The sequence below is a fragment of the Bubalus bubalis genome, chromosome 2, assembly GCF_019923935.1.
Source record: "Bubalus bubalis isolate 160015118507 breed Murrah chromosome 2, NDDB_SH_1, whole genome shotgun sequence".
Classification (NCBI taxonomy): Eukaryota; Metazoa; Chordata; class Mammalia; order Artiodactyla; family Bovidae; genus Bubalus; species Bubalus bubalis.
In genome coordinates this window covers 159,299,554-159,437,318 of record NC_059158.1, presented here as the reverse complement: position 1 = coordinate 159,437,318, position 137,765 = coordinate 159,299,554, and the positions used below count along the sequence as shown (strand labels likewise).

Sequence of the window (137,765 nt, the reverse complement as noted above, 5' to 3'; positions counted from 1 at the left end):
TAATTCATATAGGAGATAATCCTAGCCAGAGTAAGAGAGTAGGGAAGAGGGAGACAGGGAAGGAAGGAAAACCAACGAAGAGTTATTGAACTGGTTACTACTGTGTTTCCCAGTTCCACTGGGAACCCTCAGAGAAGGCATATAAAATATGCCTCAGAATCATCCTTCTAAAAGACAGAAGGATGGGCTGACTCCTGTCTTCAAGTTGAAAGTTTCTCTAGGAGATGATAGCTCCTCCATATTCACCTGGCACAGTGAACCTGTACCTATGTGCAAGCTGATTCAAGCTTATTGAAGTATGAGGGATTTGGGGGAAATCCTGGAGGCAGAAATTCTGAATCTGGCTTGGCTTGAAAGTGGGAAGCCATCAGGACTCATAGGAGCTGTCCACAGTGACATCTGAAGTCCAAGATGCACCAAGCAGGCAAGGCACCAGGGGCATCTGCTATATTTGAACAATCAGATTCCTTCCTGGGAATTTGAAATAAAGGCCAGAAGAATCAGTATTCATAAAGCCATTGGATCTGTAGCATATAAGCTATGGGCTTGCCATCTGCCTTACTACCATACTGTCATACTGACTGAGGGACAGGGAGGGATTGTTATCTACCATCCTCTGACTGATGGAACACAGTCCCATAAAAAGAGACTGGTCTTGTAGCTTACACACAGGGTTTTAAGTCATATCACTACCTGACTCTTGCCTCCTCCCAAAGTCTACACTGCCCGACAAAACTATGGCTAACTGCCATTATTGCATTAGTTTAACATTGTCCCTTTTAAGATGGTTATAAGTTATCTCCATCAAAGTCAAAGTGAAGTCGTTCAGTCGTGTCTGACTCTTTGCCACCCCATGGACACCAGGCTCCTCTGTCCATGGGATTTTCTAGGCAAGAGTACTGGAGTGGGTTGCCATCTCCTTAGATTCAGGGTATTTCTCAAGGCACTATCACACTCTCTGGTCATACCATGAAGTGAGGCTGTTGATGTGTGGGAGACTCTTGATCCAGCTATGCACCTGTCATGGGGATTCAACTTTCAGCCTAGGCCCTTTAGAAAAGACAGTTGTTGAAGAGCTTGTTGTTTGTGAGTTCCAAGACTCCAAATCTGTGAAATCCAGCAACAGTTCTGATAGATACAAGCTTATGAAATTGCTAAGACTTGACAATTTTTTTTTTACCAAAACAATTACATGTGGTTTAATCTATTAATAAGCAGCACATGTCACAGGCACCAATTATTTTTCCTCTGACTTTCTATCTAATCCTCACCCTGCAGGGTTTTGGAGCCCAGATAAGAAGACAAATTAGCACTGTGAGGGTATGGTGTGCAGTCTAGAGACTTCCTGGTGGTTCAGCAATTAAGACACTGTGCTTCCAATGCAGTGGGTGCAGTTTTGATCCTTGGTTAGGGAACTAAGATCCCACATGCTGCCCAGTGCAGTCAAAAAAAAAAAAAAGTCCACAGGCCTTAAAATCTGATGTGTCAAATGTCTGTGTACCTTCAGTTCAGTCACTCACTCGTGTCCAACTCTTTGCGACCCCATGGACTGCAGCATGCCAGGTTTCCCTGTCCATCACCAACTCCTGGAGCTTGCTCAAACTCATGTCCATCGAGTTGGCTATGCCATCCAACCATCTCATCCTCTGTCATCCCCTTTTCTTCCTGCCTTCTATCTTTCCCAACATCAGGGTCTTTTCCAATGAGTCAGCTCTTCGCATCAGGTAGCCAAAGTATTGGAGCTTCAGCTTCAGCATCAGTCCCTCCAATGAATATTCAGGACTGATTTTCTTTAGGATTGATTGATTTGATCTCCTTGCAGTCCAAGGGACTCTCAAGAGTCTTCTCCAATACCACAGTTCAAAAGCATCAATTCTTTGGCAGTGAGCTTTCTTTATGGTCCATATGTGACTACTGGAAAATCCATAGCTTTGACTAGATGGACCTTTGTTAGCAAAGTAATGTCCCTGCTTTTTAATAAGTCTGTATAACTTAGCTCTTCAAACTTGTACTGTTTTCTGCTAACAGTGTATAAAGAGAGCATATTGGTTAGGATATAGGTTAAGCTGCCATAACAGGGACTCAAAAATAGTGGCATAAAGAAGAAAGAAGTTTAATTTCTTCCTTATGTAATTATACAGGGCTGGCTGGTATGACACCACCTGTCAGGGACTTGGACACCTCCTATTTTGTTGCATCACCATCCCTAAGGTGTTGCCTTTGTCTACGTGGTCCCAAATGAGTCCTTGTTCTAGGCAGCAGAATGAGGGAGAAGAAAAAGAAGGCATCTCCTCCATCCTCTCCCTGGACCCCGTCCCCCACTATTTGAAGGTATGACACTGATTTTGCCTACATCATTTCTGTGACCCTAGTATAGCCCAGCACTTAGTCACATGATCATACTTAGCTCCAGAGAGACTGGGAAAGGTAGTCTTTAGCTGGGTGGCCATGTTCCCAGATAAAATTTCAATTATGTCAGTTAAGGAGAACAGATATTTGGGAGACAACTAGTGTCAAAAAAGCGGGGGAGGGGGGAAGGGTGACTTTTATGATATTTGAGCCATCCTGAGCTTGAAATAATGAAGCAGATAGTGAAAAACAGGTATACAATAGCCAAAAGGCATTTCTCTCAGCTCAGGGGGTTTGAGGACAAGAACAACAAGACCAAGCAGTGCTTGGTCAGTCTTCAGTTGTAGGCTACACAACTAAAAAGTCATTCCCCAGTTCCCTCCTTGAGAACAAAACTCTGATTTTAATCATCCTTTTCCAAGCAGTTGTGTTTCACATGGGTCCCTTTCCTGCTCCCATGAGGAGTCTTAAATGGTCTAAGTCAATATTTTTCAAACTTTTAAACCATTGCTCATAATAAGAACTACATTTTATAACCTAACACACACACACACCTAATATCTTATGTGCTTGATATACTTTGACATTCTGTTATATTTCATTTTTAAAAAATTTTAGTTGCCAAATACTACATTGATTTCCATCTACCATCCCATAAGCATCTGAATACAGAGTTCCAAAGAATAGCAAGGAGAGATAAGAAAGCCTTCCTCAGTGATCAATGCAAAGAAATAGAGGAAAACAACAGAATGGGAAAGACTAGAGATCTCTTCAAGAAAATTAGAGATACCAAGGGAATCTTTCATGCAAAGATGGGCTCGATAAAGGACAGAAATGGTATGGACCTAACAGAAGCAGAAGATATTAAGAAGAGATGGCAAGAATACACAGAATAACTGTACAAAAAAGATCTTCACGACCCAGATAATCACGATGGTGTGATCACTGACCTAGAGCCAGACATCCTGGAATGTGAAGTCAAGTGGGCCTTCGAAAGCATCACTACGAGCAAAACTAGTGGAGGTGATGGAATTCCAGTTGAGCTCTTTCAAATCCTGAAAGATGATGCTATGAAAGTGCTGCACTCAATATGCCAGCACATTTGGAAAACTCAGCAGTGGCCACAGGACCCGAAAAGATCAGTTTTCATTCCAATCCTTAAGAAAGGCAATGCCAAAGAATGCTCAAACTACCACACAATTGCACTCATCTCACACGCTAGTAAAGTAATGTTCAAAATTCTCCAAGCCAGGCTTCAGCAATATGTGAACCGTGAACTTCCTGATGTTCAAGCTGGTCTTAGAAAAGGCAGAGGAACCAGAGATGAAATTGCCAACATCCGCTGGATCATGGAAAAAGCAAGAGAGTTCCAGAAAAACATCTATTTCTGCTTTATTGACTATGCCAAAGCCTTTGACTGTGTGGATCACAATAAACTGTGGAAAATTCTGAAAGAGATGGGAATACCAGACCACCTGACCTGCCTCTTGAGAAACCTATACACAGGTCAGGTAGCAACAGTTAGAACTGGACATGGAACAACAGACTGGTTCCAAATAGGAAAAGGAGTACATCAAGGCTGTATATGGTCACCCTGCTTATTTAACTTATATGCCGAATATATCATGAAAAATGCTGGGCTGAAAGAAGCACAAGCTGAAATCAAGATTGCCGGGAGAAATATCAATAACCTCAGATATGCAGATGACACCACCCTTATGGCAGAAAGTGAAGAGGAGCTAAAAAGCCTCTTGATGAAAGTGAAAGAGGAGAGTGAAATGTTGGCTTAAAACTCAACATTCAGAAAACTAAGATCATGGCATCTGGTCCCATCACTTCATGTCAAATAGATGGGGAAACAGTGGAAACAGTGTCAGACTTTATTTTTTGGGCTCCAAAATCACTGCAGATGGTGACTGCAGCCATGAGATAAAAGACGCTTACTTCTTGGAAGGAAAGTTATGACCAACCTAGATAGCATATTGAAAAGCAGAGACATTACTTTGCCAACAAACATCTGTCTAGTAGAGGCTATGGTTTTTCCTGTGGTCATGTATGGATGTGAGAGTTGGACTGTGAAGAAAGCTGAGCCCAGAAGAATTGATGCTTTTGAACTGTGGTGTTGGAGAAGACTCTGAGAGTCCCTTGGACTGCAAGGAGATCCAACCAGTCCATTCTAAGGGAGATCAGTCCTAGGTGTTCATTGGAAGGACTGACGCTGAAGCTGAAACTCCAATAGTTTAACCACCTCATGCGAAGAGTTGACTCATTGGAAAAGCCCCTGATGCTGGGAGGGATTGGGGGCAGGAGGAGAAGGGGACAACAGAGGATGAGATGGCTGGATGGCATCACCGACTCGATGGATGTGAGTCTGAGTAAACTCCAGGAGTTAGTGATGGACGGGGAGGCCTGGCATGCTGCGATTCATGGGGTCGCAAAGTCAGACAGGACTGAGCTACTGAACTGAACTGAACTGAACTGATAACCTTCAGTTTGCAGAAAGAAAAAAAAAATAAACGCAACTTTTCTAAGCCAGCAAAACTTCCCCTTTGTTGAGGCATGTAAAACAATTTGTGTCTGGAAGAAAAATTTATCCCAAACTTTAGAGAAGAAAAAAACTGATCATTCTTTTTAAAACATACTTCTAGAGCTTTCCTAATAAGCCAACTTAACCTTTACCTGATACTCTTGGGAATATAACTGTTGTCAAGGTATATTTGATTAAGAATACACTACCAATAAAAGCACAGAGTTTACACTTCTGTAACGTTAACCTGTAGAAACTGATAAGGTGTTGTTCTTGTATAGCCTTGAAGAAACATTAACCTGAAAGGTGTTATTTTTTAGCCCTGTGGAATGTTAATCAGTTTTGTACCTATCCTAATAATTTTGTTCATTTATTGATATGTATACATTTCTTACCTGAAAACACTCAGAGAATTAACTTTTTGTATTCTTTATCAGCTCCCTCATTAATGATTTAAATGAAACCTTTATATGTGTATACAATCTGGATGAAAATTTGTTTCTGCTCTGGACATTAACTGTGACATCTAGCACTCAGGCAGCTGTTTTGTGACCATGAGTGGAGCCAAGCAGAGAGGACAAGCCAACATGTTGAAGATTTAGAGAAGAAAGATGGGAAAGTTCCAGGGTCACTGATAAATTAACCAGCCTGGGGATATTACATGTGGCCTCTTGTTATGTAAGAGAGTAAATGTCCTTATTAGCAACCTTTTCTACATTTTGCAACCCAAAGCTCTCTTGGTGATGCACCTGTTGTGGCAGCTCATCTTAATAAAAATGGACATTTGACTCACCAAGTTGGAATTTTTGCCATGTATTGGCAACATATATAGGTAGCTGTGATGGTAGCAGTGGAATGATCATTGAACTTCCCAATCAACTTTAGAGAGCCTCCCCTCACAGCTCTGGAAAGACTCCTGATACACTGACATCATATTCTGTGGATTCATATTCTGTTTACTTGTTTTTATTTTTATTGATTTATTTTTGTTCACTTGTTTTTAGTTTTAAATTACTGCCAGGGCTTTATAAATACTTTTAATATATAGCTGTCTGATTTTTAAGAAAATATTTATTTATTTGTTTTTGGCTATGTTGTAAAAGTTTTTCTCTAGTTGTGGTGAGAGAGTAGCAGCTCTCTAGTTGTAGTGCAGGGGCTTCTCATTGCTGTGACTTCTCTTGTTGCAGAGCACAAGCTCTAGGTGTCGAGGCTTCAGTAGTCGTGGCTCCTCTGGGATCAAGAGCACAGGCTCAATAGTAGAGGTATATGGACTTTAATTGTTCTGTGACATGTGGGATCTTCCCAGACCAGCGATTGAACCCGTGTTTCCTGCATTGACAAGCAGATTCTTAACCACTGAGCCACCAGAGAAGCCCTAGCTGTCTGATTTTAAATATTTTTAAAATTTATTTATCTATTTATTTTCTTGTTTTTGGCTGTGTTGGGTCTTCATTTGTGTGTGTGGGCTTTCTCTAGTTGCAGAGAGCGGGCTCTAGAACCGGGCTCAGTAGTTGTAGTACACAGACTTAGTTGCTCCATGGCATGTGGGAGCCTCCCAGATCAGGGATCGAACAAATGTCCCCTGCATTGGCAGGCTAATTCTTAACCACTGGACCACCAAAAGCAAAAGTATTTAGTCGCTCAGTCAAGTGTGACTCTTTGCAACTCCATGGACTGTAGTCCACTAGGCTCCTCTGTCCATGGAATTCTCCAGGCAAGAAAATGGAGTGGGTAGCCATTTCCTTCTCCAGGGGATCTTTCTGACCTAGGGAGCAGACCTGGGTCTCCTGCATTACAGGCAGATTCTTTACCATCAGAACCACCAGGGAAGGCCTAATTTTTTTTCATGTTAAAATATAATCATTTGGTTTTAAGAATTTTATTTATTCATTTTTTTCCCCTCTACACTCATGACTTTAGAGTTGTCGGCTTTCAATTTTTGAAACCTTATTTGGAACAGACCTCAGCTGGTAAAGAATCCACCTGCAATGCAGGAAACCTGGGTTCAATCCCTAGGTTGGGAAGATCCCCTGGAAGGGAACAGCTATCCACTCCAATATTCTGACTTGGAGAATTCCATGGACTGTATAGTCCATGGGGTCGCAAAGAGTCAGACACGACTGAGCGACTTTCACTTCACAAACAAAGAGAAATGCCGCCTCTCTCCCTTCTCCTACTCCATGAATGCTCAGATAGTCCAAAGCTTAGAGAACCCTAAAAGTAAATTCTTTGCAGCTCTGTCTTGAGCATGAGCCAGAGTGTTTTAACTGCCAGGGACCCCCAGAGACCACAAGAGAGAATGAAGCCCTCACAATTTCTTTTTTCTCAGGCCAGACTTTTCCTGACTGATGGGTTATAGTCCAGATTAAGCTATTCATGCCAATCAGCAGCCTAGGAGCTTCCCAAGATTTGAAAGGATGATAAACAGACCAAAGCCACCACCTCCCTACATAGTGTGGGTGTAGGTTCCTTGTGTCCTGAATAAAGGAATAAGGAGGAACAGTGAGAAATCCAATTACACTTCCCACATTGAAAGGGCTGTGTCAAAAGATATCAATTAGCAATTGAGCATTGCTTCAGTCGTTTGTCTTGTGGATCAACAAACCACACGCAGACTTGCTAAGCAGCTTTGTGCTTCAGCTGAGCTGCAGCCTCCCACAGGCACAGCAGGAATCGGCTCCTCTACAAATCAGCAGGTGGAGCCGCAGCCAGACACTTCCTATATCAGCTTCAGCAGGTTTAAAGCAGACAAGGTCAAAGTGAGGATGTCAGTAAGGAAGTCTCAGGCCCAAATCTACTCGAATATTAATTTAACAGTTTTCTCTTTAGTGGTTTTCCTCCTCCTCAGTTGACTCTTTAGCAAGCTTCCCCAGTGGCTCAGTGGTAAAGAATCTGCCTGCAATGCAGGAGCCACTGGAGACGTGGGTCAGGAGTATCCTCTGGAGAAGGAAATGGCACTCTCCTCCAGTATTCTTGCTTGGAAAATCCCGTGAACCGAGGAGCTTGGTGGGCTACAGTCCGTAGGGTCACAAAGAGTCAAACACGACTTAGTAACTAAACAATAACTGTTGACTCTTAGAGAAACAGCGCATACTGAAAGGGAAACAAAAACCATTTTGCTGACTGTCCTGTCCTACGATTACTCATCTCTTAGTTTATTTAAATCCCCATGAAAACCTTTTGAAGTGGATATTATGCATTCCCATTTTGTAGATAAAGAAAACTGAGATTGGGAGAGATGAAGTCATTGGCTTATGGAGATGGACTTTGAATCCAAGATTGGGCATAGCCTTGAGTCCCATGTTCTTTCATTATACAACACTGCCTCTCCCACATCGACTCTGTAACCTCCTAGGTAACTGAAAAGATCTCAAGTGGTGATTTTCTCAGAGTGTGGAAAATCCCAAATCTCTACATGGGTTATCAATATTCAAACACCCTTTCAGCGCAAGTGAAGTGTGTTAGTCGCTCAGTTGTGTCCAACTGTTTCTGACCCCACAGACTATATAGCCTGCCAGGCTCCTTTGTCCAAGTTAAAATTTTGAGCACAAAAAAGTTTGTTTATAAAGCATTGTTGTATCCCACAGACTTCAAGAGGAATCAAAAGATGTCAATGGACAAAATAAACTTCCATTGCAAGAATAATAGTGTCTTTGTTCTAGAGCAAAGACACTTTAAACAAGTATATTAGGAACAGGATACTGTCAAAATTAATATAGGGACTTCCCCAGTGGTCCAGTGGTTAAGAATCTGCCTTCCAGGACTTCCTTGGTGGTTCAGTGGCTAAGACTCTGAGCTCCCAACACAGGGGCCCTGGGTTCCATTCCCGGCCAGGGAGCTAGATCCCACAGGCCACAACTAAGAGTTCTAATGCTGCAACTAAACATCCCACATACCATAACTAAAGCCCTGGAGTGGCCAAATAAATAAATAAAACTAAATATATTAAAAAAATACTCCTTCCAATGCAGGGGAAGCTGGTTTGATCCCTGACTTGGGAACTAAGATCCCACATGCCATAGAGCAACTAAGCCATGAGCTGAAACTAGAGAAAAGCCTGAGCACTCGAATGAAGACCCAGTGCAGCCAAAAATTTTTTAAAGTTAAAATAGGTCCTCTGCATCAGAATCTCAATCTAGAGTCAATGAAATTGAAGAAGATGGATACAAATCAGAAATTTTCCACTTGAAACAAAACTTTACCTTGCTACAAATTAAAAAAAAAAAAACACCACAAAACAAAACAAAAAAAAACAAATGTAACCACCTAAAGAAACAAAAAGATCTCAAAGTTACCAAATGAGGTGAAACTATTTGAACAAGAAAAAGTTGCAAAACTGTATTTGAAGTTAGATTTATAACCATCTCTTCACATTCTTTTGAGTAGTACAACACCAGAAAGAGCTTTTATCAATCCCTGTCAGGCTCTCCTGTCCATAGAATTCTCCAGGCAAGAATACTGGAATGGGCTGCCATTTCCTTCTCCAGAGGATCTTCCTGACTCAGGGATCAAACACAGGTCTCCTGCATTGCAGCCAGCTTCTTGAGCCACCAGGGAAACCCAAAGAAAAACACGAGGTGTAAAACTAATGCCATGATTTGGAGCAAGGTATTATTCAAATATCTATCACTATTTAAATAACCAGGTGTGGACCCTCTTTGACTGGAAATGACCAGATCCCAAGAGATTTGAAGATGGGCCTGGCTCTCCCTTCACTGAGGTTTGCCTTGCTTTCTCAGGTATATAATATAATAAAACAAACTTTGTGATAACATTCAGTTACTTGTCCTGAAGTGCCTTAGCTCTCCCATGGATTAATTGAAGACTCTTAATTTAGGCACATAGTTCAAATTCATATGATTTTACAGGTTACATGTATTTAATTCAATCCAAGACTTATCAGATTTTATACAAGGCCCTGGGCATAGAGGTGACTAACTTAAGGTCTCTACCCTGTGGTTGTTCAATGTGCAGAGGAGGAGGGGGATAGTGAGGGAGAGGGGCTCCTGGCATCTAATAGGTAGGATGCCGCTAAACATTTGACAATGAACAGGACAGCTCCTATCACCACCGGCAAAGAATTATTTGGATCAAAATGTCAGTAGGGCATATAGTCAATAGTACTGATAAAGCCTGATTTAGATGAAGTATAAAACTGGAGTTCTTCTGAGTGAGTTCAAATTGCAGTGCCAATAACCACTAGCTGTTAGAGGTTGACAGATTGGCAAAATGACTTCACCGGTGTTTCAGTATTTATTTTACAGAAAACAATAATTTACTTTTAAAGCCAAATGTTAAGCATTTTAAAAAGTAAAATTTATTGATATCTTTGAAAGACACACACACACAACTAAATGTAAAAATGTAAGCTTAAAAACCACAAATGCTAAATATACATTAATATTTTAATATGGCTGTTAGGATATAAAATTAATGAAGTATTATTTTAGAGTAAAAAAACTAAATGCCAATAAAAGTAAAAATATAATTATAAATAATTGGAAATAAAATTATTTGCTCTTTATTTTAAGTGAAATTTATTTTTACATCTTTATTTTATTTTAATTTGGTCACCTGTTTTGTGGGATCTTAGTTCCTGGTTGTTTGTTGTTCAGTTGCTAAGTTGTGTCTTACTCTATGCAGTCCCATGGGCTGCAGCACACCAGGCTCCCCTGTCCTTCACTATCTCCTGGAGTTTGCTCAAACTCATGTCCATTGAGTTGGTGATGCTATCTAGCCATTGGACCAAGGCTCAAACCTGAGCCCATGGAAGCATGGAATCCTAACCACTGGACCATCAGGGAATTCCCTATTTGCTCTTTTTAAAAATAGTGATCTGTTAAAGAAGTATATTAAGATATCACTGTTAAATTGTAAGTGTATTTTTGGTACCAATTTTTCTAGCTGCTTTAAAAAAGCTCTTTCTGGTGTTGTATTTCTCAAAGGAATGTGAAGAGATGGTTATAAATCTAACTTCAAATATAGTTCCCCAACTTCTCCTCATTCAAATAATTTCACCTCATTTGGTAACTTTGAGTTATTTTTGTTTCTCTAGGTGGGTATATGGGCTTCCCTCATAGCTCAGTTGGTAAAAGAATCTACCTGCAATGCAGGAGACCCAGGTTCGATCTCTGGGTCAGGAAGATCCCCTGGAGAAGGAAATGGCAACCCACTCCAGTATTCTTGCCTGGAGAATCCCATGGACAGAGGAGCCTAGGAGGCTACAGTCCATGGGGTCAGCAAGAGTTGAACATGACTTAGTGACTAAACCACCACCAGGTGGATATATATATATATAAATATATTTTTAATTTATAGCAAAGTATAGTTTTGTTTCAAGTGGAAAATTTCTGATTTGTATCCATCTTCTTCAATTTCATTGACTCTAGATTGAGATTCTGATGCAGAGGACCTATATTAATTTTTTAAAATTTGGCTGCACTGGGTCTTTGTTGGGGTTCTTGGGCTTTTCTCCAGTTGTGGTTTAGTTGGTCTGTGGCATATGGGATCTTATTTCTCAGATCGGGGATTGAACTAGCTTCCCCTGCATTGGAAGAAAGATTCTTCTTCTTCTTTTTTTTAAGTTTTACTTATTTATTTGGCCGCTCCAGGGCTTTAGTTGCGGTACGTGGGATATTTAGTTGCAGCATTCGAAGTCTTAGTTGCTGCCTGTGGGATCTAGCTCCCTGGCCGGGAATGGAACCCAGGGCCCCTGTGTTGGGAGCTCAGAGTCTTAGCCACTGAACCACCAAGGAAGTCCTGGAAGGCAGATTCTTAACCACTGGACCACTGGGGAAGTCCCTATATTAATTTTGACAGTATCCTGTTCCTAATATACTTGTTTAAAGTGTCTTTGAACTAGAACAATTATTCTTGCAATAGAATTGACATCTTTTGATTCCTCTTAAAGTCTGTGGGATGCAACAATGCTTTATAAACAAACCTTTGTGTGTTGAAAATTTTAACATGGCTATACCTCATTTCTGCATATCTGAGGTTATTGATATTTCTCCTGGCAATCTTGATTCCAGCTTGTGCTTCTTCCAGCCCAGCGTTTCTCATGATGTACTCTGCATATAAGTTAATTAAGCAGGGTGATAATATACAGCCTTGACATACTCCTTTTCCTATTTGGAACCAGTCTGTTGTTCCATGTCCAGTTCTAACTGTTGCTTCCTGACCTGCACATAGGTTTCTCAAGAGGCAGGTCAGGTGGTCTGGTATTCCCATGTCTTGAAGAATTTTCCACAGTTTATTGTGATCCACACAGTCAAAGGCTTTGGCATAGTCAATAAAGCAGAAATAGATGTTTTTCTGGAACTCTCTTGCTTTTTCGATGATCCAGCGGGACACGACTGAGCGACTGAACTGAACTGAACTGAACTGATACCTCATTTATAAATCATTCAGAATTCAGATTTCTTTTTCCAATGTTGAATGAATATTTCTACCTCAACTAAAATTCTATTTTGGTACTTTAAGATATGAAGATATGTGAGAATAACAAAATGCTGAAAACCAGTATTTTAATCACAACCAGCTATGCAACTTTGGGCAAGCCATTTTACCACTATGCCTCAATTTCCTCATCTGTAAAATGGGGGTAGGGTGGATGGTTCGTACAGTAGAGCAGGATGGTGAAGATTACAAAAAGGATACATAAATTTAACATACGTGTATTTTTTATATCCAGTGTATAATATATTGTTACAGATTTGTTCATTTATTTGTCTTTATTTTTATAATGTGTAGCTTGTTGGCCCAAATTCTTGAATATAATTTCCAGATCAGTTTGGTGTAATTGTTTTAAAATATGTCCACAAGGGAATTCCCTGGGAGTCCAGTGGTTAGGACTCAGTGCTTTCACTGCTGTGACCTAGGTTCAATCCATGGTCAGGGAACTAAGATCCTGCAATTAGCATGCCCACCCCTCCCCAAAAAAAGTCCACAATTTTTTCCCCTACTTTTCCCTTAAAGAGCATGAGCTGGACTCAGTAACTTGCTTCTAATGTATAGTGTGGTGGAAGTGATAAAGCATGACTTTTGACACTAGGTCATAAAAAGCACTGTGGCTTTCTTCTTGCTCTCCTGGACCATTTGCTCTAGCAAAGGAAGCTATCGTGTTGTCATGACACTCAAACAACCATGTGCTGCGCTACTCTTAGTCGCTCAGTCATGTCCGACTCTTTGTGACCCCATGGACTATACATAGCCTGTCCTACTCCTCTGTCCATGAATACTGGAATGGGTAGCCGATCCCTTCTCCAGGGGGTCTTCCCAACCCAGGAATCAAACCAGGATCTCCTGCATTGCAGGAGGATTCTTTACCAGCTGAGCTACCAGGGAAGCCTCCAAGCAACCAGGTTAGTATGATGAGGGAGAGGTTAGTATGATGAGGAACTGAAGCCTCTTGTCAACAGCAAGTATCATGGGAGCAATCTATCCACATACACATACACCTCTAAGTGCCATACACTGTGCTTATATGAAGATTCTATGTGATCTTTGCAAAAACAGCAGTATACTGAGTAAGCATTATACAGGTCTGCTATGGGGGAATGATGTGGGACATGAGGGAAACCTTCAAATGTGGGGTGTGGTCTGAAGTACATCTTAAAAGACAAGTGTTTAGCAAGTGGAGGAATGAGAGGTGGGTGTGTAGAGCAGGGTCGGAGGAGGGCACTACAGCTGAGTGGAGGAAAGGTTAATCTTTTGGGGGTTTGGTGCTGTAAAGAGCAAGACAGGGCAGATCTCAGAAGGCTTCTTAATGGTATTAGGAAGCTTGAATGATACCTTGTAGGAGAGCCATGATTACTATTAAACAGCAGAAAGATCATCTAATTTGTATTTTTCAATTATTTAGCCACATGCTTGGGCATAAATTTTGGTAGGAGACATGAGTTTGGGCAGAGAAACTGTTGAGATGCGGAGGGTGTGAATCAGGGCTGTGGTGGGGACTGAATCAAGAAATAATTAAGACATCAATTTAGCAGCAACTCGGGATTGACTGGGTATGGGATGAGAGAGAAGGAAGTAGGTCTTTAGAGTTAGTGATAGAAACAGGCATGATAAAAAACACAGAAAAAGCCTATCTGTGTAGGGAAGATGAGGGGTGGAAGGTGAGGGGAAAGACCATGTGTTCTGTTTTTGGTATGTTGAGCAGAACTGCCCATGGGACATTAAAATGGAGATGCCTAGTCAAAAGTTCTGTGAAAGGAGCTAAGATTTAGAAGTCATCAGCATATGAGTGGAAACTAAATGGGTGAACATGTGAAACTGTCCAGGTAGAGTGCAAAGAAAAAGTGAGCCAGGGACAGACTCAGTGAAAAACCAAAACTTAAGGGATTAGGAGGAAGTCCATGAGACTTCAGACACTAAAAGCAAAATAACATGGTGATACACTGTCCTTGCATGATGGAAAATTCTTACACTCTCTGTCCTTGATATTTGTACTTCTAAAGATCATTTAAATCTGTTTTGCAATATCCCTTGAACAGAGAAATTCTGCTTACACGGTTATTTTTTTTTAATTTATTTTTTATTGAAGGATAATTGCTTTACAGAATTTTGCTGTTTTCCGTCAAACCTCAACATGAATCAGCCATAGGTATACATATATCCTCTCCTTTTTGAAACTCCCTCCCCATCCCACCCCTCTAGGTTGATACAGAGCCCCTGTTTGAGTTCCCTGAGCCATACAGCAAATTCCCATTGGCTATGTATTTTACATATGGTAATGGAAGTTTCCATGTTACTCTTTCCATACGTCTCACCCTCTCCTCCCCTCCCCTCATGTCCATAAGCCTATTCTCTATGTCTGTTTCTCCATTGTTGCCCTGTGAATAAATTCTTCCGTACCATTTTTCTAGATTCTGTGTATATGTGTTAGAATATTTATCTTTCCCTTTCTGATTCATTTCACTCTGTATAATAGGTTCTAGATTCATCCACCTCATTAGAACTGACTCAAATGCATTCCTTTTTATGACTGAGTAAAATTCCATTGTGTGTATATACCACAACTTCTTTATCCATTCATCTGTCGATGGATCTGCCTACACGATTATTAATCAAACTCTTCTCAAAGACTTTCTACACTCAGAAGACCTACAGATAACCCTGCAAAGTGTGATAGCCACTGAAGTGATTTAATTTTGCATTCCTTTCTTGGCTTAAACATTCTCTGTTCCTTCACAATTCCCTATCTGCTCCATGTGATGGTATTTTCAGCATTTATTTCTGGTGATTCTCTTCTGGGCAGTCTTCAATTTGTCAATTTGTCCATAAGCGTAGCAAGGCACCCTATGGATGTATTCTAATTTGTGCACAGTACACCTTAGGTATTATATTATTCCCAGTAATACAGCCTAAAATTAAGTTTATGAGCAGCAATGTTATACTATTAGCTGTTAGAACACATAAAGTGCACTGCCCTCCCCTGCAAACATAAACATGTAACTAAGCCTGATGAACCATAGATGGAGGTTCGTGACATTGTACAGGAGACAGGGATCAAGACCATCCCCATGGGAAAGAAATGCAAAAAAGCAAAATGGCTGTCTGAGGAGGCCTTACAAATTAGCTGTGAAAAGAAGAGAAGAGAAAAGCAAAGGAGAAAAGAAAAGATATAAACATCTGAATGCAGAGTTCCAAAGAATATCAAGGAGAGATAAGACAGCCTTCTTCAGTGATCAATGCAAAGAAATAGAGGAAAACAACAGAATGGGTAAGACTAGAGATCTCTTCAAGAAAATTAGAGATACCAAGGGAACATTGCATGCAAAGATGTGCTCGATAAAGGACAGAAATGGTATGGACCTAACAGAAGCAGAAGATATTAAGAAGAGATGGCAAGAATACACAGAATAACTGTACAAAAAAGATCTTCATGACCCAGATAATCACGATGGTGTGATCACTGACCTAGAGCCAGACATCCTGGAATGTGAAGTCAAGTGGGCCTTAGAAAGCATCACTAGTGAACAAAGCTAGTGGAGGTGATGGAATTCCAGTTGAGCTCTTTCAAATCCTGAAAGATGATGCTGTGAAAGTGCTGCACTCAATATGCCAGCACATTTGGAAAACTCAGCAGTGGCCACAGGACTGGAAAAGGTCAGTTTTCATTCCAATCCCAAAGAAAGGCAATGCCAAAGAATGCTCAAACTACCACACAATTGCACTCATCTCACACACTAGTAAAGTAATGCTCAAAATTCTCCAAGATGTTTAAGTTGGTTTTAGAAAAGGCAGAGGAATCAGAGATCAAATTGCCAACATCCACTGGATCATCGGAAAAGCAAGAGTTCCAGAAAAACATCTATTTCTGCTTTATTGACTATGCCAAAGCCTTTGACTATGTGGATCACAATAAACTGTGGAAAATTCTTCAAGACATGGGAATACCAGACCACCTGATCTGCCTCTTGAGAAACCTATATGCAGGTCAGGAAGCAACAGTTAGAACTGGACATGGAACAACAGACTGGTTCCAAATAGGAAAAGGAGTATGTCAAGGCTGTATATTATCACCCTGCTTAATTAACTTATATGCAGAGTACATCATGAGAAACGCTGGGCTGGAAGAAGCACAAGCTGGAATCAAGATTGCCGGGAGAAATATCAATAACCTCAGATATGCAGATGACACCACCCTTATGGCAGAAAGTGAAGAGGAACTAAAAAGCCTCTTGATGAAAGTGAAAGTGGAGAGTGAAAAAGTTGGCTTAAAGCTCAACATTCAGAAAATGAAGATTATGGCATCTGGTCCCATCACTTCATGTCAGGTAGATGGGGAAACAGTGGAACCGTGTCAGACTATTTTTTTGGGCTCCAAAATCACTGCAGATGGTGATTGCAGCCATGAGATTAAAAGACGCTTACTCCTCGGAAGGAAAGTTATGACCAACCTAGATAGCATATTGAAAAGCAGAGACATTACTTTGCCAACAAAGGTCCGTCTAGTCAAGGCTATGGTTTTTCCTGGGGTCATGTATGGATGTGAGAGTTGGACTGTGAAGAAAGCTGAGCGCTGAAGAATTGATGCTTTTGAACTGTGGTGTTGAAGACTCTTGTGAGTCCCTTGGACTGCAAGGAGAAACAACCAGTCCATCCTAAAGGAGCTCAGTCCTGGGTGTTCATTGGAAGGACTGATGCTGAAGCTGAAACTCCAATACTTTGGCCACCTCATGCGAAGAGTTGACTCATTGGAAAAGCCCCTGATGCTGGGAGGGATTGGAGGCAGGAGAAGGGGAAGACAGAGGATGAGATGGCTGGATGGCATCACTGACTTGATGGACGTGAGTTTGAGTGAACTCCGGGAGTTGGTGATGGACAGGGAGGCCTGGCGTGCTGTGATTCATGGGGTTGCAAAGAGTCGGACATGACTGAGTGACTAAACTGAACTGAACCCTTCTTTCTGCAGCCTGTACTTCTAGTCTTTTGTTTAGCCTAACTGTAGGTTTCATATTTCTGCTTAATTTTTCTTTCATTCATATGAAAAGCTTTCTTCTTGTCCCTTTCATCATGAGGCAGGAAATGGCCAGAACACCTGGTAATGAAAAACTGTAGACAAACATCTAACAGCCAGCGGACCAGGGCAAGTGTCAAGAATGGACTCTCATGGAACTCCAAACATTTGGTTCATGTTCTGACGCAGTACAGGCTTCTGGCTCTGTCTTCAAACTGCAAGTTAAACAAGGAAATAAAGGTTGGGCCATGGCAGCAATTGTTTTTTGGATTAATTCTATTTTTTCCTGAATTGTCTGTTTGATGATTAGAACTGTTTGCCCATTCTCTTCAGACATTTCTAGATGATTACAAGTTCATGTTCCTCCAACAGCAAGACAGGGAGGACCCTTGAATCCCTGAAAGCCTTTCAGGCAAATGGAAGGAAAAAATTCTCACACACTTAGAAGAGATGCAGCACAGAAGTCAACCTCAAGGAGCCAGGCAGCATTGCCAGATCCAGCTTCCAGCTGAATGGAGGCCAAGGCTGTGAAGTCATGAAAAAAGCCATCTGTCCAGTTCTGGGCTCTCCTCTGAATGCTGTTCTTCCCCAAAGAGCAAGGACTGCTGACACCAGTCTTTGTGAAGCTGGGATAAGCAGACTGCTCCTGTATCATTCCCACATCCTTGAGCATCTTCCCATCTGGGCCCTATTGATGGACAGGGGCTCCCTATTATAGGGTGACTGCTGGAGCCAGACTGCCTGGATTTGGATTCTGGCTCCATCCTGAACTAAGGCCATGGCTTTGTGAAAGGTAACTTCTATAAAATAACAGTATCTTATGTCAGGGTCCTGATGGAAAAAGTTAGTATAGATCACCTAGAGGAGTGCTGAGTGGGAATGTTGCATTGTTAGTGTAGACACTGTTTCTTTCATGTTCCTGGGCTTGCAATCAGTCTTGTGTCTCTTTTTGACCATGCTCTGTGGCATGTGGGATGTTAGTTCCATGACTAGGGATCTAACCCTCGCCCCCTATAGTGGAAAAGCGTAGTCTCAACCACCAGACTGCCAGGAGTTTTTCTTTTAATATTCTTTTATTGATTGATTGATGGCTGCACTGGGTCTTTGTTGCTGCACATCAGCTTTCTCTAGTTGTGGCGAGTGGAGGCTCCTTTCTAGTTGTGATGTGATGCACAGGATTCTCTTGTTGTGGAGCACAGGCTCTAGGTGGGAGGGCTTCAGCAGTTATGGTGCGGGGGTTCAGTAGGTGAAGATCAAGGGCTCAGTAGTTTTGGCACATGGGCACAGTTGCCCTGCAGCATGTTGGATCTTCCTAGACTAGGGGTCAAACCAGTGTCCCCTGTATTGGCAGGAGGATTCTTAACACTGGATCGCAAGGGAAGCCCCTTGGAATCAATTTTAATACAGGTATAAGTCCTGCTTGTTTGCTTCTATCAGGAGAGACAAATGAGGACTGAGGGAGTTAACCATCAGTACATAGATGGGTAAGGACTTCTGACGATAAGTATTAAGCTTGTGGACAACACTAGAAAACAACTATTGTGGCGCACAGTGGTCTCAAATTTCTGATTGGGAAGCTGAAGCAGTCTCCTCCTGCACATACTTACTTGCACATGCTAAACCTTACTAAGCATATCACAGAGAACTCGGCTAAGGGCAGGTTAGGGCTGTCAGGGTAATCCTTGCCTCTGGCCTTGTTTTGCACCAAAGTAAATAAACAGCCAGGTGCAAACAGGGGACAAGGCAGTAGGGGCAGAGCACAGAGGGAGACAGAGCTCACAGGAGGCAGGCAGCAGCAGTTCTAACCATCAACACTTTATTTTTCCAGTCAACACCTGCACAGATGTTACTGTCCATTTCCTGACCCTAGTAGGGGGTCCCACCACACTTGGACCATGGCCCAGAGAAACAGATCTTCTTACTCCTCCCTAAGATAAGAAAGCCCCTCGCCCCACAAGACAGAGGTCCTGCTCACTACCACAGCGCTGGCGTATGTGCTGTGGGATCCCTGCTCTCATCCTGTATAGGGAAGGGCCAGGATGAACGAGGGCAAGGGTGCAGTGGAGGTTCCATGGGCTACAGTGTCTTAAGTGCATTAGCTACTGACCCGACCCACCACCCCAGGTTTCATCTGTACCTCCCAGACGGGAGCCTCCCTAAAGCTTAGCTGGGGCCAGCTGGGGAGGAAGAGCTGGTAAAGAGTGGGGATTGAGCTGCTAAGGACAGGACACAGCAGGGAAGTAAAGCAGAGAGGGGCTGGGATAGGAAAGAAAAATGATAAAGTGCCTGAACTAAACAACCGAGTGGGACACGAGGACAGAGCAGCACAGGTCCCTGAGGAAAGGAGGAAAAAGAAAAGGACAGACCGTCAGGGCTTGGGGCATTGTGGAATGAGACTAGAGATGAGGCGGGGAGGCAAGTGGGAAGGACTCCCCTAGCCCTGTTCATAACCACTAAACCCAAATGTAAAATTATTTACAAACTTAAAACAAATCCCAGGTACTGTCTCAGGCCTGGGACGGCAGGCAGGCAGGCAGGCAGGCAGGCAGGTGGAGGGTGGACTGGCTCCATCTGATAGCCAGCTTCCCCACATATTGCTCCTCCCCAGGATAGCAGGGAAAGGAGCCAACAGTGACATCCTTAGCCAGGAGCCAGGTGCCTGCAACTCCTTCCCCCAGGCTTATGGCTCTGCCATGGCCTGAGCCTCCTGGTCTGACTGTACCAGAGACGGGGTGTCGGGCCCTAGGGGTGGAGGGGGTGGAGCATCAGGGGGCTCTGGGCATGTCTCTGGACCCAACCCCAGCTCTGCATTTAGCTGCTCCAGCTCCCCCTGATCGAGCAACTCGAAGTCCTCAGTGGTGAGTGCCTCTTCTTCCTCAGGGGCAGGCAGGGGCTGGGGTGAGTCCTGGGGCAGAGATGGGAGTATGGAGGGGGAAGGGACTGGGTCACTTTCGGCAAGGCCAAGTAGGGGCGACAGGGTGCTGGGCGGAGTGGTGAGGTCACCACTCACTGCTTCCCGGCTCAGTGTCTCCGCTGGTCCTCCAGGGGAGAGCATCACTCCATCTGTGGGAGACCCTGCCCCATTGAAGTGCGTGTTCACAAAGTGAAGGGGGGATGAGAGCTGAAGCAAGGCTTCCTTGGATGCCGCATCTTCTTCCTCCTCCAAGTCCAGGTCTTGTCGTGAGAGGGCCTGAGGGGGGCCCAGCAGATCTTCGGGAGGGGCCAGGTCTGTCTCCTCTCCCTCCCCTAGCTCCCGATTCAGGGCCTCCTCTGGTTCACTTGGCAGGCTCTGCTGGTCCAAATCTGTGCAGAAAACAAAGGGCCAGGAATGGGCCTGCTGTTCTGAGTAGCTGCAACAGGCCATCAGTTCAAGGATGAGAACTCAGGACATAGGATACTAGGCCAGGCCTTGGATGTTAAGGTCTTTCAGGAACTTGGTGTACAACTAGGGCATGAGCTCCCCAAAGAAAACATTTATGAGGGCAACCACCAGAGAGCACAGCCAGCAACCCGACAGGGAAGAGGAATATCAGGAGGGACAAAGGACTTCCCATACCCTCCGACACATCAGTTAGCTGTGGAGTGGTTGCCCGGGAGACAGAGAAGCCACCGCTTTCCAAAATAGAAGCCTCCTCATCTGACAGCTCTGAGTCTGTAATGGCCAAGGCCAGTGCTGTTTTCTTCACATCCACCTGCAGGGGAACCACGATGAACGCAACAGACAAAGGGGTGAGAGAGCCCATTTCCAGGAGCATCCCTGCCCTGCCACTGACTCCCATCCCCTTGAGAGGTGGCTGCTCTAAAGCAGATTCTCCCCCAGCCTTCTACTCGACAGCCCATCGCCCCTGGACCCCTGGACCTCACCACCGGGGAGAAGCCAGCCAGTTCTGCCTCGCTCTCACTCTCTGTCTCCGCCAGTGGCTCATCACCTCCGGGCGGTGCATTCTTCCCCTGCCGCTCTGGAGAACAACAGCACGGCAGTGACCACACAGGAACGGAGGTGGGGGACAAACATAGCCACAGTACTGGAGAGTATCTAAATCCCAGGGCATTTCACAAGCCTCAAACCAAGGTCCTCCCTGCCTTTCCCTCCTGGGTCATGGGATCCCCTTACTCCTCTTGTCGTGTTTGTGATGCAGGGCATCAGCTTCTGCCTTCATGCTGTAGTCCAGCTGCATGAGGAGGGGCTCCAGGCGCGTGTACATCCTCTGGATCAGTTCATGATACACCACCAGGGGCCATAGCAGGATACTCAGCACTGAGGGTCAGAGAGTCCACTCAGAGCTCCCTATGCCTATTATCTAAGAGCCCTCATTCAACTGATGCCTAAACAGGAAAGGCTGAAGAAGACAAAGCCCCTTCCTGAGGCTGTGCCAACTTCTTCCCACATCCACTGCCCTCCTTCCACTAATCCCACAGCATCCTCCTGAAGATCTCTGTAAATGGGTAAATGGGCAAAGAGAGTGCAACAACCCCCCTTGGGTCAGTCCAAGAAAAGAGGACAAAGAAAGGGCTCTGGAAAGGGCAGGGGCCAGATGCTACTCACAGACAATGTAGGAAATCATAATCCCTGGCACATAGTGTCCCAGCACAGCCAGCACAGCACAGCCAGAGCAGACGCGAGCACAGAACTGCAGAGAAGAGCACAGGGTTTAAGAACAGGGGACTGAAGTATGCGCTCCACTTATCCGGGGAAAGAAATATTATTGCTCCACTGGTGGAAGGAAGGGTATGTCCCCTAAGAACGCAGTGATCCAGTTTAGTCAAGAAGATTCCCAGGATCACTGATTTAGGAAGTTTGCAACTGACATAGCCAAACACCTATAATTCAAACTTGGTCTCTCTTGGCAAGAAATAGTGTCAGGACACCAAAAGCTTACTCCGCCTCTTGTATCAGGCTACTAGCAGTTAAGTTTTGCCTCAAGAAGGCCCCAGACCATATCCTTCGTCTCCAGTCAAGGAGTGCGAGTCACTCCTTCCCCGTCCCCACCTCCATTTCTCCACAGGGTAGAGCACTGCTGTGTGATGAGAGGGAGGTTACCTGAGCTGGATTCTGCCTCTTGTACTGCAGCAGCTCCTGCAGATGAATCTGGAAGGTGAGCCAGCTCTCAGCCAGGTATCTGCACAACTCGGGCACACTGAGCAGGTGCGGCCGGGCTCCTGACCCCGCACCCTCACTGGGGAGACATGATATGACCCCTGGAGGCCTCAGACACCAGCTTCCTAGGCACTCAAATCCCTGTGAGAATGCCCATGAGCTCTGTAGTCTAAGAAAGTGGACAACCCTGCCTCCCAAAGGGAGGCTGTCTGGCTCCTGGGAAATAAAGCCCGGGGCTCCCAACCCTTTGCCCTGAAAACAGCAGGCACACAAACACCTACACAAGAACCCGGGACCAAACTTGCTACAGTGCATTCACCATCCTGGGGGCTGTGCTTGCAGAAACTCCAAATTGCTCTGCACCATGGCAGTGACACTGGCACCAAAGCAAGACAGGATTTGGACATTTGTCTGTTCTTCAAGGGGTGGTCTGCACTCACCTGTCAGAGTGTGGCTCCTCCGGGGATGATGCTATAGACAGGGAAGAGAGACAAGTTACTCAGGGGCAGAGCTCTTTCTCCCCAAGCCAGAAACAGTTGCCCTTCCTCTGCAGTCCCAAAGTGCTTTCTCCAAATGCCATTTGCAGGAAGTATTACATTATTACGTTGTTTGCATGTCTCCTTCCTCAGGCTTTACCCTTTTCAACAATATAAACCCCATCTTATTCACATTCACATGTACGTACACCCCAAACAGCTCACACACAACCTGGCACCCAGTTCTCTAAACTGTCTATTAAGTAAACATGTGGACAAGAAAACCCTGGTAAGAATAGTGAAGCCCTACCATAAGCATATGAAGTGTATTTACAAATTCAAGAATATCCTCCTCCTTATGAAACTGGAGATAGAGTGACTTTTATAAGGTTACATACAGGGTAAACGGGAAGCAGGCAATGGAACCCAGGCAATCTGGAAGCGGAGTCCACAATCTTTACTACTACTACTACATACAATAAAGAACGAAGTCAGGAGGAGAAGAGGGCGGCAGAGGATGGGATGGTTAGATAGCATCACCACTCAATGTATAAGAATCAGACACGATTTAGCAACTGAACAACCACACAATAACATGAATTTTGAGAAAGGGGAAATTTATTTCCCATCTGGGGAAGTAAGCAGTCATGCTTTGGGAGGCAGGTGGCCTGCGGTACATGCGTCTCACCATTCAACCCAAGCCGGGTGGGTCAGGCACAAAACAAGTGCTCACTGGGGCTTGCTGAATGAATCAAGTCACACTCACCAGAGATGTCAGGGAGGAAGCGAGGCTGCCACAAATCCAGCAGAAAATAGGCCAAAAGTGAGATGCTGAGTAGGAAGAAGGGCCGTAGGGAGGATGAAGACAACAACCTTAGGGAGAAACAGGCACTCAGCGGTGAGTGGGTGAGAGAGGCCCCTGCACCCATCGCGAAAGGCCCACTGATGGGGGCAATGGGAACCTCCAGGCCGAATTCGACACCCGAAGACAGAGGAAAGGGGCAACCCAGGCTGACAACGATCTTTAAACCCCAGGAGGTGGACCAGCCCCTCCAGGACAAGCGTCTTCCCCAGAAAGGGGAATGGTACTCTGCGCTCGCCCGCCCCCGCTCTCCCGCGCTGCCCGGCCCCGCCCCCTCCTCCCCGGCCGTTACCAGAAGAGGCCGTTGAGCGCGGCCGCCGTGACTAGGCTGTGCAGCGGCTTCTCCCACACCAGCAGCCGCTGCGCTGCGGCCAACACCGCCTCCCAGCCGCGGAGCCGCAGCCACAGCGTCGTGGCGAGGCGTCCCACCGCCTCGGCAGTGGCCGCCTCCTCCTCCGCCTCGCCGGTGGCCTCACCCATGCCCAGGCCCAGGGTCAGGCCCAGCCCCGGGCCCCCACCAGTGCCGGTGTTGCCACCAACACCGCCACTCGCCATAGCCCCGCCGCAGCCGCCGCCCGAGCCCGCGAGGAGCCAGGGCTGCGCGGCCGCCGCCTGGGGCGCGTCAGGCGGAAGGGGGCGCACACCGCGGAGAGGGCCGCCCAGGCCGCGGACGGGCGTCACGTGACGGCGGAGCGACGAGCCCGGCACGTGATGTGCCCTAACCGCCGGGATAGGGTGACCGGCGCCTGCGCGCAGGGGGTTGCCGGTGACCCTGCTCCTACGCAGGTGTGTGTTTTGGCGGCGCTGGGCGGTGTCTCCCTCTTCCTGACAGAGGGGCTGTAGCTCCGCTTTTGCCCACCCCAGCCAATTTTCTTGCCACTGTGTGGGCAGGGCGGCTAGGGAGGCCGGTCCTGGCCTGGATTCCTGGTGTGAGGCGGCCCGAAGCGGCAGGAAGTCAGCTTCCAGATGACCCCGTGGGATCTTTCTGCTCTGGTTAGGGCGGCGGCCGTCCCTTTACTCAACCCTCGACGTACTGGTCCTCCCAGTTCCTTCCCCTCAGCAAATAAACAAACACCAGCGCGTGACTCGATCGACTCAAAAACAGAAAAATTGTTTCCGTCTCAACTTTCTGTAAACTCTCCCTCCTTTCACGCATCGGAACTCCTTCAAATACTTAAGCGAGATATTGGGGTCTCGAAGTCTAAAACTCTTGTTTAGGTGCTATTTACTCTTGGCGGGGCGTTAACACCATTTATTGAGGCTTACAACGTAACAAGCATGTTGTTAACGTGTTCCCTCAAGAACATTTAATCTCGGCAATAATCCTACAAAAATTATAGCCAAAAATCAGTGCCTTTGCTACTTTGTACACAATTCACCAGTTAAAATTTGTGTACTCTTGCTGATTTTATTTTTTAAATGTATATTGTTCTGTGTGTGCATGTCCCCATTAAAAGAAAACAATTGCGAGCAACTCTCTGTCCCGAGTCTTTATTTACATTTATATCTACACCGGCACGAAAAGGTCAGCCGGGCTCGCTCGTCCTCAAGTGTAACACAGTCCCCTAGGAATTGTCCCGATTTCTCAGAAACGCTGGGGCTCAGCGATATCAGGAATTCTAGCCCAGCTCCTTCCCAGCGGTCGAAGCCGGCGGCTCGGCCCAGCTGGCAGCAGGAAGTGCCCGGCGCTGACTTCGCCCGCGACGCCCCCGCGGCTTGTAAACACCCGGCAGACGCGCGGCGCGGCAAAGGCACAGCACGCGCCTCGAAGCCAGGACTTTTCTCTACTCGGTGAGGTGGGCGCCCATGCCTTGGAGCTCCACGCCCGGAGTCCGGAGCCCAGAACCCGGAGCCGGGAGCCCCGCCCGGAGCGGAACAGGAAGAGGCTCTGCTGCCCGGCCCCGCCTGCCGCGGCTGGCGCGAGGGGAGGGGGCTGCACCGGCAAGGGCGGTGGCCCGCGGGAGGGAGCCCGGCGGACAGGTGGGCAGGCGGGCAGGGACGGCTCCGCGGCCCCTTTAGAACTCGTTCCCTTCCCTTCGTAGGGCAGTGGCTGGCGGTGCGATGGACCTGGCCGGGCTCCTGCTAGACGAAGAAGGCACCTTCTCCCTCACCGGCTTCCAGGACTTCACGGTGAGCACGCGGCCCGCCGCCTCCCTAGCCTCCCAGCGCTTGGAGCCGCGACCGCGGGCGCTCCCTCCGCGCCCCCCACCGGAGCCCGAGCGGGGCCGCGAGCTCGCCTGATGGCTCTGCTGGGGAACTAGGCGGTAGCCGCTCGACCCGTGCCTACTCGAGGCCCTGGCTCCTTGGGCCCATGAGGAAAGCCGCGGGGTACAGGAATGGGGTAGGAGGTAACCAGCCCGGCCCCTTCTTGGAGAACTTCTCCTCCGGAGCCCTCGGTGAGGAGGACTCCACCCCCCTGTGGACATAGTGCCGCTAGCAAATAATCCAGAGAATGCGGGGCTGGGTGGGGCACGGGCCCCACCAGCCCTGAGGCAGGCCTACCGCCCCGTAGCCCCCTTCCAGTCAGGAGCCAGGATCTCCGGCATACCCTTCCTTGCCCTTCACCCTCCACCCACCTCCTGCCCTGTTTCAGTTCCTCCCAGGACACCAGAAGCTGAGTGCCCGGATCCGAAGGAGACTCTACTATGGCTGGGACTGGGAAACTGACTGTACCCTGGAGGAGCTCTCCAGCCCGGTGGCAGGTTAGACAGTGTTGTACGACCGGACAAGTGAGAAGCCTGAAAGTGGGGTTGTCAGCTGTCATCAAAGTGACTCTAGGTGTAGCCTGTGAACTACACTGCCTCTTGGTAGCTAGTATGTTTGACAGGTGTAAGGACTAGGTTTGTATTTCATTTTTTCCTTAAATCCAGATGAGTAGGAAATATTGCTGCCTTACAAATTTGTTATTCTTGATCTATATACTAGAAACTTTTAATTTTCAAAGCATATCTATCATATATTTCCCCCATCAACAAGGCATGTTTATCTTCTCAAATGAGCTAGAGTGAAGGATGCACCTAGGTAATTGCAGGTGACAGGGAAATAAGCCTTCCTGCTGGAAGGAGCTGGAATTCAAATTTGGAATAGGTCTTTTGTTTCAGCGTGGGAGAACTGGATCTCCGCTTTGTTACTGTGGTCCTGTCTCCAAGACCTCAGAGAATGTAGATCTGGGTCTTCTGCTGATAGCAGTGGGCACTGCTATGGGGGAGTTGTATGCTCACTCTGTTATCCTTCTGCCTCTGCAGATATTGCTGTGGAACTCCTCCAGAAGGCAGCCCCCAGTCCTATTCGCCGGCTCCAGAAGAAATATGTAGCCCACGTGTCCCGGTGAGTCCACAATTGAGAGATACAGAGTGAGAGTGTTTGGGCTCTAGAGAGAGGGGAAAAGTTACCTCTAAAGAGAACTTGTAAAGAAACAGGGATGAGCATCATAAGTTACAAGAACCGAAAGATCCTTGCGTTTAATTCCTAATGCTTTCTGATACCCAGAGAGGCTTGCATCTCTCCCTGTGCTATGATGCTGGCTCTGGTATACATTGAGCGGCTCCGGCATAGAAACCCGGACTACCTACAGCATGTGTCATCCTCTGACTTGTTCCTGATCTCCATGGTAAGATGCCCCCTTCCCTTCATCTCCCTGGTAAGCCCGGAGCCAGGTGTGAGCTCTACTGATACCACCTCTGGTTCCTCTGCAGATGGTGGCCAGTAAGTACCTCTATGATGAAGGGGAGGAAGAAGAGGTCTTCAATGATGAATGGGGAGCTGCTGGGGGTGTGGCCGTGCCCACTCTCAATGCCCTGGAGAGGGGCTTCCTCAGTGCCATGGTGAATAGCTCTTCTCTCTCTTGCTCTGTTTTCCTGACCTGCTTTTATGTTCTTTTCATCCTTTGTTTTTTATCTCCCAGCTTCTTGTGGTCTCTTCATTTATCTTTCTGTTTGTCTTCTTTATGTCTTCCCTTATTAGCATCTTCCCCTCTAGCTTTTCTGGAATAAGCACAGTCTTTGGAGGTTCCTGGCATGGTGAAGTCAGAAGTGGAGATCTCCCACTGTCAGTCTTCCAGGTCCCACAGAGTACACTCTGAGCCAGAGCTTATCTTACTGGGCTCTGGGTATTTGCTTCCAGACTTTGCCTTTCCCTAGATTCTGGGCTCCCTATGGGCATGAACCATTCCCAGGATTAATTTTTTTCCCCTTGCTTTTACTGGAGGGTGCAATGTGAAACCAGATATGTGGTGATTAAATAAGTTAATACATAAAAGCTTTTGGAACAGTATCTGCACATGGTAAGAGCCACGTGTTACCTGTAGTGGAGGTCGTAGTTGCTGCTGTGGGTCTGGTTATTAATTGACTGTGGCTCATGTCCGAGTCTGGTTGGATGCTCTTCTCTTTATCCACAGGATTGGCGGCTCTACACTGATCCTCGGGAAATCTTTGAGGTGCTGAGCTGGCTGGAGGGCTGGTAGGTTCTAGGAATTGGGAAGAGGGACTTGAGGATTTGGAGGCTGAGGCCTAAGCCATAGGAGCTAAACAGAGGTGAGGGTCTGGGGGGAGGGAGAAAACGAGAAAGAGAATTGCCCAAGGTCATGGTTCCGAAACGAGTCTGCTCTCCTCCTTGTAATCACCTTTGGAAGAGTGGGAGAAGCTTATTTAAAATACAGATCTTGGTCTCACCCTTATCTTTGGAATCAACGGGTAGTCTAGGAGCCTGTACATTTAACAAGTTCCCCGGTGTTCCCTGGTAGGTCCCCGGGGGAATGAGGGTGCCGTTGGGCCAGCTACAGAAAGATTGCAGACCCTCTCTGTCTTTTCTCCTATCCCTGCAGTGTGGCTGAGCAGCAGGGGCGCCGGCGGGGCTGGTACACCTACACAGACCTGTGTGTGCTGCTGGAGCAGCCTGCCTGGCAACTGGTGCTGGGCTCCCTCTGCCAGCGGCTGGCAAAGGTGAGGCAGGTCAGGAAGCAGAGGGAGCTTGAGCTGGCTGATGTCAAGCAAATACAGAATGGCTCAGGAGATGGGGTTGGAAGTAGATGGTGACTGAGATCTCTAAGTTGAGTCCACATGTCCAGAGATAAGGGGTGGATGTGTTAAAGACAGTTAGAAGAGGGTTCAGGGGAAGGAGATTTGGGCACTGACCTTTCTTAACCCCTCTCCCCCAGCTGTCCTGCCTGTTGGCTATGGCATATGTGAGCAGCGTGGCCCTCGCCGTGGCATCAATGGCCGTAATACACCAGTCCTTAGGGCTGTCCTGCAGCCCCCCGCCTGGCCCTCCAGACCTTGGACTGGCCTCCAGGTGCCTTTTGGAACCCTGCATACCTTCTCCCATGCCACAGTGCCTGCCGTCTCCTGCTAACGTCTCCGGCTGCCTGGAAGGCAATGTAGTGTTGCGTTCACTGTGGGGCAGTCTGCTAGTCTCGCTGACTCCCCCACCGTTGCCTCCTCCAGACCCTCCTGCTCCCCCCATTCTTCTTCACAACTGCCCCCTTTGCCAGAAGCTCCAGAAGGACTCCCCAACCTGCCGTGCCTGCCACCACCTCAACCATACTGTCCCCACGGGGCCCCCCAGTCCTTGGTCCCACTCCCATGGCCTGGCTCCCCCCTGGCCTTGGAGCCCAATGCCCCCTCTGCTTCCACAGCCCCAGCAATGTTCCCTTTTCAGCATCATGGAACTGGCCCGCCTGAAGTCTTTCATTTTCCCAGGCTAGGTAGGGTTCTGAGGAATGTGTTAAGAGGATTTGGGAGTCCCTGAGAGCCTGGAGGGGCAAAGCTTGATCTGGGTCCTTGGCTGGTCTCCTGTCCTCCTGGGTGATGGAGCTTAAGGGGGTCGTGTGGCAGAAGGACTGAAGGTCACTTGCTCTTCTGTCCCTCAGTGGCTGACTGCCTGGCCATGGCAGTGGTGGTTCCAGGGAAAGCCTCAGCTCAGTGACCAGGGGCGTGTCACAGGTGGACAGGGGCAAGGCTCCTGTCTCTCCATGTCCCCTGGGCTCTTCTAGACTTTCGCTTTTGAGTTTCCTAGGATTGGGCAAGGGAGGGAGGAAACATTGACCAGGGTCTGTTTGATGTCCCTGAGGTAGGAGAGGCAGGGACTGACAGGGCCACCCATGGTGGGAGTTGCTGAGGGAAGGTGGGAGGGAGGGAACCTCCCATACCCGTGCCAAGTCTAGAAGAACCAGGGGCTTCTGGGACCTTCACCCCGGCCCTTTTGTCTTCCAACATTCTCTTCTTAGTCCCCCGCTCCTGGGCTTTCCTCTCTTCCGGTTCCTCTCCTGGGTGTTCTCTTCACGGGCCTCTCTGGCCACTGCTTTATATCTGGATTTTTCATGCTTTTGTAGAACTAAGGTTTCAATAAACAGTTTTAGTTGCATGGCCTGGACTCTTCCTTCTGCAGCCCTCAAAGAACTCTCCTCCCCAGATCTTCCTTCTCAGCCTCCTACTCCCTGATCTACCATCCTGCTGCTCATTCTTTCTGAGCCCCATTCCAGAATGTCCTTCTTGTTGGATGGTCATAGGTTCTCATATCAAGCTGCTCCCTTGTTCCTGCTCCCAGCACCCTGGGGCCCCTAACACTCCTCGACTCTAGTGCAGTGGGGCACAGATGGTGACTGTGCGGTGCCTAGGGGTAGCCCTGTCTGTCACAAGTTCTGAGTGAGCACCATCTTTGTGGATCCCAAGGCCATCTCATGGAGAGCGTATCCAGCAGAGCCCCGTGAGCTCCTTGAGGGCAAGCCCTAGGACACTTTGTCTCCTGACTTCCTTTCTGGGCTGACAAATGGTGGTAATTAGCGTAAGGGCTTCCGTGGTGGCTTAGCAGGTAAAGAATCCGCCTGTGATGCAGGAGACCCTGGTTCAATCCCTGGATTGGGAGGATACCTTGGAGAAGGAAATGACAACCCACTCCAGTATTCTTGCCTGGGAAATCCCATGGGCAGAGAAGCCTGGTGGGCTACAGTCCATGGGGTCACAAGAGTCAGACACAATTTAGTGACTAAACCACTACCAAAGAGAAGACCAAGGCTGGGTTATCACTGGAAGAAGAAGAGCAGCCAGCTGAACCGAGATGATTTGATACCACAGAGGAAGATACACAGTAGGCGTGGTACTGCCACCTAGGGGGCATCTTGGAAACTTATGGGTCATTTTTTGGTTGACAAAAATTTGAAGGGATGGGACTTACTGGCACCTAGTCAGCCTATATGGGAAGCTACACATCCAGAAAGGCTCAAGAATTCCCTTATGAAGAATTCCCGAGGCAACTTTTGAAGGACTGGGTGGATATCATGTATGACTGTTTATCTGAGCCTGGAACTACTTATTTTCTCTAAGCATGTAAACACAGAATAGATTTTGCCCATTTGGAAAGACTCTGTTTCCCAGGAATGCATCTCTGTGTACATTAAATCTACGCTTGGTTCAGCACTTTACGAAGAACTTGTTCACTCTTGGAACATCGGGTCCCGAAGGGCAGCACTGCCGGTACACCTGTCATCAGGGAAGCACTAGTATCCGCTGGGATCGTCGTTGTGTGGCAATTCCACGTGAGGGGTGGGCACTGGGCTGCTTCATTGTCTTCCAGTTTAGTTGGACCCAAGCTTTCCCACGGTGAAATAAGTCATTATAAATTACTTTGAGGACTTCTCTGTTGGTCCCGGGGCTAGGACTCCGTGCTCCTGATGCAGGGGGCCCGGGTTTCATCCCTGGTCAGGGAAACTGGATCCCACATGCCACAACTTAAGAGTTTGCACGCCACAACTAAAGATCTTGCATGCTGCAGCAAGGATTGAGGATTCTGCTTCCCCCAGTTAGGATTGGAGCAGCCAAATAAATATTTTAAAACTAAATCACTTTGATTTCTTCTTTATATTACAGTGAGGACATTGTATACAGACTTGTGATCACAGTTGTCGTACATGACGAAGGGATGTTTCCTCTTTTTTTGGGGGGGATGTTTCCTCTTGAGGTAGTCTGGGGTCTTGACCCTACAAGGCTTGAGAACTACTGTAATTGCAATGGTCCCAAATGGCAGTGGTGAGGAGGCAGTACCGTCGATCAAACTTGCCCTGGCTATGCTGGGGGGGTTTCCTCCCCACCACTCCTATCCTGGGACAGGAGACCCAGATGGAGATTCTTGGGAGGGGGAGGGACTCGAAACTTGGTTCCTTGGTTAATGGGTGATGGAATTTGCACAAGAGCTGGGCAAAGGTGAAAGGGCTGCGTCCTGCCCCAAATCCCTCATCTCTTCGCTCTGCTTCATTGACACTCCCGCCCCCTCCCCGCTCCAGGCAGCTAACTTCACACAAACTCTGACCTCTTTCTCTCTCTCTCCCTACTTAACTCTGGCCCAGGGTGGCCAGGATGAGACAGAAGGCAGGGAGCATGAGCCAGTCACCCCCCAACGCCATACAGCTCCAGTCTGTGGGTTCCCAGGGCACCCTGGCTACCCTGCCACGGCCACCCGATGTCCAAAATCCCCCCTCTCACTCTTGGGCCTCTCTGTGTGGGCCTCCTCCTTGGGGCCTCAGCTGTCTTCTGGCTCTGCAGGTAGGAGGCAGAGGTGCCTGGGTCGCTGTTGGCTGAAGAGGGTGTTTGGAGGGTGTAGGTGTGGTGGCATGAGAAACCCTCTGGAAATACGTATTTCTGCCTAATCGCCCGCAGCATATCTTGGTGTTGGCTTCTCTACTCTGCGCCTCCCACCTGCTCCTGCTTCAAAGTCTCCCAGCAGGAGGACTCTCTTTCTCCCCTGCCCAGCTCCTGGCTTCCAGCCTCTTTGCATGTGGCGTGTCTACCTCCCTGCAAACTTGGATGGGCAGCAGGTGAGAGGAATTCCCTGGAGAGAAGGTGACAGGGTCCCAGCAGGGAGGCAAGGCTCAGGGAGGCTGGCGACTGCCCTACGTTACCAGACCTGCTGTTCCTACAGGCTGCCTCTTGTCCAGGCTCCATCCTTACAGTTTCTTATCCCCGCCTTGGTGCTGACCAGTCAGAAGTTACCTCTGGCTCTCCGGACACCTGGAAACTGTGAGCATAGAGCAAGGGCGCAGGGCGAGGGTGGGGCTGGGTGCTCCTCTGAGCACACAGGTGGACTTGGGTGCAGGGTTGAGATGGGGCAATGATGAAAGGGCCAGACACCAGCCAGAACTGTAGAGCAATGGGTCTCCATCCTGTTTCCATCTCTCCTCTCCACGCCCCCAACTTCTCCCAGCCTCCCTTGTGCTGAGCCTCTGTGGGGGGCCTGGCTGCCATGGCTTGGAGCTCTGGAACACTTCTATCCGAGAGGTACGTGCTTGGGGATGTGGAGAAGGAGGGCTGGACTAAGAGTGCTCCCGGGGTTGGGGAGGTTCTTGTTTACATTTTGTAGGAACTGAGGTGAGGTTTTTGTAGGGGAAAGAGGTGGTGGTGGGGAACCTCTCCTGGAATTGTTTTTTTTTTTTTTTTTTTTTGCCACATCATGCAGCTTGTGGGATCTCAATTCCCCAACCAGGGACTGAACCTGGTCCATGGAAGTGAAAGCCTGGAATCCTAACCACGAGGATTCCAGCGAACTCCCTGGAATTAGTTAAGAAGTCCAGGCTGAGGTCATCTTGATAAAGGAGAATATTTTCTCTTTGTCCTTTTCTCCTCTCCACCAGGTGTCCGGGGCTGTGGTGGTCTCTGGGCTGCTGCAGGCCACTCTGGGGCTGTTGGGGGGTCCTGGCCACTTGTTCCCCCACTGTGGGCCCCTAGTGCTGGCCCCCAGCCTGGTTGTGGCAGGGCTCTCTGTCTACAGGGAAGTAGCTCTGCTCTGCTCCACTCACTGGGGCCTGGCATCGCTGTACGTAAGTCCTGAGAGGCGTGATGCCCAGTGGGTTGTGTGGGAGCAGGGGGAGGGGAGAGCTGCTACTCTACCAGCCCAGCAGCTGTCTCAGCGGGGATAACACTTGTGGGTTTGGAATCCAGGACTTTTACTGGATTTATTTGTTCACCTTGACTTGTACCTTGTCTCCCACTGACCCCCAAGGTGCCCTCCTGCCCTCTCCACGGGGGCATTCTTCTCTGGAACAACCTTTCATGGTATTCTGCCCCTCCCATCTCCACTCCTTGCCTCAGGGGCAAGCTTCCTCTTGCCCCTAAAGCCCCTTCCCTTTTCTAGGCTGATTGTGCTCATGGTGGTCTGTTCTCAGCACCTGGGCTCCTGCCTGCTACCCCCACGCCCCTGGAGGCCAGCTTCAACCTCTTCAACCCATACTCACATCCTGGCCTTCAGGCTCCTCTCGGTATGTGGGGGTTTGGGCGGGAGGCAGTTGGAGTTAGGAGGGCTGGCATGGATTGCTCACTTGGCCCCTACTTGGTTGTTGCTTACCCCTTTAAGAAGGTTGGAAGGTTCTGGGGGAGGGGTTCTTTTCTGAGCCTTGTCCCTCAGGTGCTGATCCCAGTGGCCTGTGTGTGGATTGTTTCTGCCCTTCTGGGTCTCAGCATCATCCCCGGGGAGTTGTCTGCCCCCACCAAGGCACCATGGTTTTGGCTGCCTCATCCAGGTAGGCTTTCTCCTAGAAGGCAGAGCCTGCATTCAGGAAGCTTATAATATGTCAGGGAATACAGATACTAATTCAGTAGTTACCTAAGTGAATGTAGAATTGCCTGTAGTAAGTACAGCAAAGGACAGGTACCTTGTATGATGAAGGTTTACAATGGGAAAAAATCTGACTTTATTGGAGAGGTTAGGAAAGGCATTCTTTTTTTAATGGTTTTTATTTTTATTTATTTATTTATATTACTTTTTGACCATGCCACACAGCTTGTGGGATCTTAGTTCCCCATCCAGGGATCGGACCTGGGCCCTCAGCAGTGAGAGATGGAGCCCTAACCACTGGACTACCAGAGATTTCCCAAGAAAGGCATTCTTGAGGAAGTGATCGCTGAGCTGAGATGTGAGAGATAAGTAGGAGCTTATTAGGGAAAGGCAAGAGACAAGAGCATTCTAGGTGGAGAGAACAACATATGCAAAGGCCCTGTGGTGGCCAGCAGCACAGCAAGTACAAAGGCCTGAAACAAGGCCAGTGTATCTGGAGTGAAAGGAATGATGAAGAGTGTGGTTGTAGATGAGGCTAGAGAAAGAGGTAAGGGTCCGACCAAAGGGACTTTGTAGATCGCAGTAAAGGGATGGGTTTTTACCCTGAGTTTGATGGTTTTGTCCCAAGACATTATCTTCAAAGACAATGGGGCCTTTAGGCTTCTTGTGTCACAGGCTTTTGCAGGCAGGGGGATGCTTCAGACTTGAGTCTGGCCCCAAAGTGGCTCCTTCTCCCTCCCCAGCTGAGTGGGACTGGCCCTTGCTGACACCCAGGGCTCTGGCTGCAGGCATCTCCATGGCCTTGGCAGCCTCCACCAGCTCCCTGGGCTGCTATGCCCTCTGTGGCCAGCTGCTGCGTTTGCCTTCTCCACCTCCGCATGCCTGTAGCCGAGGGCTGAGCCTGGAGGGACTGGGCAGTGTGCTGGCTGGGCTGTTGGGAAGCCCCATGGGCACTGCATCCAGCTTCCCCAACGTGGGCACAGTGGGTCTTCTCCAGGTATGTGAACAGAGGTGTGGGGAGAGGAACCGGAGGTGCAAGAGAGGGAGGGGAACTGATGGCTTGCTGTGCCCAGCCCTCTGTCGGGCTCTTTACAGCAGCCATCTCATTGACAGAGGTGCCTAGAAGTGGTGGGGACTAGGAGTGTGAGGGAGACACTAAGTCACTACTGAGCTCCTTCTGTGCCTCAGGCGTTTGTACCAGGGCTGAGGTTCTAGACAGAAAGGAGTCAGATGAAGTCCCTGTTCTCTTGAGGACTTCAAGAGAGAGAGAGGCGGACACGTTAGGAGAAAAGCAAATAAGATAATTTCCAAAAGTGATAAGTGCTATTAAGAAAACAAAGCAGGGGATGGGAAGGGGGTTGAGTAAGAGAGATCCGTTTAGGATGCTTCTTGGGAGAGTAACATTTGAGTTGGGATCCAAAGGATGAGATGGGGTTGGCCAAGCACAAAGCTTGAGTGGTCGAAGAGGTGTGTTCTAGTGCCTCTTCATCACGTAGGCTGGACCTCGGCGAGTGGCCCACTTGGTGGGGCTGTTCTGCGTGGCACTGGGGCTCTCCCCGAGGCTAGCCCAGCTCCTCACCACCATCCCGCTGCCTGTGCTTGGTGAGTGGGCCTGTGCTTGGTGAGCGGATGTTTCAGCAGCACTAGTATTGAATCAGGATCCCCCAGCAGGGCCCAACTGGTTGCTTGTGGTCGACACCCTTTCTTTCTGAGAAGCTTCCCTAGTATATGGCTGTGAGTATGTAGCAGCTGCCCGCATTTGGCCACATCTTGGCCTCCTGACTGGGCTTCTGGGCTTTTTGGTGGTCTCTGCCCATCACAACCTGCCCCGCCCTATAGTAAGTACTCTGCTGTGCCAGCCCTCTCCCAACCTCTTCGATTACTTCTGTACAACATAGGTGGGGTGCTGGGAGTGACCCAGGCCATGGTTCTGTCTACTGGATTCTCCAGCTTCCACTTGGCTGACATTGACTCTGGGCGGAATGTCTTCATTGTCGGCTTCTCCATCTTCACGGCCCTGTTGCTGCCGAGGTGGTTTCGGGAAGCTCCAGTCCTACTGAGCACAGGTGGGAGGAAGGGGAGGGAAAGAGGAGTTGCTTGGCAGTGGGCAAGCAAGGGCTCAAAGCTTGAGATTCTCTGGACTCCAGGCCCCACACCCTTCTCTGGGCTTGGGGATAAATAGTCTGTCCATTTGTTTAGCAAATATTTACTGAACACCATGCTAGCTTCCTTGGGATACAAAGGTACCCATAGATTTACAGTCTAGTAAAAGAGATGAGATGTGTAGAAATGTAACTAGAAAGGTTCAGATAAAGAGCTGTGATGTTCTGCAGTGAGAGAGATGGCTTCTGTTGGAGATGATCCCGGTAACTTTTATGGAGAAAGTAACACTGAGCTGGTCTCGAAGGATGGTAAGATTGAAACGTAATTGGTGAAAAGGTCATTCCTGGCAGAGGAACCACAGTAAACAAAGATGCTGAAGTAGGAAGTCATAGCATATGCTCCAGGAGTGGCAAATAACTTAGTTTGTTAGCTCAGCTTAGCAAACAGCAGTGATTTTAACTGAGGATGGTTTTGCCCCACAGAGAACATTTAGCAGTGTCTGGAGACATTTTTGGCTGTTACAAGCAGGGGAGAGGTTGCTTGCATTTAGAGGTTATTTGCATTTAGTGAGTAGAAAGATGCTGTTAAACATTCTATAGTGCCCAGAACAGCCTCTCTCAAACAGAGAATTATCTGGTTCAAATGTCAGTAGTACTAAGGTTGAGGAACTCATGCTAGAGCATAGAAAGTGAGAAGTAAGAAATAAGGTTGGGGATTTTAATACCAAACTTTCCAAAGACAGGGAGCCTGGAATGATCAAAGCATATCTGGAGGGTACGTGGATGCTCAGAAGACAGGGTGTTAAGCAGGGATCCTGTGGGAAGGATCTAGGTGTGGGAAACAGAGAGCAGAGGGACAAAGTGGGGAGGGAGAGAGAGAACAATTCAGAAAGATATGCCCTCCATCCAGTACTTAAGCTTAGGTTGGAAGTATTAGACCCTTGGTTTTGCATAGCGTCAGAGTCCCCCTCCTGCCTGGTCCCAACCCCTTGTAGGCTGGAGCCCTTTGGATGTGCTACTGCGCTCATTGCTCACAGAGCCCATCTTCCTGGCGGGACTCTTGGGCTTCCTCCTAGAGAACACCATTCCTGGTAAGTTGAGGCCAGTACCCAGCAGACTGGGGAGTGGCCAGGAAGTCATCACTCCCTGGGTTGGGCAATGTCCTGACCACTTTGTCTTTTGCAGGCACACGGCTTGAGCGAGGCCTAGGGCAAGGGCTGCCACCTCCTTTTACTGCCCGAGAGGCTCCAATGCCTCAGAAGTCTAGGGAGAAGGCAGATCAAGAGTATGAGCTTCCTTTCTCCATCCAAAACCTGTGTCCCTGCACTCCCCAACCCCTCTGTTGCCTCTGCCCGCTGCCCCAAGGCTCTGGGAATGAGGAAAGAGGGCCCTCTGAGCCTGGAGAGACAGCTGACTTGTTGCCTGACTTTGGGGACCAGTGCCCTCAGCCTAGCAGAGGAGAGTCCCAGTAATTACTAGGATTCCTACTCTGGTTAGTTTAGTCCTACCTTCCAGCTTGCTGGAGAACCAGATGGCAGGCTCCACTTTCTCCTAGGGAGAGGATGTATGTGTGTGTCTCACATGGGCCCCCCAAAAGTCTCACTTCCCAATAGGTGTGTTTGCCTTTTCTTTTCTTAGTTAGGCCTGTTCCAGAGCAGGGACTGTGAATGAATGAGTGATATTTTGCCTGTGAACGATCTATACTCGAACCCTAGCATTCACTTAACTGATATTTATTGAGTATCTCCTATGTGTAAGGTCCTGGAAATACAGATATGGATAAGACAGGGTCCCTCCCCTCTCAAATACTTATGATTTAAAAAGACATGTAATTACTGGACTTCCCTGGTGGTCCAGTGGTTAAGACTCTGAGCTTTCAATGCAAGGGGTGTGAATTCGATCCCTGGTGGGGGAACTACTAAGATCCTGTAAGCTTGGTGGTGCATCAAAAAGAAACAACAACAATAAAAAACATGTAATTACTAACTAAAATCCACAATGGAAGTCAGTCTTCAATAAAGATTAAAAGAATGCTATGGGAGCAAAGAGTAAGAAACAATGAATTCTGATTGGGGACAGTGGGAAAGACTTTACATAGAAGCAGCACTGGGGCTGGCCTTAACAAGAGGACTTTGGGTTGGGGAACATGGATGAGGAGAAGTTTTCAGACTTGGGTGTCCAGATGGAGCAAAACTGTTAAGTTACACAAGGTACAAGATGAGTTGGATTGGTGATGGAGCGTAAGTATGGTGGTGGATGGAGGGAGAAAGGAGGCAGGAAGGTACAAGATGAGGTCAGACCAGGGGCAGTATGCCTGGGAGACTCATCTCTTAACAACCAGCGTGCTGGTGGGACCCAAGAGAGACTATCTAGTGACGTTCAATCCCCTCATTTTATTTAAAAACAAAACAAAAAAGACACGTAGGGTAGGGAAATTTGACTTTCGGTTTTTCAACAAATCCAAATTCTTGGTCCTCTTTCCTGCATTTCGTCTGGCATTCTTTCTACTCTGCCAGGGCAACTCTGCTGTGCTGAGCTTAGTCGCTCAGTCATGTCCGACTCTTTGCGACCCTATGGACTGTATCCAGCCAGGCTCCTCTGTCCATGGGGATTCTCCAGGCAAGGATACAGGAGTGGGTTGCCATGCCTCCTCCAGGGGATGCATCTTCCCAACCCTGGTCTCCGGCATTGCAGGCGAATTCTTTACTATCTGAGTCACCAGGGACGCAGGGCAACTCTAAGGAGCGTCTTTATCCTTCCACGTCCCTACCAGGGCCCCGGTAGCCCTCTGGCTCCGAGCCCTGCAGTTATCAGCTCCTGGGGCCCAGATGCCCCGCCCACATCAGGCCTGGGCTCCGCCCCAGTGTCCCAAGACCCCACCTCCCTGTAGTGGGGGTGGGAAATGCTTCTACTCTAGGCCTTTTCGTTGGCGCGGGCGGGCCAGCCTGCCGCGGGGAGGGTGAGAGCTCTCTCGGCGGCTCACGGTAGGTGGGGTCGAGCTCTAATCCGGGCCAGGGCCGGGGCCAGGCAGCGAGAGACTTCTCGGGCCCTGCGGGCTGGTCCTGGCAATAGTGCCTCCGCCCCCCAAGTGTCCTGCCAGGAGGGACCCGCGCGCGGCCAAAGTTCTGGGCCAGGCCTTCGGGGATGGGCGGCGGGAGCGGGGAGGCGGGGGCCGCGCGTGCGCAGCTCGCCTCCCGGCCGCGGGGCGGGGTTTGTGGAGGTACTCCTATCCGGCAAGTTGCTGCCATGAAGCAGCCGGTTTTTGGCCTTGTTGCCCCTTGGGGAGTCCGGAGCCGCGCCTCACGCAGCCGGCTCTGTAAAAGTAGAAACACGGACTGGAAGGCCTTTCTAGCGAGGGCGAATGGAAACTGGCTGCCACCAGGCGGGGCTCCTGGGGGGTCCTGGGGTGGGGCTGTGGTGAAGGGAGAGAGGGTCGGCCCTCTCCCAGAGGGGTGAGGCGGGGCGGGGTCTAGCCCGGACGGTCGTTGGTGTTCTGCTTCCCTCTGCAGGATGGCGGAGGAACTGCGCCTAGAGGGGTTCATGCCGACCCGCCTTAGGCAACCCCACTCCGCTGTTGGCACTCCGCTGTTGGCCCTCCACACTTCCCCTCCCTTCATTCAGTAATTATAAACAGGTGTACATTTGACTTCCCTCATAGCTCAGTGACACAACTGAGCGACTTCACTTTCACTTTTCACTTTCATGCACTGGAGAAGGAATGGCAACCCACTCCAGTGTTCTTGCCTGGAGAATCCCAGGGACGGGGGAGCCTGGTGGGCTGCCGTCTCTGGGGTCGCACAGAGTCGGACACGACTGAAGCGACTTAGCAGCAGCAGCAGCACAGCTCAGTAGGTAAAGAATCTACCTGCAATGTTGGAGACCCGGGTTCGATTCCTGGGTCGGGAGGATCCCCTGGAGAAGGAAATGGCAATCCACTCCAGTAATCTTGCCTGGAAAATCCCGTGGACAGAGGAGCCTGGCAGGCTACAGACTCTGGGGTGGCAAGAGTCGGACACGACTTAGCGACTAAACCACCACCACCACACTTGAAGCTAATATAATATTGTAAATCAGCTATACTTAAATAAAAAATTATTAGAAGGAAAAGAATAATAAACGGGTGAATCTGGTTAATGTGAAGTCATCCTAGAAGGAAATAAGAAAAAGCTGAGATATAGAGGCCTCAGAACTGGACGTGTGTGGTGGGAGCAGCTTACTCTAGGTGTGGTGCTGAATTTCTCAGACTTTTCTGGGGGGGCTTGTTGACCCCCCCAGCTGCATTTTAAACTCCTCCCCCGTCCACAAAACACCATACAGTGTGGGGGTCTTGAGCATCCAGGCTTTCTAAAATGACAGGCTCAGATAATCAGCCCAATTTTGGTGACTGCGAATGCGCACTGGGGAGTGCCTAGAAAGGAAAGAAGGGCTTGGTGACTTGCTGTTTGTGACAGACTTGAGGTTTGTGATCTTCGGCAAAGTGGGACTCTGGTCTGGTGAGGAGGACTGGCTTCATCATTCCCAGATCTCCTCCTCTGAGTAGGAATAGCAGGGGAACTGTGACTGAAAAAACAGAAGGTTTTGAGGCTGCAGATGAAAGTCACAATATATGCATTTCTATTTCACCTGCCTAGTGACTGTACAAATTGTGTTACAAGGCTGCACTAGGTTATGGTTGGAAGAATAATGGCTTAGATTGAGATGAAAATGACTGGAAGAATGGAGCCATGTTAACCATATTAATGAAATCCAAGGATTTTCATTGTTTTCTTTATATTCTTAAAGATCTGCCTCCCCCAACTTCAGTTTGTATTTATAGACTTTCATTATATCACTTTTTTCTTTTTTTAAAAATATAAATTTATTTATTTTAATTGGAGGTTAATTACTTTACAGTATTGTATTGGTTTTGCCATACATCAACATGAATCTGCCACAGGTATACACATGTTCCCCATCCTGAACCCCCCTCCCTCCTCCCTCCCCGTACCATCCCTTTGGGTCATCCCAGTGCACCAGCCCCGAGCATCCAGTATCATGCATCGAACCTGGACTGGCAGTTCATTTCATATATGTATATCACTTTTTTTTAACCCACAGAAAAAATGATCAAACTGCCTGTATAGTAGCCATAGTTACTGAACATCTGTTTGGTTAAGGCTACACATTTAGTTATTGAAGTGGAAAGGTTGGCTTCCAGGATGTTCAGCAGGGAATGATATCATTGATGGCAGTGCCTTGGGTGGGGAGGTAGGCAATGAGGAAAGTGGAGTTATTTCATGGTCTCTATCTTTGCTATGTTCTGTATCTTATATTGACTTCTTAGTCATTTAGAGTCTTCTTGAAATGGAGTTGGGGCTTTTCTCTTTGCTTCTGGACATGGAGTTATTAGCTCTTTATTTGACCATAACTGTGCATCTCTTCCCTCCAACTGGGTATATGGATGTATGCACAAATTTTGCTTATAATTCCAGAGAACTTACATGCATTGACTCTAGGTTAAGAATCCCTGACTTAGAGAATGTATCTATATTTAGAGAAAAATGTATTTAGGGGACATATAAGTGTATGTGTATATATATATATATACACACACATACACATATACATACTGTAATTTAGGGAATATATATATGTTTAGTGAATATACACACCTCTAGTATTCTTGCCTGGAGAACCCCCATGGACAGAGGAGCCTGGCAGGCTAGTCAGTCCATAGGGTCGAAAAGAGTCAGAACACACACACACATATATTTAAAATTCTGAGAGCTTCCAGAGTTTTGTTTTTAGATAATGATCAAATAATTTGAGTTTCCTGCTTATGATACTTATGATGTTTTATAAAAAAAGAACAATTTCTTCTCTTTTAGAAATTCTGGGAAAGGATAGCATTGACATATTTATTAGGAATGTGATAAAGTTGCGACAAGAATGGTGTGGGTTTCCACATTGTTTTACCATTGGAAAGCAGAAATTCTATTACCCTTTTATTGAGGCTTAAATGCTATAGAAGAAGGAGATATTTTACGTCCTCTAGGAATTTAATATGAGAAAAAAACCGTCAAAATTCTAGATAGATTTTTAGTGATAGGAGGTAGTAAGATTGATGCTCAGCTTATTACATACCAGGAGGGTGGAGGAGAGGTGGAAGAAAGTAAATCCATTCCTTCTGTTTTCTTAGGATTTTCATGAAGCATATTTGATACAGAACTGTCTGAGTGGTTTCAGACTTGCAGGACCCCGGAGGCACTTTGCTAAATTAAGACTCTGCTGCAGATGGAGGAACTGGAGCAAGGCCTGCTGATGCAGCCATGGGCATGGCTACAGCTTGCTAAGAACTCCCTCCTGGCCAAGGCGTATATCACTAGGCAGGGCTATGCCTTGCTGGTTTCAGATCTTCAACAGGTGTGGCATGAACAGGTGGACACTAGTGTGATCAGCCAGCGAGCCAAGGTAAGTGTGAAGAGAAGTACTGCTGTGGGTGGCAGGGGACATAATTTCTTCCCTAGTGAAGGTCAGGGAGCATTACCATCTCCCAGCTTGTTGGCCTATAGGTTACCAAGGAAGGTTAAATCAGGATAAAACAATTGCCACCAGTGTTCTGCATTTCCGCCTCTAACCCTGGGATCTTTCCATATGGATGTGGGTGTGGGTATATTTCTGTAGTGTATTTAGTAGAAGGAAGAAGTAGGCCAAAATTGTTTTCTTCTTTCCTGTTCTGATGTTTTTATTTTCCCTCACCTTCCTCTTCTGCCTACTATTTTCTCTTTTAAAAATATGTCTTCGTTTACATGGCTGCATCGGGTCTTAGTTGTGACATGTAGGATCTTTCATTCTGGCTTGAGGACTTCTCCAGTTGCGGTTTGTGGGCTCCAGAGTACACGGGCTCAGCAGTTTCTGCACACGGGCTTAGCTGCCCCTCAGCATGGGCCCCTCACTTGCCCCTCAAGGTTTGGGATCTTCCTGAACCAGGTATTGAACCCGCATACCCTGCATTGCAAGGTAGATTCTTAACCCACTAGACCACCAGGGGAGTCCCCTGCCCACTGTCTTCCTGTTAACCAGAGCTTTCTTTGCTGTTATCTATGAGGGAATCTCAGGTGGCACTAGCGGTAAAGAACCTGCCTGCCAGTGCAGGAGACGTAAGAGACTTGGGTTCAATCCCTGAGTTGGGAAGGCCCCCTGGAGGAAGGCAAGGCAACCCACTCCAGTGTTCTTGCCTGGGAAATCCCATGGACAGAGGAGCCTGGCGGGCTGCAGTATGTGGGGTCACAAAGAGTTGGACACGACTGAAGTGACTTAGCATGTGTGTACAAGGGAGTCAGTTTCCTTTTAGCTTTCTCACTCTGTACAAACCCTGCTGTCTTTTAAGGAGCTGAACAAGCGCCTGACTGCTCCTCCCGAGGCTTTTCTTCGTCATTTGGATGATCTGCTTCGCCCATTGTTGAAGGATGCTTCTTGCCCTGGCACGGCTACATTCTCCTGTGATCGTGTGCCAGAGGCACTGATACTACAGGTGCGGAGTGAGCTTTCTGGCCTCCCATTCTATTGGAATTTCCACTGCAGCCTAGCTAGCCCCTCACTGGTAAGTGCAGTTTGAACATGGGGTAGGGAAAGGGGTGCCAGCTGCTCCTCCTTCTCAAAGCTTCTCATATGAAGCTTTTGGTACTCTCTTTTTTTTTTCTTTGTAAACCCCATTTGAAATTCTTCTCCAGTTAGAAAACTTTACTTAACTAGAAAGAAGGCATAAAGTTTTCTTGACTGGTATTCCTTTCCTTACAAAAGGAGCAGAGTTTGGGTCTACATGCTTGACTGGGTATCTTTAGTCATTACTTGATTTATTGAACATTTATTAAGCATCTACTGTGGGCTAATTGTTGGGTGTTCAGATTTAAAACAATATAGCCTATTGGTGGCTCAGACAGTAAAGCATCTGCCTACAATGCGGGAGACCTGGGTTCGATCCCTGGGTCGGGAAGATCCCCTGGAGAAGGAAATGGCAACTCACTCCAGTACTCTTGCCTGGAAGATCCCATGGACGGAGGAGCCTGGTAGGCTACAGTCCATGGGGTTGCAGAGTCGGACACAACCGAGTGACTTCACTTCACTTCACTTGAGCCTATTCCTAGATTCATAATCTAATGAGAAGACAGACAGAAAGCAAGATAAAGGATGATATATACGTTGGTCAAGATAAGCTCAGGATGATTGAGAAATCTGGAAAACATTTTTGAAAAGATCTTCTGAGCTGAGTTTTGAAGATGAGTAGGAACTAATTGGAGAAAATGAAAAAATCATTCTAGGCAAGAGTGCATTTTGAGAGGAGTGGAGGTGTATAAGTGTGGGGCAAGTGGGGGAACTTCATGACTGCAGAAGGTTGTGAGAAAAGAGGTAAACAATGGCCAGATCTTGAAAGATTCTAATGAGTTTGGATTTGATCCCAAAGGCAACAGGGATTCATTGAAAAACTTTAAGCAGGGGTTTAAGCTGATTCAGTTTGTAATTTATTAAGATCACTCTAGGAGTAGGGTAGGGTATATGCCAGTGCTGAGTACCTTTCTGAACGTTATCTTTTAATCCTCACAACTGTTCTGCAAGGTAAGTATTATTATTGACATTTTTCAGAGTAGCAAGCTGAGATTTAAGGTAATTTGTCCAAAGTCATCCAATTTATGAATGAATGAGCTGGAATTTGACTCCCAGCTAGGTCTGATTCATGAACCCATTTTCAGGGACTTGGGAGATAATGTCCTCTGCTCACTTGTAGCTCTCTAGGTCCCAAGAGCTTTTATTTATTTTTATCTTTTGACTGCACTGTGGAGCATGTGGGTTCTTAGTTCCCCGACCAGGGATTGAACCCATGGCCCGTACATTGGCAGCATGGAGTCTTAACCACTGAACGGCCAGGGAAGTCTCCCCAAGAGTTTTTATTAGTGATTAGTTAGTTGAGAGTGAAGAACTAGTTTGAAGGAATGACTTCTGGTAGTCTTTCTATCCTTCTATATAAACAAAGCTTGTTTCAACATTAGAAGACAGGATCTTCTGTGGGTTTTTGAAGGTTATAGTTTTATCAGCAGAGAAAACTGAAGACAAGTGGGCATCATTTCCTACCTTCCTTCTTTAGTCTCCCAGAGGTGCTGTGATGCTTTGGCATCAATGGGGTGATGGGACAAAGTGCTTTTCAATAAACTGTTCTGTTTTTGATCTGGTATTTTTGACCCAAACTAGACTTGAGTGTTTGGAGAACCACTGCACATTAACTTCTGTATTTTTAAGGCTCATTGGCAGTGCTTAGCAGGTAATCATCACTCACATTTGTTGATTTTAGTTGAGTTTATGAAAATTTCCACCTTGCTTTGGATAGAATTTGTTTTTGTTTAAAACCCCTGTACCTTTTTCTAAGTAACACCAGGGGGCACTGTTCCCTCAATAATGCTTGTGGCACCAAAACACTTGGGCAGCCTTGGCTGGAAGCCCTCCCAATAGCTACTCTTATTTTGTATCACACAGCCCTGGAAATTCAGACAAGTGAGACTGGAGAGGCAGTTCATATTGGAAGCTTATGAGCTCTAATAGTTATTCCTTTCAAAAGAATACAGTAAAGGATACTTGTATAATGATAATATAATGGAAAGTAGTGTGTTAAGAACACTTAGCTCTCCTAGGCAAATTTCTCTAGTTGGAGAGCGGCAGTTTAAAAAGAGGCAGCAGTATTTAGAGTCGAATGAGTCTTGGTTGGCCATGGGGAGAACAATTTATTAATAATTATGCTTCAAGATATATTATTCAAAGAAGAAGAATGCCATCTCAGGGAAACCCCTGTACCTGAGAAAGCTTTATAGGGGAAAATTTAGAACCAGTGGACATGGGCGAGGATGTAGGTGGATTCTATTTCAGGCTTGTATGTGTCTGTGAGGTCACACAGTCATAATTTTTGTTTGTTACTCATTCTTGTCATAGTTCTTATTTAATTCTTTTTGAATGAGTAACTCATGCCAAAGGCAAACACTTCAAATGGCATTTAAGGGTATGTCGTTAAGAAGTCGGTCTACTTTCTATTCCCTTCCCAGTCCTTCATTTTCCTTTTCTAAAACAACTACTTCTGTCACATTCTTGTGAATTCTTAAGGAAAGCTACATATATGTTTGTGTGTATGTATCTATACATTTATATATGAATATATGTATATATATGAATATACTTATACAGTCAGAATCAGATCTCTGTATATATATGTATTTTCACAAATGTTAACATGCTGTTCACAGTGTCCAGTACCTTGCTTTTTTCACTTAGTTTTAGAACTTGGAAATCATTCACAGTAATACATTTAGAAGACCTGCCTTAATATTTTTTTAATGGCCACATAGCATTTTGATGAATGAATATATCAACATGTATTTAGTTGATCTGCTGCCAGTAGACGCTTAAACTGTTTCCATTCTTTTGTTGTTATATGTAATAAACACCCTTGTATTTACTTTTCCTATGTGTAAATGTGTGAGTAAATTCCTAGAAGTGGAATAACTGTATCAAGGAATATTTGCATCTTTAATAAATCGTTAACATAATGCCGTCTTGTCTTCTGGAGAGATTATGCAGTATAACTCCTCCTCATCATACAAGGGAGTGAGAGCTTCCCTCTTCATACAGGGAGCGTCCCCACCTCCTCTACCACATGGTGTATTCACGTTAGTAACGTGTTGATAATAGTTTTCCTATCTCTGCAAGATATTATGGGATATATAAAGCTTTCTAACACAGAGCCCATTTCCACTTCTGGCCAACCTCTCTTCATCACCCACTCCTTCCCACTGTTCAGTCTTTCTATTATCTAATCTAATTCTTTTTTGTTGTTGTTATCTTTATTCCCAGTGTAATTCTTTTTTGTAAATAATTTTCTTTGTTTTGGCCGTGCTGGGTCTTTGTCGCTGTGCCGGCTTTTCTGTAGCTGCAGTGAGCGGGGGCTACTCTCCAGTTGCGGTGCACGGGCTTCTCTTCATGGTGGCTTCTCTTATTGTGGAACACGGGCTCCAGAGCATTATGGCTTCAGTAGTTGTGGCTCATGGGCTCTAGAGCACAGGCTTAGTAGTTGTGGCACATGGGCTTAGTTGCTCCAAGGTATCCGGGATCTTCCTGGATCAGGGATCGAACCCATCTCTCCTGAATTGGCAGGTGGATTCTTTACCACTGAGCCACCAGAGAAGCCCTAATGTAATTCTTGATATTCCATATTTTGAGTTTCAAATTTGTCACCTTTTTGGCAATTTTATGATTCCCAGGAGTCACATCCAAAGGTTTTTGTGTTTTGTTTTTTTTTTTTCCGTAGTGGAAGGAGCACAGGGTTTGGAACCAGCAGACCTGAACTTGTAACTTAACTCCACCACTTTAACTACTTGTATCAGCTTGGATAAGTTACTAAATTTTTATGAGACTCAGTCTCTTCATCTGTAAATGAAGATACCAATCATGACCTTACTAAGGAGTTGTGAGGATTAGATAAGAGAATATGTGTCATATTACTTGGCCTTAGCATTAAAGTGGACCTATGAGAGCAAATATTCCAATTCCGTAATTTTTCTTTTTAAAAAAGACAGAGACCACAAGAGTACTTGGGGATGAAGTCATTTTCACATCCAGGTATAGTTAGAACCAGGGTAGCGTGTTAATCTGATTCCCAGTCTACTGCCTTTTTCATTAAATTCAAGCATGCTGTGTTTCATCTTGGATTGATAACTGCTGTCCTGCTCTTCTGACTCTTGAACATTTCTATGGGAAATCTGAAGACGCTGGGGAAAATTATAAATAGCTTTTCCTCTAGACAAGATTGGCGACTCCTGCTTCTATATCCACCACACTTCCTGACTTCCTTAGCTGTTGGGAGCTCTGTAAGGGCAGAGGCCTCGCAGGGTCAGAGCACATATTCGACACCCGGTAGGTATTTATTGAATTGACTTATTGAACTGCATCTTTCCATACGTTGCTGTCCATAGATGAAGGGGAAGGAGTGTCCCTGGCCTCCTACAGCGTCAGTGTTTTTCCTTGTAGTGTCTGTGAATTTGCTTTGAAATCTATTGCTTCAGCCACAATGTCTTATTCTAATTAATTGATCTAAGACAGGGTTCAGCTAATGTCGAAATGAGTTACACCTCAATGATTCAGAGTGGTGTAACCCAACTCTGTGAAATTATTTCAGAAGCTGAAATACTCAATGATAAAAAGCTTTTAAAAAATGCTATATAGACATTGGAGTCCTATCAATAATTGAAATAATCACCACATTTAATTAGACATGGCATTAATTAAAAGCTGTTTCTCATCATGTTTCATGCTGTTTTATTTACTACCACTCAAAGGAATTGCTGTGAAAGTAACCCCCAGAGAAAGGTTGATTATTAACTTTAGGAGTTTTTGTTATTTGAGTGCTGCTACCAAATAGATGGTGGCGCTGCTCAGTTAGCAGTGGCAGTTATTTTCAATTCAGCCCACCAACCATTGACTTGCTTTCAGATAAGTATTCACCTATTTTTCCTCCTGGTTTCCCTTGAAAAGGTCCAAACTTAAAACAGTTCCTAGGAAAGAGGCTTGAGTCTGGAACAGATACATTTTCCAAAAGCAGGACTTCTGCCACACTCTGAACAGTACTGCCTGGAGGTTTAAGTTCATACTAAGGACTGAGCTGGGAGATAGTACTTGGTTGGGGTGTGGTGTGTGACAGAAAGCAGGGACCGGTCTCTATGGCTGAACTTGACTACTGGCCTCCCACGCTGCACTGTTACCCCTGCATTTCTTGGGTCCTGGTGCTGATACAAAAGCTTGTTGCCATTAACCCCTAACTTCCCCCACAGTATCACACACCCAGTGTCTTCTCTTATAATCTGTCTGTAGTGAAAGATCTCTTCCTCTCAGTTTGAGCTGTGATAAGCTTGAAGCCTTTAGTAATAAGTTTTACTAGAAAATTAATGGAAATGCACACAGAAGAGTCTGAAGAATTCAGACTTCTGATCCTGGTCCAAATGAGTCTGGCTTGTACATCTTATTGACCACTTCAGTACCTTTTCTTCATTTCAAGCCTGTGTGGACTATCTTGTCTAAAAGTTCTCCTGTTCAGGTCTAGGGCAGGGATTGGCATATGTGGTCAGCAGGCCAAACCTGGCATGCTGCTTGTTTTTGTAAAGTTATATTGGAACCCAGCCACCCCCATTTAGTACATGTTTTCTATGGCGGTTTTCTTGCTACAACAGCTGAGTTGAGTATTGTGGCAGGGACTGTATGGGCCACAGAGCTGAAAATATTGACCATCTTGCCCTTACAGAAAAGATTTGCTGACCTCTGATTTAGGGCATTTCTTCTTAGTGCCTCTTAAAAGAAACAATTCTCCTTGAGGGAAAGGAAAGGAACTTTCATGATACTTCCCAGGAATAAATGATCGAATTTAGCTCTTTTTTTTGACTGGCTGTCAAAAAAATGTCACCTACACATTCACCATGTGTGGGTGAATGGAATAGTTATTCTATATAACTATGCATTATCATATAAGCATCACCCTAGCTGCATTGCCATATGGCCATGCTTGAATCCTTCTTTATCTCTGGTTAAGAGCAAGCCGTGTGGAAGGCTGGCTTATTCCTTCCTAGGCTGGTCTTTTGGTGACTGGCTTGCTTCAGTTACAACAATGATCTTAGACTTTGCTGCATTTGTGGGGACAGATTGAAACTCTGGCCTCATTGTGGGCTGTTATCAGCCCTGAACATTCAAAAAGCTAAGATCATGGCATCCAGTCCCATCACTTCATGACAAATAGATGGGGAAACAATGGAAATAGCAATAGACCTTATTTTCTTGGAATCCAAAATCACTGCAGATGGTGACTGCAGCCATGAAATTATAAGACGCTTGCTCCTTGAAAGAAAAGCTATGACCAACTTAGATAGCATATTAAAAAGCAGAGACATTACTTTGCTGACAAAGGTTTCTCTAGTCAAAGCTATGGTTTTTCCAGTAGTTATGTGTGGATGTGAGAGCTGGACTCTAAAGAAAGCTGAGGGCCAAAGAATTGATGCTTTTGAACTGTGGTGTTGGAGAAGACTCTTGAGAGTCCCTTGGATTGTAAGAAGATCAAACCAGTTAATCTTAAAGGAAATCAGTCCTGAATATTCATTGGAAGGACTGATGCTGAAGCTGAAACTCCAATACTTTGGCCACCCAATCTGAAGAACTGACCCTGATGCTGGGAAAGATTGAAGGAAGGAGGAGAAGGGGACGACAGAGGATAAGATGGTTGGATGGCATCACCAACTCAATGGACATGAGCTTGAGCAAGCTCCGGGAGTTGATGATGACAGGGAAGCCTGGCATGCTGCAGTCCATGGGGTTGCAAAGAGTTGGACGTGACTGAACTGAACTGATCAGCCCTGAATGGTTCATAGTTAGTGTCTGGGTCTGATTTGACTTTCAAAGTTCTCTACTTTCTGCTGTTGTTTGTCTTCTGTTACACTCTAGCCAGCATACTCTGTTCTAGCTGGACCCACTTTCTTGAAGTTTACCTGGATCTTCTGCTTTTGTCTCTAAATTTTTGCTGAGACTTGAGTCCACACTTACCTCTTATCACCTGTATCACAGCCTTCTCTTTACATTGTGACTTGAGGTTATCTGTTCATGTGTGCTATCCTTTATTCTTCCCATCCTCTTATCTGTGCCACAAAGAAAATCCCTGGACCTCTTTCGCATACTTATTAAGTTATTGTATCTGTGTTTACATTCATGTAAACATGTTGCATGCTTATAAAAATATAAATTCCTGTGCAAACATTTGTTTTTTTAGTATTTTTTCCTAATACCTTATACAGCGTTAGGGTGTGCTTAATGTGTATCTGTTGACTAATTAGTATCTATTCCATGGAAGGTCTCCCAACATTTGATTCGTCCTCTGATGGGCATGAGTCTGGCATTGCAGTGCCAGGTGAGGGACCTAACAACGTTGCTTCATATGAAAGATCTAGAGATCCAGGACTACCAGGAGAGTGGGGCTACACTCAGCCGAGGTAAGAGGACATTCTTTTAGACATCATGTGGGGTTTTTCATTTGTTTGTTTTAAATAATTTTATTTATTTATTTTTGGCTGTGCTGGATCTTTCTTGCTTTGTGGGCTACTCACTAGCTGTGGCGAGTGGGGGCTATTCTCTAGTTGTGGTGCATGTACTTTTCATTGCAGTGGCTTCTCGTTGAGGAGCACAGGCTCTAGGGCACACGGGCTTTAGTAATTGCGGCTCCTGGGCTCTGGATTGCAGACTCAGTAGTTGTTGCGCATGGGCTTAGTTGTTCTGTGTCATGTGGGATATTCCCAGATCAGGGATCAAACCTGTGTCTTCTGCATTGACAGGCAGATTCTTTACTACTGAGTCATCAGGGAAGCCCAGGACATTCTTTGGGAGTTGGGTGGGGAGTGGTTGAAGGGCCTTCGGAAAGGGGGAGACTCATTTGTATTAGGGAGGTGCTTCCCCGGGTGCTGGGTGCTAACCAGGAACTGGAGATTAGATGACACTTCTTTTGCTTTAAGTATCTGGCTGGGGCCCAGGTGTCTAAGAGATGCTGTAACTGAGTCAGACATGCCCTAGGCAATGGCCAGGAAAGATTCTGGAAAGGGGCCAACAGCTGTACAAAATTGCATGAGGGCAAACATGACTTGGGACTTTAGAAGGTTGCATAGCTCCAACTTCAGATTAAAAATTCAATCCAACCTGTCCTTATAGTGGGAAGACCTTCGAGAGCACGTGCTGCCGCTGAACCTGTTGTCATGGCTAATCATCCTGTCCTCCTCCTGCTTGTGCTTTTCTCCCACTTGGTGTCTCTGAATGTTGCATCTTTATCCTTTTCCCCAAGAAGTCCTGGGCTCTGTTCCCTTTCCATCTCACAGGTAGGGAGCGTGTTCTAAGACTCATATTTCCTTTCTGTCTCCCTTCTTGTTACAGATCGGTTGAAGACAGAGCCATTTGAAGAGAATTCCTTCTTGGAACGATTTATGGTAGAGGTAAAGTGTTTGTTATTTCCTTTCTCTTTGTGCAGCCTTCACTTTACTTCCTCTTTCCAGGTGCCTGAGTAGTGACTTGCATTTTGGGTATTGGGTTTGATTACATGATTGAAAAATCTATTTTCTAGAAAAGTCACCTATAGAAAGTCTGAAAAGCTTAAGATAGAGACGCTGGGGGAGAAGTAGGGGGAAAGATGTAAAAGGTAGAAGTGGGCTGATTAACATTTGTAAAACATCGCTGCTGCAGTACCTAGGCATTTTATTTGGTATTCTCTTGGAAAGCTTGGTTGACCAGTTGCTAAGTTTTTGCTTGTTGAGATTTGATCCCAGGTCTGGATTGTGGAGCGGGGGGCTAGTCATTATTCCTTGTCCCCTTGTACATCCTGCAGTAGGGGATGGTGAAAAGCACAGGGCTACCATTTGGGGACGGTCTTGTGGGCACAGTAGGCTGTGGAAAATCACAGTGTTTATGCAAGGGGACTGGCAAGGGAATGAATGGGGAGAAGATAATTGTGGCCTGTCAGAAGCTCCTTCCTAGGTTTCCCTTCTAAGGATTGAGCTTGGCCAAAAGAAACATCTATTAAATGCCAAGCAGGGGGAATATTAATAATAGTGACCTTTGATAGTACCAGTCAATATTGATCTTTTTCTCTAACTCTTCTGGGAGTTGTTGGTTGTACCGTTAGTACCCTAGTATTATTGCACTATTTTCTAATTATACATGTTACCCAGGTTGGTACTTTATTGTGTAAGTAAATAATGCTGTTATAGTATTTATCATATGTATGGATTATTCATTTTTCTGTCTTGTCTTCTAGGCTAATTTGTCAGCTCCTTGTGGGCAGGGACTGTGACTCATACTTCTTTTGAACCTGAAATTTGTGCTTTTCACAGGGCTGGGCAACAGGCAGGTGTTCTTGATTCGGATCCTTCTGTCCTGCCTCTGTCTATTGACTGAGCAGTAGCTGCATGATGCTTGAGGTCTTAACAGTGAGAACCAAACATGTAAAGGGAGCCCTCAGTCCCTCTACTAAAGCGGTTGTAATTCTGGAGGAGGAGAGCTGCATTGCTCAGTTTTGAAGCAGAACAGGTTTTAGATATTCATGGGGAAAGAGAGACCATTAAACCAAAACTTGGGACAGAGAGATATCCTAGGCCATTTTTCTTTCAGATAGCTTCTCCTGTCTATAGGTTTATGTATTAAGGAGGTTAATGTAGGCTGGTATGACATGCTTGTTCCATGCCTCAGCCCCTTAGTCAAACAATGTTAGGCTTATTCTTAGCTCATCAGGGAGGTGCCTTCCTATCTAGTGCCTGCATTCCTATTCAGCTTGGTTTCTCAGCATTTTTTTTTCTGTATATTTTATGTGTCAGCCATATAGAATGGGTTTGAATTGCCAAAAATGCTGTTTTCTCTTGCCTTTGTGTCTCTGCACACATTGTTCCTTTATCTAGAATGCCCAGTGCCCTGGTCTTTTCTACCTTGTGAACGTCTATTAATCTTTCGAGTGTCAGCTTCAGCTTCTTTGGGAGACCTTTACAGACTTTCTTGTAAAGATAATCCTGCTTTCCTGAGATGATAGTGCCTGGGTTCATGCCTCTATTTTTTAGCAGTTATAGCTTCATAATGATGCTGTTTGTATGCTTGCAAGAGTATGTCTTTTTCCACTGAGCTATGGACTCTTTGAAGGGCTTCCCTGGTGGCTCAGATGGTAAAGCATCTGCCTGCAATGAGGGAGACCCGGGGTTTGATCCCTGAGTTGGGAAGATCCCCTGGAGAAGGAAATGACAACCCACTCCAGTATTCTTGCCTGGAAAATCCCATGGATAGAGGAGCCTGTTAGGCTATAGTCAGTGGGGTCGCAAAGAGTTGGACACGACTGAGCGACTTCACTTTCACTTTCATGGACTCTTTGAGGGCAAGAACCATGTTGAATGTGTTTCCATGTTCCCAGCACCAAACATAGTGCCTGGAAGTAATAGGTTCTCAATGAGTTTGTGGATAAATATGTTGATAAACCTATGCTAAAGGGATTTTATGAAAATTGTGGCTGTGTGGGCTGTGGATCCAGTGTTGCTTGTTAGACTCTTATTTGGGATCTTCAGTTTTTCTTCTGATTTACTTTGTGGCTTTGATAAATCACTTCTCTCAGAGCCTCTATTTTCTCATTTGTAAAATTGGAGGCTCATTTCACACTATTGGGGTGGGGGGAATACTGTGGAACTGAATGAGAAAGCATGTAGAAAACAGGTGTTAGCCCAGGAAGGAGATTGGTGTTTTCGAACCAACTGCTTCAAGAATACTGGTCCTTTAGGTTCTGGGTGGATCACATCCAAACTGCTTAGACTTGTAGAGTTTTATTATATCTGGAAAAGATCTGAGAGATAGATAGTAGCTTTCCATTTCATAGCTTAAGAAATTGGGCCTAAGGGACTTTCCTGGTGCTCCAGTGGTTAAGAATCTGCCTCGCAATGCAAGGGATGCAGGTTTGATCTCTGGTTGGGGAACAAAGATCCCTTGTGCCATGGAGCATGTTGCAACTAAGACCTGTCACACCCAAATAAATAGATAAATAAAATAAAAGAAATTGGGCCTCAGAAAAGTTAAGTGACTTGCCTAAGGTCATATGGTGGTAGCTATAGGTTTAGGACCATCCACACTTCTTGACTCATAGTCTAGGATTATCCCTATTTTGTTTTGCTGCTTTTACTGGTCGTACACACAAATTAGAGGAGAGTCAAGGGCTGGGATAATGTAGAATTCTTGTGACCCCTGAGATCACTGCACTGTCCTCAGAATGTCCTACAGAGCTGCTAGAACTGAAAGATTTATTTCCAGGACTGCAGCATTTCTTATGGCCACTGCATCTTTTCAGCAACTCTGCTTGCCTGGGGTCCTACAAACAGGACACAGAAGGGTCATAGGGTCACCCAAGACTGAGCTGAAAGGATGTGCCATCAAAATAAGCAACATAGGAAGATAAACAAACCGAGGACAGAGAGCTCGGGATGAAGGTGCAGGGGGCCAGGGCCGATGTCAGAGGGCTGAGCGGTCAGTGCCTGGGGTCTGTTTTCCTGGTTCTCACTGGGACAGTTGCTAGTCAAGAGGCCATCGAGATAGGGCGCAGGGGGCAGTGGATGGGAGGTTTCTAGGACACTAAGTCCAGGAAAAATATTTAAGGATTGAACAGGGGTTACCTCTCCGTATTTAGACCTTTTGTTTTTCCTCTTCCCTTAAGAGCCTGATCTTCATTTCCAGGGAGCCCAAAGGGGCCAATTGACGGTGACCTAACTAGAGGAGGAATCCTGGCAATGCCCATTCAAGTCAAGGCTGGCCCTGTTCTCACAGAGGGCAACATCCCCACGTTGAGCATTTCCTAGGACAAGGGGCTGAGAGGCCCCTTTAGGAATGGTAGACCCGTCAAGGATCTGGGGGCTGCGGCTACACGCCAGTCGGAACGGTGTTGAGGAGGAAGTTTAGGATGAGTGGGCTGGCATGGCCCTTGCTCAGCAGGGTCCACTGGAGGGAGTTCCTTCTCCTGGCCTTGTCCGTGCCTCCCTCTCTTCATCTGGTTGCCATCAGGCTGTGCGGCTGCTGGCGTGCTCTTTATTTATTTATCCCAGTGTAATGGGGTGAGGAGGGAGCTGGCCTAAGGCTGGCATTCCGAGGCCATGCCACGAGCCACAGGCGGTTTGCATGGGTGTGTGAGTCACTGGGGCTGCCTGCTGCTCAAACCAGAGGCGGCCGGCTCAGGGACAGCAGGCAGCCCAAAATAGAGCCCCGCCCTCTGCAGCTGGCAACCCCTGGCTGGGAATCAGCCCCGGACTCTGAAACCTGGGCAGTTGTGTGAAGTCGGCTTCCTCGGGGAGTGGAGCCTTCTCAGAGATAGAGATTTTGCAGTTCTTCTCTGTCTTCAGTGGAGAATATTCAGCATAGCAGTTACTCCCATGACTGCTTCCTGAATGCCTTGTCAGACTTAAATAATCTGTTCGTGTAATACCTTAACCAATTTCTTTTTTTTTTTTACTTTTTATTTATTTTTTTCCACTTCTTAAAAAATTTTTTTTCTTAACATATATATTTTATTGGAGTAGAGTTGACTTAGTGTTTCAGGTGCACAGCAGGGAGATTCAGTTATACATATACACCTATATTATTTTTGAAATTATTTTCCATTATAGGTTATAACAAGATATTGACTGTAGCTCTCTGAGCTATACAGTAAACCTTTGTTGCTTGTTGCATATCTGTTTTTTAAAGTAGAAATCTACCATTCTATTCATACTGAGTCAAACAAGTAGAATCAAATGTCATAAATTTTTTTAGTTAGGCAAACATTCATGTTTTCTATAATATATATTTTGCACATGTAATTTATAAATATGTATACAAAGGCTTTTCTACCATGCTTGATAATAAACTTTTTATTTTGTATTGGGGTAGAGCTGGTTAACAACGCTGTGACAGTTTCAGGTGAACAGCCAAGGGGCTCTGCCATACACATAGATGTATCCGTTCTCCCCCAGACTCCCCTCCCATCCAAGTTGCCACATAACATCGAGCAGAGTTCCATGTGGCCAATTTCTTTTATATAGTTCTAGTTCTACAGCTATAATTCACATTGATTTGACTCAGCATCCTGAATGCAGCCATGTCCTTTGTGTCCTATCTAGCTTTAGGTAGTATTTTCATCCCTTGCCTGGTTTCAGCCTGATTCTAGAGCAGAGACCTCAAGCTCTGAAGATCTTCATGGCTGCTCTTATGAAGCTGGAGCTTATGTCAAAGATGCTTGGGGAAGATGGGGAGTCTTTCACCTGAAAACTGCTCTCCTGTTAAGTTCACAGACAATTTATACTTGGTTTCCTTGGCTGGCTCTCGATCCTTTCGCTGGCCCTCACGTGCTGGTGTTCCCTGGGGCTGGTAACCCTCCATCCTCCCACCCTTCACTTTCTCTCTGGTGATCTCATCCAGACCCCAGCTCCAGCTATCACTAGTACACCGCTGAGTACTGGTTTTCTGTCTTCATTAGGTTTCAGGCTCATATTTCTGCATCTTTGACATTTCCACTTGGATGTCCCACAGGCAATACCCTAAACGTGTACAAAAGTATCGTCTACTCCCCCAAACCCAGTTCTCTTCTATATTCCTTATCTTGAGGAACTGTACAGCTATCTGTTTAGTTTTCTAAGCTAGAAACTTGGGAGTTATCCCCTCTTCTCTTTGTCCTTACTTCCAGAGCCTAACTTGTTAACCCCTTAAACATTTTTTTTTAATTTCTTTATTTTGGCTGCCCTGGGGCCTTGTTGCTGTGCATGGGCTTTCTCTAGTTGTGGCGAGTGGGGGCTTCTCTCTAGTTGTGGTGCTCGGGCTTCTCATCATGGTATCTTCTCTTGTTGCAGAGCATAGGGCTCTAGGGCAAGCAGCCTTCCGTAGTTGTGTCCTGTGGGCTCAGCAGTTGCAGTTTCTGGGCTCTAGAGCACAGGCTCAGTAGTTGTGGCACATGAACTTAGTTGCTCTGTGCCATGTGGAATCTTCCTGGACCAGGGGTCAAACCTGTGTCCCGTGCGTTGTCAAGTGGACTCTAAACCACCGGACCAATAGGGAAGTCCTTGTTAAGCCTTTTTTGAATCTACTCTTCTTCTCTATTCCAACTTCCATTGCCTAAGATTAGCCATCGTCTGCCCCATTTTTGGTTTGACCGTGTCACAGCTTCCTAATTTGTCTCCCAGTTAGTACTTATTTCCCTCCAATTGGACTGGAAGTTATGTCAGAGGAGTCTCTTTGAAACAGAAACCTGATGATGTCACTCTCCTGCTTAAAGTCCTTAACTGATTCCCAATTGCCTGCAGAAAGTGAAAGTGTTAGTCCCTCAGTCGTGTCTGAATCTTTGCAACCCCATGGACTATATCCCACCAGGCTCCTCTGTCCATGGGATTCTCCAGGCAAGAATACTGGAGTGGGTTGCCATTCCCTTCTCCAGGGGGAATCTTCCTGACCCAGGGACCAAACGTGGGTCTCCTGCATTGCAGGTAGTTTCTTTACTGTCTGATCTACCAGGGAAAGTTCAATCCTTGCTGCCATACAAGATGGTTCATGATGTGGTCCTGCTGACCTCTTCCACCTGACCGTATGTCTTGCCCCAGTAGCACCATGTTCAAGTACTGACAGCTTCCTGTCCATACATCTCATGATCCATTAGCCTGGTAGTCTCTTCTTTCTTGTGCTCATGGAAATCTCTTGTTCAGCTTTGCCAGCTCCGCACTGGTGTCATCCTTTTCTTGAGTCTCCCATGACAACTTTTCCCTCTCTCAGTCTGCTCTCCTTTCTCCAGGCATAAGTATACTACCCTGTTATCCCTATAGCCCCTTGTACTTTTTCTTTTTGACTATACCACGTGGCATGTGGGATCTTAGTTCCCCAACCAGGGATCAAACCTCCACCCCTTGCAGTGGAAGTGCAAGTCTTAACCACTGGACCGCCAAGGAAGTCCCATAGCCCCCTGTACTTACCACTGCTGTAAAATTTGTCAACAGGGAGGATGTGGAAATGAAAAAGAAGGGTAGGGAGGCAGAGGACAATTGAGTTGGCTGATCTTTTCTTATTTAGGTTTTTCCTTTATAATGCTTGTCAATTCCTTTTCCTTAGTATACTTTCTTAACGTGGCTTCCACAGCATAATACTCTTCTGTTTTTTCTGTCTCACTTGTTCCTTCTAGACTCTTTTTCTGGGTCTTGTCCCTCACCTCTTAATGTTGGAGTACCCTAGGACTCAGTCCTTGATGCTCTGATCTTTTTTTCACTCCTTTAGTAATCTCATCTAGTTGCATGTCTTTAAATATCGTTGCATTGATGAATCTCAAATTTAGTCTTCATTCTAGACCTGACCCCCAACTCCAGACTGCCTGCTCAACATTTTGACATGGAAGTCTAATAGAATCTCACCTTTAACATGTCCAAAACTGGACTCCTAATCCTAACCCTCAAATTTGCTTTTCTAAAATCCCCTTCTCATGTTGATGGAAAGGGCTTCCCAGGTGGCACTAGTGGTAAAGAACATGCCTGCCAATGCAGGAGACAGTAAGAGATGTGGGTTTGATCCCTGGGTTGGGAAGATCCCCTAGAGGAGGGCAGGGCAACCCATTTCAGTATTCTTGCCTAGAGAATCCCATGGACAGAGGACAATTCATAGGGTTGCAAAGAGTCAGAAACGATTGAAGTGACTTAGCATATCTATCACAGCACATGTTGATGGAAGCTTCATCCATTCACTTCCTAGAGCCAAAAACCTTGGAGTCATCTTTGGAGTGAAATCTGTCCTTTTCCATCCTATATCCAGTTTATCAGCCTCGTGGCTTTACCTTCAAAGCATATCTGTAATTTCACCTCTGCTGCTACTACTCTTGTCTGCATCACCAGCATCTCTTGCCTGAAGTTTTACATGAACCTCTTTATTAGTGTCCCTGTTGCCACTTCTCTCTTCCGGGCCCATTACCAACAAAAAGATCTTATTAAAATCAGATCCCATCATGATACTCTTCTGCTCAAAGCTGGCTTCACGTTTCAGTTATGGAGTAAAACCCAAAGACCTGATGATGGTCTGCAAAACCCTACATGATCTGAACCTCTCTTCCCTCTCTCCCCCCATCACTTCACTGAAGCTACACTGAACTTGTTGCTGTTTTTCTACATTTTGAGCATCACCTCCTTTAGGCCTTTATATTCCTATTCCCTCTGTCTGGAATGCTCTTTCTTCAGGTATTTGTATGACCAAAACCCTCCCTTCTTTTCTGCCTGTATTAGTTATCTATTGCTGTATAACAAATTACTCCAAAACGTTGTGGCTTAAAACAACAAATATTTATCCTCTCACATAGTTTTGAAGGTTGGGAATCTAGAAGTGGCTGGCTGGGTGATTCTGGACTCAAGAGTTTCTTCTGAAACCGCAAGTCAGGATCTCAGCTGGAAAGGCCGTCATCAGAAGGGGCTGGAGAATTCATTTCCAAGCTCTCCCGTGTGACTCTTGGCAGGAGGTGCCATTTCATTGCCACATGACCTATCCGTAAGGCCACCCACATGACACGACTCTGGCCTCTCCAGAGCCAGTAATCAGAGAGGCAGACTGAGAGACCAAGACCAAGAAGGCAGCTGAAGTCTTTTTATAACTTAATCTAAGAAGTGACACCCCCATCTTGACACCATCTTGCTATATTCTTTTCCTTAGAAGTGAGTCACCAAGTCCAGGTCACACTCCAGGGAAGGGTAATTGAAAGGGAGGGGGCTTCCCTGGTGGCTCAGATGGTAAAGAATCTGCCTGCAATGTGGGAGACGTGGGTTAGATCCCTGGGTCAGGAAGATCCCCTGGAGAAGGAAATGGCCACCCACTCCAGTATTCTTACCCGGATAATTCCATGGACAGAGGAGCCTGGCAGGCTACAGGCTATGGGGTCGCAAAGAGTCAGACACAACTGAGCAAGTAACACTTTCATGTTTGTTTGTTTTTTTCTTGAAGGGGAAGCATGTCAAAAAATGTGTAGACATAGCTACATGGACTACAATCATGGCTTTGTTCATGTGTCACCTTCTCAGTGGGTTTACCCTGATTATATTATTTAAGATTGTAAGCCACACCCCCACCCTTCTGCACCTGGCACTCCCATTTCACTTCACCATGCTCTACTTTTTATTTTTTCACCATAGCACTTATATTCCATATTAACATCAACTTTATTTTATTATGCTTATGGTTTATGGCCTGTCTTCCCCCTGACAGAATGTTTAAACTCAGTGAGGACACGGATGTGTATTTTGTGCACTGGTTTATCCAAAGTACCTAGAACAGTGCTTCTGCACATGGTAGGCACTCAGGCAGTATTTGTTAATGGGTGAAGAAATCATATCTTCTCACTTTTCCTTATTTTTACTCTTATGAATAGTAAACCATGAGACCATCACCTTTTGGTAGCCTGAGACTTAGACAGTACTGCTGTGAACAGATGAGTAGCTTAAGGAGAGGACCACTGTCAGATTCCCATTCTAGTACCTGCCTTGTTTCTTTGGCACTTAGTTTACTGGGACATAGTCCCAATTTGGGGACATAGTCCCAATTTGAATCTTTCATTATTGAGAGATCTTCTGTGTGTGTGTGTGTGTGCGCGCGCGTGCGTGTGTGTGTGTGTGTGTTAGTCACTCAGTCATGTCCAACTCTTTGCGACCCCATGGACTGTAGCCCGCCAGGCTCCTCTGTCCATGGTATCCTCCAGGCAAGAATACTGGAGGGTTGCCATTCCCTTCTCCAAGGGATCTTTCCAACCCAGGGATTGAACTCGGGTCTACTGCATTGTTGGCAGATTCTTTACCATCTGAGCCACCAAGAAGCCCATTGAGAGATCCTAGAACCTCTTTTTTAAGAGCCAGTTAAGAAACTAAATATCTCAAAAACCAAATGAATAAGAACCTTAAAAAATCCTGGAAGGAACATTAGTCATAGAGCCCAAAGCAAGTTATTAAGTTTCTTCCTTCTTCAGTCTTTCCTCTCTCTGGGCTCTGCTTCCAAGGTTGGAAGGGCTGCTCCTCTGCCGTGTTTCTGCATTTCATTATGGAGAGGAAGACATAGCATTCAGAGGATGTTTTTTTCAGTCTCCTTCATGGGCATCATGAAGAAGGGCAAGTCTAGATCATGAGCACATCCTCCCTATGATTGCGTGTGTCAGTTCTCTGATCCTTGCAGCTAGTTCGTCCTTATAGTAGTCAGTATTGTGCATGTGTACTATGCCAGGTTCTATGAGCATAAATGATAATGTTGCCATCAAAGAGCTCACTGTGCTTAATGAGTGGTTATAGGGGCCACAGTAGTGGAGTGATTGGAAAAAGCTTCCTGTAAGAAATAGGACTTGAATTGGACTTTAGTTTGTTGGGGTTTTGTTTTTTTTTTTTTTTTTTCAGATTTTCCTAGGGAACTATGTGAAAGACATTTTAGGTGGGAAACACATGGACGAAGGATGTAAATTAACAAGAGTGGGTGAGGATCAGTAGAAAATAAAGTTAGTAAGGTAATACTTGAGTTGTGGAGCAGGGGGCTGAGATGCTGGCCTGGAAGATTGATGCTTTGTGCTAGTGGTAAATGTTTTGTATTTCTTTTCTGCCTGTAATCCATTTATTTACCCATTTCAGTCCAGTTATTAACATCTGTCATTACATGTAGTGATGTTCAAATAGGGGCGCGTCTCCTAGGAGGGAGATGGGGCGCTTCCTGCTTGCAGTTAACTACTGTTATAGAGTGGGAAACCATGGGAAGTTTTGACTGTATAAGTGACATATGAAAGTGATCTTTAAGGAAGATTAGGCTGTCAGTGCTTTGCCTATGTGATCTGAAGAATAGTGGTGCCATTGACAGACTGGAAAAATCATGGGTGGGGCTCAATTAAATCTAATCTTGGGCCTATAAAGGAATGGCTTTCCTTATTTAAAACACAAGTCCACCAGTATTTGAGGTCTGGAATTAAAATCTCCAGGGAGGCAGGGATGGCTGCACATGTTTCTCAGCCATATTTCTTCTGAATTTTGCCTTTTCTTTGGGGTTTTCTCATTGGGATTCCTGTAGTCACCATCGAGCGCTGCTATCAGGGCTCACCACTTCTTTTTGTCCCAAGAATGTATAGAAAGGCCTCTTTGTTTATTTTTCTTTTACAAAGTTTTATAAGGGCTTATACTTTCAAAAGGAAATGTATTAAAAAATATGAAAAAAACCACCAAAAATCTGAGGGAAAAACTAAAAGGATATTGATATAGAAAATACAGTGGGTTAAAATTACTCATTTCCAGAAGATAGGCTCTCTGATTCTGGGAATCCCAATAGTGAAGGGCTCTGTCACATTTAAATTCTCTTATCCTGAGTGAAAGTGTAGTCACTCAGTAGTGTCCGACTCTTTGCAACCCCATGGATTGTAGCCCACCAGGCTCCTCTGTCCATGGAATTCTCCAGGCCAGAACACTGGAGTGGGTTGCCATTCCCTTCTCCAGGGGATCTTCCTAACCCAGGGATCAAATCCGGGTCTCCCACATTGCAGGTAGATTCTTTACCATGTGAGCCACAAGGGAAACCCTCTCTTATCCTAACACACTCAAACCCAGATGACTGCATGGGATAGGTATAGTATAGAAACATGTGTGTCAGACTGGATAAAAGACAGCAGGGTTTGTAGGGGCCTGTGGGAAACTAGATGGTGCACATCTAGATACATCTAGGCCCAGACTGGCTGACACAGTATAACAAACACTGCTGCCAGGGTTGGGCATCTCGCTTCATTCAAAGGAAGTTACCCACTCTTCTAAAATGAAAACCACTTTTTTTTTTTTTTTTTTTTTCTGTTTAGCTTCGCCAAATCCATTTGGTTTTAACTCTGGTCTGAGAAATCCACTTAGTTCAGAATTGAGTCATGAGGCAATGATCATTGATGCCTTATTTCTGGCAAATATTAAGTCTTTTTAGGCCTAACCTATAAGCTTCATGGGCTTCCCTGATGGTACTAGTGGTAAAGAACCTGCCTGCCAATGCAGAGACATGGGTTCGATCCCTGGGATGGGAAGATCCCCTGGAAGAGGGCATGGCAACCTACTCCTGTATTTTTGCCTAGAGAATCTCATGGACAGAGGAGCCTGGTGGGCTACAGTCCATGGGGTTACAAAGAGCTAGACATGCCTGAGCATTCACATGTACAATAAAAGCTTCACACACCTCTGGAACATCTTGCCATGATTCACACAGTTGAGTCTCCCCCCTCATCCCCTAGTAGAGGAACAGTTTCATAAAAGTCCATTCATTTCAGTATGACCAGTTAACATAAGCCTTAGCTTGTTGAAAAAATAGTCAATGCCTTATATATAATCAGAGTTAATTAAAATAACATGAGATGAGGATCTTTTTTAATACCTGTTGAATTTAAATTGATTATAAAACATAGAAGTGGAAATGTTCAGGAAAAGAGTTAAATAGAGTTGGAGCTTAGGTTGATAAAAGGACCCCTAGAAATAGATTTGGGAATATTCTACAAAGGAGCAGCATTTGAAGGCATTAGAATGGAAGCATCTTTTACTAGGAACAGCATGGAGAAAAGAACAAAAGTCCAGTAATTGAGAACAATCTTTCTCAATTTGGGGAACAAATGTAATTGGAAGGTCGTAGGAGCCAGTGAAGGAAATGTGGGTGAGATAGGAAGGGAATCTGGCTAGAGGAGTAAATTAGCTAAGGAAGGGGAACTAGCAGTTATCTAATACATACTGCCTGTGCTAGACACAGTGATAGGTGCTTTAGCTAAGGTATAACTTTTAATCCTTACAACAAACCCATGAGGTTGGTGATATTATCCTCATCTTAAAGAAGCAGAGGCTCAAAGGCTAAGTAATTTGCTGCAGGTCACTTCAGGTCATGGAATTTGTTTTTTTTTTTTTTTTTTTTTCAAATCCCTTGCTCTTCCTATCACTGGGGAGGTGATCCACTGTGCTACACACAGGAGAGAGGCCAGACTGACTGCCCAAGGAAAGATCATCATGCTGTTCGGGATCTTGGGCAACATCAGCGGATTATAGGCAGCTAAAGAAGGGTTGATTGATATGATGGAGACAGTGAATATAGAACTTTCACTGGGAAGTTTCACAGTGAGAAGGTAATGAGAGCTAGCTGGAGAGCTAGAAGTGGTCCAACAACCTCCCTTTTTAAGATGGGAAGACACATATGTGTTTGAAAACAAAGGATAAGCCCCTGGAGAAGGAGACATTTATGCTGGTGGTGTGAAAATGACAGTGTGAAAGAAGGACCTGCGAAGTGGACAGAGCGAGGGGCTAGGCCTTGCTCTGGGATTTGCAGGTGGAGTGAAGGCACAGGTGACATTTTGAAGATTGAGGACTTGATTTCTGCCTATTTCCATCTTCTTTCCCCAGGAGACATAGCCTTTTCATCTAGGAATTTTGCAGTTCTTTCCAAGGGCATTTAATTCTCCTAACTTAAAAAGAGCATCAGATGGTTCTGTGACGTTTCTGTAATGCCAGAAATAGTGAAACGGACAGAAGTCAAAGTATAAGCTATACTCTTTCCCTCGTCTGAGCTCCCACAATGCTTTGTATCTTTCCTGTGTCACGTCTCAGTTTGGCCTTGTATATGAGAATTTCTATACTTCTTGCCCCTTTTAGGTGATAAACTCCTTCGGGGCAAAACCGTCTTGCTCATTTTGTTTCCCTTCTGAGTCTACAGCAGTGCCCAGTAGTAGGAGGTCCAAAATAATGAATGCTTGTAGCTCAGAGGTCTTGGCATTGGAGAAGTTTCTCCCGTTGTTCAATGTCTCTGGTCATAGAAATGAAGAGAAAAAACAAAAGTATCAAATGACTTACCTTTAAGCTTTGCCTGATCTATTGACTTTATAACTTCAGCCTTATACCCATGTTCTCTTATGATGGCTTTTGCTTGTGGGTGAAACCTCCTTTGGATAGTGAGCCACAGTGAAACATGAGACAGGGAGGCCTGGCATGCTGCAGTCCATGGGCTCGAAAAGGGTCGGCTATGACTGAGCAACCGAACTGAACTGAACTGAAGCATGGGAGTGAGACTGAGGTCTGTTGGTTGGCAGCTCACCTGTCCAATGTTTAGGGCACAGATGGCAGGATTCACGGGTGTCCTTGCTATCTCCTATAATAAAACTGTCAAGGGGAAATTGCCCCAGAGTCCCAGAAAGCATTTTTTCCATTCTGCGTGGGAGATCTTTGGTCTATTTGTTTGTTGTTGTTGTTTTTTAATTTGGAAATTTAAGCTCTATGTGGACAGTACTTTTTAAGCACCAGTGAAAATATTAAACAACATGGAGTCATACTGAAAAGTTAAAACATGGTCTCTGTCCTTGAAAGTTGGACTTTTGAGAGATTAGGCATATTTACACATATGCAAAGAATATTCTAAATACATAAAATATGTGTTGTCTGAGAGGAGCAGTAGATTCATTTGGGTGGCATCTGGGTTTCATACCAGGCTAGTTTGGGTAAGGTATTTCTGGAAGAGGGAAATCTTGAGCTAAAAGTTCAGAGGGATTTTGTATGGTGCAGTCCATGGGGTCGCTAAGAGTCGGACACAACTGAGCAACTTCACTTCACTTTTCACTTTCATGCATTGGAGAAGGAAATGGCAACCCACTCCAGTGTTCTTGTCTGGAGAATCCCAGGGACAGGGGAGCTTGGTGGGCTGCCGTCTATGGGGTTGCACAGAGTCGGACACAACTGAAGCGACTTAGCAACAGCAGCAGCAGGCTGTTGAAGGAAAGACATGTCTAGGGACTTTATTCAGTTATGCAATCTGAGAAGCTCTCCCTAGATATGATGGTTTGAGGGAGTCCTGCAGAAACTCTAACAGGCTTCCCTCATAGTTCAGTTGGTAAAGAATCTGCCTGCAATACAGGAGACCCCGGCCTGGTCAGAAAGATCTGCTAAAGAAGGGATAGGCTACTCACTGCAGTATTCTTGGGCTGCCCTTGTGGCTCAGTTGGTAAAGGATCTGCCCACAATGTGGGAGACCTGGGTTCTGTCCCTGGGTTAGGAAGATCCCCTGGAGAAGGGAAAGGCTACCCACTCCAGTATTCTGGCCTGGAGAATTCTATGGACTGTATAGTCCATGGGGTCACAAAGCGTCAGACACTACTGAGCGACTTTCACTTTCACTTTTTCTTCAAACTCTTTGGCGTCTCTTAACTCTTAAACTTGAAGGCTGAGCAGTTCTAATGCTGCTTCGAATCTTTTACTCCAACGAAATCCTTCCAGCTTGGTGTAAGTGAGGCTAGGAATGAAGAGGAGGTTTTGAGACAAGGATGCTGCTGCTGCTTCCCTGGTGGTCCAGTGGCTAAGACTCTGTGTTCCCAATGCAGGGGCCTTGGGTTTGATCCCTGATCAGGGAACTAGATCCCACATGCTGCAACTAAGACCCAGCACAGCCAAATAAATAAATAATAATAATAAAAAGAAGAAATAGTCAATGAGCATCTTTCTCTGCAGCGCCTGGCAGCTGGGGAAAGAGCAAAGTGAAACTGCTGAATTTAGTGGGTACCTAACGAGATGCTAGTTTCAAGCAGAATATTCCCCCAGGTTGGGGTCATCTCTGATACTGAGATAATAATAATCAATATAACATGGGTGAAATTAGCTATTTACAGAAGGAACCCACCCATCTGTTTGTAAATGTATTGATTCTGAGATGAGGTTACAAATCTCAAGGGCCCAGGCCAGTACCTTAAGAAGGAAATCATGGTGTCTTAGATACCTTGTTGAGAAGATTAGAGCTGTAGAAATTTAAGAGCTGGAAGGGGCTTTATCAATCTAAGGATATATCAAGGCTCTTTGTTTTACTCATAAGGAAATTAGAGCTTGCAAAGATAAAAGAATGTAATGGGAAACCGGTGGTAGATTGGCACCAGGACCCAGGGCTCTGAACTTGCCACCCAGTATTCTTCCATCGTGTCCCATTGCCTTGCTACATATTACACAGCTTCACCTAGGACTTCATGTGGGCACTAGGCAAGACTGAGACCCATCTACGAGCAGAGGGAGACTCCTAACTATCTCATAACTTAATTACAAGATGGGGAAGTGGCCATGGCTAGAGAACTGCTCCAAGAACTGCCTCATTGTATAGAATGTAGGAAGAGAAAAACCAGGGAGTGACAGTTGATTAATTTGTCTACCCCAGAGCGGCAGCATGCTAGTGTAGAATAAGGATGAATGGCCAGCTTTTTCTGCAGTGTATATGAACTATTCCATAAAGTCATTTATTGTTTTTGCCTTTTTTTGTGTGTTTAGTAAGGAGGGCTCTCGGTTTTTATCTTCTCAGGAAAAATCAGCACAAGGTGTATCAGCCACTAGAATGGTTATAGCCCCTACCTTATAAACTAATAAATTGGCATTTTAATTTCTAAATTGGTCTCTTGTGATTTTAGTTAGTATCAGTCAATCCTCTGGAGTCTGTTTATCCCTAAATTAACCAGTGAAGACCAAGTTTGAGACTCTGGACCTTTGGTGATGCCTTCAAAGTATAGACTCCCTCAAGATGCTGCTTTAGCAGACATTCAGGGTCTCTCAAACTGTATATCTCTTTCCCTGCCTTGACACTTCTTATTGAAAGCCCTCAATCTCAGGGGCTCCTCTAACTCTCTCTTGGAGTATCAGGGTGATTTTAAATGCACCATAGATCAGTCCTCAGAGAATGCTTATTGAATGCTCTGCCTTTTGCTCAGTGTGATAGATGGACACGTGGCCCCTTTCATTGAACCTAACATGTACAGTAAGAAATCCTCCCATCAGTTTTGAGGCTTTGCCTAGCTGGAGAAGCTCTTTGGATGGTGAATGGCAGGTATGAAATGCTAACTGGAAGGGGGTCTCTCTCAGCACTCCCTTAACTTGTAGCTTTCCTTTCTTTGACTTCATGCACCAGGGGATGGGGAAAATATTGGTGCCCCATTGTCTCACTCTGTCCTCTCATGCCTGTTTTAGGAAATTTAGTGTCAGAGGACTTCCTGGAGTTTTGTTCCCCTGAACTATCGAACCCTGATACCTCAGAGTTCGAGGATTGGTTCTGGCTGTACTGATCTGGTCAGAACCGCCTGGCTCAGCTAGCAATCAACTGACACACAGACCCCATAGCCTCTCTCTACTGAATCAAATGGCCATTGTACTAACCTCGTATTGAGGCTCGGAATGTCAGTTTCAAGCTTGTCCTCATATATAAATATAGGTCTCTCTAGATATAAAAAGTGAGAGAGTCTGTAAGTTGCTTTTTTTTTTTTTTCTATACCCCCTTTCATGGGGAGAGCTAATGAGATGCATATCATTAAAGACCCGATGTTTTGTGGGACGGAGCCTTTTAAACTGGATGTGCCTGGCTTAGTCATGGCAAATATTTACCAAAAAAAAAAAAAAAAGGGACATACCATATAAAATTAGAGTTCTGAAAATAGTACTGAGAGAGGGAGAAAGAAAAAAAAAAAAAAACCCAGGACAGAAAATACAGGCCAGTCTGTTTGGGGAAAAGGGAAAAAGAGATAAAATGAGAGAAACCTCGCAGTAAAAACAGCATCTTGGTAAACAGACTATAAAAAAAATTGTGACCTGCTTTCTGGCAGGCCTGGCGGCTGTTGAGCGGGTGAAGGTGGCGGAGCTGGCGTCTGTGTGGACACACGGTGCCCCGGGCGCACGGCTCCCCTGGCCGCGCAGGGCGTTAAATTTAGCCACATAATGATGGGCTTGAGGACAGCCTCTTGTTGACCACACCATAATTACTGCTTCGCTTTATGAATTTTATTTTGCTTATTCTGTTTCCTCCTTCTTTGGCATGAAGGAGGCTTGGAGTGAGGGGGGGGGAGTCCCGCCCCCACACCCCTCCCCTTACTGGACAAATAAGTCTTCATAGAAACTTGGACTCTTGAGCCATCAGGGTAAAGAGTAAGCTCCCTTGATGAATCAGAAAGGGAGGAAGCTTTCCTGGTCCCCCAGGCTCTTGATGGATCCTCATAAAGTCATAAGTAGGACTTGCCAGCCCTACTTCAGAGTGCTCTTGGAGAAAATGTCCCGAAGTCTCTGGTCTTAGAAGACAGTCTCCTGTGAGTCTGGGAGGTTGACACTCTTACTCTGTTTATACCCTGAGAGCTAGACTAGCAGGTGCTGTCAGATGTTTGTTTGGGTCTTTGGTCCTTGCTCCCTAGCTGGCTGCTAGAAGTTTAGTTTTAACAACATTCCGTGTCATGAAGTGGTGCACTGTTTTATATACGTTAGTCTTGGTGATAACTGGGTTCTTGAAGCCAAGACTCTAATATAATTGACTCTTCAGATAACTTAAAAATACATGTTGAGAATAAGTTGTTGAAACCTCAGATATCGTTCTTCTTGGGCCCTTGGAGAGGTGCCAGTCTTTTTGATTTTAGAGTTAAGCTAGCATCGTTGGCCAGAGCATACCATGGGCTTTGTTGGAATGGTGCTCTGAGGCCTAGCTTTATCTACCACTCCCTAGAAGTATTTCCTTGGTCTCAGACCAAAAGTACCATATTGGGAAGAGAAAGTAGGCTGTAGAAAAGGCATAGGAAGAGCTGTATGGAGAACATACTGGGTCATTGGGGGTGAAGTTCTTGAGTAGTGACCTAGGCTGGCAGCTCCCTATGGCCCCACAGTGGCCCTCCAACTGAGGAAGTGGTGGAAAAGGAAAAGCAAACAGGGGTTGTGGTCAGGGTACCGGCTTGTCTCTGACTGGCCAGGACTGTCCTGTTTGTGTGTTACGGGTGGTTGGGCTCCTCCCGAAGCCGGGCAAGAACGTGTCAAGGAGAGGCTTCTTGCAGCTCTTGTTTTCCCAAAACAAAGGAAGCTCCTTGCATTGCTGGAAGTCGCGTGCTTGGATGCTGAGTTTGTTATTGCCTGATAACCTGGCCGCCAACTCCTGCCCTCCTCTTCACCCCACACAGCCAGTGGCCTAGGGGGAGCAGCTTCCTGTTCCTCATCCTCCACAGCAGATTCACTCTTTATTGTAACCAGAAGAGGGGAAAGAGCTGGTCCTCCTACATCCAGACCTCTCCTCTTCTCTTCCCGTTAAACCTTCTAGAATGGTGCTTTTCAAAGTAACCTGGTCTTACTGTGCATAACTCATTGTAGCACATGCCACACATGACAAGATCAACAATGCTCAAACCGTTTTATACCCTGTTCACTGAGGTGAGTCCTCTGAACTTGTGTTTGGCTGTCATGGCAATATCAGGTTCTATACAGACTTCCAAATGCTTACACTTAACTTTTGTACTTAGCCTGTGTGTGGTAACAAGGAGTCCATGGACCAGGACCAGTTTAGTGATAACACTTTGAATAGCATTATTCTAGAACCAGAAGACCTAGTGAGTTACAGCCATTCTCTACTGCACATAGAGGTCCTACCCTAGACCTGTCCAGTGGGGGATGAACATAAAAATAAATTCTGAAGGAAATTTCAGGCAGTAAGAAATAATCTGATTTCAATTGCCAGTGATACTCAGGTGGAAGGCTGGACTGGAGGATTAAAGGTTTCTTTCCCAGTGCCAAGGTTCTGCGATCCTAAGGTTAAATGCTAAGGCCAGGAGATAAAGTTAATGGCCATGATGCTTTCCCCCTAGGGTATTGATTCTAAGCCTTAAACTGTGGCTCTATGTGACTTAATGAGGTAAAGAAAGAAAAGGAGGGGATGTTTTCCATACACTTCATTTGCTAGTCTGTCATTATCATCCAGATATGAGGTCTTTCTTATACAGATTGATCATGTGTCTGGGCAGTATTATCTTAGTCTTCTGTTAGGAGGCCCCCAAATTGTTTCTAGAGGTTGAAAGATCTAGGATTGAGGAGAAAGTAAATATTGGCAAACTTGGTGGAATTCGAGTAAGAGATAAGAAATGGGCCTTGGGTTAGAAATGTGAACTCTTGGCTGGGTGACCCAACAGTCCTCATTGGAGAGTGGGGGCTGGGCAGGGACGATACTCAAGAAAGGACAACAAACCAGATGAAAGCTCCTGATTAAAGTAAATCTGGTCACGTGTGCCTGCTGAAAATTAATCGGTCACTCACTATTGACCTTAGGATAAAGTCCAAGCTCCTTAGTGAAACCATGAAGGCCTGTAATGATCTGGCCTCTGCCTGCCTCTCCCACTCTTTTGCTAGGCCACAGTTCAGTTCAGTTGCTCAGTCGTGTCCAACTTTTTGCAACCCCATGAACTGCAGCACGCCAGGCTTCCCTGTCCATCACCAACTCCTGGAGTTTGCTCAGACTTGTGTCCATCAAGTTGGTGATGCCATCCAACCATTTCATTCCCTGTTGCCCCCTTCTCCAACTGCCCTCAATCTTTCCCAGCATCCAAGTCTTTTCTAATGAGTCAGTTCTTCGCATCAAGTGGCCAAAGTATTGGTGCTTCAGCATCAGCCCTTCCAATGAACACCCAGCACTGATCTCCTTCAGGATTGACTGGTTTGATCTCCTTGTAGTCCAAGGGACTCTCAAGAGTCTTCTCCAACACCACAGTTCAAAAGCATCAATTCTTTGGTGCTCAGCTTTCTTTATGCTAGGCCACACTCACCCCCAAATCTACACTTCCAAATCTGTACCCCTAAACCCATCCCCAATCTTCACATCAGTCCAGTGAACTATGGTCAGCTCCTCGAGCTCCTTGTTGTCTTGTCTCTAGTCCTGGGCATGTGCTCTTCCTTCTGGAAGTGCCCTGCCAATCAGCAGCAAAGCCTTCTCATCTGGATGACTGCTGTTCATTGTTTGGGTTTCAGAGGGGATGTCACTTCTGCCAGGAAATTTTCCCTGGCCCTCTGAGCTCAGGTTGAAAAGTGAAAGTTGCTCAGTCATGTCCGACCAACTCTTTGCAACCCCATGGACTACACAGTCCATGGAATTCTCCAGGACAGAATACTGGAGTGGGTAGCCATCCCCTTCTCCAGGGGATCTTCCCAACCCAGGGATTGAACCTGGGTCTCCCACATTGCACATGGATTCTTTACCATCTGAGCCACCAGGGAAGCCCAAGAATACTGGAGTGGGTAGCCTATGCCTTCTCCAGCGGATCTTCCCAACCCAGGAATCGAACCAGGGTCTCCTGCATTACAGATGGATCCTTTACCCGCTGAGTCACCAGGGAGCAAAAGTTAGTTGTCACCCCACCCCTTTTTTTTTTAAGGCTACTCTGTGCGGCTTGTAGGATCTTAGTTCCCTGACCAGGGATCCAACCTGGGCCCCCGGTAGTGGAAGCATGGAGTCCCAACCACTGGACTGCCAGGGAATTCTCTAGTTGCCCTTCTTATGTGTGACTTTATTTGTTCTATCATAGGCCCTATCAACACTGCACTGTAAGTACTAGTTTTTCTGGCTCCTTCTACTACATGGTAAGTTCCCCAAGGGCAGCGATATTATCAGTCTTGTTTAATTTGTCTGGTCCATTTTAAGTACTCAGCAAATTTTTTGGTGCTATGTATTTTGCAGAGAATTTTTGCCTTTTTTATTTAATTCAATTCTCATAACTATCTGGTGAAATAAGCAGGTTTCATTGAGGAAAATTCAACGTAAATATATTGATCACCTACTCAGATTTTTTAAAAGGCTATAAAAAGAGAGAACAAACTTATGTATAAAAATTTTGTTTTCACGCCCCTCTGGCCACTTCAGGATAAGGAAATATGATGGATTGGCTCAGAGCAATTTAATGACCTTGTGTCCACAGGTCATTGCAGTTGAAGCCAGACCTCATCCTTTGACTTTCTAGGACAGAGCTTTTCCACTATCTCACACTGTCTCAGAGACTCTGTTCTAATGAAATATATTTGAGAAGGGAGGATACTCAAAGAGTAAAAAGCGTTCCTGTGACTCCCCTTATATATGCCCACTGAAACACTGGTCTGAAATGATAGAAAAGCGGCCAAGCCCCAAACCCGAGCATCATCACACAGAAGGTCAAGGAAAAATGTTAGGACCATAGGATGTGGACGTGACATGAGACACAATTAGAGGCAAATCCTCTCTCTAGAGGGGAATCTCTCTATCTGGAGAGGGATCTAAGAAACACTGACATTTTCAGCTGCCAAAATGTTTTCCTTGGGGCTACCCTGGGAATAGGATGGCCGAGTGGGATGAGAAGAGAACGGGGTGGGGTACTTTCTTGCTCACCCTCTTCCAGCTCTAACAATTTCTCAACCACTGAACAAGTAAGGCAGAGCTGGAACCATTCAGGCTGCCCCTTGGTCCTTTTTTATCCTTCAGCTCTTGGGAGCTGGAGGGAATTGGTATCACCCAAATCAGTGGAAACCTCGTCTGTAGGCAGAGCTGGCCACAAGGCCAGGTTTCAAAATTATCCCTGCACCCTAGCTATTGGGTAGGGAAGAGCACGGCCGGCTTCTCTGGCCAGCAGGGATCAGTGAATTCTAGCCATGCAGGACCCAGACGCTCTTTGTCCGGCAATGTTTTCCCAGTGTCTCCTGGGGAGTGATTCAGGGCCAAGGTGACAGTGGGTTTGGAGCCTAGATGAAAGGATCGCGGGGACCACAAGACAAGATCCCTTGTGTGGTGGCCGGCTGGAAAGAGGAGGGAGTGAGTGTGTGTGGAGGTCAGTGACGCAATTCCCCTGGCTTGCAGCGATGGAGGAGGAGAAGGCTCCGCGGGTATGTCTCCTTATAAAGAGGCCCTTACCACATGAAGCAGGGGTGAAGGTGAGCCCACTGTGAGTCACCCCGGAAGGGACGCCGTGTGCCCGAGCCCAGAGGAGAGGACTTGTGGATTTCCCACCCTTTCCTTCTATGATTTTATGCGTAATACGGGTTGGTTTAGTCACTCAAGCTGCGCTGCTTCTCTTTCTGTCTTCGAATCCATTCTGTCTCGTCCCCCTGCACCATCTCTGACGTGTGGAGATTCTAAATCAATTTGCTCTTGATTTTTATAGTTTTTTTTTAAATCCGAAGTTTGATATCTGTTGATTTCAAGAAACCCAAAGCATTACTAATTGTGTTTGCCTTGGAGAAGATGGCCTGGTGGCTCTCTGCCAAGCATGGTTGTTCTTAGACTATATTTGCTCTTCCTCCTTATCTTCCACCAAGGCAGGTTCATATCCTGGATTGGAATCTGAAGAGATTCTAGGGGCCCCCCGAATCCAATTGCCCCTCAGTTGAAAAGCGACTGTAGTCTGGGCTTTATTGAGGTCTGGGACTGCAGAGAGCTCCGGGGAGTGTCCCTGTAATCAGCCAGCCACCAACCCCACACTGCCTTGTAATAAAGCAGCTCTATATTTGTTCTGTTTATAGTCTCCTCTGTAATAATGCCACAGCCCTCACTGTGCTCTCTTTGGGGAGATTTTCTGGGTAATAGAAAATTTGAAACGTTAAAGAGGGTGGTAGAACCAGAAAACCTTTTTTATCTATGATGTGCTTTAAGTTGGGAAGATGCCTGGGAAATCCAGGCAGCCAGTGAGTGCTCGTGGGGAGGAGTGTGCTGTGGCGAGTCTGTTGTGTGTGAGATGCTGTTTCTCTGGGGACCGTGCAGGAGAAGGGGAGGTGTGGGAGACACTGTGGTTGTTGTAGGTGTGGAGCATACCACGCTTGCTCGTGGTAGCTACAAGTGAAGCATATGGTCGGAATGGGGAGTGTGAGAGGTGTGCAGAGGGGCCAGTGCAATGATGGAAAACCCTGTTTGGGCAAATTTGAAAGCTGTCAGGTATGTTGGATGGTGAGACTAGAAGTTTAGCCTTTTAAAGCTCACATTCCATTCATTCTTTGACTGCCGTCCCCTGTCCTCAGGTCCCCAACATTTTCAGGCCTCCAGTGTTGCTGACATTCCTTCTTCTTCCTTCCTGTTCCTTTCAGTTTCTCATCTCTTTCTTTGTTAAACAAGGAAGAAGTTAGAGACAGACTATTCAGGAGAAGCAGTGGATGGGGAGCCACACTGATCTGGGCCAGTGAGAGCCAGCCCGATAGCCCAGGCTGACGCTTTGAAGTCGAGTGCTACACGATGAATGCTGGGGGTTGTTGTCGCCAGGGCTCTCGCGAACAATTCTGATTCCTCCTTTTTCCCTCCCCACCTCTACTCTGCCTACCCCCACCCCCCGGATTCTATAAATACTTTATTATATGGCACTAGTAAAACTTCAAGTATTTCTTTTATTAGAGCTGCATAATATGGTAATTGTGTGACAGAACACAGCTCCGTGAGCAGCCGCCACCCTCTTCCTAGGTGTGGCTTCTCACCACCTCAGCTGGGGCTCGGCCCACAGGCCTCTCTGTTCTTCTGCATGTGTGTGTAAAGGGGGCTGGGTCAGATTTGCAGACAGAACTAAGGGGTCAAGGCCTTAAGTAGGATCAGGCAAGAGGAGTAAAGAGGTGTTTTCTAGTTTTAAACAAAGTCTGTTTTGGGGTGTGAGTTCAGCAAGAATCCAGTGATTAGCATTAATTCCCTGCATGGGGCACTTAACCTGCCTTTCAGTAGTATTGCCTTGTGCCATAGAAGTAGGCTTTTTTTTTTTTTGAAATTTATTTATTTTTTAATTGGAGGATAATTACTTTACAATATTGTGTTGGTTTCTGTCGTACATCAACATGAATAACTTATTTATTTTTGGCTACACTAGGTCTTCATTGCTGTGTGAGGGCTTTCTCATTGCAGTAGCTTGTCTTGTTGCGGAGCATAGTCTCTAGGGCACGCAGGCGTAAGTAGTTGTGGCTCACGGGCTTAGTTGCTTTGCAGCGTGTGGGATCTTCCTGGACCAGGGATCAAACCCTGTGTCCACTCATTGGCAAGGTAGTTCTTCATCCCTGGACTACCAGGGAAATCTTGGCAGTAGGTTTTGAACTTAGACCCAGAGCCAGGAGTATATGGGTTTCTTTGGTTGACTCTGATTCAGGGTACTTCTCCTTTATTTTTAATAACACTCATCATTCTTTCTGGTGTCTCCTGGGTTCAGAATCTGTAGGTGCTGAAAGAACCCAGTCTCTCTATTTCTTGCTCCTTCGGTGTTAGAACATCTTTGCCCTTAAGCCCAAGTCACTGGTCTCTATATCCGCTTTTTCACGGAAGGTGTGGGCTGGAAATTCCACAGCCTGCCGGTCTTTCATTACTGTTAATGTGTGACCTGCTAACTGTATTTTGTTGTCTAAATGAGCCTGATTATTTGATTCTGGTTTTTGTCCAACGAAATCTGACTTTGAACCTTCCCTAGCCCTCTACGGTGGCTCTTGAACTAGGTCAGGGTATCCCTACCAGTTCTCTGCATTGAGGATGACTTGAGCTTTCTGCATCCTTACTTCTGCAGAGCTTGTGAACTGGGATTTCTGCCTGGATAGCAGCTAGCAGTGCTCTTGGTGCCAGGGACGTGGGCACAGTGTTTAGTCCTTTCTTAACTGCCCCTGTGCCCAGTGTTTGCATAGGGGCCAACCCCCAACCAGACTCTGCCATTCAGTCTTTACTCCGCATGGAGTCGTATGGGCATATGCTCTGCCCACCTTTTGGGACTAGCCAAGGTTAATATTAGACCTTCTAGCTGGGCTGCTGTTCCCGAAAGCCACAGGGTGTTGTTAATATTCATGTGACCGCAGAGGCTCATCCATATTCATGAGGTATCTGCAGCCTTCCTTCGGGCCCTTAGCTTGGAGAAAACAAGAATGATTAGAGTTTCTAGAAGTTAAAACTAACCCTATTTCCTGGAGTCTGTTGAGGAGGAGGCAAATCTTAAGAGTAAATGTCTGGGCCAAGAGAAAAAGGAGTTTTCATGCCAATATCCTGAACTGGTCTGACGACTTAGTGGAGTTGTGCTGGATGGCTGTTGTTCCTGCCATTGTCCTTGTTCCAGTGTGTTGAGTACCGCTGGGTTTAGGTTCTTGCACGAGGTGCTTTGGGGGGTAGGAAACTAGCATTGTTGAATATTTAGTGAGTGCTAGGGATACAGCAATAACTGACATGATTCCTGCTCCAAGAAGCACGTGAAAGAGAAGGGGAGATGGCTAGGTGTACATGAATCCAAAGTGAGAGCGCTCTTCTGGAGATTACACACAAAGCACTGAGCTAGGACAAATGAGGAAGTCATTCTCTGTGGGGAAATTAGTGAAGGATTCCCTGGGAGCTCTTGAAAGGAAAGGAAAGTAGAATTTCCTGTGGTTCCTTTAATAACCCTCAACGAGGCGTAAAGCCCCTCTAAATGCTCGCCCTGGGCGCCCTGCTTACCAGCCTTGCCTGCTACACCTTTTGTCGGATGCTTCGGCTATTCCAGTATCTTATTTAATAGAACTTCTTTTCTCTATAAAGTATCCTTATACTTCCTAGGTGAGAAAATTTCCCCCTTTTTTTTTCTTTCAGATTTAACTAGTAAGGGTTCCCGACTGTGACATAATTTTTGGCATAGTTTGGTTATTTAAAAACATGAACAGAATTCCAAATTATGTAATTAAAAGAAGAGGAGGAGAGCCTGAGGCCACCCTTCTATTACAGGATTTTGGTGTCATGTTTGAAAGATGCACAGAGCCTTAGTGCCCATAGGAAAATCAGAACAGTAGTAAGAGTGGTGGAAATAGAATTTTTAAAAAATCCAAGGAAAATAGGATTAATTAAGAAGTAGATTGAGTCATAGCTCATTCTTTTACATATGAAAAATTAGTGCCTGTAGGATGTGCTTTTCGGCATTTCAAAATTATATTACAAGAAAGGATGAACTTGCATTATAGCAATAAGGATATAGTTGAAGTAGAAAGAACAATTTTTCACCTGACTAGAATGTTACCAGGGAAACTTTGGAAACTACCCTGCTAGAATTCTTTAAGACTGTTTCCCTAACAACAGGTGTCATCTAGCCCTGCTTAGAAAGCAGTAGGAGAGGGTATGGCTAACCCTAAGATTCTATGGTTAACTCTATTCCCCTCGATTTGCTGGCTTGTGCTACAGCCCAGCAGAAGCTTCTTCCTCTTCTACAAGATGACAATACTTTTTATGGAGCCCCACGTATTTCCTGTGGTGACATTTGGGGTAATACTTGCATATAATTTAAGCTGTCAATCCCAGGCAGCCCTCCATACTTTCTACTAAAGACCTACTAAATCCTTCTTGAGGTCTGAGGAAGCTGACCTTGGAAGCTGGCATGCAGTTCCTAGAGTTAGGTCCATTAATGGGTTTTAGGAAAAAAACTCTTCTTCATAAGGAATATGAGGAAGGAATAATATTAACAGTTCTCTTTCTGTACACATTCATTGTCCCACTCTGTGTATCTTTCTCCTTATATCTTCTTATATTTCTTCATTCTCTTTACAAAGTCTGTTTACATTTTTGTCTTGATCTTTGCTATTCACCCAGATAGTCTTTAAGATGGGTGAGAAATTGCTAGACTACCTTAAAGAATCAGATAAATGATGCTAAAATGAAGGGTCCTTGAGAGCTGGGTGCTTGTATGTCTTATTCACCACTGTACCTCCAGCCTGTGCCTCCTAGGTGCTACAGAAATATTTGTTAAATGGATGAACAAATGTTTATATTTGTAAGATGAACGGACTGCTCAACGAGCATGTTGCTTATTAGAATGTTTGCCCAGACCATAGTGAGGACCACAGGAATGGTGGAGCAATGCGAAGTGTCTAAGTCATTGCTTGTTGGTGACACTGCTTTCATTCTGCTGTTGGATGACAAAGGATCATGTCATCTTGGTGCAAAATTCGAATTTCTACCAAAACCAAGAAAACCAGTATGATACAGAAATATTTTAAAACTATATAGAACTTATTGACTAGAGTAAGGGCTTGTTGAGTGTTCACAGTTCTCAAATCAGCAAGACTCTTGGAGAAGGAATTTCAGAGACCCATGGCTGTTAAGACTGGAACTCAGAACCCAGTAAGATGGTTCTGGCTAACTGGAGTTCCTATGATGTTGGTCCAAGGGAACCAGGAGAAGCGTGGAGTCCTGAAGTTGTCCATTGTTTGGATTCCATTCCTTTAGGGCTTGTGATGAATTAAAGAAGGTGAATTTGAGGTCCATCCAGTTTTAGGATGTAGTGTACGCAGCTGTCAGGAAAAAGACAGCAGGTGGCGCCAAAACATTGTCCTACTTCTGGCACTGGCTTGGGGAACATTTGAGGTGGAGAGGGTTCTCTCAGGGACAGGGATGGGGGCTGGTTACCTTGGTTGTTGCTCAGGTAAGAAATCCTTGCGGGCTCCGTGTCTGCTCCCTCCCCCTCACCCAGGGTCTGGACCCCCACTGTCCTACTTCAGCCAGAGGACTGGTGAGGAGAGGGGGTTCCCAGCAAACCCAAGAGTGGAGGAGCCCGTTGACTTTCTGTCCCTGCCAAGACTGGGTCTCCTTCAGGGCCCGATGCTGCCAGATGCCCTTGTTCCTAAGGCTCTTGCCTCATTCTGTGATCCTCTATTTTTTCCTTTCTGTGAATTTCATTCTATCTTTTGACAGATGTCCTTCTTAGGATACCTTTCTTGTTTCGGGACACTTTCCTCATGGGTAGATCTCTTTTTTATCGACCCCAGTTTCTCTGAGAGGCAGGGAGTGGTGACTGGGGAACACTGGCTCCCAGACGAATTTAAACTGGAGGTACTGCCCAGAGGGTGGAGAAGGACAGGGAAAGCTATTTCATGAGAGGCTCTTTGGTTCTGAGAAGGCGGCAGGACACTGTCCAGACCATGGGACACCAAAGCGAGTGTTACGAGTCACCTCGGGATCTGCCAGAACTCAGAGGCCGGCTCCTTGGCGTCCAGGTGCTGGAGCAGGCACGGCTCCCCGGCCCTGACCAATTCCCACAGCCCCATCGCCAGCTCTCTTCCATCATTGTCCCCAGTGCCCCTTGCCTTCCCCACTCGCTGCGCACACCCGCCGGGCTGTCTCCAACCTTCATTCCTTGAGCTTGTTCCTTGGGCCTCCCCGCTTCCCCGGGGCGGGCTTAAGGGCTGGGCGGAGCTGTCCGCCCGAATCCCCTCTGGGCCCTTTGGTTCCTGGTTCTATATATATCCCTGTCCTTCTCTGCACAGGGTTTGATACGGCTTTATGGGCATTTCCATGCGCTTCACAGGCACAGCCATCACAGAGGCGTGTTTCACTGGAGAAACCTCAGCGGAGCCTGGCCTGTGGCGGACTCAGTCTGGCCCCTGAATCAAGGCTCTCTTCTCTCCCTGCCCTCCCCCGCCCTCCCCCTCCGTGTCCCTACTGCCTACCCCCAAGTGAATAACAGAGCTCTGGGGAGCACTCAGCCTCATTGGCAAAGCGTTTTGGAACTCAAGAGACTCATGGAGAATTCTTGAGTGTCCAGTTTCTCCACTCAGTTAGCTGGGGAAGGTGTGAACCCTGACATCTGGCTTAGACTCTGCTGTAATAGGGCAGGTGGGCATTCTCGAACAGAATGGAATCTAGCAGCTGCTGGCAGGTTCTCTTGAGGCATGTGAAAAAGGAAGAAGAGCCTTATGAACTGGGGCCAGAGGAGCCAATGGGGGCCTAGTGTGAGGATCAGAGGCAGACCTGGGTCATATGAGTTCAGAGTGATGAAAAGGGTACTCAACCCAGTGGGTAGGGAAGATGCTCCTCCAGGGGCCTCCCTTTTGGCTCATTCTCTGGCCAGGAGATGAACTGGTGGAATCTGGTTTAGAAAGAGAAAGTTTTCTTAGAACAAAGGGGAAACTTGTTAAGCAGAATAAAATTTGCATGAGGAAGCAATAGACCCTCCCCCCATTTTAGGATGTCTAACATCCCCAGGAATCATAATAGGTACCATTTTGGGGGGTACCTCTGAGTGCTGGGCCCTCTGCCTATAAATCTTGTTAGGACTCTTCACCACCTTTTTATGAGTTGGTATTTCTCATGGTATAGAGAATGAAACTGAGATTCAGAGAGTATAAGCTTCCTGAAGTCACTTAGCTAATAAATAAGGGATGAAGCCAGCTTTCAAAACAAGTCAGCTAAATCTGAACCCATGCTCTTTCCGCTGCACCGTGCTGCCTCCCTAAGGAGCCCATATAAGCAGGTGACAGAGCTGCTCCTGACTTAGTTTGTGGTCTGAAAAATGTTTAGTCTCTTTCCGTTATTTAAAACTTCACATTTCCACGTGGTTCTCTGAACCTGACACCTGTGTTTACTTGTGAGCTTCCCTGACATTCTGGCTGATTCTTCCAGCCTGGGAATTCCCAGGGCACCGGGACGCTTGGCTGTGCCCATAAAGGATTGGCCCACCTGTGTGTGCATCTCTTTGGTATTATCCAGCTGAGCTCAGGCAAGAAGGCAGCGCACTGTACCGTTGTTGCCTCGGGGCCTTCTCCTCTGGCTTAGAGACATCGGTCCATTTGTGACTCTGCTGTCCAGAGTGGCCTGGCTAGGTATTTTCTTTTCCCTGCGATGTTTACTGTTCTTTCGTGGGATTTCAGATTTCCATGATGGCGGAAGGCTTGTAAAATGTAGGGGTGGGGAAGGGTTACAGTGGCAGGAGCCTGGGCCAGGCCAGGTCGAGCCAGCAGCACAGACAGCTTTTATAATGGTGTGCAGGGCTGGGAGGCTTGTAAAGGCGATGCAGGCAGATAGGGGGATAAATCATGCAAGCAGTGGGCAGGGTGGTGAGCCGAGGTTAGGAATTAACTTTGTGTTGGATGGAGCCCAGGTTGTGGGATGGGAAGAGAGGCCTCTCCTCTTTTCCTCTCCTCTCAGCTCTGTTCTTTGCCTCTCCTTTCTGTTGGCCCTATTCACTGCAGGCTGTGACATGTTTGCGTAGCCCTTCCTGTCCCTCCTCCAAGTTGCCTGAGCTAAATCAACAAAGAAGAGGGTACCCCAGAGCAAGGGAAGAAAGTCCTTCATGCTTCCACCAATCAAACTGCTTTGTTCTATTGCAAATAAGGAATGGAACTGGCTGCCGCTTTCCTTTCTATAGCCATGTGTATATCAGGGTGCCCATCCCGAGTTCCCTTCTGCTTGTTCTCATGTGTTATGACTTTTACCTAGAAAATGGACCTGATTCCTTCAGGATTGTAAAGAAGGCAGAAAATACTCTTTCAGCCCTTGTGAGGTTACCCATCTTGATGTAAGATCTTGGCCTGTCTGAGCCAGGGTGTAGACCTTGACAGGCTTCTTTTGAGGGCTCAGGCAAATCCAGATTGCTTCTTTCAGGAATTATATTGGATGATGGCGTCTTTTCCTCATGGAGTCTCTGTGTCTCATGTATAGAAATGAGGAGGGAGCTGGGAGCAATGCAGAGTCAGGCCACATGAGCAGTCAGAGTGGACTTTGTGTGTGAAAGAAGTCAAGGTTAAATTTTCTCTGAAGACGTGTGCATGTGTATATAGTGGCTGAGGGTTAGGAGGTAGGTGCTTATGCAGGGGTAGTGTTTAGAAGCCTCTTCAGGTCAGAGCTACATCTGTTACGATCTTTATTCTTCTTTATTCCTTCCTCTTTATTTGTACAGCCCTTCATGTGATGCTTTACAAATTGCAAGTGATCAATAAATGTTTCTGACTCTGTGCTTTGGCTCCTGATTGGCATGAGCAGTCAGCCCCTTCTTCCATTGCTCTCTTCCCCCTCAGCATCTCTCAGCATAAATTGTCCCTCTAATCATCACAGCTTTCAAGTGGATGGCTCAGCCCAAACGAAAGTCATTGACTGCATTTCTTCCTCCCTAGATCTGTAATAATAGCACTGCCACTTTTCTTTCTAATTAGGCCCTGATTGAAAACTGGTTGTATTTGGACTTTTCTTCTTCTGTTCAGCTTTTTAGTTCCAGTGGTGGAAAAATATTCAGCTGAGGTTTGGGTTTTTCTTTTCTCCACCCCCCCAACCCCCAGTTTTTTTTCTTCTCCTTTTTCCTTCTTCTTAATATGGTGGATTCATTTGGAAAAGCTGTCCCCAGCCTGTTGGATCCCCACTCACAAACCCCAGCCTTCTCCTAGAAGACCGGGTCTTTTCAAGTGGTTTGCATTGAACACGTCGGAGCCCCCAATGCCTGTGACAGTTTCTGTTAATTATAGAGGCTCTTTCCCCCTCTCACATTAGTCAAAGGAGTTTTGTGTATTTTAACAGCGCTTTCCCTTGGCTTGAATAAGACTCTGTTCAGACATTTCCTAGGGCTGGTGAGTGGGCAGCCCTCACTGGTACCCGGGAGCAGTGTTTCCTTATTTACTTCTCTAGGGGCTTCAGAGATTACAGGGGGAAGGATCTTTCCTCATGTGCTCGAAATTTAGTTGTTTCTGGGTTACAGACATAGTTCTTACCCAGTCAAAGACTCCTGCAGTGTCTGAGCCTCAGATAGGGAAGAGATATGCACTTGTGTATGGAAATGCTCTCCAGGTCTGTGAGTCCCTTCTTTGTGCTTTCACTTTGCTCCCAGCCCTATCTAGGCCCTGTGTGAGAGTCCCCTGCTTGTCCTTACTGTTGGGCTACATCAGAGTGTTTCTGGGAACCCTAGCTTCATCTGTAATTCTTAGGCCTGAATAAGCATTACCTCTTATAGCCCTCGGAGCATTTTTGGAGCTGTCATCTTTGATAATAAAAGTGCCCTTCTGTCCTGAAGGCTCCCAGAAAGACATTTTGCTGACTTAGTCAGGTGAAGGCCTTCTCAGTGGAAATCAGCCCTGATACATGATCTGCCCCAATAAATGAGTTTGAGCAAGCTCTGGGAGCTGGTGATGGACAGGGTAGCCTGGCATGCTGCAGTCCATGGGGTCGCAAAGAGTCGGACACCACTGAGCAACAGAACTGAACTGAACTGAACATGATCTGCTGCGGGACTTCCCTGAGAAGTCAGTCTCCCAGTTTGTGTAGGAGAGAGCAGACGATCACGGAAACAACCAGTGTTCAACCGCATGTCCTCAGTGGGGCTGCATTCTGTTGAATTTGGACAGCCTGAATTTAGTCTGGGAGGGGATCGAGAGGTTCTCACAGATGACGCTGTGCTGGGTAGGGTTAAGAGACTCCCTCATCAAGCATCTCTGAATATGTCAGTTTTAAAAAAAAGTTTATTGGAGTATAGTTGATTTACAATGTTGTGTTAGTTTCAGGTGTACAGCACAGTGACAGTCTTTTTTTAGAGTATATAGGGTATACTCTATATGCTGTTTACAGAGTATTGAGTAGAGTTCCTTGTGCTATGTAGTAGGTTCTTATTAATTATGTATTTTATATATAATAGTGTGTGTATGTCAATCCGAATCTCCCAATTTATCCCTGCCCTCCTCTTATCCCCTGGTTTTTGGACCATAAAGAAGGCTGAGCACTGAAGAACTGATGCTTTTGAATTGTGGTGCTGGAGAAGACTCTTGAGAGTCCCTTGGACAGCAAGGAGATCAGACTAGTCAATCCTAAAGGAAATCAACCCTGAATATTCATTGGAAGGACTGATGCTGAAGTTGAAGCTCCAATTCTTTGGCCACCCTGATGCAAAGAGCCAACTCATTAGAAAAGACCCTGATGCTGGGAAAGATTGAAGGCAGGAAGAGAAGGGGACGACAGAGGATGATATGGTTGGATAGTATCACCGACTCAATGGACATGAGTCTGAGCAAACTCTGGGATATAGTGAAGGACAGGGAAGCCTGGTGTGCTACAGTCATGTGGTCGCAAAGAGTCAGACACAATGACTAAACAACAACCTTAAGTTTGTTTTCTATATCTGTCACCCTGTTTCTGTTTTGTACCTAAAGAATATAAAAAAGATAAGTTCATTTGTACCCTTTTTTTTAGGTTCCACATAGAAGTGATATCATGTACTTGTCTTCCTCTGGACATGTCACTTCTAATTGCTGGATAATAATCATTTGTCCCACTGTGACCTTTATTATTTTCTTGGAGATTTACTTAGCTGTGAATTTCTCCTTAAGAACAGTTTGCTTTTGAAGATCTTGTTTTCAGCTCCTGCACCATGTTCTGAGCCAAGACACCCCCTGTGTCTGAAGCACTGGTTTTACTCTGGATGAGAACATTGAGGCAGGAGGATCTTGAAGGGTGACAGACTGGCACGTTCTGTTCAGGCTTCTCCTGGGAACACTGGCACTTAGAGTGAAGATGGATTTTTTGGAGTATTAAATGGGTGACACTCGTAATTATGGTAACACCTAGTTCCCTTTTTCTGGAACTAGGGAATTCTTGAAAATGATATCATTTCTGGCTATAGCTTAACAGGTAAGGAATCTTAGGCCCCTACAAAGAAGATCTGCCAGCTTAGCTAGCCTAGATTCTTCTATGTTCACAGAAGATGGAACTAAAACTTCCAGGGGGGAGTCCTTTGCTTATGGAAAGGATGGGGCTGGAGTAAAGAAAGGACTCTTTTTGACAAAAGAATAACACAAGCTCTTAGAGGCCCTGAGTGGCTGGACCTGGGGGCATTCTCTTTGTCCCTGCAGAAGGGTAAATCCAGAGTGTTACAGAAATTCACAATGATTCCATTTTAAAATCACTTCTTGGGTCACAATCCAGGGAAACTGATTCCCCACAAGGAGTGTAACTTCCCCACTCTCTTCTTTTCTTTCCTGTCTCCCCCTCCCCAATTTGTTTGGAGTCTCTGCCTTAGCACGTGTTTGGTCTACCAAATGCAAGTCATCTTCCTGTCCTGTGACCACAGAGACTGCAGCGTTGGAAATTCCTCCTGAATTGCTGACATGGTTGTGCTGTACATTGTTTATGTTTTATGACACTCGTTTAACAATATAAACTGTAATATATTAAGGTAAAACATTGAACAAGAGAAGCAGAGTCGAAAGATACCAGTGACGTGTTTGCTTAGCACAGAGGAGGTAAAGGACTTCCATTTTATCACTGCCTTTCTCACTTGCTGTAAGTGATAGATACTGGTTTGCTCCATGCTTTTAAGGTGTGGAGTGTAAACAGTACAAATAGTGTGCTACATAAAGGCACAGGAGCTGTCTATAAAACTGGTGATTAATTTCAGCAAAATCTATTCATGTATTGTTTAAAGTTGAAATACTTTCAGAGTTGATTCTTGGTGGCACAACTAGAGGGGAAGGTGTTGTCATGCTTTATGTAGAGATTGGATCCAGGAATTTTTTGTGTATTCTTATTAGTCATGACGGAGAAGGCAATGGCAACCCACTTCAGTACTCTTGCCTGGAAAATCCCATGGACGGAGGAGCCTGGTAGGCTGCAGTCCATGGGGTCGCTAGGAGTCGGACACGACTGAGCGACTTCACTTTCACTTTTCACTCTCATGCACTGGAGAAGGAAATTGCAACCCACTCCAGTGTTCTTGCCTGGAGAATCCCAGGGACGGGGGAGCCTGGTGGGCTGCCGTCTTTGGGGTCGCACAGAGTTGGACACAACTGAAGTGACTTAGCAGCAGCAGCAGCATTGGTCATGAAAGTCACAAGTGTAAAGAAAAGTGTAAAAAACACATCAGAGGTTTGGAACAGAACTAAGTTACCCTGCATCTGTGATGTTTGTTCCTGAAAAACCTTAGTTTGTCAGAGATCAGCTTTCAGGGAGATAATATTGATGAGTCCTTTCTCCTCCTGCTTATCTAGATGTTTTGCAGCTGAGAGTGTGGGTTTGGGGGCTATTTCAGCAAGCTGACCTCCTTGTCATCCTGTAGCAAGGGAAGAATTGGGTATGTGCCTTTGTTGTTGTGTTAGTTGCTCAGTCATGTCTGACTCTTTGAGACCCCATGGACTGTAGCCCATCAGGCTCCTCTGTCCATGGAATTCTCCAGGCAAGAATAGTGGAGTGGGTTGCCATTTCCTCCTCCAGGGGATCTTCCCGACCCACGGAATTCGAGTCTGTTACATCTCTTGCATTGGCATGCAGATTCTTTACCACTGAGCCACCTGGGAAGCCTGTAGGTATATGCCTTTAGGAGGCTTTTAAACAAGTCCAGAAGAAGCTTAGGCTCTCCCTTCTGACCCCTGACTTTGCTCTTAGAGACTGCAGTTTATTGGCTAGTTTGAGCATAAAGCTGCACAGTTAGCTGGAATAGAATGAATAAAAATTATGATTGATATCTGTGTGGTATTTATAGTTGGCAAAGTGCTTACACTCACATTGTCTTTTGGTTGTGGTCTTCGTATAATTCACACATTAGGGCAATGTTTTTATATTACCACCCCTATTTTATAGATGAGGAAGCTGGGGTCCCCAAATGTCCCAAGGTTACATAGCAAGTAAGCAGCGGAGCCAAGACTCAATCCAAGTCCATTTAGGTTGTTCCACTGGGTTAAGTTGGTCACCTGGTCTTCTACCTTATGACTCTTGGTTTGACTAAGGGCCAGGGTTCAAAAGGATAAGCTCCCCAGTGTTTTCTCCATTCAGTTTCAATCTCTGTTCTACTTCTCACTATTTTTAACAGTTTTTCCTTCCTGACACTTCCTTTCCCCTCTCTATCCCTACTTCTCTGACCCCCCACTTTCAGAGACGGCTTTATTTGCTTTCCTAGAAATTCCTCTTTTAAGGCTTTTGGGAACTTTGACCTACCAGTAGTAACTACATTTAAGAGAGTGTTTAAAATGTCTCCTGCCCCTCTCATTCATCCCCCACCCCCAAAGCGTGGCCTCGCCCCATCCTGCCATCACACTGGCCAAGCGCGTGGGGCAGCTGTGGTCAGTCCCATTTATAAAACTGGTAAATATGGGACCAGTTTCTGTCCCCTCCAAAGGTCAATATTTGTGCAGAGTTTAATTTTAACTTAACAAGCAGTTGTTTTCTGCAGCTGCCCTGGTGTGTTGTGTTGTGTGTGCTTTCCTTTTCCTTCATTCCCCCCGACTGTGTGCGTCTGTGTGTGTGTGTTTATCTGTATCCACACTGTAGACTTGGTCTGGTCTTCAGACCTGCAGCCCACTGGCTCAGCCAGGCTCTGTCTCACCAAGGACACTTGAACTGAAGGCAGCTAGATAAAGCGCAATGAGCCTCTCATGTGGAGATAACAGACTTTTTTCTAGGGAGTCAGGGGACAGAGAACACTATTGAGCCTTCAGTGATCCTAGTATCATCATTAGGATGTCACCTTCCTCTGCAGGAAAGATTCTAGAAATATGAGATTTGAGAGAAACGGTCCCTTCTTTTAAAATCTGCACCATCCCCCTCCTTTGCTTTCTAAGGAGTATTAACCCTCATGCAAGAACCCTGGATTCTAATTTTGGTAGTTGCTTCTTGCATAAGGTGAGGGGAATGTGTAAGATAATCTCTTAAGGCTTCTCCAGTTTTTTTTTTTAAGTTTTTAAAAAAATTATGTATTTTTGGCTGTGCTGGGTTTTCGTTGCTCTGTGTGGGCTTTCTCTAGTTTCAGCGAGCAGGGGCTACACTCTAGTTGCAGTGGGTGGGCTTCTCATTGCAGTGGCTTCTCTTGTTGCAGAGGATGGGCTCTAGATAAGTGGGCTTCAGTCATTGTGCCCCACAGCATATGGAATCTTCCTGGACCAGGGATCTAACCTGTGTCCCCTGCATTGGCAGGCAGATTCTTAACCACTGGACCACTAGGGAAGTCCTCCAGTTTTTAATATGCTATGATTTCCTGAATAATAGAGCATCAGCTTGGGTATCAAGAGTAAATTCTATTCTACTTTCTAGCTTTAAAATAATTTAACAATTAATTCTTGAGCTAGCCATTTCCCCCTCTAGTCCTTAGTTAAGGCGATAATGACCTTTGTTCCTTGGAAGGATTTTGTGTTAATGGGTGAGATTTTATTTAAAAGAACTCTGAGCTGTTTAAATAAAGAGAAACACTTTAATACTAAGTTCATCTTACCTAACTACCTGAGTCCCCTTTCACCAAGGTATTTACATTTTTTTTTCCTGCTTGTGATCAGTGGAATGTGGGCTTCAGCCTCAGTGGCCACCTCCTTACCGTTCCTTGGACATCCCAGACATGTGCCCCACCTTAGGACCTTCGTACTTGCTGGTCCCTCTTCTGAGAATGCTCTTTCCCCAGATACCTGCCTAGCTGGTTCCTCCACTTCCTCCAGGCCTTTTCCCTGTGCCTTCTGGTTGAGGACTTTCTGGCCACCCTATCTAAAATTTCACTCCCACCCCTACCAGTACCTTCTGTTCTCTTTCCCTGCTCTTTTTCCTTAGCAATTATCATTACCCAACATACCCTGGTGGCTCAGATGGTAAAGAATCTGCCTACAATGCAGGAGGCCCAGATTCAGTCCCTGGGTTGGGAAGATCCTATGGAGAAGGGCATGGCAACCCTCTCCAGTATTCTTGCCTGAAAAGTCCCATGGACAGAGGAGCCTGGTGGACTATGGTCCATAGGGTTGCAGAGAGTTGGACACGACTGAAGCGACTTAGCATGCACAACATACCCCAGATTTTACTTCTTACTTTTTTTATTATGTTGTTTTCCTCCCCTGTGGAGGCATGGATTCTCAGTGAGGGCAGGGATCTCATTTGTGTGTTCATTGCCATCTGACCAGTGCCCCTAGAACAATGCCTGGCATGTGTATTTGTTGAATACATGGAAGGATGGAGGAGGAGGGAAGGAGTAATTTCTGTAAACTGATGATTCTTCCTAGGGGGTACATAACCCATAGGGGAGGTGAGGAGAATGCTTGGAGGCCTTTTCATACCCTTACCTAAAAAATTCCATTATGTGCCCCCACCAACCCCAGGATGGTTAAGAGTCATTGCATGATGACCTATAGTTGCCGATGAAAATATTTGGTATGGCTCATGTGTGTTGGTTGGGAAAAAAAGTCGAGAACCACTGTCCTAGGCAGGCTGACAGCCGTGCCCCCTCTTGGCCTGGGTATTGCAGACAGCCCTCATGATAGGAGATTTGTTGTTTGCTGTTTTTCTCTTCCTTCCCACCTTTCCCTACCTCCTATATACCCCCATTCTGTGCCCCCTTTTCCCTCCCTTTTCCTTTATTCTCAGCCAGACACCCACCCACCTCCAGCACACAGAGGCTGCCTACATTGTGAGTGGTTGCAGTCAGGACACAGAGAGCCCTTGACGGCAGCAGGCACTTCATGTGACATCAGCTCTGTGGCTTTAGGGGGAAGGCTGTGGCTCCAGGTCCCCAAGGGAGGGGGCTGTTTTTCTCTTCTTGATCGTTCACGTTGGTGCCCGTCTGACTTATAAACTTTAATGGCCAGTTTTAAAGGTTACTGCCATGGGGCACCTTTGTTGCCAGTTTTAGTTTTTTAATTTGGAAACTTTTTTCCCCTTGTGGTCTTGGGAGGAAAGATTTGGGGCCATTTGGGGCTGGGAATTGGTATTTGTGGGTGATGATGAGATAACATAGCAGCAGCATTCTGGTTCTGGCTCCAATAACCAGAATCTCTGGCATATTATCCAGAGGCCCAAGTGAACCCCAAAGTGAAACGGGGAAGACTGACATTGGACTGTATAGCCTTGGGCAGTATCAGTTGAGGGATGTAGAGGATTGGGAGCTTGTTGGGCGGTCTGAGAAAGGGCAACCAAAGTTTAGGCACTGGAGAACCAGGAAAGGAAGGAGATGTCTCACGTTAATTCTAAGCCCCTTACCTCTTCCTTCACCTCTAGTTGTAATCCTTTGCTCTGAATATGAACATCATTGACAATGGTCAGGTATACTTGATAGTTGAGAATGTGGCCCATTTTGGTTGCCTCAATGTAGCATGGATATAGACCTAACACAGAAAGCTTCACTGAGTCTTTTTGCCAAATCTTTTTGCCGTTAATCTGTATGCCTTTATTTATTTTTTAAAAAAGCAAAACAATGAAACAAAAACCTTTTTCCTTTCAGGGTAACTTCACAAAGCTTCATATATCCAAAAATGGTCATTGCCCACCTCAGAATCATCTGAATTCCTAGGGGAAAAGCCATAGGATAGAATAATACTCAAGTAATAGCATCTTGGAATCAGAAGGGATTGTTTATAGATGGAACTCTAATAAAACTAAAAAGTACCCAGGTACTTGTCTTGTTGTGGGGTAGTAATACAAACAAATGGGTAGATCATCTAACAAATAGATCCCAAGAAGGGGCAAGCATAGCAGTCCACAAATGCTTGGACACTTACTCAAGAGGCATACTCTTTATGGCCTGTTGGCTAATGTCCTTGATAGCTAAAACCTGTATCTCCCTAGTATCTGAATGGATTAGCCTGAACTCAGGATTCATTTTTGGATGATCTTAAAGAATTCAGGAAAGGATGCTGGTGTAGAAGGAAGGGATAGCTCAGCTCCCCAAGATATGCAGTAGGCAGGCAGACTCCTTGGAACAGTTTTGATACCTCCCACAAAACCTATAAAATAGGGTCTTGGATTCAGATCTCACTCCAGGCTGTTCTTCCTGGGCTGGACAAAGCTGGGTTTGCTTCTTGTTCCCTGGGCGGGGGAGGAGGTGTGGGGGTTGGCTCGGGGCTGGGCCACAATTAGTGACCTGGAAGCTGGGCTGGGCACCCAGAGGCTATAAATAGCAGGCATGGAGCAGTAGCTGAGCGGACTCGAATCCCAGCCAGACTAGCCGCGTTTCAAGTGGTCTGGGTGGGATTTTTTTTTTCCCCTCTGTTAACTATTTGTACATCTGGTTTCCTCAGTGTTAGTGGGGGCAAAGGAGGAGGGCAGGACTGTGAGCAGAACCAGAAGTTCATATGTGGAGTAGCTTCTTGGTTAGTTTTGCCATGTATGTATCTTGGTACTTTGGGGGTCCTTAGACTTGTAGGCATCTGGGACTAAAAATGGTGACTGCCAGAAGATAAGATCTCAGAGCAGGACACGTGGTATGGGAAACGCAGAGCTCCCTAAAGCATGGTGAGCATTCCTGAAGAGGGAGAGAAGTGGAGTCTCACATGGAGCCACCCAGATTATTTTGGAATAGAGGGGGGCTTCTTAGTTTTCAGGACTCTATGAAACAAGCCCTCTGTCACAGCCAAACCAGTCTACTCACCTTCCTCCTTACAGGCATTGCTAATTCTTGCTTCTCTGCTTGAGTTCTTGTCATCTGCCCTGGATTTGAAGGCAGAATACTTGTTTTTTTTTTTTTCCAATTATTGCAATATGGTTGACATACAGTGTTTTGTTAGTTTCAAGTGTGGCTTGACATTTGTATACATTATGAAATGATCACCATTTAAGTCTAGGAACCATTTGTCCTTATATAAAGTTATTACGGTATCATTGACCATACTCCTTATGCTATAGATGACATCCTTATGGCTTATTTATTTTATAACATTTTATAAAACATTTTATAATAACATTTTATTTTGTACTTAATCCCCTTCACCTATTTTGCCCCCACCTTACCCATCTCTCCTCAAGCAGCCACCCATTTGTCCTCTGTGTTTATAAGTCTGTTTTCATTTTGCTTTATTTGTTTTACTTTTTAAATTCCACATATAGGTGAGATCATATAGTGTATGTCTTTGTCTGACTTATTTCACTTAGCATAATACTCTCTAGATTCAACCATGTTGTCACAAATGGCAAGATTTTATTTTTTGTGGCTGAATAACATTCCATTGTGTATATAAATATATATGTGTGTGTGTGTATAATATCCTATTATATTATATATAACATATATATAATATTCCATTATATATGTATATATTCTTTATTCATTCATCTGTTGACACTTAGGTTGCTTCCTTAACTTGGCTCCTATATTTAATGCTGCAGTGAACATTAGTGTTACTTTGACTTGAATTCCAGTTCTTCCACTCATTTATTTGTCACTTGAACTAACAAATATTTAAGTTCCCTGGGCTTCTGTTTAATACACCTGTCAATGAGCAATTTTAATAAAATACCCCCTAAGGTTTCTTCTAGCTTTTATAAACCCATATATTGATTTCAGTCAGTCCATTTCTATTTTTCTTCTCCAGAATGTAGATCTCTTCTTCATTTGCATATATCATATGTTTCCTTGAAGCTATTTTATTGCTATTTTCACATATTTATATTTTGTCTCTTCAAGTAGATTACAAGTTCTTTGAAGGAGGAAGCCCTATCTTCTCTATTTCTACCACTCACTGCACTCACTATGAATGTTGTAGGCGGCATTGAAGCCCACTACCACTTTCCTGGGAGGCTAGCAGGCAGACTTGGAGGGGATTGGAACAGGAAGCAATGAATCTGTTTTCAGCAAACTGCACTTTGAGAGGTGACTTTGTTAGCGTAAAATGGAAAACAGCGATTTAGAGTATAGATAGGAGATTGCGTGTGTTTTTCTGAACCACAGGATTCCAGTCCTGTTGATTCTCTTTCTTTCTACTGTTTCTTCTTTTATTTTCTCTTGGAGGAGCTTTTACTTATGGGTACAGTCTGAAGCAATGGTTTTTTTGGACACTGCTTTAATATAATCCTGAGTATGGGGCTATATTTTGCATAAGGGTAAAAGGACTTTCTGTTCCAAGCATAGGCTCTTTGTATTAGGTTTCAGTTCTTCTAGTTTCAGCAATCCATCTGTTTGTAGACCTGTATGCCTGAAGATGAGGATAATAACACTTGTTGATAGCTGTGAAAATGTATGTGACATTGTTTTCTCAGTCCAAGGAGACCAGTGTCTCTCCTGGTTAGCTTTCCTGTCCCAGGGCTTTGATCTTCCATCCCTTGTTTCATCCTTTCTCCTACTTTTAGCTCTTTGGACCAGGCTAAACAATTCCTCCCCTCTTGGGTGTTTACATTCTCCCAAAGTTAGCAGCAGGTTATCGTGTCCAGTCTCAGGCGTCACTGAGGCCGTCTGCCTGGGTTAAGCCCCTAATCATTCCTTTTTCATCCTTTCCTCTCCCACCCCAAGTCAGTTATGTGGCTCTTTCTAGAGCTCCCCCAAACTTATTTCCACAGTTTTGGTACCAGAATGCCCAATACTCGCCACATGAACCAGGCAAGAAAGAGACCGTTTCTCTAACCCCAAGGCATGATGCCTCCCAACCCTGGGATTTGAGGCCAGGAACTTAGTTTTGTTCTTCATGTAACAAACATTTATTGAGCACCTAGTATATGCTTTCTTCTTATTAGACACCAAGAACGTAATTCTGTTTTATTAAACTTAGCAGACATTTAAGTAATGACTATTTACAAGGTATTATGTTAGAAGATGGGAGTTCAAGAGTAACTGAATCCAGAACTTGGCCCTCAAGGAGCTTATAATCCATTAGAAGGGTCCCAGACATGTATATACTGAACTATAGTGTAATGCAGAATGACATGAGAGCAAATGTGGGTCTAAGTAATGAGCTTTGGAAGGAAAGAATAAAGTAGGTTTGATTTTGGCTCTTTGAAGGAGGCGGAATTGTGGGCAGCAGGAGGGGATCAGGGAAGACTTTGAAAAAGAGAAAAATTTGAGCTGGACCTTAAAGGATAAGAACTTCCCTAAGTAAAGAATGTGGAAAGGGATATTAGACAGAGTGAACAACATTCATTCTTTGTTCCCAGAAATATTTTTTGAGAGGATGGGAAAAGGGCATATTAACCAGAACAGCACCTATTCCTTCTTTAGATATTTGTTAGTGCCAGCTGTGTGCCAGTCACTGTTCTAGTGGCAGTGACAGAGCAATGACCAAAACAAAGTCCTAGCTCCCAGAGAACTGATAGTTTGATGAGTTGTCTAAATGAATGTGGTCTTTTTTTCTCTGTCCCATTGCTATATCATTCCTCATGCTTCCTACTGTGCTAAGTTCTTTGAACTGAGAAAGATCGTGTCTTTCAACTCCGTGGACTTTGTAATCTATTTGGTGTCACCTACGTCTTTCTATATTATTTCTTTTTAGCTAGAGTTATGATATATCAGTAACAGGGACCAGATTCTGCACAATCCTTAGATAGTAATGATGACTGATACTTTTGATAAACACCCCATGTCATTAGAGGGGCTTCTCTGGTAAAGAATCCTTCTGTAATACAGGAGACTGCCTGCAATACAGGAGACCCAGGTTCAATCCCTGGGTTGGGAAGATACTCTGGAGAAGGAAATGATAACCAACTCCAGTATTTTTGCCTGGAGAATCCCATGAACAGAGGAGCCTGTCAGGCTACAGTTCATGGGTCTCAAGAGTCTGACACGACTTAGCAGATAAACCACCACCACCACCATGTCATTAGAAAGTGATAAGGTGTCTTTATTTTAGTTTTATTTTTATCTTACGATATACTTTCAAATTCTTTGAAAATTGATAATCTGTATATGTAACAAATAGTAAATATTAAACTAGAAAATGTGATTACCTAGAATATCCCCTTCTCAGTCAAGCAGATGATTGATAGTATAATCATAGTTACCTTGGCTGAATCTTCTCCGTTTCTTTCAGTTACTGTACTGATTCTCCGGGCCCATATTCTGCCCACTGATGTATGTTTCTGTTTTACCCATGGTCTTTTCATGGCTTTAGGCCATTTTAATTTGGTCAAGTTAAGCCTTTCTTCCCAAGTCTGCAATTGCCTTTGCCTCAATTCTAAGAGAGGCTGACAGCAGGAATGAATCCAAAATTCCATTCATTTTACATTCACCACATCTGGGTTTCTTTTAGCATCATTTTTCCTCTTGAGAACATTTTCAAGGTTCTCCCAATTTTCTAGTTTTTTTTTTGGGCGGAGGAGGGGCGCCTTTTATAAGATTACTAAGAAGTTTCCAGGACTGATTATCTAGTCTTGAGTCTATTTATGTATATCTCCCTGCCTTCTCTCTCTCTCTTTTTTTAATTTATTTATTTTAATTGGAGACTAATTACTTTACAATATTGTAGTGGTTTTTGCCATACATTGACATGAATCAGCCATGGGTGTACATGTATTCCCCATCCTGAACTCTCCCTGCGTTCTCTACCACCTTCTCTAGTTTGGTAAATTCTAAAATTTTAAAAGGTAAATCCTTTTCTTTTTTCATTTACTCTGTAGGTATCTTATTCTTGAGACCCAAGATGTGGGTGATGTTTATCGTCTCTTCCCCTTTGTTTCCTATAGAACCATTGATTGTCTAAAGAGTAGTCTTTATATGTCTTGCATGCTTTTAAAAAGGGACACTTCTAGGCAGAGAGCAGCAATTAGTTTTCATGTCTCAATTTCACTATCGCAACTACCCTCGTTCAGCAGTTCTAGATTTCTCTAGCTAGACTTTACAGTAGTTATGCCATTCTCAGCCACTAGGGGACACTTTGTTTCCCTTGGCTCTTTTGGCCTAATTGTGGGAGAAATATCCCCTTGTCTTTAGTCAATTGGGCTTCCTTTGTGGCTCAGCTAGTAAAGAATCTGCTTGCAATGTGGGAGACCTGCCTTCGAAACCAGGGTTGGGAAGATCCCCTGGAGAAGGGAAAGGCTACCTACTCCAGTATTCTGGCCTGGAGGATTCCATTAGCTGTATAGTCCATGGGGTTCCAAATAGCTGGACATAACTGAGTGACTTTCACTTTCACTTTTAGTCAGTTGGTGTCTGGTCCTGGGGCCACCACATTCAGCCCCGTGGGTTGTATACTACACAAATAAGGTATGATGCCCTGGTATCATGGGATGCAGTGGTTTTGCATTTAGTTCAGCCAAGGCAATTTCACTTAAAACAAAACAAAAAAAACCTTAGACAAAACAGAACCCAAAATACCAAAACCAGAATCGAAAAAACAAAAAACACATTCGGTTAGGAATAAATCCTTTCCCACACCATCACTACATTATTCATGTAAATAATGCAAGTTCTACTGAACAAACACCTTACGTATGTGTGCTCTGCTAGTCAGACAGGCCTGGGTTTGACAGTTGGGGTTGACTGTACCATTTACTGGCCATGTAATTTTGGTTGAGCAAGTTACTTAACTTTTCTGAATAGGGGCTCCAGAGTTCAGGTGGTTTGGGTCCAAAACATGGTTCTACTCAGTTATTAGCAATGTGACTTTAAGAAAATACTTAACCTATCTGGCTTCAGTTTATTTTTCCATGTTATTTTTAACATGGGCATATTAATGTACTCCATAGAGTTGTAAGAGCTCAATAAGATAATATACTTAGGTACTTTTCATAGTGTCTAGGCATGTAATAAACACTCAGAAGTATTGCTTATGTGTAGACTATTCTCATATTTCTTCCCATTTAGGAATCAGTATATTTAATAAGGATGGTATCCTGTTGGTTCAATGTTTATGTATATAAATGAATTTGAAATTGGTTCCCATTATCCTTAAACTGAAATATCCTTCCCTGCATAAACAGAAAAACAAAACAAAAAGAGTTCACATTAAATCAAGAATGAGATCTTCTTTTATCAGCTGACAAAAATTAAGATTGATTATTATAACTTTGGCAGGAGTGTGGGGAATTGGGCTTTCCTTACACAATTTTAGTGGGAAGGTAACTTGATACATTATTTTGGCAGGACAGTTTTTAATGGAGCAGGTAGGAATGTAATCTGCAGAATTAACATGCAAAGATGTGCACAAGTATATTCAAAGGAGCCTTATTTGTAACAGGGAAAATTGGAAACAGTTTAAATGCCTATTGTTATGCAGATATGAGAAAATTATGGCTTATCCATTCAAGTAATACAAGGAAGTCATTAAAAAGAATGAGGTAGACCTTTCTATACCTTGAAAAGGTGGCCATGATATACTGTTAAGTGACCAAAGGAAAAAACATAAAATCCCATTTTAGGGGGAAAATCATCTCTGTGTATGTTTATATAAGAATAGAAAAAAGTCTGGGAGGATATACACAAAGCTGTTCACAGCGATTGCCTCTGAGGAATGGATTGGAGGTGAAGAGAGAGAGTCTTTTACTTCTGTACTTCTGTAGCATTTAAATTTAAGTGTTTAGTGTAGAACTTAGATATTGTCAGTATGTTTCTTTGTAATTTTTTTAAAAGGAAGAAAAAGTAAATTGATGAGTTTACCCAGCACCAATTCCTTATCCTGAGAGAATTCTTTGCCTTTTTTTTCTTAGTCCATTCAGTTTAGCTTTCAGGGCTCACTGGTCCTTGTTCCTTTCCTCAGTCTTGTCTGGTTGGGTGGGTGTGTTGTGGGGGTAATTCTCAGTCCCTCTGGGAATTTACATTCTAATTCTCTTCCAGAGTGTAAGCTTTAGAGCCCCTCTGGCCCTCATACATCACCCTAATTTCTGATCTCCTAATGAGGAAAGCACTTTCCTAATTGGCCCTAAGAATTCTACTTACCTCTTTAGACCTATCTGGACTGACCTTACATCAGTTTCACCCTTCTTAGCTCCTGGACCCTTGAAAACCCCCTTTTCATCTCCTGAGAGATATGCGTCTGGTTGGTTGACTTCCTAATATTAAAACTGTTGCAGAAATTTATCCTTTTGCTCTAGGCTAGTTCTAGTCTGCTAACAAAATAACGGAAGCCTTCCTTCTTCTTTGTTCTGAAGATTTGTGTCCTCTACACCACCACTCCCCTTAGTGGACCTCCCACTGGATTCTTCCTTCCAGTTTGAGGAGCACATCTTGCATTCCCCTATTCTGTCCTTTTTTCCCACCTTTCCACAATTCTGAATGCTTCCACTGTGCCTTCTGGGATTAACAGTACAACACAGCAGACTCTTCTTTATCATTAGTCTCTTATCTGGGCATTTCTTTCTCCTTCTGCTCAGAAACCTGGCTTTCCCCTGAGGATTCTTTTTTCCACCCCTCTCACATGGTGGCTATTCTCCCATAGTCCTCATACTGCAGAGTGGCTTCTCTGGTGGCTCAGACGGTAAAGAATCTGCCTACAATGTGGGAGACCTGGGTTCAATGCCTGGGTCAGGAAGATCCCCTGGAGAAGGGACTGGCAACCCATTTCAGAATTCTTGCTTTGGAGAATCCCATGGACAGAGGAACCTGGTGGGCTATAGTCCATGGGGTCCCAAAGAGTCAGACATGACTGAGCAACTAACAGACACACGCATGAAGATCGGGGATACGTATCCTTGGTGCTTCTAATCGCTGCTTTCTGACTGTTCTCCCTCCTCTTCCCTAAAAAGCCTGGCTTTGAATCTCGTGTCATCAGATTGTATCATCCATTCTTCGTTGTTGTTTTGACACACTGACTCTGAGTCATTCCAGTTCATTTCTTGAGGACTTTAGCTCCTGACTCACCATCACTTTCTCTCAGTTCAGTTCAGTTCAGTTCAGTCACTCAGTCGTGTCCGACTCTTTGTGGCCCCATGAATCGCAGCATGCCAGGCCTCCCTGTCCATCACCAACTCCCAGGGTTCACACAGACTCACGTCCACTGAGTCAGTGATGCCATCCAGCCATCTCATCCTCTGTCATCCCCTTCTCCTCCTGCCCCCAATCCCTCCCAGCATCAGAGTCTTTTCCAATGAGTCAACTCTTCACATGAGGTGGCCAAAGTACTGGAGTTTCAGCTTTAGCATCATTCCTTCCAAAGAAATCCCAGGGCTGATCTCCTTCAGAATGGACTGGTTGGATCTCCTTGCAGTCCAAGGGACTCTCAAGAGTCTTCTTCAACACCACAGTTCAAAAGCATCAATTCTTCAGTGCTCAGCCTTCTTCACAGTCCAACACTCACATCCATACATGACCACAGGAAAAACCATAGCCTTGACTAGACGGACCTTTGTTGGCAAAGTAATGTCTCTGCTTTTGAATATGCTATCTAGGTTGGTCATAACTTTCCTTCCAAGGAGTAAGCGTATTTTAATTTCATGGCTGCAGTCACCATCTGCAGTGATTTTGGAGCCCCCCAAAAATAAAGTCTGACACTGTTTCCACTGTTTCCCCATCTAGTTCCCATGAAGTGATGGGACCGGATGCCATGATCTTCGTTTTCTGAATGTTGAGCTTTAAGCCAACTTTTTCACTCTCCACTTTCACTTTCATCAAGAGGCTTTTTAGTTCCTCTTCACTTTCTGCCATAAGGGTGGTGTCATCTGCATATCTGAGGTTATTGATATTTCTCCCGGCAATCTTGATTCCAGCTTGTGCTTCTTCCAGCCCAGCGTTTCTCATGATGTGCTCTGCATAGAAGTTAAATAAGCAGGGTGACAATATACAGCCTTGACATACTCCTTTTCCTATTTGGAACCAGTCTGTTGTTCCATGTCCAGTTCTAACTGTTGCTTCCTGACCTGCATATAGGTTTCTCAAGAGGCAGGTCAGGTAGTCTGGTATTCCCATCTCTTGAAGAATTTTCCACAGTTCATTGTGATCCACACAGTCAAAGGCTTTGGCATAGTCAATAAAGCAGAAATAGATGTTTTTCTGGAACTCTCTTGCTTTTTCCATGATCCCGCAGATGTTAGCAATTTGATCTCTGGTTCCTCTGCCTTTTCTAAAACCATCTTGAACATCTGGAAGTTCACAGTTCATGTATTGCTGAAGCCTGGCTTGCAGAATTTTGAGCATTACTTTACTAGCATGTGAGATGAGTGCAATTGTGCGGTAGTTTGAGCATTCTTTGGCATTGCCTTTCTTTGGGATTGGAATGAAAACTGATCTTTTCCAGTCCTGTGGCCACTGCTGAGTTTTCCAAATGTGCTGGCATATTGAGTGCAGCACTTTCACAGCATCATCTTTCAGGATTTGAAAGAGCTCAACTGGAATTCCATCACCTCCACTAGCTTTGTTCGTAGTGATGCTTTCTAAGGCCCACTTGACTTCACATTCCAGGATGTCTGGCTCTAGGTCAGTGATCACACCATCGTGATTATCTGGGTCGTGAAGATCTTTTTTGTACAGTTCTTCTGTGTATTCTTGCCACCTCTTCTTAATATCTTCTGCTTCTGTTAGGTCCATACCATTTCTGTCCTTTATCGAGCCCATCTTTGCATGCAATGTTCCCTTGGTATCTCTAATTTTCTTGAAGAGATCTCTAGTCTTTCCCATTCTGTTGTTTTCCTCTATTTCTTTGCATTGATCGCTGAGGAAGGCTTTCTCATCTCTTCTTGCTATTCTTTGGAACTCTGCAAATTATCTTGACTTCTGCTCTGTCTCGTTCCCTGATTGCTGTGGACATACTCTAGAGCACTGGTTCTCAACCAGGGGAGACTTTTGCCCTCAGGGAACATTTGGCAACGTCTGGAGACATTTTTGGTTGTTACCATTTGTGGTGTGGGTGCTGCTGGCATCTAGTGTAGTGTGCAGCATCCAGAAACATTGCTCAGCATCCTCGAGTGCACAGGATATGGCCCCCATGACAAAACATGTCTAACCCAAAGTGTCAGTAGTGCCACTGCTTAGAAGTTACCTTAGGATCTACTGTGGACTTTGTCATCGGCCAGTAATCGCAACCTCTCCGTAATCTCAATTTTATACATCCTACTTTCTAACCATTTCCTTTTCTTATCATTCTGGCTCTCTCGCTCTACCTTGACTCAACATTCCTTTAATTCCACAGAGACCTCCAGTCCATTGATCTTACCCTCCTTTCATTGTCCTGACCCCTTTGATGTCCTGCTTCCTTTCTTTATCCAGTTTCTATGGTCAATCATTATAACCACTTCCTTATATGCACTTTTGATTCTAAGGCCCATCTCAAATGTTGTATACAGTTAAACCCAACTTTTCTACTTTTTCATACCTGCATGTGCAGCCAAGTATAGTCAGGGAGGAAAAAAAAAAAGCATGCCAAACTAATTTCAATTTCAATTTTTTTTTCTTACTTTTGGCTGGATGGGCTCAGTTGTTGTGGTGCTCAGGCTTAGTCACCCAGCAGCATATGGGATCCTCATTCCCTGGCCAGGGATTGAACCTACATCCCCTGCATTGGAAGGCAGATTCTTAACCACTGGATCACCAGGGAATTTCCTCAATTTAGATTCTTGACCAAGAACTTCAGATGTACTCTTAATACTGCCAGGTAGTCATACTTCCCTAATCCATTCACTCTCCCATCATTCTAAATGACTGTTTCATACCTTTTTCTCTTTGCTTAAGTCCCTATCACCTTAAGCTTGCTTTCTGATTTGCTGGGGGTTGGGGTTGGGGGAAGAATCAACAAAAAGTGAACTGTAACAGACTTACGTCTTCTACTTACTACTAACATATATACCCTCATCCACTGCCTTTCTGCTTATTTGCATAGATAACTTAGCCATCTTCCTATCCAAAAACAATTCCTCTGTGCAGTTAGATGCCATGTCATCTAATAAGGAAAATGCTCCAGTAATTCTTCCCTCTCTAACTTTTTGCCTTGTATAAGTTTATCATATTAGTGTACAAATGTGCTATTATTTTTTCTATATTTTAAAATTTTATTTATTTTTGACTCTGCTGGGGCTTTGTCGCTGTGCTGGCTTTTCTCTAGTTGCCGTGCACAGGCTTCTCATTGTGGTGGCTTCTCTTGTTGCAGAGCATGGGCTCAATAGTTGTGGCTCCCAAGTTCTAGAACACAGGCTCAATCGTTGTGGCACATGGGCTTAGTTGCTGCACAGCAGGTGGTATCTGCCTGGACCAGGGATTGAACCTGTGTCTGTGGCATTGGCAGGCAGATTCTTTACCACTGAGCCACCTATTTTTCCTATCTTAAAAATCCTTTAAGATAGGATTTTTCTATTTTTTTCCTATCTTTAAAATCCTTCTTTTGATATTTTTCCTATCTTAAAAGGAAAGGGAAGCCCTATTTTTCCTATCTTAAAAACCTTCCTTTGATATCTTGCTTTACCCAAAAGTTACTCTTGTACTTCTTTGCCCCCTTTGCTGCAAAACTCCTTTCAAGAGCTATCTGTTTTCATGATGTTCAATCGCTCTCTTGTTCTCTCTTAAAACCATTTCAGTGGGGTTTTGACTCCCCCCTCTACTGAAGCTGTTCTTGAAAAGGTCATTGCTGACTGTCTCCTTGCAAAATCCAATAGTGAGTTCTTGGTCCTCATCTTTTTTGATCTACAGGAATCGTTTGATATAGTTGGTCATCCAGTCCTTCTCGACACACTGTCTTCCTTTGGCTTCCAGAGCTGTGCCCTTTCTTGGCTTTATCTTCAGCTTCTTGGTTACTTCCTCACACCTCCTTTGCTGATTCCTTCTCCTCTGTACTCTCTCTGGGGCTCAGTCCTTGGTCCTCTTCTCTACCCACATTCACTCTTATTGGCGATTGCATTCCATCTCACGGCTTTAAACACCATCTTTACATGTGTATCTCCAGCCTGGATCTTCTTAAACCCTCCGCCTGTGTTTCCAATTGCTCGTTCAACATTTCCACTTAAATGTCTAATAGACTTCTCAAACTCAATCTGTTTGAATTGAATATTTCCTCTGCTTTGTGCTCCCACAAGTCTTAAAAAGCCACTCTGGAACTAAACTCAGTGGAAGTGGGTAAGGAAGAAAGCTGATTTGGCCAAGTGTTTCCTTAGCTTTTGTCTCATATCCACTGCCCACCTTTCCTTTCTAGAAAGGGACTAGTACAGCCTTTCACAACCCTTGGTCAATCTTTTCTTTGAGACCCTCCCTTTGGTGCTCTTCTACTCTGGCTGGTGGCCTTTGGGATGGAGTGGAGGATGGGGATTGTTATTCTCTGGGGTGGGTATCAGAAGGAATAAAATTCCTCTCCCACCCTCTTCCTGTGTTTCTGTGGGTTGGAGGGCCAAAGCCTTGACGGATAATGTTTTATGATCGGCAGGTGTTCCCACTGCCCTGTAACCAGAGCTTAGATTTGGTCCTTCCTTCATCCCCTCACCTGGAGATGAACCCTGAAGTAGCTGTTCTATTCCCTTGGGTCAGCCTGGTGTCAGGGCTGTCTATTCTCGCCTCCTAAGTGAACATGAGGGTAAGCGTTTAGCAAACTCAGTGGGAACCTTAAACCCACAAGATTATGGCTTCCTGCAAGGAAGTGGAGAGTGTATCAGTTAGGAAACGCTTAATAAGTTAACTAGGGCTTTCTCTCTTCCTCAATGAAACCTGTATCCTAAGGAGTATGAGATGTACTGTACCTAGAAATGAGTCCCTGGTCTACACCTGGGAAAGCAGACAAGGAGTGCAAAAACCCCAGGCTGAGGGACTAGAAAGCCTCAGGAAACAGCTTTTAGCCTCAAGCCTGATTATATACATTTAGGAAAATTCCCTCCTAATCAAGCCTGCCTTGATCCCCCCATAGAGTCATTCTTCTCTCTTTTTTCAGCCCCCTTCTCCCACCATCACCCTCAACTCCACCATAGCATGACCACACTCCTGAGTTGTGGTCTGATTGAAGTGCATCTTTTAACCTCTGCTTTTCTCCCAGTGTTCCATCTTTTACTGATATCTCTTTAATCCTCGTTAGGCCTGCTTAGTTTTCCCCAGACACTGGATTGCAGAGTCATCATTGGACCACTTTGGGTCACACCCTCCATCACCACCCCAGCCATGCATTAGGCAGGTGCCCTGTTGTGAGTATTTTGTTGTGAGCTGAACTGGTAGCAAGAAACTGAGGGCTAGCAATTAACCTGCTAGCACTTCAGCTTTCTAACCCTGAGGCCTCCTAGGCCTCTTGATTTTCTGGAAAATGACTTTGAATCCAGAATTTTTTTTCTTAGAATCTCAGACTTCTTGGAATCTGTGCCCATCTTGAAACTCAGAGTCCAGGGATGCCAGGCACTGGTACAAGTCTGAAGAACATGTCTCCCAATTGGTTTACTATGCTTGGACTTTGATGCAGTGTTATGTTAAGTATTTTTTACTTTTTCATTTGGATATTTGATTTGATTTGGTTTTCACTATCTTTTAAATACTCTTAATATAAAATATTATTAGAAAATATATGACATATATAAGGTATGCTGTGCTGTTCTTAGTTGCTCAGTCATGTACGACTCTTTTTGCCTCCTTGGACTACAGCCCTCCAGGCTCCTCTGTCCATGGGGATTCTTCAGGCAAGAATACAGGAGTGGGTTTCCATGCCCTCTTCCAAGGGAGCTTGCCAATCCAGGGATCGAACCCAGGTCTCCCACATTGCAGGCAGATTCTTTACCATCTGAGCCACCAGGGAAGCCCAAGAATACTGGAAAGGGTAACCTATCCCTTCCCAACCCAATGAACCAGGGTCTCCTGCATTGCAGGTGGATTCTTTACCAGCTGAGCTACTAGGGAAGCCCCTTGAGAGGTATATAAAGGATAATAAAACAAATACCATGTACCCAGCACACACTGAATTTTTAAACAATTAACCGTAACATTCAGTCCCTTGTCCCCGCACTTCTCCTTTCCTCTTTTCCCCCAGTGGGATGAAAAACAGTGGGAAGAGCAATGGGAGATGCCTTGGAGGTCATTCTGTTCTCTTCTCCACAGAAGTGGCCCCAGGCCTACATCTGTCCAGCGGGAGTTAAGTGTTAACCATCAGCATTGCTTTTGTAATAGGAAAGCTGTTCAGGACACAACTTATCCCCCTCAGTTTTCCCCCTCAATAAAATGGAATATCGCTTAAAGATACATCTTCTAAGAGGCCTTCTGACAACTTTGGTTTCTTCTTCTGGCCTTTTATACCTTTTTCTTGCTTTTGCCCTCCCTAAACCTAGAGCTCTACAGTAATTCAGATGATACCAAAACGTCTTCAATGATTTGTCATCCTAATCCATTTCATCAGGCTCCTACGAGCTTACTCTGTAAACTGCCCAGGTTTGCCTGCCAGGTTTAGCCACATAGGAAGAAGAAAGGCATGTTTCCCTCCTCCTCAGAGGCTTTGATATTGTCAGTATCTGCTATAGTGGGTTTGTATACATTAGCAGCCATGGGCTTTACAGAATTAAGGTTATACATACTCTGGGCTCTAAAGGAATTCATAATCCAGTAGGATGTTAATGTATACAAATAAACACAATGTATTATAAACATGGTTCAGTACACTCATTTGTTTAAAGGGTTATCTCAGTAGTTAATTGTAAAGAAAAAAATTCCCTCAATTAGTTTAAATAAAAAGGAAATTTAGTGAAAAGGCACAAGAAGATCTGTCAGTACCTAATTTCAGGATGAGATGGTTGGATGGCATCACTGACTCAATGGACGTGAGTTTGAGCAAGCTTCGGGAGATGGTGAAGCACAGGGAAGCCTGGAGTGCCACAGTGCGTGGGGTCTCAGAGAGTCGGACACGACTGAGTGAACAGCAACAACGACGACACAGAAACTTTCACAGAAACTGGAAAGGCAGTGTCTTTCCCCGGGATCTCCGGATCCTCCCATCTCTACACCTCATAGTGACCTGCTGCCTGGTTTGTTTCCGATCCTATAAGTTATCGACTGACATGTGGCTTTGGCTTGCCCTGTTACTCTGACTAGGTCTGCATGGTCTTTCTGTTGATAAGTAAGCAAGCACTGTTACCCAGTGAGAATCTTTATAGCAGAAGTTTTTCACCCTGGTCCATGAATCCTTTGAGAATTCATGCTTAGGATTCAGGGTTCTGTGAATTGGATAGGAGGAAAGTTGCATCTTTATTTTCATTAACCTGTAACTGAAATTTAGCATTTCCTTCTATTATAAATGTAAGCAAGGTTAGAATGGTTATCATCAAAAAGCCAAAAATGATAAATACTGGAGAGGGTGTTGGGAAAAGGGAACTCTTCTACACTGTTAGTGAGAATGTAAATAGGTGCAGCTATTGTGCAAAACACAGAGTCGGACATGACTGAAGCGACTTAGCAGCAGCAGCATTGTGGAAAACAGTATGGAGATTCCCTAGAAAAACTAAAAATAAAGCTACCATATGACCCAGCAATCCCACTCCTGGGCATATATTCCAAAAAGAGGAAAAATGTAATTCAAGAAGATATATGCACCCCACTGTTCATAGCAGCATTATTTACAATAGCCAAGACATGGAAACAACCTAAGTGCCTATCAACAGATCATTGGTTTAAGAAAACATCATATATATACACACACACACACATATATATTGCAATATTAGCCACCAAAAAAAAAGACAAACATCATGTATCACTTACGTATAGAATCTTCCCTGGTGGCTCAGATGATAAAGAATCCGCCTGCATTGCGGGAGACCTGAGTTCGATTCCTGGGTTGGGAAGATCCCCTGGAGAAGGGAACAACTACCCACTCCAGTATTCTGGCCTGGAGAATTCCATGGGCAGAGGAGCCTGGCAGGCTGCAGTCCACGGGGTCGCAAAGAGTCAGACTTGACTGAGCCACTTTTACTTTTCATATACAAAACAGAAACAGACTCAAAGACAGAAGACAAATTTACGGGCTATCAAAGGAGAAACGGAGGGTGGGGGGGTAAATTAGGAGTATGAGATTAACAGTTACAAACTACTATACATAAAATAGATAAACAATAAGGATTTACTGTATAGCACATGGAACTATATTTAATATCTTAACCTACAGTGGAAAATAGTCTGAATATCTATCTATATCTGATCACTTTGCTGTAACCTGAAACTAGCACAATTATTGTAAATGAACTGTATTTCAATTAAAAAACTAAACAAATATATGCAGAAAATCACCATGTCATTAGCAGTTTCTGTGACTTTGTCACCAATAGAAATCACAGATCATTTTATAGTTTACAGATATCGTGAAATATAGTTTATGCTCATCACTGTTTGAAATTCTGGTGGCTATTTGATCCACTGTGAGAGCTTATAATTTAATGTGTTAATAAAGATGTACATGTAAGCATTCTAAAAGCAAGAACAGTTGGTTCTGGCAAAGGATATATGTCTGGGGTGGGGTGCGGTGGGAGGTAGGGATAGGGAGGTGAGAGTCTCCTTTTAAGTCCTACAGAGAAGGAATAACTAGAGTCCTCAGCACTTTTCAAATTCAGTGCTCCAAGATTCTCACTATGCCTGCTTCCAGTAGTCTGAGCTTCTTTAACATTGAACCTGACCATCCCAAGGTGGCTTCTTGCAAAAGCCAGCCTGAGCTTGAGCAAGGGATGCTCCATGAGGCTTTAGTTAATAGAGTCAGCAGCAAATTCTCTGGGAATAGGCCAAGGGAACACTGTTTTCCAGGACTGGAAGATAATAAAATGGAAAGAATTATTTTAAAATCTGCTTCAGATTCTTTATTAAATGAACAAGGTGTGTATGCAAACACATACATACACATACATGGTCTCAATCCTTTAATAGCAGGAGATGGTTGTGACCCTGATCCCCTAGTCCCAAATGCTGATAGGAGTAGCTTTACAAGGAGAGAATTTGCTGGAATGGCTCTGAGGTTGTGTTGTTTGGCTTCACTTAACCTCGGCTGGGCTGTGAGCTTGGGAATCCGGGACTGCAAAAGGATAAGATGTCCCTACAGTTGCAGCCTCTTGTTTCTGGACTCAGTGAGAGACTGGCAGCCCAGGACTCATTCCTGACTGGGCTAGTCTGAAGATGTTCTCAGCCAGGATTGGGATAAACGTCCATCCCAAAGCTCTGCAGCAAATATAGACTATAAGCTCTATGAGGGCAGCAGCCATGTCTCTATCCCCAAGCTGAATTCCCAGTGCGTACTTCAGAGCCTGGCACATAGAGGTACTCAGTGAACATTTGCTAAATGAACCTGAACTCTAGGAGTTTAGAATCTACTGGGAGAGATAGGAAACAAGTAAACAAATAATTGAAATTTATTATGACTGTTTTGAGGAAAAAGAATAGAGTGCTCTAAGAACAAATACTTTCGGTAAGGGTGCCAGGAGAGGTACCATTAAACTGAGATCTTAAAGATGAGAAAGAACCAGGCACTTGAAGAGCAGGGGAGATAGATACATAGGAGATGCCCATAAGCCCCTGCCTGGTTGGTATTAATGCTTAGAAGGAAGTCAAAGTCTGCCTGCCTGTTTATCTAGATTCTTGTAGGCTATTTGTAGAAAAAAGAAGGGGTCTACTGTTGATTCATGGTTAGTCTGTTCACCACTGCCCCCACCCTACCCCCGTTCTTCACATATCCAGCTTGATTTTATAATGCCTCAGACCTAGTGTTTCTGACTGGTGGTCAAAGACTCCAGTGTGTGCCCAGCAATGAGAACAATTATTTGTTTATGTGACTGACTCCCCAACCAGACTATGAGCTCCTTGAAGGCAGAGAACTCTTTCTTATCCTTAGGACACAGCATACTATCTGGCACAGCCAACAGTTTTTTTGTTTAGTGACTTAATTAATAATAACAGTTAATATTTAGTGAGTACTTTCTGGGCTTCCCCAGTAGCTCAGATGGTAAAGAATCCCCCTGCAGTGTGAGAGACCCGGGTTCAATCCCTGGGTCAGCAAAGTTCCCTGGAGAAGGGAATGGCAACCCACTCCGGTATTCTTGCCTGCAGAATTTTATGGACAGAGAAGCCTAGTGGGCTACAGTCCATGGGGTCGCAAAGGATTGGGTATGACTGAGCAACTAACACTTTTCTATGTGCAAAGTGGTGTTAGTGAGCACTTCACATACATTACTTCATTTAATCCTCAAAATTACTCTAAAATGCAGGCAGTATTCTTATTCCCATTCTGAAGTTGGAGAAATTAAAGCTTAGAAAGATAAAGTGATGGACTTGGGATCTGAGTGTTTTGCCAAATTGAAGTGCTCCTGGCTTCCCTGGTGTCTCAGAGGGTAAAGCGTCTGCCTGCAATGCGGGAGACCTGGGTTTGATCCCTGGGTTGGGAAGATCCCCTGGAGAAGGACATGGCAACCCACTCCAGTATTCTTGCCTGGAGAATCCCATGGATGGAGGAGCCTGGTAGGCTACAGTCCACGGGGTCTCAAAGAGTTGAACACGACTGAGTGACTTCACTTTCACTTTTCATGTTGGTTGTATTCAAGTAGCTGAGGTTGCTTAGAACTTCAGGAGAGTGGAATTAATATGTTACATACATGATCTCATTTAACAATCCTTGCAACAACCCTGATTGATAGGAATTATTCTACTCATTTTATAGAAAGAAAATTGAGGCTCAGAGAGATTAAGACACTTATCCAAAATCATGGAAAAGGGGACTTCCCTGGAGGTGCAGTGGTTAAGACTTTGCCTTCCAGTGCAGGGGGTGTGGATTCGATCCCTGGTGGGAGAACCAAGGTCCACATGCCTTGTGGCCAAAAGAGCAAAACACAAGACAAACAACATTGGAACAAATTCAATAAAGACTTGAAAAATGGTCCCCATTAAAGAAAAAAATCTTTAAAAAAATATAAAGATACTTAGCCAAAAATATGTAAGTGGTGGGCTTATTTCCAAAGCTAAGCCTACGTGACTCTAGAGCCCATCCTCTGTCCCCATTTGGTGCTAATGCCAGTCACTTGGCCACTAGGCAGGAATCTACTGTTAAAATCCTTTGAAAGAGAAAAAAAAAATCCTTTGACAGTTGTCCAGGCCTGCCTGTTGGGAGGCTGAGAGTCTATTCCTGAAAGAAGTAACAGAGAGCAGACAGAGGAGAGTGGGAGAATAGAGACTTTATCTTTTCTAAAAAATAAAAATAACAATTTTGTTTTGAGAAATTGGGGTATGATTCACATACCATAATATTTACCAAAAATATATACAATGAAAATGTACAATTCTGTGCTTTTACAATATTCATAAGACTGTATAACTACAACTGCTATCTACCTCCAGGACCTTTTTATCACCCCCCTGCCCCAAAAGAAACAGTGTACCCACTTGTAGTCATTTTCCATTCCCTACTGCCCCATTCTTGGAAAACACTAATCTACTTTCTGTCTCTGTTTGGAGTCACCTCTCCTAAATGTTTCATACAAATGGAATCATACAATATATGGTCTTCTGTGTCTGACTTCTCTCACTTAGCGTTGTTTTCAAGGTGCATCTATTGAAGCAAGTATCTACTTTATTCCTTTTTATGGCAGAATAATATCCCTTTATATGGATATACCACATTTGTTTATTCATTCATCAGTTGGATATACCACATCAGTTTATCCATCCATGGACAGTTGGGTTGTTTTCCACTTTGGGGTTATGAATAAAGCTGCTATGAACATTTGTGTATAAGTTTTGTATGAACATACATTTTCAATTCTCTTGGGTATATATATACCTAGGAGTGCAATTGCTCGGCCATATAGTAACTCTATTATTTAACTTTCAGGGGAGTTGCCAAATTGTTTTTCTCCTATTAATAAACTTTTAAAATAAAAGTATATGATGCATATAGAAAAGTGCCTCTGTCGTAAACAAAGAGCTTGAAGAATTACAGCATGAATATAGTTGTGTAATCAGCACCCAAATCAGGAACTAGAAAATTTCTGGTACTCAGTACCTACTGTCTCCAAAGGATCACTGTCCTGACTTCTAATACAATAGGTTAATTTTGTCTGTTTGTGGAATTATATGGTCTATACTCTTTTGTGTCTGACTTCTTTCACTCAAGAAAATTTTTTTGAAATTCATCCATGTTGATAGTACTTTGTTAATTTTCATTTTTGTATTTTATTGTAAGACTGTACCACAATTTATTCATCCGTCACTAAGTCATGTCTGACTCTTGGTGACCCCATGGACTATAGCCCACCAGGCTCCTTTGTCCATGGGATTTTCCAGGCAGGAATACTGGAGTGGGTTGCCATTTCCTTCTCCAGGGGATTGTCCCCACCTAAGGATTAAACCTGGGTCTCCTGCATTGGTGAGACTGATTCTTTACCAACTGAACTAACTGGGAAGCCCTGGATGCTTCATAGTTACGCATATATTTAGATTTCATAGATACCGCCAAGCAGTTTTCCAAAGTGACTACATTAATTTATACACACACACACAATATATAAGAGTTCTGGTTTGTACCACATCCTTGCCAACACTCGTATTATCTGCCTTTTCCTTTTAGCCATTTATAGTGCATGTGTAGCGGTATCCTATTGTGGCTTTTTAACTCCCCCAGTAACTAATGAGGTTCTGAACATTTTCATGTCATTATGGATCATTTAGCTATGACCAAGCCTTTTGTCAATTTTCTATTGGGTTATTTGACTTTTTCCAATTAATTTCTCGGAGTTCTTCAAATATTCTGAAAATGAGTCAGTCCTTTGTTGATTATATGTTTTACAAATATCTTCTCCCGCTTGAGAGCTTGCTTTTTTACTCTCTAAATTGTATCTTCTGATGAACAGAAGTTCCTAACTTTGATATAGTCCAATTTATCAATCTTTTCTTATGATTTATGTCCTGTTAAGAAATCTTTGCCTACCTAAGGTCATGAAGGTCAGGCCCTTATCATGAGCACGCATGTGTGTGTGCGTGTGTGTGTGTGTGTGTGTGTGTGTTATGGGAGGGTGCATCACCCTGTAGAGGAAGATTTCAGGAGGTGCAGAGGATGGGCGGGGTGGGGGTGGGGAGGCCCTGAGATCACAGCCGCTGTGATCTGTGTTCCCAGCTGTCAAGCATGTAATGGGGAGTGAAAGAGAATCCCTCTGGTGGTAGAGGTCCTACAGATGATACTAACTACCAGGTCCTCTAAATCACCTCTGTGCCCTGCAGACCCAGCTGACTGTCCTCTCTTCCCTGCTAAAACAGGGGGAAAAAGAAATATGTGCTCCTGCGGAGTGCTGGGGGCACAGGGCAAGGGTCACGCGCTTCAGTCAGATGCCTGCTGTATGGCTGTGATTTTCTTTCTGTCATTAGGCCTGATGCTTTTTTCTTTTTGGTTCTCACCTCCTCATTTCATTTCCATTTGGAGAAAGGATGGTGAGGCGGCTGACTTGAGAGGGGGGCTAAACTATCCTTCAGACTGGTTGTCCCGGAGAGGCGGGTCAGTGCCCCCGCCCCGAGCCAGAGCTGACAGGAGCTGCTTGTTCTTCCTGGAGAAGGAGTGGGAGTAGAGAGAGAAGGAATGAGAGTTGCCGTTGCATTTTCTGAGGGGCTCTGAGGATTCCTCCCCCCAGGAAACCACTCACGTCCCCTCCTACTCCAGCCCCTTTGCTGCTTGTTAGTTAGAAAGCCGGGGTTTGTGCTGGGGCTGGGTGGGGCTTCAGGGACAGTTTAGGCTCCTGCTCTCCAGAGGGGAGGGGGTGGTTATGGAGCGAGCAAAGGGTCACCGCTTAGGCTGTACCATTTGCTTGTCACCTTGAGAAGTTCCACCTTGTCTAGCAAAACCTCCTTTCAGAGGCACCACCACAAAGGGCTCTTATGAGAGCAGCGGCCCCTGCCCCCACCTTCACTTCCACTCCCTTTACCATTATTTTTCTTTTGGGGGCAGAGCTGAGGGGCCTTCCTGCTATGACTTTGAGGGGCTGTACTTATTTGAAAAGGAGATTTAGAGTTGAGAGCCTCCCCATACCAGAGATTCATTTCTCTGATTTTCTAGTCCCATTAGAGGACAGTCAAGGAGTTAATAAGTAAGGTGTTTCTTCTTTGGAGGGTTTTTGTCTTTCTCCTCTGTCAGTCTTTTGGGCTATTTGGAGATTTAAGAAAGAAGGCAAGAGAGGTACATTTTAGTACTATGAGGTCTCAGAACCAGGGGGGACCAAGCTCCTCCTGGGGAATGGCAGGTGGGGGATGGGAGGGACACATGCCTGTTTCTGGGGGTGATTTTTTTAAAATATTATTTTATTTATTCATTTTTGGGTGTGCTGGGTCTTCATTGCTGCAAAGGCTTTTCTCTAGTTTTGACAAACGGGGACTACTCTCTGGTTGCAGCGTGCCGGATTCTCACTGGGGAGGGCTCTCTTCTTGAAGACTGTGGGCTCTAGGGCTCCCAGGCTCAATGGTTGTTGCACATGGGCCTAGTTGCTTCAAGGTATGTGGGATCCTCCTCCAGAGGTGATTTTTAAGAAGCCACGTAGTGGAGTGGTGCAAGTGTGTGTATGTTCTGAGGTTCAGCTCCCTGGGCCTTTTGCTGCCCCATTCTGCTACTCTCTAGCTGTGGTGTTGGTCAAGTTTCATAACCTCTCTGAGCCTTTCTTTTTTCCTGTGTAAATTAATGAGACTGATTATTAGATTAACAGATTACTTAATAGGTTTACTGTATTATTTAATTCCACTTATACTAGGTACGTGGAATAGTCAAATTCATAGAGTCAGAAGGTACACTGGTAGATGCCTGGGAGGAGACGGGGTGGGGGCGGTGGGGTTGGGGGGTGGAATGGGGAGTCATTGTTTAATGGGGACAGAGTTTCTGTTTAGGAAGGTAAAAATTTCAGGAAATGTATGTTATATATTTGTATGTATACACGGATGTTATACATAAATGAGAGTTATACAACAGTGTGAGTGTACTTAGTGCCACTGATTTGTATAGTTAAATATGGTTAAAATAGTATATTTTATAGTATGTGACTTTTACCACAGTAAAAAAAATTTTTTTTAATGTTTTGCCTAGTGCCTAGTACACTTAAAGCATTCCCAAATGTTAATCTTACTAATAAAATTCAAGCCTTCTGTTTGGACCTCTCTTGCTTTCCATCTCATTTCTCTTCTGACTGTGCAGTTCAAGGAGATACCTAGGCCTTCCTTAAGCAAAACCAGAAAAATCTAGACTTTATCTTAAACTGTTTTGAATTCTGTACCTATTTTATCTCAGTTGCATTTCCAGCTCCGTGAGGGAGAGTGAGGCACAAAATGACCCCATTTTGAAGAGCGGGCCATATAAGATAGTGACGTAAAGATTTGACTGGACTATATCCATGCTTGGATGGGTGAGTGTACGCATGTGTCCATTCTCCCACCTAGTTGTAAAGGTGGGGAGGACAGAGGTGAGCTATAATGAATGTGTAAGGTCTCAAACAGAAGATTAGGTTCAGACCTATTTGTGTTTTTTCCTTAGCAAAGCCCCGTGCTGTGGGGGTGGGTGCACAGGAGACAGAGGCCGACAGGAGAGCCTGGCGAGGTCAGTCTCAGTGGGGCATGGTGGTCAGGGTGGGCCTTGTGCGACCCAGACCCAACAAAGCCAGACCAGACCAAACACAGGAGCAGGTCAGCTGTCTCAACAACTTCACAGACGATCTCAAGGGCAGCTTGCCTTGTATCCTTAGTGTGCCGGATCTCTCCCAAGTCACAAAGATTTGTGATCACTGAACTGAGGAAATTCAGAGGGGTATTCTGTGAGGGTCAACACACACAGGGACCCCTTGGGCTAGGAATCACCTGAAGCACCGCATCCAAGTGAGCTGCTGTGGAAACGTTTCAAGGGAGGCGAATGGAGATTGAGCTGGTTGTCTTTTAGAAACCTGGACATTAATAAATTTTTTTTTTTTTTTAAATGGGACTTACCCAGTGGTCCAATGGTTAAAACTCTATGCTTCCAATTCAGGGGGCATAGGCTCAATCCCTGGTCAGGGAACCAAGATCCCACATGCCACTCAGTGCCACCAAAAAAAGTGAAAAATAAAAACCTAGACATCACCACCACTTCTCTTTTCTCTGCCCTATTACTGTTTTGTTGTTTTTTCCCCTCAAACTCTGAAGAAACTGTGAGATTAATCCCATCAAAAACATAGGACTAAAAAAAAAATATATATGACTACTGGAACTTCCCTGGTGGCGCAGTGGAATCCTCCTGCCAATGCAGGGAACATGGGTTCGATCGCTGGTCCGGGAAGATTCAACAGTGCGGAGGAGCAACTAAGTCTGTGGGCCACAACTACTGAGCCCAAGCTTTAGGGCCCGAAAGCCACAGCTGCTGAGCCTTTGTGCTGCAGCTACTGAAGCCATGCACCTAGAGCCTGTGCTCTGCAGTAAGAGGAGCCACTGCGATGAGAAGCCCACGCACTGCAACAGAGTAGCAGCTCCTCGCCACAATTAGAGAAAGCCCACTTAGCAACAAAGACCCAGTGCAGTCAAACATAAATAAATTAAAAAATATATTTTTAAAAAACCCCATATTTGGATGACCTATCTGCAGATCATGTTTTTCTACTTTCCAAATAACCTTTTGTGAGTGTACATTGCTTCACAATGGAAACACCATAGCAGAACCTCTTGCCCAGGCCTCACTAGGGAGCAGGAAACAATGGTGAGAAAAGGTTCCTGGTGGAACCGTTGTTGGACAGGTTGGGCCATGTGGAATACTTCAGCTAAAATTTTTCAGAGAGTAAACTGTGCTTTGTGTGCTTCTGAAGTAGGAAGCTTTATTCTACACTCTTATACTCACCACCTCCCCAAAAAAGAGGGTAAGGAGAATGGAAGTGAAACCTAGCCTTGTGGGTAGGTCCTGTACATTGGGAGAGTAAGGGGGATCTTTGAGAGGCAATGAGAGCATTTAGGGGGAGGTCAGGAGACATCATTTACAAGGAGCAGGCAACCCTTACATGTGTTATCTCATGCAGTCCTTCTAACAGCCTCATAAAAGTGGATACTGGTCTCCTCATTGTTCTGGTGAGGAGACAGAGGCTGAAAGAGGTTAATAATATAGCTGCTAATTGGCAAGGCCAGGGTTTAAAGCCAGAACCTTGGTCCTTACTAGAGACTGAGGATTGGGCTTATGTGGTGATAGTGGATGATGAGCTCCCCAGAGGTTACGAGCTAGGTTTCTGACCTAGCTGTATCCCCCTGACCTAAGCTTTGACTAGTCACTGAATTGTTGGAAGATCATATATTTTGGAATGCATTGGGGAGAGGTTCATAACTGGGTGAGACGCTGGCTGCTCTATGTCCTAGAGCATTAGGGCATTTCTTGAGCTTCCTTTGTCCTGCAAAGGGAGAGGACAGCATTTCTTGGCAATTTATTCTACTCTCTCCTTTAATCCTTTCACAAACTCTGTGATGTAGATGTTGTCTGTCTCAGTCCTCCCTTCCCAGCCCCCATATCTACCCATCCCTCCATCTGTTTCTCTCTCAAGATAAGACATTGGTTAAATACAACTTGCCCAAAATGTCACAGCCAGCAAATAGAAGAACTTAGGTACAAATCTGAGTCTTTGAGGTTCTAAAGCCAGAACTTAAATCTTGTTTTTACTTCTCTTTTCTTTTAGAGAGTTTTTTTGTCCTAATTCCTAATAGTTTTCCTCCTTCTTTGAATGAGAAGCCACTTTGGGCTTCTTCTTTTTAAACTTTCTGATACTTGCGTTGGTCATTGGGTTCACCTTTCTCACTCAGTCTCCCCCTTTTATTATCCACACTGAGTCTGTGCTGTTGATCCAGGGGCCATTTCAGGTTATCTCTGATTTTATTTTAGGTTTCTGGATCATCACTCTGTAGCCTCTGCCTTATGTCCTAGAATAGACTTATCCTTGATTCCTCTCACATTCTATATAGCCAATCCATCATTGAATCCTATCAGCCATTTGTTCAGTTCAGTCACTCAGTCATGCCGATGGACTGCAGCAACCCCATGGACTGCAGCACGCCCAGCTTCCCTGTCCATCAGCATCTCCTGGAGTTTGCTCAAACCCATGTCCATTGAGTCAGTGATGCCATCCAACCATCTCATCCTCTGTCATCCCCTTTTTCTCCTGACTTCATTTTTTCTCAGCATCAGGATCTTTTCCAATGAGTCCGTTCTTTGCATCAGATACCCAAAGTATTGGAGCTTCAGCATCAGTCCTTCCAATGAATATTCAGGACTGATTTCCTTTAGGATTGACTGGTTTGATCTCCTTGCAGTCCATGGGACTCTCAAGAGTCTTCTTCAACACCACAGTTCAAAAGCATCAATTCTTCAGCGCTCAGCTCTCTTTATGGTCCAACTCTCATATCCATACATGACTACTAGAAAAACCATAGCTTTAGCTAGATGGATCTTTGCAAAGTAGTGTCTTTGCTTTTTAATATGCTCTCTAGGTTGGTCATAGCTTTTCTTCCAAGGAGCAAGCATCTTTTAATTTCATGGCTGCAGTTACCATCTGCAGTGATTTTTGAGCCCCAAAAATAAAGTCTGTCACTGTTTCCATTATTTCCCCATCTATTTGCCATGAAGTGATGGGACCAGATGCTATGATCTTAGTTTTCTGAATGTTGAGTTTTAAGCCAACTTTTTCACTCTCCTCTTTCACTTTCATCAAGAGGCTCTTTTCTGCCATAAGGATAGTGTCATCTGCATATCTGAGGTTATTGATATTTCTCCCAGCAGTGTTGATTCCAGCTTGTGCTTCATCCAACCCAGCATTTTTGCATGATGTACTCTACATAGAAGTTTAAACAAACAGGGTGACAATGTACAGCTGTACTTTCAATATATCCAGAATCTGATCAGATCCACTGTTGCCACCCAGGCCCAAGCTACTGTCATCTCCCACTTGGTTAGTGCAACAGCCTCCTAACAGATCTGCTCACTTGTCTTTCTGCACTCAAAGTGATCGTTTAAAAATGTATGTCAGATCATTTTACTCTCTTCTTTATAACCTCCAGTGGCTTCCCATCTTACAGAATAAAAGATCATGTGCTGTATTATCTTATGATTTCACACAAACATGTGTCCACATACCTGCCATGCTCTTCCTCTGATAATAGGGGGACCACCTAATTTATCATTCAAATTGGGACACTCGTAAGAGAGAAAAGGAGCTCTACTGATAAATGACAGTAAACGCAAACTGAGGCTGACCAGGCAAACTGGGAGGAATCTGGTCACCAGGTCTAGAGAGCCACGTGGAGCATTCTCTTACTTCCCCTAGGTCTTTATAGTGTCACCTCACAGTGAGGCCCCCTTTGACCACTGTTTACAATTGCAACACATTCCTGCCCCGATCCCATATTGCCTGTGCTGATTTATTTTCCTCTGTGGTGCTGACGCCATCTGATAGAGTGTATGTTGTTGTTGTTTTTAAAATTTATTTGGCTGCGCTGGATCTTGGTTGTGGCATGTAGGAGCTATTAGTAGTTCCTTGACCAGGGATCAAACCCAGGCCCCCTGCATTCAGAGGGCAGAGTCTTAAGTCACTGGACCACCAGGGAAGTCCCTAGAGTTTTTTTTAATTTAGTTTTAGTTGGAGGATAGTTGCTTTACACTGTTGTATTGGTTTCTGCCATACATCAACATGAATCAGCCATAGGTATACATATGTCCCCTTCCTCTTGAACCTCCCTCCCACTCTCCACCCGATCCCACCTCTCTAGGTTGTCATAGAGCACCATCATACAGCAGATTCCCACTGGCTATCTGTTTTACACATGGTAATGTATAAGTTTCAATGCTATTCTCTCCATTTGTCCCACCCTCTCCATCCCCTACTGTGTCCACAAGTCTGTTCTGTATGTCTGTGTCTCTACTGCTGTCCCACAAATAGCTTCATCAGTACCGTCTTCCTAGATTCCATATATGCGTTAATATACAATATTTGTTTTTCTCTTTCTGACTTACTCACTCTGTATAGCAGGCTCTAGGTTCATCCACCTCACTAGAACTGACTCAAATTCATTCTTTTTTATAGCTGAGTAATATTCCATTGTATGTATGTACCATTATCTATTCATCTGTCGATAGACATCTAGGTTGCTTCCATGTCCTGGCTATTGTAAATGGCACTTCAATGAGTACTGGGGTACATGTGTCTTTTAGAATTATGGTTTTCTCTAGGTATATGCCCAGTAGTAGGATTTCTGGGTCATACAGAAAATGGCAACCTGCTCCAGTATTCTTGCCTGGAAAATTGCAGGGACAGAAGAGGCTGGTGGGTTATAGCCCATGGGATCACTAAGAGTTGGATGTGACTGAGCATACACACACACACACAAACCTACATGGTATTTTTTATACCTGATTTTTTTAAGAACTCTCCATACTGTTCTCCATAGTGGCTGTATCAATGTACATTCCCACCAACTGTGCAAGAGGGTTCCCTTTTCTGCACATCCTCTCCAGCATTTATTGTTAGTAGATTTTTTTGATGGTGGCTATTCTGACTAGTGTGAGGTGATACCTCATTGTAGTTTTGATTTGTGTTTCTCTAATAATAAGTGATGTTAAACATTTTTTCATGTGTTTACTAGCCATCTATATGCCTTCTTTGAAGAAATGTCTATTTAGGTCTTCTGCCCATTTTTTGATTGGGTAGTTTGTTTTTCAGATTTTGAGCTGCATGAGCTGCTTGTATATTTTGGAAATTAATCCTTTGTCAGTTGCTTCATTTGCAATTATTGTCTTTTCATCTTGTTTATGTTTTCCTTTGCTGTGCGAAAGCTTTCACATTTAACTAGGTCCCATTTGTTTATTTTTATTTTCATTACTCTAAGAGTATGTTTTAATTGTTGCTTGTTGTTCAGTTGCTAAGTTGTGTCCGACTCATTGCAACCCCGTGGACTGTAGCACACCAGGCTCCTCTGAACCTGGAGTTTGTTCAATTTGATGTTCATTGAGTCAGTGATGCCACCCAACCATCTTATCATCTGCCACCTGCTTCCCCTTTTGCCTTCAGTCTTTCCCAGCAAGTCAGTTCTTCGCATCAGGTGACCAAAGTATTGGAATTTCAGCTTTAGCATCAGTCCTTCCAATGAATATTCAGGGTTGATCTCCTTTATGATTGACTGGTGTGATCTCCTTGCAGTCCAAGGGGCCCTCAAGTCTTCTCCAGTACCACAATTTGAAAGCATCAATTCTTCAGCACTCAGCCTTCTTTATGGTCCACCTCTCGCATCTGTGCATGTCTGTTGGACAAACTATAGCTTTGACTATAAGGACCTTTGTTGGCAAAGTGATATCTCTGCCTTTTACTATGCTGTCTAGGTTTGTTATAGCTTTTCTTGCAAGGAGCAAGCATCTTTTAATTTCATGGCTGCAGTCACCATCTGCAGTGATTTTGGAGCCCAAAAAAATAAAATCTGCCTCTGCTTCCACTTTTCCCCCTTCTGTTTGCCGTGAAGAGATAGGATTGGATGCCATGATCTTAGTTTTTTTAATGTTGAGTATCATTCCAGTTTTTTCATTCTCCTCTTTATATGTTTTAATTAGTTATATTTACTGTTGCTCTCCCCTCTCTAGAATGTAAACTTCAGGAGGACAAGGGATTTTTATTTCTTTTGTTCAATGTACTGTATCCCCAGCATCTACATCATCCCAAATACTGTAGATAACCAGTAAATATTTGCCAAATGAATGGATGAGGAAGCAAGAATTCTGTTCTAAAGAGTCTTTCTCCTTGGAGTTCTCTTCCCAAACCAGTTTTCTTATTCCTTTCTATTTATTTTGGTGACCTTAAATTGAGACCTTAGAATGGTTTTTGAGTAACTTGAGACCTTAGAATGGTTTTCCACAGTGTGCTCTTACCCCTATGAGGAGCTAATGATGCAATTAATAGGAAATGGCAACCCGCTCCAGTGTTCTTACCTAGAAGATTCCATGGACAGAAGAGCCTGGGGCTATAGTCCATGGGGTTGCAGAGTCATGATGGAGCACACACACCATGCTTTCCTAACCTGACTTGGGCCCCCTAGTGAGGGAAGTTTGTACAAGATGGAGAAGAGGATTTTTACCCTTGGGAAGTCACATGTTTGGGGCCCTGCCCTGGAAGTTATGATACTGAGACAGGCAGTGTCAGATCTTGGGGCTGTGCCAGCTTCTGGGACTGGTGCCAGAACCAAGGACCTACTCAGCTGGTGCTGGGAGCTCCAGTTTGCTCCTTTCCCCTTTCTCCTCTGTCTTATAAGCCTGTATACTCCACCTGTGGGTCCATATAGAGTAGAGTGAGCAGTGTCTCAAGGTCCAGCCTTTCCTGACCCAGACTTCTAAATTTTTTTTTTTTTTTCTGAAGCAGCCTCAGAGGAAAGAGTGGATGAAATGGGGGTGAGGTCTGGGGGTCGGATCAAACCTTTTGTTTCTAATTGGAAGTGGTAACTGGGATGGCTCCAGCATCCTGTTGGGGTCAGGGGGTAGGAGGGAGTCTTAGAATTTCCAGACCACTGGGAGTGAGTTTTAGACTCAGTGAAGGTGGGAGTTATTGTTAAACAGGAGGGAAGTTTGGGGCCTAGCAACGAAGAGGAGCCGCCAGAGGGACAAGAAGGGACGATCAAATGCCCTTTGTGATTTCTGTGACTTTGGTTTTCCTAACGCTTTTGATATGGTCATAAAGCAGGGGCCAAAGTCCTGGTGGGCTGGAGGTGAGAGAGTGACAGAGCTCTTGGGATTAGAGTGTGATGTGGCTCTTAGTCACAGTACTAGCAGGAAGTAGAGAAGAGGTTCTAGTGTAGCAGCAAACCTAGAGGAAACGCCTGATTACTCAACGTGACATCTGCAATACTATATTACACTGTATCAGTAACAGTTCAAAGTCAGGGAAGCCTCGGCAAGTAGTTGTATAGCAGAGAAATCCACTTTATGAAACAAAAGGAATTCCTATGGGCATATCCTTAATTCAGAAAATAAAGTCCTTTGCAGTTCGGTGGTTATGAATTAGCTGTCCAGTCTCATTTCCCATCAGATATTCCCACCTATGGGCTTCCCTGGTGGCTCAGATGGTAAAGAATCCACCTGCCAATGCAAGAGATGCAAGAGACACAGATCCAAGACACAGATCTTCCCAGGTTGGGAAGATCCCCTGGGTGGGAAATGGCAACCTCCTCCAGTATTCTTGCCTGGAGAATCCCATGGACAGAGGAGCCTGGTGGGCTACAGTCCATGGGGTCGCAAAGAGTTGGACACAACGGAATGACTGAGCACATGCCCACCTGGCCTATCTTTTCACACCTTTGTGCCTCAAAGACTTCCACTACAAAGTCTAACCTTGCAAAGGCTTAACTCCATCACCTCTGAAGTGTTTTGCAGGACTCTCAGTGAGACTTTGTCCCTTTCTTCTTCGCTGGGTTCTTATTGCTCTTTGTTTATAACTCCCTTATAGCATAATGCCTGAAAGAAAAAAAAAAAAAAAACACATACAGTTTCCTTCTATCTGAAAGTGAGAGCATTCCTATGAAACTTTCATAAGCTGAAATAGTGTAAAGTGAAGAAGTACTTACCTTTCTTCATAAAAGTGAAAATCTTTTTTGGATTTCTTCTAGTTAGCAAAAACAGATACTAATGTAGGCTTTTCCTAAAAGCAAAGTTGTTGTTTAGTTGCTGAATCATGTCCAGCTCTTTGCGACCCTATGGACTGTAGCCCATCAGGCTCCTCTGTCCATGGGATTTCCCAAGAAAACTGGAGTGAGTTGCCATTTCCTCCTCCAGGGGATCGTCCCAACCCAGGGATCGAACCTGTGCCTCCATGTCTGCTGCCTTGCAGGTGGACTCTTTACCTCTGAGCCGCTGCCACTGCTGCTAAGTCGCTTCAGTCGCGTCCGACTCTGTGCGCCCCCATAGACAGCAGCCCATCAGGCTCCCCCGTCCCTGGGATTCTCCAGGCAAGAACAGTGGAGCCACTGGGGAAGCCAAAAGCAAAGTGGCAGAAAACAAATTTACAAAAAGTGGGGGATACCTGAATCTGCCTCTTTCCTATGTGTGACTGTAAACTCTTGGAGGCAGGGCTTCTGACTTATTTATCTTTGTACTAACTCTGTCCTGTTCTGAGGCAGGAAGGACTGCATCCACTTCCCCTCCCCCAGTCCTGTAGTAACTGGCTCATGATAGAATCTAAGTAGCCTTTTTGCCAAGTAGGATTGATTCTGGATTAATCAGATGAACACATTATACAGTAGACTGACCTGGCTCTTCTTCCCCTCTCCATTCTGGGCAGTGACCCGCTTGTGGCTGGTACACCTTGCTCCTGGCTCAAGTGTACTATAGCAGGAGGCACCGCTGTTTGCTTTTCTTAGTCCTGACTCCAGCTTCTCCCTTTGATCTCTGCTGCTTGCCCCAGCTCACCCCTACCATTGTCCTGCCCAGGGAAATAATGTTTCTCCTTCCCAGGCTCAGGCCTCACCACCTCTTCCCTCACATATTCTGAGAATGATGCCCAAGGAATCCGTGATGATGGGGAACAGATAGAACAGGATTATGGGTGTGACCCTTCAGCCTTCTGAGGGTTCCAGGGAGGGCCAGTTGCCTCCTTGTTATCTGCTCGCTTTTTTCTTTTCCTTGTCCCCCAAGGGATCTTGTTTCTGAGCTGGAAGGGAATATATACAGATGATCTGTGATGCCAGGAATAAGGGCCTGTAATCCTAGGGAAGGTTGTATTGTCCATTGGACTGAAATTCTATGCTTCAGAGAGGTCCCTAGGGTAGTTGTTATATGTGAGGGCCCTGAAGCCTCATGGTCTGGATTCTAATCCTGTCCCACCAGTTACTAGTTGTGACTGAGTAACTTCTCAGCAGGGTAGGGTCATCCTCATGCCCACCATGTCCATTCATTCACACGTAGTTACTGAGCCACTCCTGTGAGCCAGATTGTTCTAGGTGCCAGGGAGATAGCAGTGAATAAGACAAAATGGATTGAACATTTAAATACTTAGAACAGTGTCTGTGCTGTGCTTAGTTGCTCAGTCGTGTCTAACTCTTTGTGACACCAGGGACTGTAGCCCGCCAGGCTCCTCTGTCTGTGGGGATTCTCCAGGCAAGAAAACTGGAGTGGGTTGCCATTTCCTTCTCCAGGGGACCTTCCCAACCCAGGGATTGAACCAGAGTCTCCTGCATTACAGACAGATTCTTTACCAGCTGAGCCACCAGGGAAGCCCTAGAACAGTGTCTAGCATGTAGTAAATATGTGTTCTCTTCCTAGTGCTTTTCTGAGAAGGGATACTCAGATGGGATGACCTTTGGCAGAAGCTGCAGGATCAGATCTCTCTGAGAAGGGGAAGGTTGGAGGAAGGGCTAAGATACAGGTTCTGGATTTGGACTTAGTTCCAGGACAGCAATAGCTTGAATGGCCTTTTATTTCTGGCACTTTATTTTGAGACTAAATACATGCACTGGTTAAAGGTCACTCTGGAAATTGTATGAGTCTGTTTAGTTCCGTAGAAAGGGCAGGAGAAGATGCCCCCATGGACTACCTAGATTCCGGCTGGTTTTTTTGTACAGACAGCACAGTGCCCACCTAGCCATGTGTGGGTGACTCTAAGAGAGGCCATGCTTCCTGCGCAGCATGAAGGGACATCCCAGAGACATGAGATGTGAGGACAGAGAACACCTGTTTGTCTCTCTGCTGTCAGGGCTCTCTGGCCATGGGATAGAGGATTTCTGCTGGAGGAGATGGCTTGGGGGTTGGAGAGCTGAACTTAGGAACGAGAATGAGGTGAGGCAGAGGTCCATGACCTGTTTCAGTTCATTCCTTAGGGAATGCTGCTGAAGAGGACGTTACACTCTGAGTGTGATTGCTGCTGGAAGCAAAGTCTGCATGCAGCTCCTGATTCACTGTCTGTGGTTTCCAGTGAAAGGTCAAGACTGACACAGTGTTTTGCAAGTTGGGTTGGAATAGAAATCTATGGAGTAGAAATCTTTCCTGGAATCAACCAGTTTTTCAGCTACCACCATGCTTGGGGGAAAGAGCTGTGTAACCTTGACCATGGTTCAGCAACTACTTCACTGCTTTTCCCACTCTCTCTTCCATCCTTCTCCCACCGTGGGTTTGCAGAAATGCATGCTTTTATAGCACAACAGAAGTGCCCTCGATGTGAGATGTGGGCAATCCAAGATTCTTGGGTTCGTTCCCATGTGAGCTGCTGGCATGGCTTTCCTTTGAGACCTGCTAGCCTGGCTGGGAACCATGACAATCTGCATGCACAAGGACGGATGAAGTGGCTCTGGGCCTTTTCCCAGATCCTAAAGTACAGCCAGGTTTAGGTCACTGGACACCATACTCTTTCATCTCATTTTGATTGCACTTTCTTCAGTTTTCAGCCATTACTTAAAACTCAGTTCAGCCAAGTGTATGAAACTTGAACTAGGCAAAAGATTTTGTTGTGAATGTAAACTCAGAGTTCCTTCCGTAGTGAAGGAAACAGATAAATATGGTGCGATTATGGCAGGGTTTCTCAACTTTTTTTCATTATCAACTTCCAGAGGAACCTTTTAAGACATTTTCCCCTAATTATCCCCCCTAAGAAAATTTTAATACCACGGGTATACCAAAACTCTGTTTATGTACTATTTGTGTATCTGTGCCATATACATTAAAAGAGTAAGATTTTTTTATCCCTCCCACCAAAAGCAAATTTTCTCCTCCCTGGGGGGAGAATATCACCCCTATTGTGAGTTCATTGATTATAGTAAAGCACAATGGGATTGCATAAGTAATGTAAAATGGCAGGCAAGCCTCCAAATTTTGTAAACTTTGTTTCTCCCATCTCCTTTGACTGAACATCATAGCTCCATAATTTATTCTTGTCTTTCAGTCTGTCATTTCCATTTTGCTCTCTTTCCCCTTTCCTTGATTTCATTCTTTTTTCTCTCCAGCGTAGAAGTTTCAGAGTAAATTTGATTAAAATAGTAGTCTGGGAACTTCCTTGTTGGTCCAGTGATTAACAATCTTCCTTGCAATGCAGAGGATGGGGGTTCCATCCCTGGCCAGGGAACTAAGATCCTACGTGGCATGCAGCAGTTAAGGCTGTGCACTGCAATTGCTGAGCCGGTGTGCGCCACAACTGGAGAGTCCATGAGCTACAATGGGAGATCCCACATGACAACTAAGACCAGACACGGCCAGATAAATAAATAAAATAGTAATCTACAACTCAGGGGTAATTTAAAGAGTGTGATTTTCTAAGAACGTTCTCTAAAAGGTTATCCTTTTGGAGGAGAGAACCTACAAACCTATGAGGTATTCATGGGGAGGCATAACAGATTTAAGTATTGAGAGAAATAAAAATATTTGTTTGGAGTTGCCTTTCAGAAGAGAAGACCTCCCAAGAGGTCTTTATATCAGTCCCAACGGGTTTGGCCATGTATGTCTGTATTGGATCTAGTGTGTTAGTTGTTCAGTCATTTCCGACTCTTCGCAACCCCATGGACTGTAGCCCACCAAGTTCCTCTGTCTGTGGAATTCTGCAGGCAAGAATAGAAGAGTGGGTAACCATTCCCTTCTCCAGGGGATCTTTCTGACCCAGGGATCAAATTCTGGTCTCCTGCATTGCAGGAGGATTCTTTACCATCTAAGCCATAGCTTTACCATCTGAGCTATGACCAACCTAGATAGCATATTAAAAAGCAGAGACATTGCTTTGCTGACAAAGGTCCATCTAGTCAAAACTATGGTTTTTCCAGTAGTCATGTGTGGATGTGAAAGTCGGACTATAAAGAAAGCTGAGCACCAAAGAATTGATGCTTTTGAACTGTGGTGTTGGAGAAGACTCTTGAGAGTCCCTTGGACTGCAAGGGGATCAAACCAGTCAATCCTAAAGGAAATCAGTCCTGAATGTTCATTGAAAGGACTGATGCTGATGCTGAAACTCCAATACTTTGGCTACCTGATTCAAAGAACTTACTTATTAGCAAAGACCCTGATGCTGGGAAAGGTTGAAGGCAGAAGGAGAAGGGGACGACAGACGATGAGATGGTTGGATGGCATCACCAATTTGATGGACATGAGTTTGAGCAAGCTCCGGGAGTTGGTGATGGACAGGAAAGCCTGGCGTGCTGCAGGCCCCGGGGTTACAAAGAGTCAGACAGGACTGAGTGACTGAACTCAGGGAGCCACTAGGGAAGCCCCATATTGGATCTAACTTCTGTATATAAACTCTTTTGGGGTTAATGCCAGTGGGATATCGAGTTTTTCTCTAGCAATCCCATGTAACCCATGATAGTATCTCCTCTCCCCTGTAGAAACTACCAGAGGCATGCAGTGTTGGTGATGGAAGACCCTTCGTCACAAATCTGCAGAGTATGTATATGGCAGTTACCAGACAAGCGATCCAGGTGGGACAGAAGCATCATGACACTGGTACGTAGCTCTAGAGGTGTTGGTCTCCCTGGGGTTAGAGTTAGGGTCTAGGTTTGTGCTGTCCATTATGGTAGCTCTAGGCAATAGTGACCATTTAAATTTAAATAAATAAAAATTAAAATGAAAAGCTCATCTCATTTGTACATTTCAGGTGCTCAGTAGCCACATATGACCAGTGGCTACCGGGTTGGACAACACAGATCACAAATATTCATTCTATCGCTATAGAAAGTTTTATTAGGACTAGTCTACATGCCTAGGAGAATTTTGTTGTTGTTCAGTCACCAAGTTGTGTCCAACTCTTCACACGCAACATCATGGACTGCAGCACACCAGGCTTCCCTGTCCCTCACCATCTCCTGGAGTTTGCCCAAGTTCATGCCCATTGAATCAGTGATGCCACCCAATGGAGAATTAGAGAACCAGGAAAAAAAGTTAATCCCCTTACCTGAGATGTGACAGGCAATGCAGAGAACAGTTAGCTGTTTTGAGTCACAGAGACTCTTGTCCTACGTGGTTACAATTGGCCTGGGGAATCTTCACAGTAGAAACAGCTTTCCAAAAGTTAATTGGAAGTGAATTTGTGTCTGTTTACATACTAGTACCAAGGCTTGGACAGAAGGGCCTGGGATGCTACAGTCCACGGGGTTACAAAGAGTTAGACATGACTTAGTGACTAAACAACTACAACAACCAAGGCCAGGCCTTTATCAGAATGCTTTGTAAATGCTAATGCCTTCCTGGTAAGAAGAAGGCATTTATCACTATCTTCCTTTGATCTTTCCGGTTTCAGGAGATCCCCAGACCTCAAGCAGTGCTTTCTCGCAGGGAACTGATAACCAACTTTTGAACCAGCTAGAAGAGCCGGTCTCCTCAACACCATCCCTCCCAGGACCTGAGACAGAGCCCACAGTAAGTCATGAGCAGCTTCCTAGATAGCATTTCAGGAGTTGAGAGTGTCTGGGGAATTTCCTGGTGGGCCAGTGGCTAAGATTTCTCACTCCCAATGCAGGGGGCCCAGGTTAGATCCCTGATCAGAGAACTAGATCCTACATGCTGCAGCTAAGAGTTTGCATGCTGCAACTGAAGACCCCACTCACTGTAACTAAAAGATTCCACAGGCTGCAGCTAAAGATCCTCTGTGCCGCAGTGAAGACTGAAGACCCCGTGTGCCGCAACTAAGACCTTGCACGGCCAGATAAATGAATAAAAAAAAAAAAGAGTTGGGAGAATCTGCATCTATAGCTCCCAAGCTGGTGGTCCCTGGAATTGTCACCTAGTTGACCCTGCCTTAACCCAACATGGGTTGTGACCTGGCGTCCACATTGTGGATTGTGGATTTCTAGATGGAGAGTCATGGTCTTTTCCATGTTCCCTTGCTGTTGTCTCTCTGCAGTTCTTCTGAATGATGGACCTTGGCTCCCTTTCAGCCTTATTGCACTTCCAGTGATGGTCTATGAAGTTTTTCCCTAGGGGAAAAGGGATGCGGTGTGCCTCTCCTGCATAGACTCTTCCATCGCATTCACAGCCTGACATGGACATCAAAACCCCCGTGTCAGTCACCCTTCTTAGCCAGAGCCATGCGAGCAAGGAAATTCTTTTCCTAACTTAAGTGCAACTGTTCAAAACCTCTATTAACTTGGATTCCTTTTTTTTTTCTAGGTCTCTTCAGGCCCTATGCAGAAACCTCAGCTGTTGAAAGTCAAGAGGAAGAAGCTAAGGGGGCTTTTCAGTTAACTTGTCACCATCTCAACTGCTGAAAATGGACTCGGAGAGTAGTTTCCTAGTGTTACCTTGGAAGGAGCTCCTGTGGCGGCAGCATCTTTGACACAGAGTTATACAGTCAGAGACTCCACCGTAAGGGCCAGATAACTGAAGCTCATGTTGACAGGCATGACTACTGTTAACAAGGGAATCCTGGCTCCAATCCATTGGGCACTGGCCTTCCTTGTCTGAGTGGAAGACAGTTTCTGGGAATCCCACACCCTCCTTTCTTTTAGGGAAGGTTCTCTAGACTTAGGATCTACCATGGACTTTAGGTATATGGGGCAGGTCAGCAAAAAGGCACAACATACTAAGGAAGTCTTGCCTGTCTTTCTAGAGTCCTTAGCTACTCCCAGATGCTCCTCAGAGACACTCTTTTCTCTAGCACAGAATAAAAAGCGCTCACACTCCTGCTTTTGAGATTGCTTACCTGTGGAACATACAACCAACCCATTACTGGATCCCAACCCACTGATGTCTCTGGATGAAGTCAAGGCCCTTGTCCAATCCTTCAGGATTCTTTTTATGCTTCTCTTCTGTGGCTTGTGCTAAGCCTCCATTGGGGAGCACTGATCTTGAAACTTCTCTCCATAGTCTTGTGCCCTATGGCTTCTGTGCTTCTTGGTCCAGCTTGATATGGGGTGTTTTTTAATCTGTTTCTGAGGCATAGACAACAGGTTAAACCACAACATGGGATTGAAATGACAAAGAACTGTGAGCCCTAGGGCCAAGTTAGTTTCCTGGAGTGGGATAAAAAAGAATTTTGCTCTCCTATCCTTCACTTTAGATAGCAGAGTAAATAGAAGAACTAGAAAAGATAGGATGAGTGGGAATAGGAAATGGCCATGGTTCTCTGGGACCAACAGAATTGACGTATAGAATGAATAGTGCTTAGCAGGAAAAGATATAAAGCCTGTATGAGATAGACTTTCTCAGTTATAAGGTCAATTTTTTGGACAAATCTAGCAAAATTTGGAACTTCCCTGGTGGTTCAGTGGTTAGGACTACGTGCTTTTACTCCCACAACCCCAGGTTCAATCCCTGGTCAGGGAACTAAGATTCCGCAAGCTGCATGGCTCAGCCAAAAAAAGGATTTAACAGACCAGCATTCGTAAAGCTCCTTGGCCTTCTCTACTAGGTTTTCCTCTATGGGTAACACCATCTGAATCTTTACCTTGGAGAGACAGGAAGGAGAGTAGAACTCAGATGTTCACTGGGAGCTGTTAGGTAGAGGAAGGGGTCGGGGCAGAACCCGCAGAGGCCTTTTCTGGTTTATTTGCTTATGATGGTCAAAGGCTCCTCAGTCACATGGTCTCTCTTGGCACTGAGAGAGAAGCACATAGGACTGGTGTTTCTGTCCCCAGGTCAAGTCTTGGGAGGAAGAGGACCATCCAAGTAATAAGAAAGTAATGATGATTATAATAACAGCAACAGTTACCATCTACTGAGCAGTTCATGTGTACCAGCTACTCCGCTAAGTGGCAGTGGTGGTTTAGTGTGTGTGTCTGACTCTTGTGACCGCATAGACTGTGGCCTGCCAGGCTTCTCTGTCCATAAGTTCCCAGGCAAGAATACTGGAGCAGGTTGCTATTTCCTTCTCCAGGGGATCTTCCCAACCCAGGGATCCAACCTGCATCTCTTTTTTCTCCTGCATTGGCAGGTGGGTTCTCTTGAATTTGTGCCACCTGGGAAACCCCCCTATGAGAGGTCACACAGCTAGTAAGTAGCAGCCAGAATTTGAGCCCAGACTGCTGAGTTCTGAACTGCATTATTATATACCTCACTGAAAACATTTTCCAGGAAGGATGTAAAGTCATTCTTTTCTGTCTTCAGCTGTGACCATTCTTTTCCCGTGACCCTGCCTGTTTTTAAGAGGATATTTTTACCACTCCCAGTTAGCTCTTCAGGGCTTTCCCAGTGGCTCAGTGGTAAAGAATCTGCCTGCATGGCAGAAGACGCAGGTTCAATTCCTCGGTTAGGAGGATCCCTTGGAGTAGGAAATGGCAACCCACTCCAGTATTCTTGCCTGGGGAAAAAAAAAAAAATCCCATGGACAGAGGTGACTGGTGGGCCACAGTCCATGGGATTGCAAAGAGTTGGGCCTGACTGAGGGACTGAGCATATTAGCTCTTCAAGGGAGGAGCCTTGGCAGACTCCAGGACTTACCCCAGGCCTTCACCTGCTGGCAGAGTCTGAGAGCTCCACCATGGCTCATTCCCAGTTGCTGCTGATAAGTTTCTTTACCTCCAGGCCAGTGCCCCCGTCTGTGCCCTGGTGGTGACTGTCATTGAAGTACCTAGGGAACTATGTAAAAACAATCTATCGGATGACTCACTTTATTGTTTAGTTTCTCTTGGCATAGTATAGATAGACAGATTTCAAGGTATGAGACCACATGGAAAATGGAGAGACTTCCCCAGAAAACTGGAAGAAAATAAGGGTTCTTCACGCTAGGTAATCCCTCTGCCCTAAAAGCACAGTCTCAAGAGAAGGCATTTTTTAATCAGAGTGGGGATCAGGGGTTTGTGAATCCCCTAAAATTATAAATAAAATGCGAAGAGCATTTTTTTTCATGTTCTCAAAAGAATGTGTAACTTTTTAAAAAGGTTAAATGAGAATATGCCTAATGACTTCCCTGCCCACTGCCCCTTGTATCCCCAAAGCTTGCTGCCCCATGGGACTATTGCCCAAAGGCACATCCTTAGGAGAAACATTGCTCCCCGTGGCTCTGCCTCGGGCATTCTTGCCCTGAAGCCCTTGCCCCCCAAAGCAAGGGGTGGTGTTTGAAAATCATTCATCCCAGGGCAACTCCAGGGAAACCCCTGCCTTGACAAATTGGCCTAGCCAGGCTGTATTCCAGCCCTGCCCCCTGGCTTGGGCCCCTCCCTGAGGCCCCCAGCCTGGCCCAACCCCCACTCCGCATGCACATAAAAGGGTCGAATTCTCGTGGCTGCTCCATAAATTTTATTCCGTAAATATTAGTTTTCCCTGTGTTTAATAAAGCAGTGGCCCACCTCCCCGCCTACCCGCCCGCTCCCCGGGGCCGGGGCTGGGGCCAGGGCTGGCTGGTGGGAGAAGGGACTCTTTCAATTGCTTTGGAGTATTTTTAGAAAAAAAAATAATATAAGGTGGTTTACAGCAGCAAGCCAGCAAACCAGGAGCAGGACTAGGGACCTCGAGGAAGTTCCTGCAGGAACTTGACCTAAAAAGTAGAGAAATAGCGCCACCTAGGCTGCAAGGCCTTCTTGGCCTTGCTGGTGGTTCACCCCTCCCCCACAGTCAGCCCAGACAGACCAGCTCTTTGCTGGGAGACAAATCTTCATCCCTTAGCACTGCAGCTGGGCAGCACCTCCTCTCCTCCGGCTTCACTGAGGGCTTCCCCAGCAGCCCCCCAAAGGCAGAGCCCAAGCCAGAGCCCGGAAAACCCCACGAGGGTCATTCTCTGTTCTGTCACTGTTCAACCAACCTCCAGATCAAAGAGGGTCTCCAAAGGGTAGTAAAGTTAGGGAAAAGGGAGGAAGGAGCTTCTAGTCTCTGCCCACTGAATCCCGGATTCCCTAGAGTGTAAGGTGGACCTCCAGATCAAAGAGGGTCTCCAAAGGGTAGTAAAGTTAGGGAAAAGGGAAGAAGGAGCTTCTAGTCTCTGCCCACTGAATCCCGGAGTCCCTAGGGTATAAGGTGGACCTCCAGATCAAAGAGGGTCTCCATAGGGTAGTAAAGTTAGGGAAAAGGAAGGAAGGAGCTTCTAGTCTCTGCCCACTGAATCCCGGAGTCCCTAGGGTGTAAGGTGGCAGAGAGTGAGATCTGAGCTCCTGTACTCTGGACTGGAAAGAATCTGTTCCTCTTGGACTGTATCCTTCCACAGGTCTGATATGGTTCACCTTCAAGGAGCACTTGGGGGAGGAAGAGATGCTCAAGTCTCCTGAACATTCAGCACAATGCTTTTTAAATTTTGTCCTGTGGTCCATTTGAACTCCCTTTTCTTGCCTTCCTGTTCACATAAACCTCCTGACCTCCTCCTCCCTGGTCGGCTGGGAGATAAGCAGGAGCCTGGGTCTCATTCTCTACAGAGATGGTGGGAATGGGAATGGGAAAGGCCGTGCCACCTAGATTTGGTCTCATTCTTGACAGTATTCTTGCCTGGAGAATCCCATGGATAGAGGACCCTGGTGGGCTACAGTCCATGGGATCACAATGAGTTGGACATGACTGAGCAACTAACACTTGACATTGTCATCAGGGGCATTTCCTTCTTTTCAATTATTCTGTCCTTCATTTCCTCCTATTTACAAAGCTAAGGGGATTTGCTCCACAGAGTATTGGGGAAACCTAAAATCCTCTTAATTAACCTTCCTCGTGACGTGGTACGCTCATTTTATCTGTTCTTGCCACCTCCTCACTGTGCTATTAACGTAATCGGCATTTATAGACACATTTCCTATGGGCTTTTTGTTTCCATCCTTACATTGGGTTATACTCAAGAGTATAAGTTTGAGAACAGGGTCAGTTTTTAATGCTAACTCAAAAAATAGCACTGTGCTGATATTACACTACTAAAGGGTGCCGCTTTTTGTTAACTGGGTTTTCATGCAAACATGATATGCTTTTCTGAGCTTTACCCAGAAGTATTTTTCTGTCTTTTAATTTTCCTGAAGAAGAAATAGTTCAAAAGGAGCAAGTGACTTTCTACAAGGAAGCCACCAGACTCAGCTCAAGACCTTTGCTTCCTAGTCCCTGTTACCAATATGAGTAAATGCAGGGACTTGTAGAATTGTAGTGGATTCTGCTAGGCACTTAGATGCAGAGAAATGTCAGATTAAGGGAGCCCACATTGTGGAGGGAGGGTTTTCCCCAGCTGCTGTGCCCTCCTATGAGTTGCCACAGGGTATTCTTGTCAAGGGCTTCTTAATGCTCTTTCTTACAGGTTCTCTTGGACAGAGCTTCAGAAGATCCCACCTTGAGGGGAAACATTCAGAGAGGGGAGGGTGTGAAGTAGTATCCTCTGTCTCCCAGCCCAGACCCATCAAGGAATACTGTCTCCTGAGACTTTGTTCGTGGCCTCAACGCTTTCCCTCAATTCTGGGGTCTCTCTTTCTACCCTGTCTCGTGGGAAGTCATGAGGTAGCACCAAAACATTCTAGAAAAGGCTCAGCCTCTTCTCAGCTGTGGAATCCTACCTGCTCTCAGTCTCTCTGTCCTGGAATCCAACTGATTTTGTGTGCTTTCTACACTTCTGGACCCTCTGCGTGAGTGCTAGCCTCTCAGCACCTAACTCTCATGGGTTCCTGAGAATCTGGGCCAGCCTAGGGGAACCCGGAAGAAGCACTGGAAGAACTGCAGGGTGTGGGGAGCGCACAGCCATTGACTCACCTGGGCATACTGTGCCAGGTTACTCGTCCAGCTGGGCTGGGGGCCAGGGTTTAGGGGTGTATGCAGTGCCACACTCTTCCGCCCCCCCCACCTCACTTTGGGTCAGAACTGGGGAGTAAGGTCTGGGGGGCTGCTGGGAGTCCCTTCTGAAACGTGGGTGTTGTATTTACTTTTTCATATTGGCAGCTGGAAGGGGAAGCCCATCCCAGCTCAGCATTGTTGTCTAACGTGGTTAATCAGATCCCATAATCCTGCTGTGGAAATATTGGGCCTCACTCAAAACAATAGAGACCAAGAATATTGTGGTTAAATTTCAACCAGCTGCCTCCCTGGCCTGTTTGCCTAACCCCTACCCCCCTCTCCTGGGCCAGAGTCCTCCTGGCTTTATGGACCCCTGATAGGATCGACAGAAATGGGTGACAGGAGAAGAGAGGATGGAGTAGGGGAAGGGTAATCCTCTTGACTGGCACTCCATCCTGCCTCCCCCCTGCCCCACCTCCAGGCCTTGAAGAGTGAGGAGGGGTGGTGAAATGAGTTTCTGCTTGTGGGGAAACCCTCCACCCCCCAGCAGGGTCTGGATGTGTGTTCTGGGGTTAAGAACAGTACTGCTAGGAATCCTGGGTGGTAAAGAGAGCCTTTACTCAAGACAGAAAAAAGACTCCTGCCAGATGAGAAGAAAAGACTGCCGATTTCATCTGTTACTGCTGCCTGCTGCTTCCAGGGCACAAAGAAATGCCAGTTGGTCACAGGTCGCATATAGGGAATGGAAAGACACTGGTTGGGGGAGAGAGAGCTGGTAATAAACATTTCTGTTTCATTAATAACCTGATAAAAGAGCAATATATGTTATACTGTGATGGTGTATGAAGGTGGTACTGATATCCCAACTTGAGTGGTTTTCTAGTAGTAGTAATGTCCATTATGTAGCTCTTTAATAAGTATGAATTAACTGTGGCAGGGTAATTTATATAATTAGAATAGCAAGACAGGAAATAGGTGAGCTGTACAATGGCATTTTGAAAAAAAGAAAAAGATGCAATGTCTGGCTTGTGCTAAAGGGCACAAATGAACATGGTGCTACGTTCAGGACGAGGCAGAGGACGTTCCTCTTGTAGGTTCTGGGACACCCAACTTGTGAAGCAGCCAACTTTGAGTTGGTACTTGGCTCTCATGCACCCAGGATGCACTGGGCACAAGGTGCCACCACGCTGCTTTCGGAGGTGTCACCAGTGAAGTAGAGTGAGGCCCCAGTTCCACACTGCAGACTGTTGAACGGTCAAAGTGTACATATGTTCTTAGGACTTGAAGAATGAAATAGCAGAACTGCAGGAAGAAAGCCTGGCTTACTGCATGTGCCTGTACTTAATTTCTTCATATAGGCTTCCCAGGTGGGTAAAGAATCTGCCTGCAATGCAGGAGACATGGGTTCAATCCCTGGGTTGGGAAAATCCCCTGGAGGAGGGCATGGCAACCCATCTTGTATCATTGCCTGGAGAATCCCATGGACAGAGGAGCCTGGCGGGCTATAGTCCATAGGGTTGCACAGAGTTGGACACCACTGAAGCGACTGAGCATGCAGTCTCTTCACATAGGTCAGGGATGGAGCAACAGCAGAGAAGCTTGATTTTTCCCACCTGGGGTGCTATGTGACGATTCAGGGACAAGCATGGCTCCTGTAGGTCATTTATCAAAGCCATTTTAAAGCAGGGACAACAGGTGGGAGCTGAGTTTCCCACCAGAAAGACATCTGGAAAATACCTCCTGGGACTGAGAATCTAAAAGATGTGTATGCTTCTGGGTAGGAATCTCAAAAATACCTTCATGGTAGTCATCAAATGGAATGGAAGCAGGTATGAAACTGATATCAAAATCATTTAAATATGACAGAAAACATTTCAACCATTAAGAAGCTTGGGTAACTAGTGGGAAGAATTCAATGTGAAGAAAGAGCCCCCGTGGAATCTCTAAAGAATGCTGTACTCCTGGCCAGGAAGGGATATGTAAGGAACCAAGTTGGTTATACTGCAGAGAGACTTGAATTGCAAAATGAGAAAGTCCAACAGGAACATTCCAGATCACTGCAAAGGAATTCAAAGGCATGGCATGGGTTTGTTGGAACTGTGTTGGGAATGAGATACAAAAACCCATATTCAACAAGAAACAGGAACACTTAGATGTGTATTAACTCACATATATTTGAGTGCTCATTCACCAACACTGTCACCAATGGGGGTGTTATGCTATGTGCTGTATTTTGCCACAAAGACTT

At 45.2% G+C, this 137,765-nt stretch overlaps 4 protein-coding genes across 11 annotated transcripts; 3 read left to right on the top strand and 1 right to left on the bottom strand.

Annotated features, from left to right (window-relative positions):
- Positions 1 to 19,136: 19,136 nt before the first annotated feature.
- RETREG2 (reticulophagy regulator family member 2) lies at positions 19,137 to 24,805 on the bottom strand. 2 transcript variants are annotated; one of them, XM_025278283.3, is made up of 9 exons: positions 24,071 to 24,805; positions 23,683 to 23,789; positions 22,881 to 22,911; positions 22,384 to 22,519; positions 21,889 to 21,973; positions 21,457 to 21,600; positions 21,207 to 21,301; positions 20,899 to 21,034; positions 19,137 to 20,645 (listed from the first exon to the last, which is right to left on the bottom strand). In XM_025278283.3, exons 1-9 carry the CDS (start codon positions 24,331 to 24,333, stop codon positions 20,023 to 20,025), a joined length of 1,620 nt encoding a protein of 539 aa, XP_025134068.3. In that variant the 5' UTR covers positions 24,334 to 24,805; the 3' UTR covers positions 19,137 to 20,022. The 2 variants fall into 2 exon arrangements, with proteins under 2 accessions (XP_025134068.3, XP_025134069.3); XM_025278284.3 differs by lacking the exons at positions 23,683 to 23,789; positions 24,071 to 24,805 and having other exon boundaries at positions 22,384 to 22,431; positions 22,881 to 22,896.
- A 493-nt stretch (positions 24,806 to 25,298) lies between these two features.
- CNPPD1 (cyclin Pas1/PHO80 domain containing 1) lies at positions 25,299 to 30,138 on the top strand. 2 transcript variants are annotated; one of them, XM_006059001.4, is made up of 9 exons: positions 25,299 to 25,569; positions 25,821 to 25,908; positions 26,372 to 26,480; positions 27,024 to 27,105; positions 27,268 to 27,388; positions 27,474 to 27,602; positions 28,175 to 28,236; positions 28,601 to 28,718; positions 28,934 to 30,138. In XM_006059001.4, exons 2-9 carry the CDS (start codon positions 25,840 to 25,842, stop codon positions 29,477 to 29,479), a joined length of 1,236 nt encoding a protein of 411 aa, XP_006059063.2. In that variant the 5' UTR covers positions 25,299 to 25,569; positions 25,821 to 25,839; the 3' UTR covers positions 29,480 to 30,138. The 2 variants fall into 2 exon arrangements, with proteins under 2 accessions (XP_006059063.2, XP_006059064.1); XM_006059002.3 differs by having other exon boundaries at positions 25,461 to 25,574.
- A 154-nt stretch (positions 30,139 to 30,292) lies between these two features.
- On the top strand, positions 30,293 to 38,458 carry SLC23A3 (solute carrier family 23 member 3). Of its 6 annotated transcripts, none has more exons than XM_006059007.4 (12): positions 32,148 to 32,312; positions 32,427 to 32,584; positions 32,689 to 32,786; positions 32,971 to 33,044; positions 33,398 to 33,579; positions 33,898 to 34,021; positions 34,168 to 34,282; positions 35,061 to 35,314; positions 35,814 to 35,919; positions 36,216 to 36,383; positions 37,415 to 37,510; positions 37,605 to 38,458. In XM_006059007.4, the coding sequence occupies exons 1-12, from the start codon at positions 32,148 to 32,150 to the stop codon at positions 37,889 to 37,891; spliced, it is 1,827 nt and encodes a 608-aa protein (XP_006059069.4). In that variant the 3' UTR covers positions 37,892 to 38,458. The 6 variants fall into 6 exon arrangements, with proteins under 6 accessions (XP_044793758.1, XP_044793757.1, XP_006059069.4 ...); XM_044937825.2 differs by having other exon boundaries at positions 32,689 to 32,810; XM_044937823.2 differs by having other exon boundaries at positions 30,293 to 32,312; positions 32,520 to 32,584; positions 33,898 to 34,282.
- A 789-nt stretch (positions 38,459 to 39,247) lies between these two features.
- Positions 39,248 to 130,539, top strand: NHEJ1 (non-homologous end joining factor 1). The gene is made up of 8 exons (XM_006059004.4): positions 39,248 to 39,403; positions 42,598 to 42,869; positions 43,789 to 44,001; positions 51,322 to 51,460; positions 52,389 to 52,447; positions 128,245 to 128,362; positions 129,156 to 129,274; positions 130,025 to 130,539. Exons 2-8 carry the CDS (start codon positions 42,693 to 42,695, stop codon positions 130,097 to 130,099), a joined length of 900 nt encoding a protein of 299 aa, XP_006059066.1. The 5' UTR covers positions 39,248 to 39,403; positions 42,598 to 42,692; the 3' UTR covers positions 130,100 to 130,539.
- Positions 130,540 to 137,765: the final 7,226 nt, after the last annotated feature.

Bases quoted from the DNA above. Each gene is read 5' to 3' on its own strand.
- NHEJ1 (XM_006059004.4), top strand. From the start codon at position 42,693: ATGGAGGAACTGGAGCAAGGCCTGCTGATGCAGCCATGGGCATGGCTA. The intron at 42,870-43,788 runs GTAAGTGTGAAG...CTGTCTTTTAAG, and splicing joins TGATCAGCCAGCGAGCCAAG to GAGCTGAACAAGCGCCTGAC. The intron at 52,448-128,244 runs GTAAAGTGTTTG...TCTCCCCTGTAG, and splicing joins TGGAACGATTTATGGTAGAG to AAACTACCAGAGGCATGCAG.
- SLC23A3 (XM_044937822.2), top strand. From the start codon at position 31,946: ATGGAATTTGCACAAGAGCTGGGCAAAGGTGAAAGGGCTGCGTCCTGC. The intron at 32,585-32,688 runs GTGAGAGGAATT...CTGTTCCTACAG, and splicing joins CAAACTTGGATGGGCAGCAG to GCTGCCTCTTGTCCAGGCTC. The intron at 35,920-36,215 runs GTGAGTGGGCCT...TGTACAACATAG, and splicing joins CATCCCGCTGCCTGTGCTTG to GTGGGGTGCTGGGAGTGACC.
- CNPPD1 (XM_006059001.4), top strand. From the start codon at position 25,840: ATGGACCTGGCCGGGCTCCTGCTAGACGAAGAAGGCACCTTCTCCCTC. The intron at 27,603-28,174 runs GTGAATAGCTCT...CTTTATCCACAG, and splicing joins GGGGCTTCCTCAGTGCCATG to GATTGGCGGCTCTACACTGA. The intron at 28,719-28,933 runs GTGAGGCAGGTC...CCTCTCCCCCAG, and splicing joins TCTGCCAGCGGCTGGCAAAG to CTGTCCTGCCTGTTGGCTAT.
- RETREG2 (XM_025278283.3), bottom strand. From the start codon at position 24,333: ATGGCGAGTGGCGGTGTTGGTGGCAACACCGGCACTGGTGGGGGCCCG. The intron at 21,302-21,456 runs GTAAGGGGATCC...GTTGTTCTCCAG, and splicing joins TCACAAACACGACAAGAGGA to AGCGGCAGGGGAAGAATGCA. The intron at 20,646-20,898 runs GTATGGGAAGTC...TTTTCTGCACAG, and splicing joins GCTAACTGATGTGTCGGAGG to ATTTGGACCAGCAGAGCCTG.